The following is a 114548-nucleotide window of genomic DNA, read 5'->3' on the forward strand; positions in this document are numbered from 1 at the left end:
AAGCCCTAAGCACCGCCCCCCATGGCCCCCAAATAAAAACAAAAGAGCATAGGGTCCCCAGCACTGGCAGGAGCGGCCCCAGAGTGAGAAACAGGGAGGGCGCGTGTGCACCTCCGCAAAAGATGCCAATCTCCAGTCAAACCTGGATTCCAACTCTGGACGGACCAGGTGTTTCAAGGTGATAACCCCGGGCCCTCACCCCGCACCCCGGCTCCCTTTCTCATAAGTTTCTCCAAAGTGGCTCGGATCACAGGGGAAGTCTATATCCTGCGGAACCTCGGAATATTAGATGCCTCAAAAACGAGGGGGCCGGAGCGACAGTACAGCGGGGAGGGCGCGCGCCTTGCATCCCATCTGGTCCGAGCCCCGCCAGGCATGATTCCTGGCCAATGCCGGGTGTGCCCCCACACCCCAAGATGTCGAGGGGTCCAGGGCCCCAGCATCACCAGCTCGGGCAAGGTAGGTTCGAGTCCCGGCCTCAGTTTCCCAGTCCGCAACACGTGAGGAGGCGCTTCCCAAAGGGGCACGCGGGCGCAGGGGTCCCCGGCCCAGGTGGGCACCTGGCGGCTGTCGGGGCGGGCGCGCGCGGCCCCCCGCGGCTCCTTCCGGGTTGGCCTTGGCGCAGGGGCGGGGGGCCGCGCCGAGGGGCCGGGCGAGGCCGGGCCGCCCCCGCCCCGCGCCCGCCTCCCGCCCGCCCCCGGGTCGCGGCGCCCGAGCCGGCTCCGCGCGTCCCGAGCGGCTGGCGGCGCAGCATGGGCGGCCCGCGCGCCTGGGCGCTGCTCTGCCTGGGGCTCCTGCTCCCCGGGGGCGGCGCCGCCTGGAGCGTCGGCGGAGCCCCGTTCTCCGGACGCAGGTAAGGGCTGAGCCCCCGGCCAGCCCGGGTCGCAGCGCCCCCCACCCCCCGTGCAAGCCCGGTGGGGGCAGGGACGGGGGCCGCCCCGCTGGGTGACCTCCGGCAGCCTCCCCCGACCCTTGCGCCCAGCACCCGCGCCCCCCAGCCCTCTTCTCTGCTACCCCGCTACCAGCGCCTCGGAGGCGAGGGAGGGACGTAGCGGACAACCCCCGCCCCCCAGAACTCGCTCCCCCCCAACCCCAGGGCTTCTCCGCCCCGCACAAGAGAAAAGCAGGGGACAGCCCCCAGCTGACCCTCTGGGGACTCCCTCCCTTTCCCCTGCCCCTGGCTTTTTTTAGTAGCCCGGCTATTTATTTCCCTCCCCGGAGGAAGACTGGGGTGGGGTTTCGTAGCCCGTGGGTCAGTGTGCCCCCCCACACCCCCGCGGGGACCTGGCCTTTGGGATGGACGCGGCTGTCTTCCTGCCACTCTCTCCGGAGGAAGCCGCGTTGGGCGTAGCGCCCCCGTGCAGCCCCCACACGCAGGGAGGGAGATGAGTGACCCCCATTCCGCAGACGGACTCACGGAGGGCCAGAGAAGGAAGCCCCCCACCCTCCAGGCTCAGGGGCCATCAATGGGACTGGAATCGGAAGGCTGGACAGGGAGCCAGGAAGGCACCTGCCTGCCTTTCACACAGCCCACCGGGTCACATTCCCGGGGTGGCACCAAGTTCGGTCCCCAGAGCACCACCAGCGTCATCCCGAGCACAGAGCCTGGAGTCAGCCCCAGCATTGGGCTGCGGCCCAAAACTCAAGAAAAAAAAGACAAGACTGCAGTGGGTCTCGGGGGTCTGCAGGGCTGTGTTGGAACCTTGTCCTGTCCCTGCCCTGCCCCGGTCCCCTCTCGAGGGTCCAGCGCTGTCCTCCACACACAATGCACGGAGCTGCCGAGGCCTCTCGGGTCTTTTCAGCCCATTCACAGGCGGCCTGGCCTCTGCCCCCGTGGCCTCCTTTCTGGAATTCTTTTCAGGAATTCCCTGTGCCAGTGCTCGGGGGCCAGCCTGTCCCCGCAGAGCGAGCCCAGGCAGGTGACCCCGTCCACGTGTCTGAGCAGCAGAGCCGGGGAGCAGCGGTCTGAGAGCGGGGTGCCTGGTGTGACGCGGGCCCCGCTCTTCTGTGACCTGCCGACCTGGGCCGGCCGGGGCTGGACATCTGACCCCCATCGCTGCCTCTGGTCCCGGCTGCGTTTGCTGTTCCCCGTTTCACAGAGGAGGGAGCCACGACCAGGGGGGCAAGCAGCCCCCCAATATTCTCCTGCATGCGCAGAGCAGGGCTGTCCTCCTTCCCTGGACGGATCGCCCCCCGGCTTCCCCCAGGGGTACAGGATAGTGGCCATGGGCAGGGTCTGGCCCCCCACGGCCTCCACCGCCTCCACACAGAGACCCCCCACGGCCCGAGCAGCACAGAAGCTCTCTGGGTAGCACTGTTGGATCCATTTTTGCTGGGGGGGGTACGCCCAGCAGTGTTCAGGGCCAACTCCTGGCTCTGCCCCCAGGAATCACTCCTGAGGAGCTCATGGGACCATATGGGGTGCTGAGGATGGAACCCGGGTCAGCCGCATGCAAGGCAGGCGCCTTCCCACTGTTCTATCTCGCCAGTCCCTTACTGTACCCATTTTGTGGATAGAAAGACAGAGGCCCAGAGACTCTGAGAGTCACCTCTGAGCCAATGTTCTGCAGGAGGAGAGAGGCTGCCCGCTTTGCAGGAAGAGGGGCTGAGAACGGCATCCAGGCGATGGGGGGCAGTTAGGGGCTCTATGTTTCCCATCACTTCTTCTTTTGCCCGGTCCCCTGAGGTGTATTCTAACGGTGGGAGTCACCTGCCACCCCACCCCCAGGGTGGGGCCTTGTATTGCCCTTTTCGGTCAGGGTCACCCACCTTAAGGGAATCTGCATTCCTGGCTGCTTGGCCTCCCCTGGTGGCCTGTGTCCCAGCATCACTGGAGACTCTTGGGGATGTCACACACCCGGCAGCCCCCCTCCACCCACAGCCGGCCCAGCGCCCCAGGGGCCCCTTGGCAGCCAAGGGCCAGGGGCAGAAAAGAGGCTTTGTGCTAGGGAGGGGGAGGCGCTGGAAGGCATCCAAGGGGCCGCCCCCAGCCCCAGGAATGTGACTCCCCCACCCCCAAAACCGGGTGCCCAGGGCCTAAGCGGGGTGGTCCCTGTGGAAGGCAGCTTCCTGCCCTGGGGGGCCTTACTACTCCTCGTCCTCGTCCTGGGTTCTGGAGCTGAAGTCACTCCCCCCACCCCCCACCCCTGTTTCCAGCAAGGACACTGAGGCGGGGGACGGGGAGGACCACCTGAGCTTCCCCCCAGCCCCTCCCTGGGGCTCACAGCTGGGCCCAGCCCCCAGCAGTCAAGGGCAACCCCAGGATGCTGTCCCCAAGCCGCAGGCCCATGACCCCCCTCGCGCTGAGTTGGGGTCGGGAGCGATGCTGAGTCTTGAGCGACGGGCAGTGCCCAGTCTCCCCCACCTGCAAATGGTCCCCCTTTGCAGAGAGACAGTGAGGGGCAGAGCTTGCCCAAGGTCACCAGGACAGGAACTCTGCCCCTAGGCTGGGGTGTGTGTGTATGGGGGGGGGGTCTGGCTGCAGGCCCCACCCCCCGCCCCGCCCCCAGCCTCCCCGGCTTCTTTCTTTCTGCTCCTTTTCATGCCAGCCCTTGGCCCCCAGCCCTTGGCCGCCTCCTGCAATTAGGCCCTATCACTGTTCCGGATCGCAGCCCAGGGGGCCCTTGGAGACAAAGTCCCCGGGGCCCCTAGTGCGGGGCCGGCCCTCGAGGGGGGAAGCTGGTGCCAGGCTGAGCTGGTCTGGCCTGTTTTCTTTCCTCCCTGCACCCTCTGGGGACCCGGGAGCTGCTGAGTGGGCAAGAGTGGCGGCCCCTCACCCCCCAAGGAGGTGGCGCAGACTCCCGAGGGGCAGGGGCCCACTCTGGGGCGCTGGGGCCCAAGAAAGGAAGCTCTGGGGGCAGGGGGCAGAGCGTGTGCCCAGAGTTCCCCTTGAGAGCCCTCCTTGCCCCACCCCCCCAACCCCCGTGGATGGGGCAGGGGAAGCTCAGGACTGCGGAGGGTGGCTGTGGGGGGCCTCAGGACTGAGCCACAGAGACGGAATTGGAATTGGGGCGCGGGGCTGCTTTCTAGGTCTCCTGGTCCTCAGCAGCCAGAGCTGAGCTGTGCAGAGGCAGCACGTGGGCAGGGTGGGGGCACAGGGAGGTGGGGGGCACAGGGAGCCCAGGGTCACTGGTCACCGCAGGGCCATGGAGAGGGGGAAATGGCCGTATCAGGGCCCTGGGGCTAGCGGCACCCCCAGGCCAGTACTTTTTATTATGAGCCCCCACCTCTCCACCACCCCCCCCCCCCCCGCTTCCTGGGAAGCACCGGGAAGGGTAGGGGGGCTTCAGGGTCAGGTGGTGCTCAGGGATCACTCCTGGGTAGCTCGGGGGACCATATCGGAGGGCAAGAATTGAACCCGGGTTGGCTGCGTGCAAGGCAAACGCCCTCCCAGCAGTCCTGCTGCCCCTTCCCCTGGCTGCTTTGGGACCCTTTGGAGGAACTGGAGCCTCTTCCAGGCCCGTGCGACTGGGCATGGTGACCGATGCTCGCCAGGGGAGGCGGGAGGGGCAGACCTTGAGCCCCCATCTGGCTTGAGGACACCCTCCTCCCCAGCCCTCCGTGTAAAATTTACTGAGCCAGAGAGAATACGCAAGGATTAAGGTGTTTGCTTTGAATTCGACCAACCACGGTTCGATCCCCGGCACCATATATAATTCCCGAGCACCCCCAGGAGTAACCCTTGAACACAGAGCCTGGAGTATGCCCTGAGCACTGCTTGGTGTAGCCCCCAAGCCAAAAAAAAAAAAAAAGAAAAGCAGTCTGGCTTGCAGACGTCCAGCTCTGAGTCGCCTCAGCACAGGATTCAGCAAACTCCAGCTGGTGGGAAACGGACCAGGGACCCACGTGGGGGAGATTTTAATTAAGGAAAAGGGGCGGGGGATGGCTTGTTTTAACATGCCCTGGAAGGAAAAGAGGGGCAACTGGGGCCACTGTGGGCGGGCACAGGCCCACCCGCCCCCAGCTAGTCCAGGACTGGGGGATGGAGGGGCTGTACCTGTGTGGGTGAAGGCCCCAACCTGCGGGAGCAGGTGTGGGACTCAGCGCGGGCACAGCCCCACTGTAGCCCAAGGTCCGAGAGCTCTCCTGGTGCCGTGGTGTGTGCCCTGAGAGTGCGTGCAGGCCCGCGGCCACGGGTGCTGCTGGAGCTGTATGCACGTATGTCTGTGTGCATGTGTGTGCCTGGTCTGCGTGCATGCATGCATGCATGCAAAGGTGTGGCTGTGCGTGTGAGCATGTACACACATTGTGTTGACTGCGTGCATGTGTGTTCTCACAAGCATACGTGTGTGCATGTGAGCATGCGTGTGACTCTGTGTGTATGTGCATTACCCCATGCACGTGTTTGTGTGAGCACAGCCATGGATGCACATTGTGAACATGTGTGGATGTCACCGAGTGCATCGTGAGAGTGTGTGGGGGCCGTGTGTTCTTGTGTGCGTTTGCGTCTGTGTGGCCGTGTGCAGGTGTGCAAGCAGGGGAGGCGACTCCATGCCTGTACCTGCCCGCTGGCATGGAGTCGCCTCCCCTGCTTGGCCCTCTGTGCCCTCCGCCTGGATCGCTCTCCCCTTCCTCCGCTCACAGAGCCCCTGGGCCAGACTGAGGGGCGCCCCACAGTCCAGAGGGAGTCTCTGGGTCCCCCTGATGTTCTACCCCAAGTTTAAGCATCTTCAAGTCCCACCACTTTTCCCAAGAGGCTGTGATCCCCCCAAACAAAACCCTGGTAGGTTAGAAGCCCCAGCCCCTCGGCACCCAGAGGTGGCAGCAAGGGAGGCGGGGGAGGTTGGAAATGCGGCTTTCCGATGGGTAGAGGCTCCGTCTGCTCCTCAGGGAAACGGTTTCCAGGCGGCACGAGGCGCGCTGGGCCTGCAGCTGGCCAGACGGCCTCGGATTCCAGCTGGGGTTTGGCTGCTCGGCCCGAGTGCCCAGGACACATCCTGGGCCTCTGCCTTCCTGCTGGCGAGGGGCACTCCTGAGTGGGGCGGGGGGGGGGGTGCCCTGGGGCTGCACAGGCTGGGAGCCTCCCTGGAGGCAGCATCTACGTGCCCTGAGAGCCTGTTTCTCTGCACCCGAGAGAGTCGGGGCTTATTTACTGGAGTTACAGGGACAGTGGTGCCGGGGGCCGCAGCCGCTCTCCTCTGTGCCCAGCAGGTGGGACTCGGCCTGCAGTGCTTGAGCACCAGCGCCATACCTGGAGAGCTTGGGGAGCCCCAAGGGCTATGCCCGGCCGCTCTGAGGGGTGCTGTACGGCGCTGGGGGTCAAACTCAGGGTCCCAACATGCAAGGCACCTGCCCACCCCTCGGAGCCGAGTCCCCAGCCCCTCTTCCTTTTTTAATTTTATTATTTTACTTCGTTTCGTTTGGGGGCCAGCCCCAGCCATGCTCATGGCTTATTTCTGGCTGTGCTCAGGGATCACTGCTGGCAGGTTTGGGGGAGACCATACGGGATGCTGGGGATCGAACCTGGGTCGACCGCATGTAAGGCAAATGCCCTCCCCACTGTACTGTCGCTCCGGCCCCTGGACCCCTTTCTCATTCAGTGGATGTGGGTGTCTACGTGCTTTACCCAAGCTGGGTGTAGGGGCTGGCACACACCCCGGGCGCTGCCACTGTGTGTGCCCATTCCTCCAGGCTGCAGCAAGCACCTGTCGCCCACTCTGGAAGCAGCTTGTCCAGGGCTCTGCCGAGCTCCTGCCCTGACTCAGCAGGGACCCCCACTGCCCCTGTCTGCCAGCGAGGATCTCCTCCTGCCCGATCCCAGTGAGACTCCGAATAGTCACAGAAGGGACTTCCTCAAGGCCCACAGTGACACGGTGGGTCCTCTAGAGCACTGAGGACCTATCTGCAGACAGTACTGGACTGAGTACCTCCAGAGCACTGAGAGGTGATGTGGAGATTGAATACGGGTGATTTGGAGAACTGAGTACCTCCAGAACAGAGGTACCATGGACTGAGTACTGGACTGAGTACCCCCAGAGCACAGAGGGGTGATGTGGACTGAGTACCCTCAGAGCACCCCTGTGTTCCCCTGCGTGGGGCTGGGGGGCTGGGCAGCACCTGAGAAACTGGTTTTCGGAGCTGGTAGGCACCCCTCAACTGGCACATTCCCGGTGCTCAGTAGCCCTCAGCCCTGCACGGGGTCACAGGCCTGGAATTTTTTTTTTTGCCTGGGAAAGGAGGAACCATTTCATTTTAGCTGGACCCCCCACCTCACCCCTTTGTGGTTACGTGGCCCAGGTCAGCCAGTTCCCAGGAAGGGCCGTCACGGAGAGATGGAGACAGATGAGGAGCTCGGAGGCCTCTGGATGGGGCCGGGACAGGGCCGGGCAGGGCTGGGCCATCTGGTCCTGTGAGCAGAGCAGGTTCTTCCCTCCCCCAGCCTCAGTTTCCCTCTGTTAGATGGCGAGCGGTTGCCCTGTTTGCTGGGGGCAGACGATGTATGTGCTTTCCATACCCTCGGCGCTCCACGTGCTAAAAATGATCGGATTTCCCCCAGCAACACACACAGTCCCCCAGGCCCTGCCAGAGTGACCCCTGGGCCAGAAGTAAACCCTGAGCACCACCGGATATGGCCCCCAAACCAAAATAAATAAATAAAGTGATCGGATTCTTGGCACTTGGAGAAGTCCGCCCCTCGGCCTTGGGACGTCCATCCTTTGGGCCTCCCAGCTGTCACGGAGGGAGGGGCCGAGGGAGGGTGGAAGGAGCATCCGGGAACTCAGCAGGGCTGAAGGGAGAAGCAGCCTCGTGGAGGGGGGAGGGCCCTTCAGGCGGGGGCCCGTGGGAGCAGAGGCCTGGGGGTGAGGTGGGGGATCTGTGGCGGCTCAGGCACAGGAGGGCTGGCCTGGGCAGGCACAGCTGGACTCCCCTTGATTTTTTTTTTCTTTTTGCTTTTTGGGTCACACCCGGCAATGCACAGGGGTTACTCCTGGCTTTGCACTCAGGAATTACCCCTGGTGGTGCTCAGGGGACCATATGGGATGCTGGGAATCGAACCCGGGTCGGCTGCGTGCAAGGCAAACACCCTACCTGCTGTACTATCGCTCCAGCCCAGGACTCCCCTTGATGACATGGTCTCAAGGGACACAGGAGGTGGGGGGTGACACTGCATGGTGATGGCTGGAGAAGAGAAGAGGAGGAGAAGGAGGTCGAGGAGGGACCCATCTTGGCCCCCTGGAGCTCACTCTGAGGTGCTCCCGAGGATTCCTAGCATGCCCCTCCCAGCCTCGGACTTTCCCCCTCAGCCAGCCCCAGCAGCCACTGCGGCCCAGGGGTCTCAGGGACCTCAGGGGTCCACAGCTCCAAGAGGCGGGGCTCCTGGCAAGGATGCGGACTCCTTCCTGCCTGCACTGGGCACCGGGCCTGGCATCCAGGGTCCTGTCTGTGGTCTCTTGCAGAAACTGGTGCTCGTATGTGGTGACCCGAACCATCTCATGCCACGTGCAGAACGGCACCTACCTTCAGCGCGTGCTGCAGAACTGCCCCTGGCCCGTGAGCTGCCCAGGGCACGGGTAAGTGAGACCCGGGGTGGGGAGAAGGTGCTGATGGCATTTCAGGTGGGCCCAGCCCTAGGAATGGGTCGGCATCAGGAACAGGCCAAAGCCCAGGACCAGGAGTAGGCGGAGCAAAGGGAACCTGAGCATTCACTCTCAGCACCTCCCTTGGTGCCTGTGTATCCTGGAGGGCTTCCTGAGGGAGGCATTCCTTCTATCTCCCACGCCTGCTTCTCTCAGTGAGATCCTGCTCCTGGGATGAGACCAGTCGGCCCAGCTTGCAGGTGCTGAGAGGCCTGGAGGGGACGGCGGGCCTGGAGGCTCCAGGTTTCTCGCATGCAGAGTAGGAGAGGCTGCCGAAGCCTGTTCTGAGCCGGGCCCGGGCTGTCTCAGCTACAGGACCGTGGTGCGACCCACCTACAAAGTGATGTACAAGACGGTGACGGCCCGCGAGTGGAGGTGCTGCCCTGGGCACTCGGGAGCCAGCTGCGAGGAAGGTAGGAGCGCAGGGCGGCCCGGGGGTCCCCTCTCGTGCGCCTGCGAAGAGGAGCAGAGACCCAGGGCTGAGTTGGGAGCAGCGCCCAGATGCCCCGGCAGAGACCGGGTCCGGGTGCATGAGGTGCATGCGCGCATGGCGGGGGAGGGGTGCGGGAGCGGGGAGCAAGCCTGTTGTTCTGGGGCGGGGCCACGTGCCCCTGGGGAGATTCCCAGGCACCCCGGAAGTTAAAGCTTTTCTGCCAGCCCCTTCCCTCCAAACTTTGACACTTCCCAGAGAGGTGATAACAGGGTGCATGGAAGGGAAGCTTCGCCGGGAGAGTGGGGGGGTGAGCAGGCTCAGGGTGGTGGTCCCCATCCCTCAGGTGAAGAAACTGAGGCTGGGGGCCGGAGCGATAGCACAGCGGGTAGGGCGTTTGCTGACCCGGGTTCGATCCCCGGCATCCCATATGGTCCCCCAGGCACCGCCAGGAGTAATTCCTGAGTGCAAAGCCAGGAGTAACCCCTGAGCATCGCTGGGTGTGACCCAAAAAGCAAAAAAAAAAAAAAAAAAGAAACTGAGGCTGGCAGGGAGACCAACCCCCAAAGGGCTGAGCTGCAGCTTTGCTTGTGAGAAGCGTAATGCAACCCCCAGCACCTGATGCTCCCCCCGCTCAAGCACCACCAGGAGTGACCCCTCAGCGCAGAGACGGGAGGAGCCCCTGAGTATCGCCAGGCGTAGCCCGAAAGAACAAAAAATAAATTTTAAAATTAAGAAATAAAAGTGACGGCTGGAACGATATAGCACAGCGGGTAGGGAGTTTGCCTGCCACGCGACTGGCCTGGGTTCGATTCCCAGCATCTCATATGGTCCCCCGAGCACTGCCAGGAGTCATTCCTGAGTACAAAGCCAGGAGTAACCCCTGAGCATCGCCGGGTGTGACCCAAAAAGAAAAAATAAAATAAGTAACAGAAACTTAGGCCCCCTAAAAGTGATGAACACACAGCTCCTAGTGGCCTTCGGGATTCGAACCCTGGTCTGCCTGGTGCTCAGAGATGGGCTGTGGCATGGGAGGGTTCAGCGAGGTGCCCCTAGAGGGGAGGATGTCCCAGCACGTCCCCCCCCCTTCTCTGCATGCAGGGGTGCCAGGAGGGCCTGGCAGTAACTGGTAACCTCTCCCTCCGCCAGCCCCTCCACCCCTCCACTTCTGGGTTTAGTCCAGTGACCCGAAGGACTGTGCTCCCAAGACGGGGCCCCAGAGGTTGAGCTAGCCCCACACCCCTGGGGGCCCGGCCCGGGGGCTCTCCAGTGGGAAGCAGTACTCAGGGTCCCGTGGGAGCCCCCAGAGTGCGAGTCCGTCAGCAGCCCGTTCCGATCCCAGAAACCCAAGTGGATCTAGTGGACACCCTGCCCCCAGCGCCCCCCTCCTGGGCTCATGGTGCGGGTGCTGAGTCCCAGCGTGTCAGGGGGTGGCAAGGCAAGCTCACCCCAGAGTGGCCTGGCCGCCACCAGACCAGGTGAGGCAGGGGAGGGGGCGCCAGGGGCAGTACCCCGGCTGCCTGCTGGGAGGGGTGGGGCAGGAGGAGAGCTAGGCAGGGGCTGAGGTGGGGGAGGGGGACTTCCGGGGTGTCGGGCCCCTTTTCCACGCCAAGGCCATTCTGCATTCTGTCCCGGGCCTGGACACCAGCACCGGCGCCCTGAGCCCTGGGGCCCATGTGGAGGGGACCGTCACAGACTGCACGTGGGGGCGGCCCATGCCCTTGAGTCGGGCAGCTGGAAGCCGTGTGTTGCCAGGGTCAGGCGGGCCCTGCTGGGGGGTCGGGGGGGGGGGGGTCGGTCCAGGTTTCAAGGACCGGCCCCCACCCTCCACCACACACCAGCTGTTCGGCCTTGGGCTGGGGAGTCCCCATGATTGTGCAAAGACCCCGGGCTGGGGGCGGGGAGGCGGTGCTTCAGCTTGTGCCCGCAGTGGGAGGGGCAGCGTCCCCCCAGGGCCCCCAGCTGCTGCTTGCTCTCCCAGTGTGCCCCGCTCTGTTCCCACCTGTGAAGTCTGCAGCCTGCAGCCAAGCCCTGGGGGCCCAAGCATGATGGCTGCACAATGACTGCGGGGACAGGAAGGGCCTGTCCCCACCCACCCACAGGGTCAGCAGGAGTCAGGGGATGCCCAGGGCTGGCTGTTCTGGAAAACTGCATTGCTGGGGGAGAGGGGGGCAGGCAGCCGAGGACGTGGCTGGCTGGCCACCCCCAGCCCTGCCCTTCTGCGACAGCCAGGCACAGCTGTTTCCCCTGCCGTCCACGCCTCTGGTCTGTCCAGTGCTGTGACGTGACCCCAGGGCCTTAGGACTGCATCCCCGGGGGCCTGATGACAGGGCCCTGAGCAGCCCGGAGGGAACTCAAGAGAGGGAGGGAATTCCCACCTTTGCGGGTTCGGCCTTGGGTGGGCTGCACCCAGCTGTTTGGCCTGAGACAAGTCACTTCCCCTCTCTGAACCTTGCCAGTGTTTGGGGTTTATTTTAGTGGAAAGGGTCATACCCAGTAGTGCACAGGGGCAGCTCCTGGGTTGGTGCTCAGGGCACCCTGAGGTGCTGGGGATTCAATCCAGACCTCCTGAGCATACGGCGCGAGTGCCCCTACCCCCTCCCCCCGGCCTCCCAGAGATAACATTCCGAAGCAGCGATGCTGGATAAAATACCTCCCTCTCCTTTCGGGTCCCTGTGTCCTGGGTTCTGGGGTGGCTCTCAGAGACTGTGCATCCCATCCTGAGCCCCCTTCTCAGTTCTACAAAGAGCAACAAAGAACCCTCGAGGGGGTTGGAGCCAGGATTGATCCTCAGCATCCCATATGGTCCCCCAGGCACCGCCAAGAGTAACCACATCGCCAGGTGTGGCCCCCCAAACCAAAACAAACAAAAACCAAAGCACCCTTGAGACTCCGGGCTTGGTGCTCACGAGGCAAACAGACTCCCTGGCTCTGAGCCCAGTTTCTCCATCTGCAGAATGGGCTGTTTGCTCTGTGACCATGAGAGAAACATCCCTTAGTACTCCAGGCCTTGGTGGGCGGGGCTGATGTTGGGGTGACTGTGGCTTGCGCCTGGCTGTGGGCTCCCTGGTGTCCCCCCATGCCGGAGGGGCCATGCCAGAAGGAACATGTGGCTGGTCTGTGCCCTGAGCGGCCTGGACGGCTGGGACCACCAGGCACTGTGCTTCCCGCTGACATGGCTTCAGCCCAGCCCTGGGTCCACGGCGGAAACGAGGCCCGAGAGCGTGTGGGCCTCAGCATCGTGGCCAGGCTTACCCCAGGGGCTCCGGACTCCCTGGTATTGCCCTTGTTGCCTGGACCAGAGGCTCCCAGACCTTGTTTTTTTGTTTTGTTTGATTTTTGGGTCATACCGGGTGATGCTCAGGGCTTACTCCTGCCTCTGCACTCAAGGATCACTCCTGGAAGTGCTCTGGGGACCATGTCGGATGCCGGGGATCAAACCGGGGTCGGCTGCATATCAGACAAGTGTCCATCCTACCTGCTGTACTATCACTCCGGCCCCCAGAAGTTCCTAGACTTAACTTTACCTACCACCTTCTCTCTCTCTTTTTTCTTTTTTTTTTTTTTTGCTTTTTGGGTCACACCCAGCGATGCTCCGGGGTTACTCCTGGCTCTGCACTCAGAAATCACTCCTGGCAGTGCTCAGGGGACCATATGGGATGCCGGGGATCGAGCCCAGATTGGCTGTGTGCAAGGCAGACGCCCTCCCCACTGTACTATCGCTCCAACCCCACCTACCATCCCCTTTTCAGAAAAAAAAAAAAATCACTCACAGCCCCCTGGACATCTATTAAACCCCCCCCAGAATTACTCGAGGCTACAGCTGCACCCCTGCATCATTCTGGCTCGCCCGCCCCCCGGAGTGGTACCGCCCACTTTGGGAAACACTGGCCAAGACAGGCGGTGGACGTGGAGGCTGGCGGGGGGTGTGCCTTGCTGGGGGGGGGGAGGGAGGAGCGGGGTCCCCTCTTTCCTCTGCACATGGGTTCAGGAGTGCGCCTGCAGACAGCTGGGGTGCCAGAGGGCTGGCCAGAGCCAGTCTCAGCCCCCCCCAATGGAAGGGGGAAGCATCTGGAAGCCCCTCACCCTCCTCCCCACAGACAGGCCGCCACACCGTCTCACTGTCCTCTGCACACAGGTCCCTTTGCCACCCATCCAGCCAGGGACGATAGTAGCCCCCATACACACAGGAGGGACGGCCCCGCCCAGCCCTGCCCCCCAAAGTGGGAAATGAATGAATGAATGAATGAATGAATGAATGAATGGGAACCTTGCTTTACGGGTAAGGACACCAGGCCAGGCGCAGACAAAAGGTCCTCAGCGGCTTCCTGGAGTGTCCGGCCCCAGCCCTGACCCCAATCCTTGGTGGGCGCCAAAAGCAGCAAATATTTACGTCGGCGAAGTACATTTCCAGGCGGGGGACCTGGCGTGGTCAGGGAGGCTGCAGCGTGTGTCCGCGTTTCACTGGACGCCCTAGACCCGGGGGTGGCTTGTGAGCGAGGACGTCCTTCTCCTAGAGGACATCAGAGGTGGATGTTCAGACCTCCCGGGTAGGAACCCCAGTTTTCATCCTGCTGTGTAGACAGGCAGTCTCTCTAGCGTGGGGCTCAGTTGAAAGGGGGCACAGAGCCACTGAGCATGGGCTCGGCACCGGGCCAGGGGGAGGACAGCTGCTTATAGGGGCGCAGAGCCAGAAACAGCAGATGGCACTGACCTTGCGGAGGTCAAGATAGGGAGGAATGAGAGCTCCAGGAGAAACTTTGTGGGGCTCCCTGGACTATCCAGGAAGGCTTCCTGAAGGAGGTGGCTGGGAAGTAGCCGTGGCGATAAGGATTGGGGGACTGTGTATGGGGAGTGGGGAGGGGAAGGGGGAATCTTCCCAAGTGCTGATTCCCAAACTCAGACTCCCGAGTGGAGCTGGGGTGTGGTCCAGGGGCTTGTGGAAGGGTGGGGCTAGGGCTGAGTGGGTCACACACCAGGTCACAGAGCAAGCAAGCCCCAAGGTCCGGTTCTGTGTGGGGAGGGACCCTTCGGGCCAGACACCAGAGGGGCGTGAAGTCAGGAACTGCCTCTCTGGTTCTCTTCCCTGTGTGTCACGGGGGCCTGTGGTCACCTGTTGTCACCATCTGGCTTGATTCTGAGCGTGCCAGATTTTAACACTTGGTTGTTGAACATTTTTTTGTTTGGTTTTGGGTCACACCCAGCCGTGCTCAGGGCTTCCTCCTGACTGTGCTTAGGGGTCACTCCTGGCAGGTTTTGGGGGACCCTGTGGGGTGCTGGAGATCAAACCCAGGTTGGCCACGTGCAAGAAAGCGCCCTGCCCGCTGTCCTGTCTCTCCAGCCCTCCCATGAGACATTATTCGGGGCCCGAGCACATGCGTCCATTGGGGCTGATGTAAGCAAGATCTGTTCATTATGTGTTGGTGACAGTGATGCCATGAAATATGGTATTTCTGCTCATTTTCAAGAATTTGGGGGCTAGAGCTGGAGCCCTACAGGGATGAGCTCGTGCTGTGCAGGTGGGAGGCCCGGGTTCCTTCCCTAGTACCATGTTACTACCATCGGTAGCCGAGCACTGAGCTGGGGAGCCCCTGAGCACCACCAGGTATCTGCCCCACCCCCCAAAAAATAGAAAATGGGGAGAGAGAATAATTTTTTTGAATCCAGAATTCAGAGCTAACGTATTTGGGCCTATTCAACAGTTTTATTATTTCTTTATTTTTTTTTTTTTTGGCGGGACCACACCCAGCTGTGCTCAGGGCTTACTCCTGACTCTGTGCTCAGGGATCGCTCCTGGCAGGCTCTGAGAACCATGGGGGGTGCCGGGGATGAAACCCAGATCAGCTGTATGTAAGGCAAACACCTTACCCACTGTGCTCTCTCCAGCACTCAAAATTCTTTTCTTTTTTCTTTTTTTCTTTTTGGGCCACACCCAGGGATGCTCAGGGCTTACTCCTGGCTCTGCACTCAGGAATTCCTCCTGGCGGTGCTTGGGGGACCCTATGGGATGCCGGGGATTGAACCCCAGTTCGCACCCTACCCTCTGTACTATCACTCCGGCCAAAACTTTTTTTTTCTTTTCTTTTTTTAACCTCCCGATTGCTTTGAGCCCCAAAGGTCCATGCTGCTAGCCAGGCATGTCGCACTCCCTTCTCTCGTCCCCTGCCCTGGGGCTCCTGGTGGACGAGTCCCCAACTGTCACAGACCAGTGACAGGGACCCCTCACCCTTCACAAGGTCTCCCATCATTTTGCCTTTTATTGACCTTCCGTGCTCTCAGCATTGAGCCAGTGACCCGTGAGCTACTCACCTGGGCTCAGGAGACTGCGGAGGGGCACTTCTGGCCCCGCACCAGCCGCCCCGTTCCCTGCCCCCTGGGGGTGCTGTTCCAGCCAGGAGCTAGGGGATGCCTCCAGGACGTGACATGCGAAGGGTGAAGGGACAGCAGATGGGGCCGGAGCTGTAGTACAGGGGGTCGGGCGCTTGCTTGGCACACAGCCAGTCTGGGCTTGGTCCCAGATTCCCAGAGGGAGCCTGACCAGGACTGAGCCCTGAGCCCTGAGCACAGCAGAGTGTGACCCAAACCACACCCCACCCAATTAGCTTTTATTTTTGCTTTTGGGTCACACCCGGCGGTGTTCAGGAATACTCCTGGCTCTGCACTCAGAGATCACTCCTGGCGGTGCTTGGGGGACCCTGTGGGTGAAGTGCCTCTTCCATTATCCACGTCTGTGTCTGAGCAGGGGCGGGGAACAATTTTTTTTTTTTTGGGTTTTTGGGTCACACCTGGCGATGCACAGTGGTTACTCCTGGCTCTGCACTCAGGAATTACTCCTGGCAGTGCTCAGGCGACCATATGGGATGCTGGGATTTGAACCCGGGTCGGCCGCGTGCAAGGCAAACGCCCTACCTGCTATGCTATCACTCTAGCCCCAGGGCGGGGAACAATTTAGAGCTGCTCAGTGCCTCACTTTCCCCGCCAGCAAAAGTGGATGTGATGCTAGCACCCCGTCTATAGAAGCTAAGGCGTTCAGAGGTCAGGACCACAGCTTGGGGCAGCTCACTTGCTGGCTTCCATGGGTTCGATCCCTGGCACAGTGAAACCAAAAACAAAATAGACTAATGAAACGTTTACATGAGATGCTTCAAATGTGCCAGGTCCGGAGCTGAGCTAGGAAAGCGTTGGGCTCTGAGCCTGGCTCATTGAGACATCGTGCGCGCGCGCACACACACACACACACACACACACACACACACACACACAGAGCCTCATCTCCTGTCCAGTCCAGGGCTCATTGAGACATCACACACACACACACACACACACATACACACACACAGAGCCTCATCTCCTGTCCAGTCCAGGCTCATTGAGACATCACACACACACACACACACACACACACACACACACACACACACACACACACACGGAGCCTCATCAGTCCAGGCTCATTGAGACATCACACACACACACACACACACACACACACACACACATACACACAGAGCCTCATCTCCTGTCCAGTCCAGGCTCATTGAGACATCACACACACACACACACACACGCACACACACACGGAGCCTCATCAGTCCAGGCTCATTGAGACATCACACACACACACACACACACACACACACACGGAGCCTCATCAGTCCAGGCTCATTGAGACATCACACACACACACACACACACACACACACACACACGGAGCCTCATCTCCTGTCCAGTCTGCCCCAGGGCCAGCCCCGGGGAGGATGTGCGGGGAACCAGCTCCAGCGAAGGCCGCATGGCGGGGCCCAGTGGGCTCTGGCAGCCTCTCGGCTGGGGCCTGGCCAGAGGAGCCCGTCTGGTTTGAGTTCCTGGCGCCTCTCGCTCCTGCACCAGCCCACAGCCCGACTCCAGGCTGCCAGCCCCGAGCCTTATTTGGGTCTGGCCTCCCCTCAGATGACACTTCCTGGCCTTAAAAGGCCGACCTGGGGGGGGGTGTACCCCAGGGGGCACTTGCCACTGCTGGCTCCGCGGCCCCTCCAGTTGTGTCCCCCACCCGCAGCTTGGCCCGCTCGTCCCGCCATCTGTGCAGAAACCCAGGCCCCCCGAGTCAGCACAGCCTGCCCTGGCGGGGACGGCGGTGGGACTCCCTCCTGCCACGAGAACCATCGCAGCTGCCCTGTGGTTTCCATTTAAAACCAGCGCTGGGGGCTGGGGTGGGGGGAGCCAGGCGGAGCGGCTCGGGCTCAGTCCCTGGCACCGCACACATGTCACTTGGGCCAGCAGGGAGCTGGGCTGGGACCCACCCCGCCCCTCTTAGCTCCGACCTTCGTTTTGGCTGTGGGGGATCAAACCCAAGGCCTCACACATGCTTCTCCCCCGAACCACACCCCCATGCCCTCACTCTGAGCAGTTTTCCTTTGGATTTTATTCTTGGTTTTGGTTTTTAAGCCCTGAGCCGCCTGCGCGATGCTCAGGGCTTAACTCCTGGCTCTGAGCTCAAGGATCTCCTGGTGGTCTGGCGGGGGGACGGGGCGGGGGGAGGGGGTACATATGAAGTGATGGAACTGAACCCAGGTCAGCCACATTCGAGGCCAGCGCCCTACCTGCTGTTCTCTCTGGGGCCACCCCATCCTCGGGCCAGCTGCCTCCCAGCCCCCTACAGGTTCCTGCTGTGATTCTGCCTCCCCCCAGCCTCCCCCCACTGTCCCTCAGTTGCAGGCTCCGCGGGCTTTGTGGGCCCTGGGTGGCCAGTAAGCAGCACGCGGCGGATGGCACTGCGACCCCCCAGCTTCTCAGGTCGGTCCTGGGGTGATGATTTGGGCCTTTCTGGGCTGTGGGGGTTTGGGGGGGGCTGAAGCCCACGATGGGGGTTGGGATAGTGCCCTGCGCCCTCCCCGTGGGAAGCCTGGCGTGGGCCCAGCACCCCAGGCCCGTACACCCGCCTCCCCGCCAGACTCTTGCAGGGCAGCCCCAGACACCCCGTTTTCCTTGCTGGTGGAAACTGATTTTCTCCAGTAGCGGAGGCCGCGTGCCAGGTGCCTGCCATCATCAGCTCCTTTGAACCTCGGGCCGGGCCCCCCCAGCCCAGGAAGGCCTCATTGTCCCGTTCTAAAGAGGAGGAAGCTGACGGTTGGTCAGAGGAGACGCGGCCTCGGAGCCAGGAAGGGCCAGAGCGGGGGCTCAGCCCGGGCCGGGGCGAGGTTATGTCCCCCTGAGCTCAGGGTCCTCAGTGTGCCCCGGCGGGGGGACCCCTGTCCTGTCCTGGCCATAGCGTTCGGGTCCGTACCCTGCACTGGACCTGACACCCAAAGCCAGAGGGTCCCCAGGCAGACAATGATCAGCCCGCAGTGCTCAAGACGTAACTGGCGTCACTGCAGAGGCCAGTGTTGGGCGGGCAGTGGGTGGGAGAAGACGAGGGCCACCCCCGACAGGAAGGCCATGGGCCCCGGCACCCCTCGTGCCTGGCAGAGGGTTCAGGAGTGGGGACCCTGCTTGGGGCCCTGGGGCCTAAGGGAGACCCCCCGCAATACACGTTGTCAGGCTGCAGCCCAGAGCCCCTGCCCCAGCTGGCTTCCCCGTGGTCGGGCGCCCCCTAGCGCCCCAGTCTAGAGCCCTCCCCGGCCTCCTCCTCACAGGCTGCCTCAACTGCAGTAAAGTGGCCGAGCTGAGCGAGCGGCTGAAGGAGCTGGAGGCCAAGGTGGGTGAACAACTGCCCTCCCCCGGCCCCTCTCCCTGCACCCCTGCCCTCCCCCGGCCCCCTCTCCTGGCACCCCTGCCTCCCCCGCCCCCTCTCCCTACACCCCTGACCTTCCCTGGCCCCCTCTCCCTGCACCCCTGCCCTTCCCCGGCCCCTCTCCCTGCACCCCTGCCCTCCCTCAGCCCCCTCTCCCTGCACCCCTGCCCTCCCTCGGCCCCCTCTCCCTGCACCCCTGCCCTCCCCCGGCTGTGTATCAAGCTCTCACCCCTCCTACTTCCCATCTGGCATTTTTGACCTTGGGCCCCAGCCCTTCCCAGGAAAACCTGCCCCCTCCTTACTCTTCCTCTAGGAGCCCCCATGCTGGTGATGGCCCCCACCAGAGCGCGTGGCTAGGCCCCCACTGGCCTGTCTCCCACACCCTCCGCCCCCTCCTCTGGAGACGCATCCATAGGTCAGAGCATCTAAGTGGCACCGCCCCAGTTCCAGCCCCGGGTCCCCAAGGAGACTCAGCTTGGCTCAGACACGTTTGCCTTGTTTTGACGCCACACCCACTGGTGCTCAGGGGCCGCTCCCAGCTTGGTGCTCGAGGGTCTCTCCCAAGGGCCCTTGAGAAGAAGCCACGTGCTCTGGGGCCTTGGCCCGCTGCGCCCCTCACTCCCGTCCGAATCCCCTGAGAAGCTGCCAGCCGCGTGTCCTGATGCGTGTCCTCCACGGAGGCCCTGTCTGCCACCGGCTGGACTCCAGCCCGGCCCTCAGCCTGACTTCTTCCTCCACAGGTGGCCGTGCTGACTACCCCAGAGCAGCCAGCAACCCCCACCCCACCTGTCCCCGAGGACCCTGCCCCGCTCTGGGGCTCCCCAGCTGCCCAGGGCAGCCCCGGGGATGGCGGCCCCCGAGGTGAGTGCCAGCATCTGGGCAGTAGGTCCCGGGCCCAGCCCCCCAGCTCTCAGTGGGCCTGCAGAGGGTCCCCAGAAGAGAATGTGGGGCTCCCCCTGATCCCGAGAGACAGTGGGTGCCAACTGGGGGGCGGGGCCAGGGCAAGAGGGACCGCAGAGCTGATGGATTTCTTCCCCCAGATCGAGTTGGCATCCGGGGGCTTCCTGGTCCCACTGGCCCCAAGGGCGACATGGGCAGCCGGGGGCCCATGGGCATGCGAGGCCCACCAGGTGAGTGTCCCACTCCCCTTCCACCCAGCCCACGCCTGGGAGAGTCCGGCTCCACCTGCAGCCGGGGGTCCCCCACCAGTGTGCTCCCCAGGAGACCCTGAGTTCCTCGGGGAGGCCGGTCCTGGCCCTGCTGGTGTTCCTGGACAAGACCCCGGGTTCTTAGGGGGATGCTGATGGTTTGGACGCCCCAGGGAAGGAAGCGGGGTTGGGGTTGGGGGCGTCAGGAAGGCTGATCTAGCCGGTGAGGCCAAGCCGAGGGGCAACGGCAGGAAGGACTGACTCAAGCAGAGTCCAGAGTGATAGGACGACAGGGAGGGCGTTTGCCTTGCGCACAGTCAAACCAGGTTCTATCTGCAGCACCCAATACGGACCCCCTGAGCACCGTCAGGAGTGGTCCCTGGGCACAGAACTAGGAGAATCCCTGAGTACTGTCAGATGGGGCTCACCCTCCCCACCCCCAAATAAAGAAAAATTGGGAGAGAACTTTCTAGAAATTGGTGTCTGCTGGTACTGTTTTTGTTGTCGTGTTCAGGGGATTTGGGGCAGGGATGTCAGAGGGCCACACGGGGCCTCCCTGACTCCTCTGCACGTCCCTGATTCCATTGCAGGTCCCCAGGGCCCCCCTGGACGCCCTGGCCAGGCTGGCGCTGTGGGCACCCCCGGAGAGAGGGGACCTCCAGGCCCACCTGGGCCTTCTGGGCCCCCAGGGCCGCCAGCTCCTGTTGGACCCCCCTATTCCCAGATCCAGCACGGTGAGCCCCCTGGGGTCCCCACAGGCAGAGGCGGGGTGTGGGGTGAGGCCGACATCACTGCCCCCAGTCCCCGCTCCTGTCCTTCAGGCCCTATCTCAGCCCGGCCCTGGTGGCGGGCACGTGTCTCCCTCCCGCCAGAGATGAGGGGTGAGGAGAGCAGGGCAGGGAGGGGAGGCTGCAGAGTGAGACGAGGTCGGGGGGCGGCGTGACACCGACCGTCTCCAGAGCCTCATCTCAGCCAGTGGCTTCAGCCCCTTCCCCCCAAGCTTGGAGCTGGCCCAGAGCCAGCCCTGGAAGCTCCTAGAAGATCCAGGCCCTGGGCTGGAGCGATAGCACAGAGGGTAGGGCGTTTGCCCTGCACTCAGCCGGCCCGGGTTCAATCCCCGGCATCCCATAGGGTCCCCCGAGCACCGCCAGGAGTAGCCCCAGAGCATCTCTGGGTATGACCCACCCCCTCCAAAAAAAGGCCAAGAAGACCGAGGCCCTGCGTGGGAGGCTGGCCCACCCTGGCCCCCAGCACCCCTCGGGAGCTGCGTCCTGGTGGGTGTCCTCAGCTCGTGCGCCTCTCCCGTGTGAGGTCAGAGACAGCGCCAGCTCCCGACGCCACAGGGCCACGGAGCACTGAAGTCTGGCTCAGGGCCGAGGGCCGGCCGTGGTCACGCTTCTGCACCATCCAGTCTGGCCCTGGTGGGCCAGGCTCGGCCAGGGAGAGGCTTGTTGGGACTCCCCCGCTAGACGGGGGCAAGGTTAGTGCCCCGGTCCCGTCTTGCCAGAAGCCTTGGCGCAGGCGCCCCGTGGCCCCAGCCTCGCTGTCCACAGCGCCACGGGAGGTCGCCACCCCCCCCCCCCCCCGTGAAGCTGCCCCCTGCCCCACCCAACTCCTTTATGCCTTTTCTCCCTCTCAGGAGACCCACTACTGTCCAACAGCTTCACGGAGACCAGCAGCCACTGGCCCCAAGGACCCTCTGGGCCCCCAGGTCCCCCAGGGCCTGTGGGTAAGTTGAGTCTCAACCTGGGTAAGCCGTGCCAGAGGGCCCAGGCCTGAGGCTGTTGGATGGAAGTTGAAGGTGGGCTTCTTGCCTGGGTCTGAGAACTCTTTCTTTCAGGCCCCCCCGGACCTCCTGGGCCTGTGGGCCTCCCTGGCAGTCCTGGCCACGTGGTGAGTCGGGAGCTCTCACCCACTCCCCCCTGCCCCACCACCCACCGGCCCTGCCGCACACTCACATGCCGAGAATTCTAGCCGAACAGAAATCTGCTTCTGTGGAAGTGTTGTCCACGTAAGGCCCAGAAAGGTGACGATGGTCCCCGTGGGCCCTGACTAGCAGTGACAGCAGCCGGGGACCGGTGGGGACCTTCTGACTCCAGGCCCCAGCCCTCTAGCTGTGTGTGGACTTTGGGTCCGTGGTCCGGAGAGGGGTGGAGGCCAAGCCCAGCACCCCCGAGTCCCTGCCCACACCTTCCCGTCCCAGCCCGAGACTAAGCCTGTCTTGTTGCTTAGGGACCCCCAGGCCCCACTGGACCTAAGGGAATCTCTGGCCACCCAGGAGAGAAGGGCGAGAAAGTGAGTATCGAGGCGCCCCCTGGTGGGAGGTTCTGGGAAGGTCCTGGAGCCCCAGGTCCGACCAGCTTCCTCCCATACAGGGGCTTCCAGGAGAGCCGGGTCCCCAAGGATCCACGGGGCAGCGGGTAAGTGCCGCCACCACCTTGCAGCCCCCCTCCACGACCGCCCAGCCGCCCAGCAGACAGCACAGCCTCAGCACCCTGCGCCAACCCCTGGTCCCAGTTTCTCTCTCTGGGTCTCTCTGGGTCTCCGACCCTGCATTTCATTCTTTCTCTTCAGCTGTGGTGTTGGTTATGGTTACTAGTTTGTTTGTCTATTTTTCCAAGGGGGGGGGATTTTTTCTGTTTTGTTTTGGGCCACACCCAGTGACTTTCAGGGCTGACTCCTACCTCTGCCCTCGTGCGGGCTCGGGGGACCCTATGGGATGCCGGGGATCCAACCTGGGGTGGCCACATGCAAGGCAAGTGCCCTCCCGGCTGTACTGCCCCGCAGGCTCTCTCAGACTACAGCTTGGCCAACGTTTGCTTCATGTCACTAGGGAAGTGGAGAGGGATGCTAACTCCCTGGCAGTGCGTGGAGGTCCAGGGGACACTCCCGGGGACGCTTAGCTCATTGGAGTGACCCGATGGTTCAGTGCGTGGGGGCCAGGAGGTCAACAGGCAGCAGCGTCCGGGGGAGCCTGCAGTGCTCCCTGAGAGCCTTCCACAGACAGGGCGCGCCCCTGCCCCTTCGCACCCTCTCCCTGCCTCTCGGACCAGATGGGGTGCTGGGGATTGAATCCAGTTTGGGGAACCACGTGGGGCGCGGGGGATTGAACCCGCAGCAAGGCGGCCCACTCATATGGCTCTGGCCTGATTACTTGGGGGATGACAATATGCATCTTTGTTTGCTGGCCGCTTCCTTGAGTTAACATTGTAGCACTTCATTTATGTAATAATGGGACTGTGTCAGTTGCCCCTTCTGTCCTTTCTCCGCTGTTGCTGGGACATATTTAATTTCTGTTAGAAGTTTTAGTCCTCTGACTTTTACAGAAGTTACGACAACAAAGGGAGGGGCTGGGAAGATGGCTCAGAGGGCTGGAGCCAGGCCTCGCTTGGCCTCCCAAACACCTCTGGGTGTAGACCTGGGGAGAACCCCCCAAAAGGAAGCAAAAAAGGAAAGTAGTCTTTTACAAAAATTGGTGCTCTGGTCCTTTCTAATACTCTTCAATCTTCCTCTAACTCCAGCTGTTCATCTGTTCCTTTCAGCCTAAAGAATGACTCTTAGGGGGGCTGGAGTGATAGCACAGCGGGTAGGGTGTTTATCTTGCACGTGGCCGACCCGGGTTCGATTCCCAGCATCCCATATACTCCCCTGAGCACAACCAGAGGTAGTTCCTGAGTGCAGAGCCAGGAGTAACCTCTGTATATCACCAGGTGTGACCCAAAAAGCAAAAGCAAAAAAAAAAAAAAGAAGAAGAAGAATGACTCTTAGGGGCTGGAACAATAGTAGTACAGTGAGTAGAGCCTTGCATGCGGCTGACCCAGGTTCAAACTCCTACACCCCATATGCCCTCCCCCACCCCTGAAGTGATTCCTGAGCGCAGAGTCAGGAGTAAGTCCTGAGCACTACTGGGTATAGCTCAAAAACATTTGAAAAAAAAAAAAGGCTTTTAGGGGCTGGAGAGATGGAGAGAGGGAGGGTGCTTGCCTTGCAATGCTAATGGCCCTGGATTGATCCCTGGCACCACCAGGAGTCACTCCTAAGTACAGAGCCAGGTTTTAGCTCCTGAGAACTGCCAAGTGTGGCGGCACAATCTCTTCCCTCCAAAAAACAAACAAATAAACAGTATTTTTTTTTTTTACTTCTTGGGTGACACCGGCCAATACTCAGGAGTTACTCCTGGCAGAGCTCAGGGGACCATATAGGATGCCAGCTTCATGCAAGGAGAGCACTGTATCTACTTTACTATCACTCTGGCCCCTATTTTTTTAATTTATTTTTTACAGTATGGCTTATTTCTGCATCATTTTCTTCCTGGAGGTGTCTATGTTTACACATGTACACATAAACACATAACGGGGGGGGGTGATAAAGACCCATTTAGTCATTTATCCCAAATAAATTATAAAATCTTTACCCCGGGATAATCAATTAATACGTGAGGGAAAACCTTTCCTTCTAAAATTCTTCCACCTAGTAAGTGAAAACACAATGGTAGGGACTGGAGCAATAGCACAGCGGGTAGCGCATTTGCCTTGCACGCTGCCGAACCCAGGTTCAATTCCCAGCATCCCATAAGGTTCCCCGAGCACCACCAGGAGTAATTCCTGAGTGCATGTGCCAGGAGTAACCCCTGTGCAAACACCAGGTGTGACCCAAAAAGCAATAAATAAATAAATCAATAAATAAAATTAAACTCTTTATCAACTATAGAAGAGGAATGACTATTAAAAAACAAAAACAGAAAAACACAATGGTAAATTATGAAACTATCAACATTTGGCAAAGTCCAGTGAATGAAAGGCTGTGTGTGTGTGTGTGTGTGTGTATGTGTGTGTGTGTGTGTGTGTGTGTGTGTAGGGGATTGAGTCACACCTGGTGATACTCAGGGCTTATTCCTGGCTCTGTGCTCAGGAATCACTCTTGGCAGACATGGGGACCTATGGCATGCTTAGAATTGAACTCACATCAGCCACGTGCAAGGCAAGCACATTTCTACCCTACATATCTACCTTCTAACCTACTTTCCACCCCTCACCCCCTTTATCCCCCTGGCCCTTCTGTGCCTTGTAAGTGACGTTAGAGTTCTTCACTGCCGTGGGTAATGGTCCTGGGACAGTTTCCGCTCCTGTAAGTCATGAGTCACTGTCTGTCTCTGCCGTGTTTCCTGTGACCTCGTTTCTTTAGGGGATCTAAGAGTTGTTTCATCTCGTATGAAGTGGCACCTTTTATTTAGTATGAAGTGGCACCTTCTAAGCTTTTTGTATGCTCCCAACAGAAACCAGAAATATGTTATGTTTTTAAGTAAAATTTGTGGGCATGGGGTGGTGATGATTCGGTGACTGTGTCCTCATCTCCCTGGACCCGCCCCCCTATTCCTGCTCTCTTCACCTCTTCCAGGGCACTGAGGCATAGTCTCCAGCGAGTCAGTGAGGGTCTGTTATATTTAAAAATACAATTTTGGGGGGCTGGAGTGATAGCACAGTGGGTAGGGCGTTTGCCTTGCACATGGCCAATGTGGGTTCGGTGCCCAGCATCCCATATTGTCCCCCGAGCACCACCAGGAGTAATTCCTGAGTGCAGAGCCAGGAGTAACCCCTGTGTATCACTGGGTGTGACCCAAAAATAAAAAAATAAGATAATACAATTTTTTTCCACTGTACTTCCATTTGAATTCTTGCATTGACCAGTTGTCAAGTTGATGATTTTTTTATGTTCAATCTGCTGTTAAACCAATCTAATTACATTTTTTTATTTCAAGTATTATTGCTTTATTTCATTTCTTATTTATTTATCTTGGATTTCCATTAGAATCTTACAGCTCCCATATTCTGAGATGCCCTATGTTACTGCCCACTTATCTTCAATCTTTAACATAATTTTCAGAGATTTCTCAATTACTTTTTAAAAAGAGATTTTGGAACATACCTGGAGATGCCCAGGGGTTACTCAGGGCTCTGCACTCAGGAATCACTCCTGGCAGTGCTCGGGGAACCATATCAGATGCCGGAAATCTAACCCTAGTCGACTGCATGCAAGGGAAACGCCCTCCCCACTGGACTATCACTCAGGCCCCAATCAGAGATTTAATCCTCTGGTTCGGGTACCTGGCTTGGCTCGGGATCTGTTGCTGATTTTCCTCTTTTCTGTGTCTTCACAGGTCTAGTAATTAGGAAGTGGCAGTGTGTGGGGGGGGCAGGGGTCCCCAGCAGTGCCCAGCTGCTCAGGGCTGGATGGCTCAGTGCTGGGTTCTGGGGTGCTGGGACCAGCATCGTACCCTGGCAGTGCTCAGCGGCATCCACAGCTGCACCCAGCAGTCATGTGACATGCGGCACTAGGTTCAAACTCACCTTCCGCCATCCAAGTCTGTGTCCTGACTGTGGAGCTCTCTCCCCTGCTGCTTGTCCAGTGATGTCCACTGTACACTGGACGTGCTGATCACTGGCTGAAGAGAATCTGTTATCTTCCTCTGAAGAATGTGGATCTTGGGGCTGGGGCCATAGTGCAGTGGGGAGAGCGGTTGCTTTGCACATAACTGATCCGGGTTTGATCCCCGGCATCCCATAATGGTCCCCTGAGCACTACCAGAGGTAACTCCTGAGGGCAGAGCCTGGAGTAATCTCTGAGCTTTGCCAGATGGACCCAAAAAGCAAGAAACAAAAACAAACAAACAAACAAAAAGAATATGGATCTTTTCTTTTCTCTTTTCTGTTCTTTGGTTGGTTTTGAGGGGGTGGGAGAGTTTGGGCCACACCCGGCTGTACTCAGGGCTTCCTCCTGGTTCTGCACTCAGGAATCACTCCTGGTGGGACCATATGGGATGTCGGGGATTGAACCGGGGATGGCCACGTGCAAGGCAAACGCCCTACCCATCGGACTCTCATTCCAGCACCTCCCCCTCCCCGGAATGTGGATCTTTTTGTTATTCCTAGCACAGCTAAATTTTCAGTGGATTCTTTTGCCCTCTTGGGGCTCATCAGGAAACATTCATTTGAGGGGCTAGAGTGTTAGTACAGCGGGGAAGGCACTTGCCTTGCGTGTGGCTGATACCCAGCATCCCGCGTGGTTCCCTGAATCCTGCCAGGAGTGAGCCCTGAGCACAGCCGGGTGTGTCCCCCCCCCTCAACAAACAACAAAAAGGAACGTTCATTCTGATGTTGTCCTTTGTTCGTGAGCACATTCCTTAGTCCTGTGATGTGGTTCTTCGTCCTGAATGCGTGGCCTTTCCGGAGTTTCCTTAGAAAGACTTAGGTGTCACCCTGCTTCTGGACCTTCTGTCTCCGGGGTGGGGGGATGGGGAGGTGGGGGCAGGGAGAGGCCATCCCAGAAGTGCCCCCCGCCATCTCACTCTGCCCGCCTTCCACTGGCTAGTCCTCCCCAGGGCAGCCCAAGCACTGTCCATGGATTCAGGGGGAGTATTTGTGCAGATTTTTTGTTTGTTTCTTTTTGGGCCACGCCCGGCAGTGCTCAGGGCTTGCTCCTGGCTCTGTACACAGGGATCAGTCCTGGTGCCAGGGATCGAACCTGGGTCGGCTGCACACCAGGCAAACACCCTCCCTGCTGTCCCCCTCTCTCCGGCCCCTTTTATGCAGATCTGACTCCCACCCTCTGCCCCTCTGCTCCCTGGAATAGTTTCCCCCCATTTCGCCCTCTCTGGCAGCCTCAACGCCAACCCTGACGCCTCAGGTCACCGAGACGAAGTCTCTGCTTGGGCTGAGGGGACCGTGGTGCCTGAGAGAAAAACCCCTGAGGAGAGCTGAGAGCTCGTGCAAGGGTGCAGGCGGCCGGGCCTGTGTCTCACCGCACTGGCACCCCCCCACCACCACATGGCGTCTGAGTGTCACAGAGATGGAGCCCGAGCATCAGCGTGGCCTCTGGCTTGGGGGTCCGAGTCCTTGGGACGGCCCCTGGCTTCCTGGGCACGGCGTGGGAGATGTTCCCCCCTCCCGCCCCACTCCATTGGCCTCCAAAATTGTACTTGAATTTGGTTTGTTTTGGGCGTCACCCCCGTGGGGTTCGGGGCTTGGGGCTTCCGCTTGGTTCTACACTCGGGAATCACTCCTGGTGGCGCTGGGGGACTCTGCGGGGTGCCCGGGATCAAACCCAGCCATGTGCATGGCCAGCGCCCTCCCCTCGGTGCTGTTGCCCCTGCCCGCGTATGGATTTTACTGCGTGTGGGGCCTCATTTCAGAGGGGCCTGTCCTGCTCGGCAGCTCTTCGTCCCTTCCAGTTATTTGTTTGTTGTTTGGTTTTGGTGTGGGGCCACACCTGGGGGCGCTCAAGGCTTATTCCTCGGCCCTGTGCTCAGGGCTGGAGTGATAGCACAGCGGTAGGGCGTTTGCCTTACACGCGGCGGACCCGGGTTTGATTCCTCTGTCCCTCTCGGAGAGCCCGGCAAGCTACCGAGAGTATCTCACCCGCACGGCAGAGCCTGGCAAGCTCCCCGTGGCATATTCGATATGCCAAAAACAGTAACAACAAGTCTCACAATGGAGACAGTACTGGTGCCCACTCGAGCAAATTGATGAGCAGCGGGATGACTGTGACTGTGACTGTGACTGACTGTGCTCAGGGATCACTCCTGATGGGCTCTTGGGACCATATGTGATGCCGGGGATCGAACCAGTTGGCTGCATTTTGAAGCAAGTACTGTCCCTCCGGCCTCCAGGTCTGTTCTATGTTTGCATCGTATCCCACAGGACTCCCATAGAAGCTCCTCTCTCTCTCTCTCTCTCTCTCTCTCTCTCTCTCTCTCTCTCTCTCTTTCTCTCTGTCTGTCTGTCTCTCTCTCCTCTCTGTCTCTCTTTCCTCTCTTTCTCTGTGTATTTCCTCTTTCTGTCTCTCTCTCCTTTTTCTCCCTCTCTCCCCTCTCTCTTTTCTCCCTCTCTCTCTCCCCCCCCAGCTATCCTTGCCCCCCACACCCCACTCCTGGCCTTACCTCACCTCTCTCTCTCTCTCCTTGCAGGGAGAACCTGGCCCCAAAGGAGACGCTGGGGAGAAGAGCCACTGGGTAAGCCGCGGCCCTGGGCACGCAGGAGACCCTCTTCTCACCACCAGGCCCGGGAGGCCCCCCACCCCCACTGTGGGCCAGTCTCCCCACGAGGCACCTCCCGCCTCTCAGCTCCTTCCCCTCACCCATCCCCTCCAGCGACCCCCCACTCTGTCTCTGTCTCATCACGCCTGGGTCTGCCTTCCCGCTGTGGCCCCGGGTGGTCCCCACCGCACCTGCCCGTCTCCATAGACCCCCACGAGGCCTTTGGCTTCTGCTCCCCTCTCCACAGGTTGGCAGGGAAGCCTGGTGGCAGTTCCCACAGGACACGTGGATGTGTCACCTGATGGGACGGGGGGGGGGGGGGGCTTCGAGGAGCCAGAAGCCCGAGCACAGAGGCAGGCACCTAGGAGGGGACGAGGGCCCGGACGTGTCCTGGCACGGGAGGCCTGTGGAGCCCCCAGGAGACGAGAGACAGTCCGGGGCAGCAAGCGAGGTCCGGGGACCCGCCTCTACAGTGCCCCCAAACCTGTGATCAGTGACGCCCTTGACACTATCTTGGGGCTCCCAAGGTGACCCTGGGGAATGGGGGGTGGAAACTATGCACAGAAGAACCCCTTCCAATGAGATGTGGGGTGTCCACACACCGTACGCTCAGGGAACCTGTGAGGGATGGTGTCCCAGCCCCCGAGACGGGGGGAAAGGGGGCCAGAAACCACATTTCTGAAGCCCCGTGACTCACGCAGGCTCTGTCACAGCCCCTGCCACAGGAGTGAGAGAATTGGGGGTAAGGTGGGGGACCTAGAAACAGTCCCACTGGGGGCTGGAGCGATAGTACAGCGGGTAGGGCATTTGCCTTGCACGCGGCCAACCTGGGTTCGGTTCCCGGCATCCCATATGATCCCCTGAGCACTACTAGGAGTAATTCCTGAGTGCAGAGTCAGGAGTAACCCCTGTGCATCGCTGGGTGTGACCCAAAAAGAAAAAAAAATAGAAACAGTCCCACCAAGAGACAGGTGAGGAACCACCCCACCCTTCCCCTCTGGGGTCCCCTGCCTGGACACCCTCCCACCTGGCAAGCACTGGTCAGGAAGGGCACGAGAGGCGCCCCTGCACCTGCCCGGCTCTCTGTTATTGTGGGGTCAGTGATGGATACAGCCGTGCGATCCCCTGCATGAGTCCCTCCTGCCCCCCTTCCCCTGCCTCCTGGGCTCCGCTACCTTCTCCAGCCAGCTCCTTCTTCCCCATCTGCAGGGTACGAGGGGGGTGGAGTTCAGTCCGTGAGTCCTCTCTCTGCCTCCCGGGTCCCCTTCACCAGCCCCTCCCAGAGACCTTGGACTGGAACCTTGTGCCCAGCCCAGAGGAGGGAGAGCAAAGAGAAGGCTGAGTTAGTCCGGGATGGGTGCCTGGCCTCTCCTCGACCAGCTGCAGCTCAGAACCACTGGTGAGGGGCCCCCAAGAGGTAGCAGGGCCCCCTTCCTTCTCCCCCTCTCTCTCCCCTCATCCACTTCCGCCCTTGCTTGCCGCCTGCTGGGAAGGGGGCCTCCTGGGCTGGGGTCTGCATGAGGCTTGAGGGTTGGAAGAGCAGCTTTGGTTGGGATAGGTGTGGGGTGAGCGCCAGTGTCGGGCTCGAGGTGGCCTAGGATGTATTTATACTCCACCCCCCAACCTCCATTCAATGAGACTTGCGCCGCCCCTGCTCCGACTGTGGCTCACAGGTGACGCCCAGTGGCCATAGGGGTGCACTGCAGGCACAGCCTGGGCACGCCCGCTGGGCTGGGTTCAGCCCGCCTCAAACCTAGACTAAAGCTCATACCCCATGTTCAGACAGGAAAAACTGAGGCCCTGTTCTGCTCAGCAAATCGTGAAGGATAACTGTAACTAAGTTCCAGGCTTTTCAGCTCCCAGGGCCAGGGGAATCAGCTAACATTCTCTCCAGCATCTCCCGGGTGGGTTCTGGGCCGCCAGGGTCCAGAGTGAGGTCAGGGATCTGCAAATACTTCAGGAGAACAGCGTGAGGCAGACAAGGATGAGATGGAAATCAGAGAGGCTCCCAGGACCACGTGAAGGAATTTGAACTTGATTCCAATTGACATTTCAGGGGGAGGGTGGGTGTGGGGGCCACACCTGGTGGTGTTCAGTGACGACCCCTGGCACTGCCCAGGGGACCCCTACGTGGTGCTGGGGATTGAAGTGGTCTCGGGTGCAAGTACCTCCCTCCCTCTCTCCGACCTTCGTGGAAGTTTTCATAAGCAGGGGAGGCTGTGGTCAGACTTTTTGGGTTGTTTTTGAAAGATCCTTTGGATTGCTTTGAAGGGTGGATGGGAGAGCGAGGAGAGGGGAGAGAGAGACAGAGGGGAGAGGGGGGACAGGAGGCTGGAACGCGGCACAGTGAGGATGGCAGGTGGAGGTAAGAGACACTTGGGAACTGGTTTGGCGGCGGGGGCAGTGGACAGGGACATGAGGAGCAGTGGGCAGTGGCAGACTGCGTGTCATCCACGGGCAGCAGGGGCTTCAGTGTCACGGCTGAACCGTTCCGCAGATGCAGCCATTCTGTCACTGCCAGCAGCCAGCTCAGAGGATCACAGGGGGTGCTGGGGATTGAGCTTGGGTCCGACATGTGCCAGACGCCCTCCCTGCTGTCCTCTCTCTCTCTCTCTCTCCAGCCCCCGTCCCTGACCCTGTATAATTTGTTGTCATCTTAGGATCTAGAGGGTCGGCTTGTTCCGTAGCCAGGAATAACACTCAGCAATGTGGGTGTGATGCTGGGGTTCGAACCCAGGGCCTCACATGTGCAAAGCAGACACTCTTGCACTGAGCCACCTTGCCTTTGTGATGAGACTGCCAAGATCCAGATTTGTCTGAGTTTCCCGGCAAGGAGGTGCAGGTTGAATGCTCTTGGGAGGGAAGATAGTCCCCATCTTGCATCTCAGGAGGTTCCTGATGGTGGGGGGTGGTCACCCCGTTTAGAACCTGCTTCTGTAACCCTTGAAGAGGGATCACTTTGGTACATGGCCTGTGGTGACCCTGTGACTCCAAACCCCAACTCCAGGCTGCAGTGACCAGTTAGTGGACTGAGGGTCCCCTGAGCCTGTGATAACAAAGGGTTGGATGATAATTGTGCTAATCTGCATATTTGACACAATCCCTTCACTTAATCTCTACGAAGGGAGGACGCCAAGAGACTCTCAGATGTGTCGGGACTGGAATAGCTCGATTTGCCACCCTCGTGCTGCCAGAATTGAGATATCTACGTTCCAGAAATAAACTGTTCTGGACGAGGGAAGAGGAAGGAGCGAGGGAGTGTGGCATCTTGGCGAAACCGTGGAACCTATGCAGGGAACGGAAAGGGCAGACGGAAGGGGAGGCAGGAACGGGGTGGACCAGCCCGTCCCTGGCATGCACCCTGGGCTGCTGCTGGCACCTTGGCAGCGGGGAGTCCCAGAGGAAGGAGAACTAAGGGGGGGGGTGTTTCTGGGCCTCTTGCCACTTTCTTGGATCTGGTGCTGGGGATGCTGCTGAGATGAGGGGGGAGGGGAAGGCGGCTCAGTGGCAGAGCACATGTCTTGCTTGCTTGAGGCCCTGGGTTCAATCCTCGGTGTGGGCAGGGGGCGGGGGAACACGGAAGAAGAGAGTGAGGCCCGGCGGCCAGGCTGAGGGGCAGCAGGATGGACCTGGAGCAGCTGGAGCTGGGAGGGGTGAGCCCCAAGTGAGAGTGGCTGGAGCGGGGTTCGGCAGAGGCAGCGTTTTGTTTTAGTCTCTTGCCATGCTGGGATCGAACCCAGGTCTCCAGTGATAAAGGCAGATGTTTCACCACTGAGCCACATCCCTAGCCCATTGTTTTAAAAAAATTTACTTATTTTGGTTTTTGGGCCACACTTGGTGATGCTAAGAGATTACTCCTGGCTCTGCACTCAGGAATTGTTCCTGGCAGTGCTCGGGGGACCCTCTGGGATGCTGAGGATCGAACCCAGGTTGACTGTGTGCAAGGCAAGGGCTTTACCCACTGTACTATCTTGCTGGCCCCTTAAAACGTATTTTAATTAATTTATTTATTGCTTTTTGGGTCACACCCGGCGATACACAGGGGTCACTCCTGGCTCTGCACTCAGGAATTACCCCTGGCGGTGCTCAGGGGACCATATGGAATGCTGGGAATTGAACCCGGGTTGCCATGTGCAAGGCAAACGCCCTACCCACTGTGTTATCGCTCCAGCCCCCCTTAAAAATATTTTTTTACTTTTTGAAAGAAAAAGCTTCATTTAGGAAGTATGAGTGGAGGGGGGTCTGTAAAGTAAGAGAAAGGAAATCACACACCCTCAATTAGGATGTATGCAGTTCCCAAAAGGAATGTGCCTTTTCTTGGGGGCTGCATGGGAGAGTTATGCAGCCGGCACTGCCTGAGGCTGCCCCTGGCTCAGTGCTTGGGGGTCCCTGGAGTGCTCAGGCAACATGCGGTACCATGGATTAAACCCAGGCTTCCTGGGGCTGGAGCAATAGCACAGCGGGTAGAGCGTTTGTCTTGCACGAGGCCAACCCAGGTTCGATTCCCAGCATCCCATATGGTCCCCTGAGCACCGCCTGGGGTAATTCCTGAGTGCAGAGCCAGGAGTAACCCCTGTGCATCGCCGGGTGTGACCCAAAAAGCAAAAACAACAACAACAACAAAAACCCAGGCTTTCTGCTGGCAAAGGATGTGCCTTGTCCCTTACAAGCTCTGTGTGTGTGTGTGTGCGTGTGCATGTGCATGTGCGCGCGCGCGTGTGCATGTGCATGTGCGTGCGCGCGTACATGCTGAGCCACACTCCTAGCCAGCATTTTAAGCACAGCTCCCTAAAGGCAATGCCATTCAAACACGGTCTCATTTGGGCACAGATATATGTTCCTTTTTGTTTGGGGGCCACACCCAACAGTGCTCAGGTCTACTCCTGACTGCACTCCAGGATCACTCCTGGCAGTGCTCAGGGGACCATATGGGATGCCCCAGATTGAACCCGGGCTGGCCATGTGCAAGGCAAACGCCCCAGCCACTGTACAATCGGGGGAACCACGAATATATTCATTTTGATGTCACTGTAAATAGTATCAGGAAGTAGCCAGATGGCACCGATAGAGTTAATGAGGGTAAGGAGAATTAGAGTGGGGTTTAAGGCAAAAGGCGAGTCAGTGTAAAGAATATTAAGAGGGGCCTGAGAGATTCCTGGTTCCATCTTTGGCGCTGCATATGGTTTCCTGAGCACGGCCAGGGGTCACTCCTGAACACAGAGCCAGGTGTGGTCCAAACCCTCAGCCCCTCCCCCCCAAAAAACCACTACTCAGAGGCCTGGGGATGTGGTTTAGCAGTGACCGGGCTGCAGGCAGGAGGCTGAGAACTCTCCCAGCAATGCCCCCCACACTGGAGTGACCCCTTGGAGCCTCCACCAGGCGTCCTGAGAGCGCTCGGGCTGTAAGCCAGTGTCCCGGGAAAGGTGCGGAAAGAAAACCTAAGAAGGAAATGAGGTGCAGGTGGCAGGGGATGTGGCAGGAATGAGGCAGGTGAGCATAAGTGGGTCAGACGACCCCAGAGAATATGAGTGGGGCCTCTAGGGCGGAATCTACGGCAGGTGTCCCCTGCCTGGGGGTGGCGTCATTTGCAGGGGTGTGGGGAGAGAGCAGCCAGCTGGCATCTGGCCAATGAGCAAGGGGCTGCTTCTGCCTGCCTGATCTCCCTCCTGTCCTGGGCCCTGGGCTGCGTTGGCAGGCGGTGTGGGCTGCAGGGGCATGTCTGGGGTGAGGCATGGGCCCCCAGTGGGCTTCGCAGGGCGCCTTTCCCCGGCCCCCTTCACGGCTGCATCTGTCTCTTTCCTCCACAGGGGGAGGGGTTGCACCAACTCCGCGAGGCTTTGAAGATTTTAGCTGAGAGGGTTTTAATCTTGGAAACAATGATTGGGCTCTATGGTGAGTAGAGACAGACAGATGGACAGACAGACCAGCCCCTGCCTGCTAGCTTTCCCCTAGCCCGGCGGGGGCAGAGGCTGGAAATGTCCTCCCACACCCCAGCTGGCCGCCGCCACCCATCCCTCACGGTGGGGGATGGTCCCCCCTCAAACGTCAAGAGGGGCCCTCGGGAGGCCTCCACATCCGGGGTCAGACCTGGGCCTCTGGGCATTGTGGGTAATGTGGCTTCCAGGCCTGCCGGGGCCACCAAAAGGAACAGGTTTTGAGTCTGAATGAAACGGGGCCGAACCCCGGGCCAGCAGGGGGGTAGGTCGTGGTCTAACGTGCAACTGTGCAGGGGGTTGTGGGTAAGAGAGTCAGCCCCCCGACCCACGGGATTATGGGCGAGTCCTGATTCGAGTCAGGCCGTAGCTGTAGAGAAATCAGGAGTAGCAGAGCCAGCCTCCACCCCACAGATACGGGGACGCGTGGGCGACAGAGCCAGGGCCAGGCCCCGGGGGCCCTCTGGCCAGACCGTTCCCAGCAACACTGAGGCTTGCATCTCCCATTAGTCCTCCAAAGCCCTCACAGGGCACGTCCTGCCTGGCTCAGGTGACGCCCCTAAAGTCACAGTTCTCCCTCTGGTCCTCCCACCCTCCTCTGTGGGTCTCTTTGGGGGCCTGAGAGGGACCCTCACCCCAGGCCTTCACCCGCCAATTTTCTGCCCATCTGTCCGCTTGAGTCAAGCCTTGTCCCCACGGAGGAGACTGAGGTCTCGACTGAGTCCCCCAACCCCCCACGCCCCTCCCCCCGCCCCGGGAGGCCGGACCCGCACCGTGTGCTCTTCTCGATCTCCCATCAGGCTCCTAGCTTACAGAGCTGCCTGCAGCAGCAGGCCCAGCTGGAGCTCCTGGCCAGACGGGTCAGCCTGCTGGAAGCCATCATCTGGCCAGGTATGACAGCGTGGGCAGAAGGGCCTGGGAAGGGCCAGGGACCCACGGGCGCCGCCCAATGCAGGCCCCTGTCCCAGGCCAGCGGACACAACTTGCTCCTCAGACCCTCCAGCCGGGCACAGGCGGCACCAGGCAGAGAGGGCTGAGCTCCTGCCCGGCCCAGGCCCTTGCGTAGGGATCAGACAGGCCCGCCCTCCTGGGGCTCAGGGTCGCAGGGTGCTGGGGACACGCCCGAGTCCTGGAGCCCTTAGACCGAGGCAAAGGAGTCCAGCGATGGAGGAAGGGCAGCCGGGAGAGCACGAGGTCGCCCTGGCCAGGCTAAGGGAGGTGGGAGGGCTTCCGGGAAGAGGTGCCCTATCAGTGGTCGTGTCCTCTGGTGGGCCAGACTCACTGGGGAGCGGAGAGGAGCCGCAGGGGCAAAGCCAAGAGGCCAGAGAGAACCTGCGGGAGAGTTCTGCAAGGTTAGCGCAAGAAGGTCTGCACGAGTACAGGTTACACGGAGGGGCAGGGGCAGTACCTTTCCTGTTCCTGGCTCCACTAGGAGGGCTGGGGAGGGGGGGTTGCTGAGGCTGAGGCCAGTCCTCAAAAGAGAAAGGGATCTCTGAGCCCCGTTTTGCTGTGGCGGAGGTCCCAGTCATACCCTGGTATCTTTTACAGAAGGGAAACTGAGGGCCACCCAGAACCAGCCAGGGCTGGAGCCACGCCCCCTCCCTGTTGCCAGGCCCGAGGGCAGGTGTGAGAGTGCGGATCCCTGGGGATCCCTGGGTCTTTTCCCCGGGGAGCTGCCTGTGCGTGCAGGGGGGGCTGAGCCTGCACAGTAGCATGACCTCGGGGACAACGAAGGTTACAAACTTACTTGCTTGCCACTCCCTTTTGCAGAGGAAAAAAAAAAAAAGAAAGAAAGAAACCTACCTTCTTTAAGCTAAGAAAAAGTGCCTTCAGTGGCACCCAGGTTTACCACAGCCCCCACGAACCATCCTGGGCCTCCCTGGGAGGGTGGGAGGTATCACCCACATTGGGCAAGCCTGGACTAAAGGATGTAGGCAAGAAGAATCACTTGTTCCTGTGAGTCTTGCAGAAGCTTTCTGAAGTCCCCGCCCCCCCAACCTACCCTCCCACCCCCCACGGCCCCCAGCAGGGTTCATTTCTCATGCCCTCCCTCCCTCCCATCAGCTGCCAGGACGTCTCCCAGGCCCGCCCTTCTCAGCGGGGAGACCCAGGGCCACCGCTGAGGGACAGTGCTCTTTCATGTGTCCCTTACTGCCCTCAGGAGCTAGAGGGGCCCGTGCAGGCCCCGGAGCCAGCCTTAGGGTGGTACCCCGCCCAGAACCCACCTTGCTGTGCTTTGCCAGGAGGCTAGTGGCCCACAGGCCAGGTGGGGGGTGTCACAGAGAAGGAAATGGAACCTTCCCCATGGGGCCACTGTTCACAACAGCAAACTGTTGCACACACACTGGCCCGTGTAGGGGGCTGACCTTCATCACGCCGTCCTCACAGCAAGCCGGCCAGGTAGGTGAAACCAGGCCCAGCAAGGGGAGACACAGGGTCAGGAGCGACCCCGAGTCCCTGGGGATCAGAGACCTGAGCCACCCTAGGCCTGTTCTTACGTTTCATAAGCCACGCGCAGAGGGACCCAGAGAAACCAAGGTCCCCAACCTGATGGTGTTTGAACAGGACCACGGACCAGCTCTGATCCAGTCAAAAGCACCTCAGCCGAGTGTGTCTGTCCACCCCCTCGCTGTTTCGGCGACAGCCGTCTTCTGTTCCCGCCATCTTGAACGTTCAGGGTTCGAGGATGTGCTCAAGGCTGGGTAACTGGGCCACCTGGAGCCACGACTTGACTCACTGATGCTGGAGCCTGGGCTCTCTGCCGCCGGCATCCCACCCCCCCAAGCCTGCCAGGGACGACTCCTGAGTGCAGAGCCAGGAGTCAGCCCTGAGCACCGCTGGGTGTGGCCCCAAAAACCACAAAAGGAAAGAAATATTCCTTGACTGTCAACATGTGCCTGCTCTAAGGCCCCACATCTCCGCCTGGGATATGCTGCCAGAAGACATATCCAGGTCCTCTGCAGTACCCTCAGTGGGAAGCTGGTGCCCCCTAAAGTCAAGCTCTGTCCTGTGAGCAGGGCTGGGGAGCTCGGTGAAGCCCTTGCCCAGATGCTCAGGGTTCAGGCTGTTCCCCTCCCCCTGGAAATGCAGCACAGCCGACTGACCTGACCCGACCTGCTTGTTTAACTTTGAGAACAGCTGCAGTGATAGTCACAGGCTTCCCAGAGGAGGTGGGGCCCCCCCTGGGTTTTGAAGGATGAATAGGAGTTTTTCAGGGCCCGTGACTCAGTCCCATACAGCCTAACTGGAACTGACTTCAATAATTACTGGAGTTGGAGAGGACTGTCCACTTGGTTCCAGAGAGGAGACAGCTGAGGCCCAGCAGAGATCTGACTTGTCCAAAAACATATGGTCGGTGGTAGAGATCAGCCCTCCTTAACTCATAAGTGACCTAACTAACCCAAGGAGAGAAGAAGAATCTGTCCCCTGACCTTGGCTTACCCAGCTCTGAAATGGGAATGATTCAGCACACACCTCCAGCCCAGAATGTGCACATCGAGAAAGAACCTCACTTCTCATGTTCCGAACATGTTGAGAACTTCACAAATACGATGGTTTGGGCTGGAGCAATAGTACAGTGGGGAGTTTGCCTTGCATGTGCTGACCCGGGTTCCATCTCCGGCATCTCACATGGTCCCCTGAGCACCACCAGGAGTTAATTCCTGAGTGCAGAGCCAGAAGTAATCCCTGAGCATCACTGGGTGTGGCCCAAGAAATAATCAGAAAAAAAAAGTGTGTTCATCTCTCCGGCCTTGAGGGGAAATCCAACAGCCCGTGTGCCCCTTGTGCCGGGGAAGGCAGGAACCACCTGCAGGGCACCCACCCCGTGTCACTGCTCTGCTGGTCAGTCAGGTCACCAGGGCACGGTGCAGGACCCTTGCACTCAGGCACCTCACTAACTTTGCCTTTCTCCTTCCCTCCGGCAGAACCAGAGGGGTCAGGGGCAGGCCCGGCCGGCACGGGTATCCCCAGCCTCCTGCGGGCCAAGCGGGGAGGACATGCTGCCAACTACAGGATCGTGGCCCCCCGGAGTCGCAACGAGAGGGGCTGAGAGCAGTGGTGCCCCCCCACCAGGTGGGCCCAGCTGAGCTGCCCTTCCTGACCTGGGCCTGGCCAGCGGCCTCTGGAAACTGCCCTTCATATTTATTAACGTCCTCAGGGTTCCTCCTGCCAGCTCGGCCTGTGGGGTGGACAGATCTCGGTCCTCGCCCCGGTGCCCATCGGCCTCTGCGTCCTCAGGGCCTGAGTAGCCCCAGGGACAGGTGTGGGGCCCCGCCTGGGTCCCCCTGAGCCGGGGTGAGGCAGTCTGCTGGGTCGAGGTTTGCTCGTCAGCCCCAGGGCCCCGCCGGCCTGCAGCACACATCGGGGTGTCCTCCTGCCTCCCCGCCAGACTCGGGGCGCCTACCCCTCCTCTCCTTTCTTCTGGTGTTGGGTTCCTGACCCTGAGCTCATTGAACCCCCTCAGGGATTTCTGGTTCTGCCCCCTGAGCCCCTGCAGTGCCCTGAGACACGGAGAGGGACGGCCACCTGCTCCCGCCAGCGCCTGTGACCGTCACAGGGAGGGGACTGTGTCCCAGCTAATAAAGGCACCCCAGCCCGACTGCCACCAGCGTGGTCTCTGCTTAGATGGGGCGTCCGCCCGCCAAGGCTGAGGCTGGCTGTTCAGGCTGAGGGCTCGGGTGGGGGGGGCTGTCGGAGCTGAGGTCTCACGGGGGCGGCTGGGCCATGCTGGCTCCGAGTTGACACCCCACGGGTCTGGCGGTATCCGGACCTCCTGCCCGCAGTGAAAGGCTTCTGGGGAGCAAGGAGGTCCCTATCTCCAGGGTTCCCCTCGCTGGGCCTCCATTCACAGGCCTGGGGGTGTGGTCTGCACTTCCCCAACCCGTGGTGGGGACCACCTGAGCAGCAGGGGAGTCTCTGGCTCCTCCAGGCCCCCGACACCCCCTCAGCCTGGGGTCCAGCCCACCTAGCAGGGAAGAGTGTGCCCCGACTCCCCCAGGAGGTGCTCCAGTGCCACCCCGGCCCTCGGCAGGCTTCTGTCCCCGCCAGGCCTGGATGTGGGATAGAGCCAGGTGGGCCGAGAGGGGTTCTACAAACACCCCCGCACACACATCAAAGCTGAGGAAGCCTCCCCCATCACACTCCCAGCCACTGCTTCCTGTCAGGGGCCTGATGGTGACATGACGGGGTGACGGTGGCGGGGAGGCACACAATGCAGAGTGCTCCCTGGCGGGGGAGGGGGGAGGGTTCCCGGGGAGGCACAGGGTGCTGCTCTCCGCTCATCCTCCTGTCCCACCCCAGCCACACACAAGACACCAGACTGGCCGCAGGAGGGCCGACTCAAAAGTGAATGTTTATTCTAAACTGTGGGGTCCCATCCTGTCCCGCAGGGAGGACCCCTCGTGGGGCTAAGGAGGGGACGTAACCGAATGAACAGACACAGAGCCAGAAGGAGGAGGAGAGAGAGAGAGAGAAGTTTATTCACAGCAGTTACAATACTTATACCTCTTGGTGGGAGGGGGGTGGTATGCATGCTTAGACCCCCATAGGAACAGTAGTAGAATGTTGATCAGGCATGGCCTTTGGCTAGTGAGACAAATGGTGAAATGATAAGATCACAGGAATCCCAAGCAGCCTCCGGTTGACTAGACGATAAGAGCCGGACTCTGTAAGATGGCTCCCTACATCTCCCCCTGTTTTGTTTTAAATTAAATGTGGTCAGGGGAGGCATTGTCCGGTATCCCTTGTGACACAAAAACTCCATTTTTGCAGGGAGAGGAGGGAAGGGATGATCAGGTCTATGCAGGGGGCTCCTCACAGGCCCTATCAGTCCCCTGGTCTTGGAGCAACCTCTATGCTATACCGGAATACCTCACAGGGAGCCGGGCCCGGGTATCAGCCCTCCCTTGCAGTGCTTTGCCTGGCAACCTGAACCACAAGAATAAATCCCTGGGAGCCCGGCATCCTCAAGGTAGAGAACTAGGGGGGGATGAGGTTTGAATCTGAACGGAGATATAAGCGTCCTGCAAATCAAGCCAATGGTAGTGAACCTATATAGGCTCGACTTTAATACCAAATAAAGCTGAAGTCTTCATAGCAAGGGAGAAAAGGACTCACAGATAAACAAAGGAATGGGAGTGACTCGGGAGCACTTTGATGGATGTGACTGATAAACCTAAGCTCCTAGTGGCAAGGGGGAAAGGACAAACCAATGATATCCAACATCTCCCGCTTTTCTGTTTACAAAATTACAAAAATTTGAAATAGAAAGAGGAACAATTCCAAACACAATACAGTCTTATAAATTGTAGTAAAATTTCAGTCCGACCCTTGGCCAGAGCAGTGCTTGTAGTAGTAAAGCGTCCAATTGTCCTGCACTGTCCAAGGGTGAGGCAAGTCACCAATGATGAGAGTCATTCAGTCCCATTCTGAAGAAATGAAGTGTCTGGATCAGAATTGAAAAGTTGTTTCTGCAGCAGCAGCAGTAGTGGTCACAGCAATGAGTCCTAGAGGAGCAGCTATAGGAGTCTGATGAATTTCATGAAATACTGGATCAGGCAGGGAGCACTGGAACAGGAGCATCACAACTTCTGTCAGGAGTCCTTCAGCAGAGGGATGCAGCCATTCTCTGGTCAGGTTCACTAGCAGTCATATCTGTGCAACCTAGCTTATGTTTGGAAAAAATACTTTTTAAAGTTATTAGAGGCTTCGACCATTGGGGTTTGGTACATCTCCACGCCTGTGGATAAAGAGACAGAGGAAAAGCTCCAATACAAATGGATATCCTAGAGAGAAATGAGAAGGTGTTCCTGTTAAAAGTCATTCCTTCCTCCTTTGGAAACTGAGGCACCTGTGAATTCCAAGGAAAGGGTAAAAGTAAAGAATTATTAATCCAAAATATGGGGTCCTGGCGTTTTCCATTCTACAACCTGTAAAAGAAGGATACAAGGAATGCTCTTAATGTGGCCTTGTGATATGATAGAGGAGCTAGAGGCCTTTGCTGTAGGCCTTCTGATGCAAACTCCTCCTCTGGTTTCCTTGTGGCTTCCAGCTGAAATCAGCTTGGTGATGGCTTGTGGCTGGAATTTGGAGGGTTATAAAACTGCAGAGTTCTGAAAGTTAAAGCAGGCAGATGAATTCGGCTCCTGATGGAATGCAAAACGGGACCCAAAGTTTCTTGGTGGGGTTGTCTGTTGAAAAAAAAAAAAAAAACATAGCCTTTTCCTGGAGTGAGGAGTCTCCCTGCTATCCAATTTGTCAATTTTAATCCACATAGGAGAATTAGTAGTTTCCTGAGTCTGTGCATTTTCCTGAAAATGCCTTTCAGCTGCTGCATATGGCTCTCCTTAAGGTAAATTTAAAAGGTTTAAAGTGAACAGTGTCAAGGACAAGGAGTCAAACGGGGCATACCTCCTTTTTTTTTTTTTTTTTTTAAAAACTGTGCTCAAGTCATAGATCCAGTCAGACCAGAATGAGATCAGATAAGAGTAATAAAGGAAAAGGAAAAAAAAATTCAGAGCACTTTTGTAAAACAGCTTGTAGCTGCTGAAGCAATTTTTGAACTATAGTGTTTGATGCATTTAGAGACATAGTCATAATACCAGGGAAGAAACCAACAGCATAAACTGAGTTTGAGATGATATTAGCCAGCCCTGGCACATGGGCAATGAAAAAACCAATGTGGCAAGTTACAGCCTTCATTGGAAGCTCTTTTCTGGTATCCAAAATAACCTGCTTCATAACCATGCACACACACAAGCAGTAGTATCCTAGTGACAATGCCTTCTGTCCCTCACCAGACTCAGCATCTGTAGTGGCTGAGTGGGTGAGCACCCAGGAATGAGGCATCTCTGTGCCTCCTGGGTCAATAAGCAATTGCTGAGTGGGAGAATAACCACGTACCCACTGGCCCTGAAGCCGTTTTCCTAGAGGTGGCATCTCATGAACTAGACGTAGAAGTTCACTTCCCCAAAAATAAAACTGTACCAGCCTGAATTTTTGAATAATCTTCTTTGGAAATAGCATATCACCACAGGTTCTGATAAAAAACTTGAGATTCAGTTGTCCAGACTGAGTTCCTGACTGATGGTCTTTGGAATTAAGACTAGAAACTAGACAAGGCTTTCTCCACCTCTGACCTGACTGAGGCCTCTCAGGGTAGCTGAGCCCTTTTATACAAAGTTCTGCTTGGTTTGCCAGTGCAAATTCACCAATAGACACAACTCTTTGATTCCAAATTTCCTTACTTTTATCCTGGCTCAAAACCTGATGCCCATTAGGTACAGAACTCAGCTCTGCATATCCCATACGCGGGATAGCTTCCTGTTCCCTGCACTCAGCTGCTTGTCGCTGAGATTCTAGATGCACTCCATGAGTGGAGTCAGAGATTGGCGACGCCTTTACCTTCACTGTTAGGAAATCCTCCAGACAACCATGAAAACCTGATGTGCTGCTTGCAAGGTTCACTTGAGCAAGCTCCCTTTCTACCTGGGGGCTCAAATCTTGTCCCTTTACACCAGAATTTAATATGTCGGGACTCTGAGTGGGGCAAATGGTAACTGTATCAGGACAGGGAATATCCAACACATTGCTCCCTGCAGTGGCTGGTTGTAGTGAATCTATTGACTGGAGCTCTGAAGCTCCACACTGGGGAGAAGGGCTGCAGCTGGGAACATCCCCTGGTTTTGCGGGGCCTGGGGCTGGCCCCGAATCAAGTTTCCCGGCTTGGCCTTCTGGCGGCACTCTGATGCCCAGTGGAAGCCCTGTTTGCACTCAGGGCAAAGAGTTTTAGGCCTGGGCTGTGATTTTTTATTGGGACAGTTTTTTAAAAAATGTCCAGGCTGCTGACAGCCAAAGCACAGCCTGTCCTGGCTGTTCACTGGTTGAATGGCAAACTGTTTGAAGGCCGCCCCTATAGCAAGCCCTATTTTTTGGGCGGTGGGATCGACATCGGAGCATAGCCGGATGTATTCTGAAAGGGTCTTCCCACGCTTATGGGGGCGAAGTGCGGCCTGGCAGGTGGGGTTAGCATTCTCATAGGCCAGGTGGCGGATCAGCTCATTATCTGTCTCTTCGCTTCCCATAAGTTTTTCAGCTGCCTCTGTGAGGCGCCCAATGAAATCACTATAGGGCTCACTAGCTCCCTGATGAACCTTGGCTAGGGATGTTACGACTGACCCTTTAGAGGGAAGTCTCCTCCAGGCCCGGAGGGCAGCGGTTTGTATCTGAGCAAGTAGCCCTGGGGGAAATTGAGCCTGCACCTCGTTAGAATCAAATGGTTCTTGACCCTGAAATTTAGCAAAGACCCAGGATGAGGAAGAGCCTCCTGCCGAGACATTGCTGCGCGCCATATCTTGGCATTGATCAGAATAATCTGCTTTCCACAAGAGATAGTCTCCTCTACTGAGGACAGCCTTAGCGACTGAGAACCAGTCGTTTGGCGTGAGCCATCCCTCACTAAGGGAGTCCAAAAGGCCAAGCGTAAAGGGAGCAGTAGGGCCGCAAGAAGAAACAGCAGCCTTTAAATCTTTCAGGTCCCCAAATTTTAATCTACTATAGCTTTGGCGGGTTGGTGCCTGAGGAATTACGTCCTTAGGGGGATTTTCCTCTCCAGTGTGTGCCCCTTCTTCAGGCAGATCGGCCTCCTCCGCTTCTCTATCTGAGGAATCATCATCGGGTGGAGCCGTGGCGGAGGTGGGGTAATTGGGGGCCCGAGAATGGGACCTGGTAACTGGAAAAGCAGCCACGGGTTTTAACGCTGAAGTGTGGCGGGGTGAAGGAGAGACCGAGCTTTTCTTACTAGGTCCTTGAGAGGGGGCAGAAGGCTGCTGGGCACTTACTAGTTCTTTATCCAGCTGCCTTATTTGAGTCAAAAGGTGGACATATTCCTGCTTCTGTTGGAGGACTGCGCGTAAGGCAGCAGTGTCCCGGGTGAGCTGGCGGACTGCCTCACTGGTATTATGTGGGGAATTAAAAAAGGCAGTGGCATGGGACAGGTAAGGGGGTGGCTGTTTTTCCAACGAGGGCCAAGGGGCTGAGGGCTGATTCCTCGCTACCTCATCTTCCTGGATAGCCCCGTCCTCTGGGGGTAAGGATTCGGGTTCGGGAGGAGAAGGATCAGGAATATCAAAAATCACAGGATAAAGTTTTGGAGGTGCCTCCGCTCGGGAGGGCTCAGGTAGGGGGGCAGAATGGTCAGAGTATACATTAGTAGAATTTGAGGAGTCAGCCTTCTGCATGGAGGGGACCTCATCCCCACAAACTAAGGGAGCCTTGAAATTCTTATACTTTTTCCTTAGAAAGGTCTTGGATTCAGAAACCAGGTGCTGATTCTCCGGCTGTCTTTTTTGCGGCTTAAGAGTCTCATTTATTAAGTTCCAATAAAAAAAAGCGGAAGTAGGGACTTTCTCAGGACCAAACCGTTTATAATAATCTTCCATACAATCACCTACTCTGGCCCATTTATTTTTACTAATAGTCCCCTCCTGAGGGAACCCGGGGCAAATATCTTTTATAAAGAGAAAAAATTGCACTAGGTCTTTTTTCCTTACTTTTACTCCACGGTCTTTAAGGGAGTCTTTCAGGCTATTGATAAAGAGCTCCTGTTTAGAAGGTTTTTGTCCCATAATTCTAGGGAGTAAAAGGGCGGAATTGGAAAAGGCACCGTTCAAAAATGGAAATAGCAGCTAGGATAAAGATAGCTAGAATAAAGATGCAACAAACGGGGAATTCCCAAGGGTGAACACAGGTGAAGGAAACAGAGGATAAGCAGACAATAAAGCAAGAAGAGAAAAGAAAGGGTCACTGGTAGGCTGTTTCTGCCAACTCGACAGAAATGAAAACACAGGACAAAGGGGTTCAAGCCTTCCGCCAGTAACTGCTTCACTGGTAGGCTGTTTCTGCCAACTCGACAGAAATGAAAACACAGGACAAAGGGATTCGACCTTCCACCAGTGACTGTCTACACTGGGAGGTAGTTTCTGCCAACTCGACAGAAATGAAAACACAGGACAAAGGGATTCGACCTCCCACCAGTGACTGTCTACACTGGGAGGTAGTTTCTGCCAACTCGACCGAAATGAAAACACAAAAGACACAAGAACAAACCACTCAAATGCATGTCTGGCCGGTGAGGAACTTAGCCATAGTGGATCAGCCTGAGAGGTGACTTGCGGCCGGTGTCTAAACTAGCACCACCCTAGACCATATGTTCCTCGTGGAATCCCAGACAGCCCACTCGGACTCCGTAACCTTAAAGGGATCTTAAGGATGCCAAGTCGTGGAGCCACAGACTCAGTACAAGGACGAGGACGTCCAAGACTGCACAATCACTCACACATACACACAAGACAAGGGAATTCAAGCCTTTCCGCCAGTGACCGTCTCGTCCTCAACACGAGACTGTATTCAAGCCCGGTCCCATACCAGGGTGTGCGCCAAGAGAGAGGCGACCCTCAGAGACACTCACTTTTCCGTGAATTCGTCGGCCGACGTGAACTTGACCGGGCGTTCGGTGGTCCCCTCGTGCCCCACGCTGGGCGCCAGATGTGGGGTCCCATCCTGTCCCGCAGGGAGGACCCCTCGTGGGGCTAAGGAGGGGACGTAACCGAATGAACAGACACAGAGCCAGAAGGAGGAGGAGAGAGAGAGAGAGAAGTTTATTCACAGCAGTTACAATACTTATACCTCTTGGTGGGAGGGGGGTGGTATGCATGCTTAGACCCCCATAGGAACAGTAGTAGAATGTTGATCAGGCATGGCCTTTGGCTAGTGAGACAAATGGTGAAATGATAAGATCACAGGAATCCCAAGCAGCCTCCGGTTGACTAGACGATAAGAGCCGGACTCTGTAAGATGGCTCCCTACACTAAACGATACCACCGGTGGGGCCCCTGAGCCCCCCTGCGCCAGGCAGGGAGCACCCCCCTCCCCACCAGGGTACCCGCTCTGGACGTGGGCTCCACTCTGCAGGCTTCTGGTCACCTGTCTGTGCTAGGGGGCCCAGGGCCCTCGGGGCGGGCAGGCCCTCGCTTCGCTTCAGTGACCAGGGCCTCTGTGCCCACCTGCCCCCCGACCAGCAGTGACACGGCGCCCTCTACGCGACCGGTGGCTGCCAGGGCCACCACAGCCTGCTCCGTGGGGAAGCCCATGTGCTCCAGCTGCTGCAGTCTGGGGGAGGAGAGCCGGGAGGTCAGGGCTACCTCCAGCCCCTCCCCAGGGGTGCCCCGTGCCGGCCCCTCCCCGGCTCCTTACCGCAGGGAGGAGACAGATGACTTGGGCAGCCAGAACGGGCTCTCGGGCCCCGGGGGTGGCGCTTCCAGCAGGGAGGCCTGGATCCCTTCCTGAAGCATCTGCTCATCCAGGGTGGCCCAGAGTGGACTCCCCGCCCAGGCCAGGCCCTCCGAAGGGTCCCCCCAGGTGGGCTGCACCGGCCGCAGCCCTGGAGGAAACGGGGCTGAGACTCCACTGTGGGGCCGGAAGCTCGGGGAAGGTGGTTCGGGGGACTGAGGCCTGCAGGGGCAGAAGTAGAGGGGGCCTGACCGCCTGCCACGGTCACACATCCCCTGGCCAGGGCCAGTGTCCCCACGGGGGCATCCTCACCTCACTCTGGTGGGATGGGTGACCGGCAGCTCTGCCAGGGTGCCAGGGGTGGGAAGGAGTCGGAGGGGCCAGCAGCCCGCCAGCGTCTTGCACACGACACCCTCCTGCAGCGCCTGCAGCCGCCACTCGGAGAGCTCCAGCCACTGGAAGGCCCCAGCGGCGTCTGGCTGCCCAGGCAGGGCAGCTGGTCAAGGAAAGGCACGGCCAGCTAGAGGCGAGTGGGTCAGCCAGGCCCTGGGCTCCCACAGGGCATCATTCAGAGAGAAAACGGGGCCTGCGTGAGACTCCAGGCCCAAAGCTACCACCCCCACCTCTGAGTGCCCTCAGCCAGTACGAGGATTGGAGCTAGTGCCCGGTCCTACACAAGCCAGGGGCCAGTAGGGCCCAGTTCTCTCCCCAGGCACTGATCATCTTTGCAGCAAGAGCCACTCCAGACCCCTGGGGCAATCCAGCGCCCAGGATGCCCCAGCTTTCCTCTTGCCTTAGCCATGGCACTTCCTGTACCTTCTGCCCACCCCCCTCTTTTTCCCTTCCCCACCTGAATCGCTTATCCCCGTGTTATCTGCCAGGACACCGAGCTCCGGTGGGAAGGGTCCAAGTGAGGTGCCTCCTTGAGCCCCACGGTCCCCTTTAGATTGATTGGCACCACAGGGGCCGGAGCGGTAGTATAGAGGGCAGGGTGCTTGCCTTGCATGTGGCCGACCAGCAGCCTTATGGTCCCCGGAGCACTGCCAGGAGTGATTCCTGAGTGCAGAGCCCTGAGTATCGCCAGCTGTGGCCCCCAAACTCAAACAACTTGATTGGCATCTTCACCTGATAAGCAGACCGCCCACCCCCACCCTACTCTGTCCCACCGGAGCCTGGCAAAGGTGCCCGGGCCAGAGAATTCACCCAGCCAGCAAAGGATACAGGCCAGGCCGGCGACGAGGCCACAGAGGAGCTGCAGGAAGGGTGGCTCCGAGCTGAGCAGCGGCGTGAGGAGCAGCAGCAGCCAGGGCAGCAGGTACGGGGGCAGAGCCCCGTGCGGCCGTCTAGGGCGGGTGCCCTGCCCAGCTAGCATGGCCAGGTGGACAGGCATGTAGCCGCAGCCCCCGGCTGCGCTGGACACCCCCAGGCCCGCCAGCAGCACGGCCAGCAGCCCAGCGGCCAGGGACAGCAGGGCAGAGGCGTGCAGGAAGCGCAGCGTGCCCAGGTGGTGCTCCTGCCGCCAGCCCAGCGTGGGCACGAGCAGCAGGCTCAGGAGCAGTCCCGGGAGAGCCGTGTGACCCAGGGCGTGGGTCAGCAGCCTGTGAACTGGGAAAGAGAAACGCTGGATGTGCCGGGGCCATGCTGGGAGGCCCACCCTGCAGGCCCCCCCCCACCCAGTCATCCTTCCCTAAACTACCCCCTGCCAGAACTGGGTTCACTAGTGCACGGGTCCCCAGCGGTGCTCCCCTGCTCTGTGAAAACAGGAAGCCTGACCCACCACTCAATCTTCCCCAGAACCAACTCTAAAGCACTCATGGGGCCCCACACCCGGTGGGGGGGGGGGCACTGAGACCACCTCCTCCCGGCAGGCAGTGGGGCCTCAATCAGTCACACAGTCACTTCACCTTTGTGCATCAAAGGGATCCCCAATTTAAACGGGAGTTGCTCTTTTGATTGGCTGACAGATGTTCCGGCTGGGCTGGGCTCATTCAAACCCGAGCCTCTCCCTGCACTTCACCGGACTGAAAGACTTCCGCCTCGCAGGCTCCGCCCCCGCTGCTGGCCCCTCCCCCTTATCCTCTGCCCTCCCTTCTTGGCTGTGCGTGCACCGCCCAGCCAACCTTCCCCAGGGCACCGGGTCCATCCCTGCTGAATACCACTCCTGCCTACTGTTCTCCGACGCCCCCCCCCAGCCAGGCGCCTGCCCACACCCAGGCCCAGGTGGCGGACCCACACCTTGCCAGGGGTTCAGCAGCAGCTCTGGAGCTAGGGCGAGGCTAGGGCCAGCTCCCAGCAGCCAGAGGCTACTCATCAGCAGCATCAGGACTGAGGATGCCAGGGGCAGTGCCGGGGACAGCAGGCCTGCGGGGCCTCTGCTGTGCATAGCTTGGCTGGAGAAGTTGTTCAAGGGAGGTCTTGGGGTTGTGTGCTAGGGGTAAAGGGAAAGAAAACACAAGTTATATTGCAGGGTTTTTTTTTTAAATCTCACTTCCTGTTGAAATGTGCTCGACCAACAGCTCCATTTTATTTTTAAATTTTTTGGCTTTGGGGCCACACCCAGCTCAGACTACTTCCAGCTCCATTCTGGGGGTGGGGAGAGAGTCACTCCCAACCCTGCTTAGAGACTGTGGGGGTGCTTGTGGGGGTGCTCAGAGAGAAACTCGCCCTCCTGTATGCAAAGCAGGTGCTCAGTCTGTTAAAATCTCTCCATCTCATCTCCCTGGCTCCTGGGCAGAAGTAGAACCAGGAGGCAGAGACGTGTCCCTGTGCCGGGCAGCTGGGTCAGAGAGTTCACCGGAGCCTTCCTCCTACCTTTGAATAAGCAGCTGAGGGGCTTGGGCTGGTGGGTACCTGGCAAAGTACTGCTGGCTGAGGTCCCCCAGTGCTGGGGACCACTCTCCCACACCTGAAAGTGCTGGGGGCCACCAAAGCTATGCCCAGCGGTGTTTGGGGGGGTCCATGCAGTGCTGGGGATCCAACTGGGGGTGTGTGAGCTCCAGGCACTCCAGCCTTCAGAACTATCTCCCTGACGGCTGGAGAAATTGAACTGGAGTCCTGGATTCCTCACTAGAGTGGTCCAGGCCCACCCCTGGCCCCCCAGTTCTTCATGGAAAATTCAAGGCCATCTCTATCCCTCTCTTCCTTTGGCCTGTAGACTGGTCAGCTTCCTCCCACCTCCCCTCCACTGGCCCAGCCTGAGAATTCCAGATGATCCTGGAGACAAGGTGAGCCAGGGTGCAGGCAGACTGCAGGGATGAGGGGGGCGAGAGGCTGCAGGAAGGGCAGTAGGGCATCCTGTACCCAAACAGTCACAGTGGATGCAGACAAGGCCTTCCTCTAGTCAGAACACACCCCGTCTGGCCCTAACCCTTTCTACAGGAAGCTTCCAGTACCTAGTCCTCTTCTTCCTACTGTGGATTCCTGGGCAAGTTTCCCAATCTTTGAGTCTCTCCTTCCTCCTGTGTAAAACTGGGCTTAAAAACATCCTTTCAGGCCTGGGAAGGAAGCATACTGGGGGAGCACAAGTCTTGTACACATGTGACCTTGAGTTCCATGCGAGGCACAACAAACAAATGAATGATGAATGAAAGCATCCTTTCTCCATGGGGTAATAAGCAAGAGGAATGGGTTCTAGCAGATTTCACGGCTCCTCAAAAAAAGAGCATCTCTGGGGCTGGAGAGATAATACAGCGTGCCTTGCACGCTGGCTGACTCCGGTTAGATCCCTGGCATCACGTACGATCCCCTAGGCATGGCAGGAGTGATCCCTGAACACTTGAGAATAGCCCCCCCATCAAAAAAAAATTTTTTTTTTTTGGTAATGAAAGAGCATCCAAATGACTGTGGGAGGCAGAGGTGGGTAGCTACCAGCTGCCCCAGGAGGCCTTAATATGGAGCCTAGGTAAAATCTCCATTCCCCTCAGCGCTTGTGTCCAGCCTCACTCCTGGCCCTGCTGGAAACACACCCAGACACCTTGCAAACACGCGTCCCACTGAGCTGATTTCATTGGGCAGGACGCAGGATTCCAGAAAGACGAGAGGCCGCCTCATCTGCTTCCTTGCCGATGTCCTAAAATCCACTTGCCGGTTTCTAGCAGGAAAACTACAAAAAGCTCCTCTGCTGCTCTTTCCTTCCGTCTCTCCAAGAGACTGGCTCCTACTCGCCCTCTAAAACCCAGCGTCAACGCCCCCCTCGCGTCACGGCCCTTTTTCCTAGTTTATGAGTACTGGGTACTTCTGGACCTGAAGTTCAGGTGTTTCAGCACCGGGAGGTGCCCAGAGCTGGGGGAAGGGGCATGGTGCTCCCAGCTCCGGGTGTTCATTCAGAGACACAAGCTTGGCTCCAGGTCCCACTGAGCCCTGCAGGTCGTGGCAGGGGCTGGCAGCCTAATGGGTTGGGTCCAGAAAGGTGGACAGGTGGCAGTCTCTGCGAGGCCAACCTCACAACCATCACATCCCTCACCCTCTAGCTAGGGTGAGAGGCTGGTGCGTGGACAAACTCATCCAGGACTGGCACCCTGGGGCCTCAGTCTCCTCTTCTCTATAACGGGGCCGCGCACTAGCAGGCCCTCCTACCCGGCTGGGGAGCCAGGAGGGCAGGAGGAGGACACAAGGACAGGGTTGGGGAAAGACATCCAAGAGGTGGAGAAAGTGGGGCCCCGAGGCGGCGGGGGGTGGATTCAGCTTTGTGACTTTAGGAACAGGCCCCAAATTCGGGGGGTGGGGTGGGGGGGGCTTGTTTCGCCTTCGGAAAAAACCCGGATATCAGGTGGGGGGAGGGGAAGGTGATGACAAGGCCTTCCTCGACCTCGACCGTTACTGAGGGATCTGGGGGGAACGCGGGAGGGGGGAGGGGGTCCTCCAGTCCAGCCGACCCCGATCTCGGGCCCCGTCGCCGCCGGCCCGAGCCCAGGGGCCCAGGGTACTCACTGCGGAGCGCGCCCCCCGCCCCCGAACGGCCGGGCGGGGCCCCGGGGTGGAAGTGGGGACTCTCGCTTCCTGCCGAGGCCCGAGCGCCCCGCATCCATCGTGCACGCCGCCGGGCGCGTGAGCCGGGCCCAGGGGGCCGCCGCGCCCCCCTCCCCCGCCGATTACTCAGCAGTTGTGCGGGGCCCGCGCCCCTTCCCCGCCCCCCCGCGCCGCGCTCCCGCCCGCCTCCGTTCCCCTCCGAGGCGGACTCTTTGGCGACGGTCCCTAGAGCCGGCGGACGTAACCATTCAGCCGCGCCGAGCCCCGCGCGCACCAGCGCCCCTGCTCGACGCGCGGACCGCGCCCGCCCGCCGCCCCCGGCCGCCCCCCCAGCGTCGTTTCGGCCCCGCGAGTCGCGTGCGGCGCCCCTGAGAGGGGCCGGGGCAGCAGCGGGCCGCGCCGCGCCCACCCCCCCCGCCGCCCGCCCCGATGGTAGCGCCCGAGGTTGCGGGCTGCGCGCCTGCGCAGTGCGGCGCGTAGAAGGCAAGCGAGGGAGACGGACGTTGAGAGAACGAGAGGGAAGGAGAGAAAATGGCGTCCACGGGTGAGTGTGGTGGAACTGCGGTGGCGCCGGCCGCGGCCGAGCGGCCCGCCCGCCCCGGCCCCCGCTGGAGGGCCGCCCGCCCCTCAGGGCCGCGGGGGATGGCCGGGGCGACCGAGTGGCGCGGCCGAGACGCGGGAGAGGGCCCCGCTGCGGGCCGGCCACTTGGCGGGCGGGCGCCCGCCTGCCCCGCGCCCCTCCCCCCCGCCGCGGCAGGCCGGTTCTGGAACCTTCGGGCGCGCGGGGGGCCGCGGCGGCGGGGGCGCGCGGGCCGGGCCGCCGTCCCCATTGTGTGGCGGCCCGCGGGCCCCGCGCTCCGGGCCGCCCGCCACGTGGGCGGGGCCTGCGGCCTCGGGGCCCCGCGTGACGGCGGGGCGGGCGGGGGAGCCTCGGCCGGGCCCGGAGCGCGGCGCCCCGGCGGGGGAAGCTGGGGGAGGGGGCGGGCGGCGGCTGCCCGCGAGAGGGGGCCGGGGTGGGGGGGGGCGCGACCGCCGCCCCGAGGCGCCCGAGGCGGGGGAGGGAAGCGGCCAATTTGGGAAAACAAACACACACACAAACAAACAAAAAAGGACGTTTCTATCGCCCCTGCCGGAGACGTCGCGGGCTTAGGAACCGGCGGGCGCCGCATCGTCGTTAAGGCCGAAGCCAGACCTGGGGCCCGCTGGGCCTCAGTCGGAACGTGACGCTGTGACGCCCCCCTCACACCTTCCCCCCCACAATCGGCCGCTCCCGCCGGCAATATCACCCTTCCTCGCGCCCCCCCCCCCCCTAAAGGCAATTAAAAGCGGCTTCGGCGGCCGTTTTGTTCGCCGCGGCCGCGGAAGGGGGAGCCGTTGTGTAATCGGGGCCGCCGCGAGGCCAGACCCCCCCCTCCTGTGGGAGCCGCGCGTGGCCCCCGCGCCCCCGAGAGACAAAAGGCCGCCGCCCGGGCTTTGAATGGGGCCCCCGCGGTCGCCGGGGTTCGGTTGGTGGACGGGGGTGGGGGGGGTCCCTCACCTGCCGCCCGGGGCCCCGCCTCTCCCCGCGCCCGGCCGGGGGCGCGCACTCCGGGCCGGGGGGCTGCGGCGGGAAGGGGCCCAGGCGGCGCTCGAGGGGCCCGGGGGCGTCGGGGATTCTGGACGCCGCCGCCCGAGCGTTCGGCTTCCCCTGGCGGCCGATGGGCCGGAGAGCAGCCTGGATGCGGGCCCCCGTCCGAGGCCTCTGCCCCGGGGAGAGGGATTCCTCCAGGCCGCCGATGCCCCGCAGGTGTGAGAGGCCCGCTCTGCGGGGCTGCACGGGCCCGGCTTGCGCCTTTCCTCCTCCCGCTTTCTGCTTTTGCTTAAACTCGGCGGGTGGCCACGTTCCAGTGTTAGAATTCGGGCTTGTGTCGGTAGGCACAGGGCCGGGCGGGGCTGGGGGAAGCGCGGGGCTTACCTGGACTTTGGCTGCTGTTCGGCTTCAGAATGGAGGGGTTAGACAAGATTTGGGGGCGGGGAGCCACACCCGGCGTGCTCAGGGGTTACTCGGGACCGTGTGGTGCCCGGGATGGAAACCGGGTCTGCCGCATGCAAGGCTAGCACCTTTCCCGCTGTGCGCTTCTCCCGCCCCCGACGTAAAATATTTTGGATCGCCCAAAGTTGCCTTGAGCTTATGTAGCCTGAGCTTTGAATCTGTTTAGTGACTGCCCGAAATATCTGGGAAGCCAGGTTTATTTTTCCCTCGTTTATGTTCTATAGGTACAATTCGTATTTAGCTTAACACAGAATTACATTGCAAAGTCCCAGGGAAGGACGGTTCAAATTAATAGAGGGACGGGAGAAGGTACCAGCTATTAGGTGCTTGTCTTGCACATGGCTAACCCAGGTTCATCCCAGGTTTCGCTTTTGACCACCCCCCCAAAAAAAAAAAAAACATTGCCGGCATTCTGGAGATCCTCTGGATCACGGCCTACTCTGTCCTCAACCTGTTTTGTATTTTTAGTGAAGTCTGCATCTGCAGTTGGAATTGTTAAAAACAAAAATTTTACCATTGAATAACAACATCTTTTTGAGACGCTAACGTTATAGTTTACATGTAGGTAAGCATAAGTGCTCATAGAACAGTGAAACCTCCCTTAACCAGCCAGTGAGGGGCTAAATCCTCTAGTTTCACACTGATATGAGATCATTCCTTGTTCCATATCAACTGTGCCAAATTTATGTTTTACATAACTGTTCTTGTGTAAAAGACCTTGCGGACATGAACATATCAGCAATGTAGAATAATTTCTCACACGGAAACCTCAATAAAATGTAGGTTAAGGGCTGGAGCCATACAGCAGGTAGGGTGTGTGTCTTGCAGGACTGACCCCGGTTGGGTCCATGGCTCTGGCTCTCCGAGTCTGCCAGAGGTGAATTTTGAGTGCAGTCAGAAGTAAGCCTTGAGTATTGGCGGGTGTAGCAACGACACCCTCCCCAAAATTAGTTAATAATACATACCTTATTCATTTTGAAAGTATTTTGAACAAGTCAATTTACTATGCCTAGATTTTAGGTGGTGGGTTTGATAATATTGGTGGTTTGGGTTCTAAGTTAATGGGATCCAGGGTAAGAACAGTAGTGCAGAGAAGTGGAAAAAATGGAGCAACTTGTGAGGGTTGTGGGAGGGAAACTGGGGACATTGGTAGCAGGAAGTAGATGTATGTTGGTGAAGGGATTGGTGTTGGAACATTGTATGACTGAAACCCCATCAAGAACAACTTTGTAACTGATACAATTAAAATATGGAGCAACTCTAAACAGCTCAACCTAGCAAAAATAATTAGGCATTGCAAAAATGGTGAGTTTTGAGTAAAGTTAGGGTAGAATCCCTCTGAATAGGTGCCTTGTCAGCTGTTGAAATTGGATTAGGAACAACTTTCTGACTGAAAAAGAAAGGGGCATTTCTCAACACCTCTGGGTTTGGGTTTTTCTCTCTCCCACTCTCACTCTGCATTGAAGTGCTCAGGGGACCATATGGGATGAGGATCTAACCAGGGTGAACCAGTGTCATTGGTTCTGTGTTCAAGGCAAACGCACCCTACTACTGCGTTACCACCTCCCAGCCCCAGGGGTTTGGGTTTGGGTTTTGATGTTTTTTTTCCCCCCAGTCCCTTTTGTGGGGGGGGGCACACCCAGCTGTGGTCAGGGTTACTCCTAGCTCTGCCCTCAGTGTTCTTGGCAGTGCTCTGCAGACCCTATCTGTGTGGTTGGGAAATCCAACAGAGGTTGAGGTCCACCCAGCCGTCAGAAGCGTTCAGTGCGAGCACCCTACTCACTGTACTCTATCTAGTCCCCCTCTTATTCCATTTTCATGTAAAAATTTACCTAGAAGGAAGGGGGGGTGCGGAATTTCATTGAGATCTTTTGAGTTTTAAAAATAGATTATATCATCTAAAGCCAAATTATCCCCAATAAAATTAGATGCTTTCTCTGCTGAGTACCAGAATTCTCTTTGCTTATCTCTGTTTAGATTTTGTATTGTTTCATGGATATAACCACAGCCCATATACAATCATCAAATCACTTTTTTTTTTTCCTTTTTTGGGTCATACCTTGTGAAGCTCAGGGGTTACTCCTGGCTCTGCACTAGAAATTACTCCTGATTTTGCTGGGGTAACCAGATGCGATGCTGGGCCTGGGTTGGCCACATGCAAGGCAAATACCCTACCTGCTGTGCTTTTGCTCTGGCCTGCAGATCACTTTTTTTTTTTTTTTTTTTGCAAATCACTTTTATAATACTGGATTGAGATGATTATGATTTATTTTATATTCCATTTCACTCTTTAGTCTTGCTAGGGAAGTGTGATTGGTCTACCTTAATTTTTTTTTTTTTAAAGCTTTTTGGGTCACACCTGGAAATACTCGAGTTACTCCTGGCTCTGCACTCAGGAATTACTCCTGGTGGTTTCAGAAGGAACATATGCAAAGCCTGGGATGGGGGAATCTACCCTTGTGACTGTCTGCATGTCAAATGCCCTTGAGCTGTACTATGGCCCCCTAATTTAAGTGTAGTGTGATACAAAATTTAGTTGTTGAGAAGTAGCTATAATGTAACCAGCCTGATAGAAAATACTATGATGTTGCATGCATTCTTTTTATTTGGATGTAAACCACTTCTGTTATTTTTAGGATGATCATCTATTTGACATTATGGTCCTCAGGTTAAGGGATAGTTGTGGGCGAAGTGTCTCCCAAATCTGCTGGTCTTGGCTGACAGTGTGTTCAGACCTAGAATTTAACTTAGACTATTTTGGTGTTAGGAAGTTTGCTGTTGTCCTCTATTTATTTATTTTTTTTTGGTCACACCTGGCAGTGCTCAGGGGTTACTCCTGGCAGTGCCCGGGGGACTATATGGGATGCTGGGAATCGAATCTGGGTGGGCTGTGTGCAAGGCAAACACCCTATCTGCTGTGCTATTGCTCCAGCCCTGCTGTTGTCCTCTCTTAAGTATTTAAAAACTCCACCTTCCTGCCATCTGAATGCCTCCCCCCTTCTCTTTGTCTCTGTTGACTTCATGTGATTGTCTCTGCTTGTTTTCTCTAGATTACAGTACCTACAGCCAAGCTGCAGCCCAGCAGGGGTAAGTCTTTTACAGCAGTATTTGTTTGTGATGGTGTGACTGATTATTTATTTATTTGTTTTTATGTATTGAGCCAGCACTAGTTGTAGAGGATTTAATGATGGAATCTGAATGCTCTGTTTTCAATTGTTACGTTTAATTTCCTTTACAGCTACAGTGCTTACACCGCCCAGCCCACTCAAGGATATGCACAGACCAGCCAGGTAATCTTTAAGATGATTATATGTAGCTGCATGTCCGTTTATTTCTAATGGCTGTGGAAGTGGGCATTGTGGATCATTTTCAGAAATTAATGTGATGATTGTAAATGTAAATACCCAGGCATTTTTAAACTTTCACAGTTGGAGCACCATAGTAAGCTAAAATGCGTGCTGTCCATACCTTTTTTAGTATTCCCATGTTTTGGACCTGCTCTGTGCTTTGTTCTGTATATTACATGGGTTTTTTAGGAGGGGTTGTTTGTGGTTTTTTTGTTTGTTTGTTTCCTGAGTCACCCCTGGTGATACTCTGGTGTTACTCCTGCCTCTGCACTCAGGAATCTCTCTTGCCAGTGCTCAGGGGACCATGTGGAATGTTGGGGATCAAACCCAGGTTGGCCACATAAAAACCAAGTGCCTTGCTCTCTGTACTATCTTTGCATCCCCATTTTAGTGTCTTTTTATTAAAACCATGTAGCTGTTCTGTTGGGGTGGGGGGTTAACTGTTTACAAGTGGCCGCATGGTAAGTTGCTAGGACTGCAGTTTTGCCTGCTTCACTCTAAGACAACTGAGTTCTTATAATTTTTGAGTCTTCTTAGAAGCTTAAGTCAACAGATTCCAGAAATTAGTTCCTTAGATTACCTCATATTCTGAAATGGTTCATTGCATAAAATGGTTACTGATAACTTCATGGAAACCTGACAGGACAGGCAGGCAGAATGTGATGTCTCTGGAAGAGCCTATATGACTGGTTATATAACCTGGAATATGTCATGCATTTATCTGAACAGACATCTTACTTTTAAGTTATTACTGTATCCAAGATCCAAAAACACTATTCTAATAATCTTAAGGAGATGGATCATATTCTAGATCATTTACTATGTTAGTATATAGTATGTTAATCTTATTATGCTGAAAATCTGGTTTTTGAACTTTTAACAGATTTTAGCCTCGTTTTAATTTTCTTTATTCATTTTTTTCTTTTAATCACCTTCGCTAAACTTTGCTGCACCAAGTGTTGGCAATTACACACCTGTTCCCTCATTGCTGTTCCCTTGAGAGTGTCTTGTTAATTGGTATACTTAACTGAGATTTTGCTTGATTATTTCGGGAACTTTGTTGATAAGTTTTCTAAATAAATATATCTATGAGTGAATTGGAGAAAACAGCATTCATAATTCTGTGATCTCTTTTCTGGCTTAGTTTTGAGGGAGATATTTTTAATCTTTATTAGGAAGCAGTGTTTTTTACTTTGATTTTTCTTATTTGGAAATTTAGAAGTCAGTCCATTTTATTGCTGAATTTAACAAAGTTCGTAAATGGGGTTCTTGCAGGCTTATGGGCAACAGAGTTATGGAACTTACGGACAGCCCACTGACGTCAGCTATACCCAGGCGCAGACCACTGCAACCTATGGGCAGACCGCCTATGCAACTTCTTATGGACAGCCTCCCACTGGTAAGGCTTACCTTGAAGAGACGTGGGGTATCTGCTAGGGTGTTAAGAAGCTTGGGTATATTTTCTGGTCCATACTGCAGCATCTGGGGATCGATTCTTTATTCTTAGGAGGAGCTTCCCCTCTCCCTTTTATTTTCTTGAGGGAATTTATAATAGGATGTGGGTGGGATAGATTGGAAAAGAAAACATCCTTTTAACTATTTTATGCAGTATATTGAATAATCTCATCACAAAATGGAGACTAAAAGATTGTGCTAATGTTAATACTGGGTAAGAATGAGCCTTTTTAAACTTAGTTGTTTAGAAATCAAACTGATTTTCACGTTTGCTTCATCTGATAGTGTACCCTCTACTTTTTGTTTTGTGCTTTCCACAGTAGAAGGGACCAATACAGGTTTGACTATCCTGCTCATTCTTGCATGGGAAATGCTTTCCATCTTGTCTAACCTTGTAATGTTGACCCTTTAGGTGTTTTCATTCATTTAATCCCTCAACTTTTGAACATTACACACAAGGTGCTAATGGAAAACTGCTTCAGGTGTCATTTGCAGATCCATGTTCTTTTCTTTATGTAATTTTGGAAAGGTTTTGCTTTATTTTATTTTACATTATTTGTGTCAAACCTTTAATAACAGTTGTTCACCTTCCCAAAGGTATTTCAGATGACTGACTACTCTCCCCAGCTGATTTCTCACTACTCCCTAAAGATAGGTTGCATGATTAGATTTATTTAGAGGAGCAGACTGCCACCCTGCATGTATTGTTTGTCTGTTGGTCAATTTCCAATTCAGACACATTTTATTATGTCTTAAATGTTAATTATTTACTTCATAGTATGTCTTGGAACAAACTATCCTGAGATTTAAAATAAATTGTATTCCAATACTGGTTTTGAGGTGGAGTATGTGGAAGTTCTTAATGATTAGTGCGGTTTCAAGAACCTCCCCTGCCCATTTAAATTCATCTTTATTATTATAAACATATTTAATACAACAGTCTCAAAGGTGTAAAGAGTTGTACTTGCAACTATAGTCAGTTCTCCAAACTATATGTATTGTTACCAGTTTTCAGTAGATGAAAAAGCAGTCTTTATCTCATTGACGGTGGTCCTAAATTTTATGGGAAGTCCTTCCTAATAAACCTAACATATATCTTGATTATGATGAGAAATGCTTAAATTTTCTATTTGGTGTTATAAACTATAGTCAAAACAAAAGCTTAAAAGCTTAGTTTGTATTTTTAGCACTTTTTTTTTTTTTTTTTTTTTGCTTTTTGGGTCACACCTGGCGATGCACAAGGGTCACTCCTGGCTCTGCACTCAGGAATTACCCCTGGCGGTGCTCAGGGGACCATATGGGATGCTGGGAATCGAACCCGGGTCGGCCGCGTGCAAGGCAAACGCCCTACCCGCTGTGCTATCACTCCAGCCCCCATTTTTAGCACAATTTTTAAAATGTGAGATGAACTTCATTCACACCATCCAGCTATTTTAAAGTCTTCTTAATTTTTGTCACCGCATGTAGCTATGTTTGTTTGGGTTTCCCCGTGGCGGGGAGGGGCCCTTGGGCCACAGCTGGCAGTACACAGGGGCTGCTCAGCTCTGCTCAAGATTTTTTTTTTTTTTTTGCTTTTTGGGCCACACCCGGCAATGCACAGGGGTTATTCCTGGCTCATGCACTCAGGAATTACCCCTGGCAGTGCTCAGGGGACCATATGGGATGCTGGGATTCGAACCCGGGTCGGCCGCGTGCAAGGCAAACGCCCTACCCGCTGTGCTATCACTCCAGCCCCCTCTGCTCAAGATTTGATCCTGGTGGTGGTAATGGGTCAGACCAGGGTCAGTGGCATGCAAGGCAAGTGCCTTAATCCCTGTCCTATCTCTCTAGCTTGAGTTCTTTTTTTTTCCCCCTTTTGGTATTTGGGCAAAGCCCAGCTGTGCTTAGGGATCATTTCTGGCCGTGCTTAGGGGACCATATATAATGCTTAGAGGATGGCTCCACTGCCTAAATTCCTGTACTCTCTCCGGCGCCAAGGTTTTTTGTTTTGTTTTTTGCTTTTTGGGTCACACCTGGCGATGCACAGGGGTTACTCCTGGCTCTGCACTCCTGCCGGTGCTCAAGGGACCATAAGGGATGCTGGGAATCGAACTCAGGTCGGCTTTGTGCAAGGCAAACGCCTACCCGCGGTGCTAATACTCCGGCCCCAAGGCACGAAGTTTTTTTTTTCCTTTTGATGAGAACTGTAATTAGTTCAAATACATAATAACACATATAGTCTATACTATATGCTGTTCATAGTTTCCAAGAATTATAACTGGAGGGTTGTTCCCCAGTGCGAGTCTTAAACAGTGGTCCCAACACATGTAAACCTGTGTTTGTGTTCTGTCATGAGCCATATCCCTGACTCTCACCACTATTTTGTTTTTGGGTGATCCTGGTGACACAGGAAAGGCAAACGTCCTATCAGCCATACTAACTCTCTGGCTCCCTAGATGTTACTTTTTAGAGGACCCTTCATGTCTTCCTTAATCCTCCTAGGAGGATTTACTAGGAATTAATCCTAGCACCACTAGGAGCAATTCCTAGTGCAGAACCAGGAGTAAACCCCTGAGTATCACTGGGTGTGACTGGGAAGGAGGGGAAGCACTAAATATATTTACATTTTTTGTGTTTGGTTTTTTTTTGTTTGTTTTTTGTTTGTTTGTTTTGGCATTTTGGGTCACACCTGGTGATGCTTAGGGTTGACTCCTGGCTCTGCACTCAGGAGTCACTCTTGGAGGTGCTGGGGTACCATATGGGATGCTGGGAATCTGACCCAGGTCAGCCACATTTGGCCGCATGCAAGGCAGACGCCCTACCCGCTGTACTATGGCTCCAGCCCCTCCTTTTCATGCTTTTTACATGTCACTTAAACATGTTACTATATAATTACCATAAGGGATGCATTGAAAGATGCATACTTTTAAAAAGACAATTAAAAAAAATTTTTTTTTTTGGTGGGGGAGTCACACCTGGCAATGCTCAGGGGTTACTCCTGGCTTTGCACTCAGGAATTACTCCTGGTGGTGCTCAGGGGACTATATGGGATGCTGGAAATCAAACCTCTGTCGGCCAAGTGCAAGGCAAACGCCGTACCCACTGTGCTATCATTCCAGCCCCTAATTTTTTTAAATTATTTTAATTAAACCATGAATTTAAAGGAGTTACAGAAATCTCAATTGGAGGGACCAGTGACTGTTGTATGCAGCTGACCCAGGTTCAGTTCCTGCCAGTAGTAATCTTTGAGCACTGCTGGGTATGACCTACCACTACCACTACTCTCCAAACAAGGAAATCCCAATTTACCTTTTATTTTGGAAATAGAAGGCTTAAACTTTAATTTTTACTCTTGAAATTTAGAATAAAATGGTCATTTGTGTAGGCTTGCTTATTGCCACTGTCTCTAGTGCCTATTAGCTGTGATGTCTTTTTTTGTTGGTGGTCTTTGCTTCATTAAACCATTTTGCTTTGTTCATTTTTGCTCATTTTGCTTGGTTGCTTGTTTGGGTCCTGCAGATTAATCAAAAGATTATTAACCCAATGTCTTTTACTGTAATTTGTAGCACTGCAAAGCTCATTGATGCATATTTTTATAATGTTATTGCCCTGATCAGTTGTAGAGTTTTAATTGCTGTTTTCCTTTTTAATTGCTTTTCTTGTAAATCTTATAGATGACCTGTCATCATGTAGGGGAGAACTCTGTGTAGGAGTAATAGGATGGGTGGGATGAGATTCCAGTTACATTTAAAAGAGTGTTTTATATGATTGACCTTAGGACCCTGCAAAGAACTTTTAAACAGTTTAGATAACCAACGTGTCCACACAAACTTTTGTTGTTAGGTTCCCATTTTTTTAAAATGCCCCTTTAAAGATTTTCTCTCGGGGCTGGAGAAATAGCACAGCGGGTAGGGCATTTGCCTTGCACGCGGAGGACCCGGGTTCAATTCCCAGCATCCCATATGGTCCCCTGAGCACTGCCAGGAGCTAATTCCTGAGTGCAGAGCCAGGAGTAACCCTTGTGCATCGCCGGGTGTGACCCAAAAAGAAAAAATAAATAAATCAATAAGTAAAGATTTTCTCTCAACCCAACAGTCTGAGAAGGAAATTATTTGCGTATTATTAGTTTCAGAGTTCTTTTTTTTTTTTTTTTTTTTTTTTTTGGGTCACACCCGGCGATGCACAGGGGTCACTCCTGGCTCATGTACTCAGGAATCACCCCTGGTGGTGCTCAGGGGACCATATGGGTTGCTGGGATTCAAACCCGGGTCGGCCTCGTGCAAGGCAAACGCCCTACCCGCTGTGCTATCGCTCCAGCCCCCAGAGTTCTAAATATTTGTAATGGGGGAGTAATATACTCTATGATACAGAAAGTGACACTTTAAAAAAAATTTTTTTGGGGGGTCACACCCGGCAATGCTCAGGGGTTACTCCTGGCTTTACACTCAGGAATTACCCCTGGCAGTGCTCGGGAAACCATATGGGGTGCTGGGAATCGAACCCGGGTCCGCCATGTGCAAGGCAAACGCCTTACCTGCTGTGCTATCTCTCCAGCCCCAGAAAGTGACACTTTTACATCATGAAGGGAAGGTTTAGTTTGGTTATTAAGGTGTATCTATAGTGGGGACACTATACATACAACTTAATATATTTTAGACGTAAATCCTTAACTGAGCAATCCCAGTAACCCCCTCCAAAAGGGACTAGAGTTAGGAACAATAGATTATGGGTTTTGTTTTATATAACACTCCAAACCCAGTACTTGGGAAAGAGAAATATGGCTTCTGCCTGGTCTGGCAGCGGTAGGAATTAGGAAAATAACTTGTTGCATGTAAGAGTAGGTTTTTATGGGGGCCTGAGCAATAGTATAAGGCCTTTACTTCACACACAACCGACCTGTGTTCAATACCCAGCTTCCCATATGGCCCTCAGAGCCCACCAGTAGTTATTTCTGAGTGCAGAGCCAAGAGTAATTCCTCCTGTACGTCCAAAAAAGTAGGTCTTTGTGGCACTTGATTTAAAAAAAATTGTATGGGAGCTCTAGTGTATACCTTCAATATTGCTAAGTAGGAGAAAAAGAAAACTGCTTGTATTGAGTAAATTGAAGAATGGAGGTGGTCATTCAGTGACTAGCCTAGAATCTCAGACAGCTGGGGGTTTTTGTGCTCTTTTTGTGGTGGTGGGGGTCACACTCAGCAATGCTTGGGTTACTCCTGGCTCTGCACTCAGGAATTGCTCCTGGCAGTGCACAGGTGTATTATCTGGGATGCCAGGGGTCAAACCTGGGGGGCCTTGTGCAAGGCAAATACCTTCCCCATTGTGCTATCACTCTGATCCCTCAGACAGTTTTAATTTAAAATAATTAGCAAAAATGACTTGCTTGATCGGGCACCAGTAATGTCTCTATTGTGAGACTTGTTACTGTTCTTGGCATATCCAGTATGCCATGGGTGGGGGCTTAAGTATCACTTGATGATTAAGAAATAGTTCTGTGACCCAATTATTGATAAAATTTATTTTTATTTCACTTTTTTGGGGTGATAGCACAGCAGGTAGGGCGTTTGCCTTGCACGCGGCCAACCCGGGTTCGATTCCTCCATCCCTCTCGGAGAGCCCGGCAAGCTACCAGGAGTATCCTGTCCGCACAGCAGAGCAAAAATGATAAATTGAATAACCCTTAATGGTATATTAAAGCAAGTAAATTTTGTAGTAATTATGTCTTTATTGTGTCATTTCAAATCTTTGCATTAGTAACAAGTTTGTTTTTAGTTGTTAACTGGGAGCAAAATTGTCAGATTTTGGGGGTGGACCGCTTGGTGCCAGGAATTAACTCCCGTTTGCAAGGCATACACTCCAGCCCCCTGAGTCATCTCCCTGGCCCCCAGATTAGTGTTTCAGAGAGTTCAATCAAGTGTTTCACATCTTCTACTGAAAATTAACTGGTGTGGGTTTTTTTGTTTCTCTGGGGGGTTTTTTGTGTGTGTTTTTCTGTTTTTTGGTTTGGTTTGGGGGCTACACCTGGCTATGCTTAGGGCTTTCTCCTAGCTTTGTGTTCAGGAATTACTCCTGATGGTGCTCCTATGGGATGTTGAGGATTGAACCCTGGTCAGCTGCATAAAAGGCAAGGGCTCTACCTGGTGTTTAATTTTTTTTTTTTAACTTTATTTTCCTTAAATGTGAATTGACCATGATGGCAGTGTAGCTGGTATACCTGGATCATTATTTTGTAGCTATTTTAAGATTCACCCTTTGCCTTTTACTTCCCTTTGTGGGATACTTTAAAAGACTTTTGGAGGGATGCTTAAGCATTAAGAAAATGGTTTAAAAGCACTGCTACAGTATGTAGCCCATCCAGGTTCAGTTTCCAGTGCCACATAAAAGTGATCCCTGAGTGCAGAAACAGGAGTAAAATGCTGAGTACCACCAGATGTGGGGGGACACCCCCCAAAAAAAAATCAGCTAGCAAAGCCATTATAGAATTAGCAAAAGCAGTCTTGTCTTCTACTGAATCTTTGGGGGTGGCAGAAAGAACCTTGTTAAGTAAGCTGCATAACCATCCCCTTTTCTGGTTTTTATTTTGTTTTGTTTTGCTTTTTGTTTTTTGAGAGGAAAGAGTAGCTTTGCTGAAAGTTGGTACTTTCAAGACTTCGAGACTTTATGTATTGGTTGATTGCTACTCTTACTACAGGGGAATTTTTTGTTTTTATTTTGGGGCCATGCCCAGTATTGCTCAGGGATTGCTCCTAGTTCTGTACTCAGGAATTAACAGTTCTCAGGGGCCCCATATGGGATGCTGGATATAGAACCTGGGTTGGTCACGTCCAAAGCAAGCACCCTCCCCGTTGTACTGTCAGCCCCTGAAGGGAAATAATTTTAAAAGGGTTTATTGTAGTGATGGTTGAAAGTAGGTGTTGTACAAATTATTCTGTTAATGAATACATGTAATTAGATCATTGCAGAACTAGACATTTGATGTAGCTCTCCTTTGTTCTAGGTTATACTACTCCGACTGCCCCCCAGGCATACAGTCAGCCTGTCCAGGGGTATGGCACTGGTGCTTATGATACCACCACTGCTACAGTCACTACCACCCAGGCCTCCTATGCAGCTCAGTCTGCGTATGGCACTCAGCCTGCTTATCCAGCGTATGGGCAGCAGCCAGCAACCACCGCGCCTACAAGGTAAGGTCGCACCTGCTCCTGATCCAGCCATTTGTAGGCAGAGCAGCCATGCACTCTCAGAGTACATGACTTAGTTTCCTTTTAGTGACTGTTTTCAAATAACTTCATCTTGGGCTTTGACTGTCTATAATAATATGTGAGAAAACACAAAGATTAGCAGAGAAGTGTTGCTACCTGGGTGTTAAATCGGCTAGTGTTGCTTCTGGATCCCATATGAGATCAAAAGAACATTGATATCGGGGCTGGAGCAATAGCGCAGCGGGTAGGGCGTTTGCCTTGCACGCGACCAACCCAGGTTCGATTCCCAGCATCCCATATGGTCCCCTGTGCATTGCCAGGTGTGACCCAAAAAGCAAAAAAAAAAAAAAGAAAGAAAGAAAGAAAGAAAAGAAAATTGATGTGATTTCCACACAGCAGAACTGACAGAATTGTGCATTTGATACTTTTATCTTTTTTTTTATTGACCCTATGAAAGGTAGCGCTTTCTTTTTTCCTACCTTTTTTTTCTTTGTTTTGAAAGGTGGGGACTAACTGTTGCTTGATGATAAAGAAATAGTTCTGTGACCCAATTATTGGTAAAATTTATTTTTACTTACTTTTGGGGGGCGATAGCATAGCGGGTAAGGCGTTTGCCTTGCACGCCATCAACCCAGGTTCAATTCCTCCATCCCTCTCGGAGAGCCCGGCAAGCTACCGAGAGTATCCCACATGCACGGCAGAGCCTGGCAGGCTACCGGTGGCATATTCAATATGCCAAAAACAATAACAAGTCTCACAGTGGAGACTTACTGGTGCCTGCTCGAGGAAATAGATGAACAACAGGATGACAGTGCTGCTGTGCTACATTTTTAGTGGGGGTCACACCCAACAAAGCTCATGGGTTACTCCTGGCTCTGCACTTAAAAGTTATTCCTGGCGGTTCACTGGTGAACCATATGGGATACTGGGAATTGAACCCAGATTGGCCACGTGCAATGCAAACACCCTACCCACTGTAGTGTCGCTCCAGTCCTATTAAGTGACTTGGTTATATGATAGGCAGCATAAATGTTTAACTGGGTACCCTGCTATGGGTTGAATATTGGGCAGATAAAGTTTCTACTCCATGATTGATTGGGTAAGGAATGTTAATTACTACTTAACAGCAGATTTCAGATCTTTGCTTTAGCCATATGCACTACTTAGTTGGCTTCTGCATACAATCTTGAAGGAACATTAAATTCTGATTTGAAAGAAGACTTTTTAGGTTGTAAACAAGATCAACTTCTGACAGACTTTTTTGTCTGCTATAGAGGTAAGAAATTAGCTCTGTTAACGACTCATGAAATTACTGCTGAAATGTACAGTGAGTAATCAGAGCTACATGGTAGTTTAGAATGTTGGCGTGCACAGTAGTTAGGTTAAATTTACTGATTGTCCATAAGGCCCCATTTAAATTGACCTGGGTATTCCAGAGTTAATAAATGTTGAAAGTCCTACTTGATCCTTTGCAAAGGTATATCCAGACCTCAATGAGGGCTTTATATATTGTCTAATACTTTAAGGGATGTCTTTTCAGTCCTTGATTTTAATTTAAGGACATTGGCTCTCGTGATGTGACAGGTTACTCTTTTTCCCTGGAAAGAGGGAAGGAGCCCTTGACCCATTAGAACTCCATAGAGAAATCTTCACTGTCACATTCTCTCTGGTCTGCCAGAGTCTTAGAGTCACATAACTCTACTATAACACTGTAAGTCTATTGATAAGCACAAAACCACAAGTTTTCCAAGTTTATAAATGCTATTTGCTTGGTTAATGTTACTCTGAAACTTGGATTATTATTCATTTCTTGTTTTCAATAGTCCTTTTTGGGGGAGAAACATTTTGTTCCTTCCCTAACAAAGCACCTCTTCTGGAACCCTAAAATTGGGAACACAAGATATAAGAGCCTTATAGCTGTTAAAATTTATGGATGGAGCATGTGATGTCACTTCTGTGTATAACTAATTCTCTCCCTCCTGACTATTCTCTTTCAGCAATTAGAGTTGCGCCAACACTGAATTTGATGCAGTTCACTTTACAGTTGTATTTATTTCCGAACTTGTCCTAATTCTTCTCCAAGAATTTTATGGTTAAGAAACCAAGTCTTACTTTCTCATTTCTCCTTTTAGACCACAGGATGGTAACAAGCCCGCTGAGACTAGTCAACCTCAGTCTAGCACAGGGGGTTACAACCAACCCAGCCTAGGATATGGACAAAGTAACTACAGTTATCCCCAGGTACCTGGGAGCTACCCCATGCAACCAGTGACGGCACCACCGTCCTATCCACCTACCAGGTCAGTCTCTTTTATTTTTATGATCAATGAGTTACTAGAATCACAAGAGATCTTTTTTCCCCCCTTTTTTCCTGTTTATCAGCTTATTATTAAAAGCATGGTCCTAGGGCTGCAAAGAGGAAGTGAAGAAACTAGGTCAAGGTTTCATCCCAGAAGGACCTATGGTCTCCTGAGTACCAAGCCAGGAAGAGCCCCTGAGCACTGCTGGATATGCCCCCAAACAAATAAACCTCAGTTCTTCTAGGTTCCAATGCACACCTTGGCTGACAGTAACGTTCTCTGGAAGACAAATAAGAACACCCTATATTGTTTTATACATTTATTTTAACTATTTATGTAGCTATTTGCTTTTTAGAGAGAGAGAGAGCGCGCGTTTTTATGCCATGTCCTTTCCTTTGCTCATAGGTTTATTATTCATTTTCTGTCGTGTGTGTGTGTCTGTCTCTCTGTCTGTCTGTCTGTCCCCACACCCAGCAGTGCTCAGGAGACTATGTGCAGTGACAGATGTATCTAGGGCAGCGCATGCAAGACGGGCACCCTACCCACTCTCCCCACCCTATTATCTCTCCAGTGCTAGTTTGTTCAGCACTGATAGAGAATGTAGTTGTTATTTTGGTTTGAGGCCACTCTTGCTTGCCTACTCCCAGTTCATGGGATGGGGGCAGGGGAGAACCCTGCTGTGCCTGTGCTTGACAATACTTAGGGGACCAGGTAGTTCTGGGAATCTTAATTCAGGCATGTTGCATGTGCTCTACCTATTAAACTATGTCTAGCCATTTAACTGCATTTTGAAACCTCATCTGGCTTTTTGTTGTGTTGTTGGCTTGCCTTTTTTTTTTTTAATGGTTCATATAGAGGTTGACATCAGAAGATGAATATAGTTTTCATATAGTACTTAGCATTTTCCCTATTAATATATAGGTATTAAACATGTCTGAAAGTTTAAAATTACATATAGCATAGCTTCTTAAAAAGTATAATGTAAAAAAAAAATTAATTTAATGGAGCCAGGAGGATGGCTCAAAGGGATGAGCATATAATTTACAAGTGGGAACCACAGGTTAAATTCTCGGCAATACATGATCCCCAAGATCCACCATCCCACATAAAAAAAAAGTTACTTTTAAGGTGTAAAGATAAATTTGAGGTTTCTTTGCATGGTCATAAATATTGATCATCTTCAGGGGGAAGGCATTGTATTGGGGGCTGGCTTAGTACTGAACTTCCTCCTTTTTGGGGGAGATTTTTAGGTCACACCAGGCAATGCTTAGGGGTTACTCCTGGTGCTGCTCAGGGGACCATATGGGATGCTGGGATCGAACCCAGATCAGCCACATGCCTGCAAACACCTTATCCACTGTCCTAAAGTTCTAGTCCCCGGACTGCCTGCCTTTTTTTTTTTTTTTTTTAATTATATATTATTGAATCACCGTGAGAACAGTTATAAAGCTTTTGGGTTTACGTCTCAGTCATACAATGATGAAACACCCATCCCCTCACCAGTGCACATTTTCCATCACTGAAAACCCCAGTTTATGCCCCCCATCCCACACCTTCCCCCAACCTGTGTGGCAGATGATTTCCACATTACTCTCTCTACTTCGATTCTTGATTACATTCAGTATTTCAACACCAGACCCACCATTATTGTTTGGGATTTGCCCCCAACACTGAGACCTGCCGAAAAGGCAACAGTAGACAATTTGTTTTCTGTTGCTGCTTATGAATAGCATATGATGTTGGAATTCTGAAATTTTAATAATTAAATCTGGAGGGATTTCTGCCAAAAGCTGCTGGGTTTCAAGATTTGTTTGTGTGTCTCTGTGATCATGGCTGTTAAGCAGCTTAATCCGTAGCCAAAGGAGCCATTCGAGGGCAGGCACTCAGGGTCTTGTTGGGGTTGGGGAGGACCAGGGCTGACTCCACCCCTATCCCGTGAGGCTCGGCATGTCTCCTGACTGCCTTTCTTAAGTGCCTCGTTTCTCTCTGCATCAGCTCTCCCAAAGTGCACATGCATCATTCTTCCCTGTTTCACCTACATTGGTGAAATTTTTTTTTTTATGTAGTTGAAAAAATCCTCATCTTAAAGGGTGCAGATATAAAGGGGAGACTTTCTGAGGTTTGTACTGATGCCTTACAGTAAGTCTTATATCTGTTCCACACCTCGTGATGCTCAGGGATCACTCCTGGCAGGGCTTCGGGGATGGGGGTCATGGGGTGCTGGAGGTAGAACTTGCGTCAGCCACGTGCAAGGCAGGTGCTCTGCCTGCTATACTATCACTCCAGCCCAAATAATCATTGCGTTTAAAACTTTAAACTGGCAAGGAGGTGCTAGGACTCAAACCCAGGGACTCACATTTGTGTTGCATGTACCACTGAGGCACATTCCTAGTCAAAAATGCCTTTAATTTCAAACTGTTGATAAAATAGAAGGTAACTGCTGTTCAGGAGGGACCACTCAGTTGTCTGAGGGCTAAGGATACATTGTGCTTGCAGGAGCTCTTGGTTAAGCCACCAGCTCTGCTGGTTTGGCCCAAAAACAAATTTTAAAAAATAATTACATCTTGGGGCTGGAGAGGTAGTTAAGTGTGTAGGGTGCTTGCCTTACATGCACCCAGCCCAGGTTCAATCATTGAAATTCTATGATGTCCCCTGGGTCCTGCTGGGAGGTGTTTCCTGAGTGCAGAGCCAGGAGTAAGCCCTGAACATCACTGGTGTGACCCCAAAACTGAAATATTTTAAGAATTAAAAAAAAGCACTAATTTTGGGGCTGGAGTGATAGCACAGTGGGTAGCGCGTTTGCCTTGCACACAGCCGACCCGGGTTTGATTCCCAGCATCCCATACGGTCCCCTGAGCACCGCCAGGGATAATTCCTGAGTGCAGAGCCAGGAGTGACCCCTGTGCATCACTGGGTGTGACCCAAAAGCAAAAAAAAAAAACAAACTTATTCTAAGCAGAATGGGTTTCTTAGAATAGGGAACCAAATGGAGTAGAAAAATTAAATACCACAATTTGGGGTGTTTGGGCACCCCTCAGAGTACACTCAAAAAGGGAAAGTTGTATACAGTGGAGTGTGGGCATTTCCAAGATGAAGTATTTCATAAAGAGAAGTTTCACATCCCAGCGTAGAGTGTAGAATATGAGTGGAGTGTGGAATGGCCTCCCCTGCTCAGGGCTTACCTCTGGCACAGGAACTCATACATGATGCTGGAGTTCAAACTGGGGTCAGCTGCATGCAAGGCAAGCGCTTAATCATCCTGTCCTGTCTCTGGTACTCCTTGTGATTCTTGGCCAGCTAGACTAGTGTGGTTACCTAGGCCACTTCACAGGTGTTTGGGCATCTCCAGAGCTGTAGTTGGTGATGCTCTGGGGACTATGCTGGAGATCAGCATTAACCACACGCAAGGCATTCATTGACCTTAATCCCTATCTCCCTGAGCTCAAAAATAGAATGTGCTTTTAGAATTTTTATGTCTTTTTAAACTCTAAATGTCTTTTATGTTTGGAGAACGTGAAATAATAAACCTCTTCCTAAAAAGTTTTTTTTTTTCTCTTTTTTTCAGCTATTCCTCTACACAGCCGACTAGTTACGATCAGAGCAGTTATTCTCAGCAGAACACCTATGGTCAGCCGAGCAGCTATGGACAGCAGAGTAGCTATGGTCAACAAAGTAGCTATGGGCAACAGCCGCCCACTAGTTACCCCCCCCAAACTGGATCCTACAGCCAGGCTCCAAGTCAATATAGCCAACAGAGCAGCAGCTACGGGCAGCAGAGTGAGTTGCTAAAGAGAAAACCAACTAAAGAGGGATTGTTTTAGAAAGTTTGAACATGGGGAAGTATTTTGTACCGTTGTTTACTTTTGGACTCCAAGATGCTTATTTATCTGTCAGAGCATCCTGGCTCTGACAATTTGGATGCCCAAATGAAGACTTTAATGATTTTCTCAAGTGTAAGTTTAGTGTGCCTTGCCCCCCCAAAAAAAAAATTTTTTTTTTCTCCCCTCCCCCCACCTGCCAGAGAAAATGTTTTTAGATTGCCAGCCCTTCTCTCTGGGAAGGTTCTGTGGCAGTGAGTGAAGCAGCCAGCTTCCTTAAGTCCGGCCCAGCTCATCTCATTTAGAATGAGCAGGTAGCTTTGAGGGCTACTGGAAATTTGATGGTCAAGTGAATGCTTATGTTTTTTGGTTTACATTCATAGAAACCTACCACCACCAAATTTAAATCTTTATATTTCAATGTAAAGAGACCAAAATTGCCTTCATGATTTAGTTTCTCTGTGGATCATATTTCAATGTTGAATCTTAATCTGTGGGCATGTCTTGATAATGACAGTGGAAGGGCCAGCACTACCTGGTAGAGCCCAACACTTAACAACATGCTGAAATCTAAAATGTTAATCTCTCCCTGTTTTTTTGTTGTGAGTAAAGCTTAAAGAAATAACTTATGAAGGCATCTTTGGATACAAAATTCTGTAAGCTGCTTGCCAGAGGGTTTTGTTGTTGGGGAGAGATTTACTCTAGTGTAACTGTATATAAAGTTATTTTAGCTTGGGTGAAACAGCAGTTTTTATTTAAATTAAAGATAAGAAAGAATACTGTATATTGGTTAATGGCTTGGCAGTTGAGAATTCTGTGATCCAGGAGAAATTACAACAGGCCTTGTATAAATGTTGGTCCATGGCTTACAGATGTGACTCTTTCCTCAGGTTCATTCCGACAGGACCACCCCAGTAGCATGGGTGTTTATGGGCAGGAGTCTGGAGGATTTTCCGGACCAGGAGAGAACCGGAGCATGAGTGGCCCTGATAACCGGGGCAGGGGAAGAGGGGGATTTGATCGTGGAGGCATGAGCAGAGGTGGGCGGGGAGGAGGACGCGGTGGAATGGGGTAAGAGCAAACCTTTTCTCCTTTTACCTAATTTTGTTTCATCCATAGGATTTTTCAATGGAAAGAAGGGACTGAAAGACATAAGAAATTTATCCTACATTTCCATGGACAATCTGTTGAGCCCAAGCCATCTTTTAAAACATGGAAATGACATCTTTGTGGCATTATATAATTAAGTGGCAGTTTGCTTTTTTCCTGCCAATCTACCTTGCTGGGTTGGGGAAAACATGGAATGGTTTTGAATCTAGAGCTTTCAGTTCCCTTCATGGTTTCTAGAGGTTAAAAGCCTCTACGGGTAATATACTTGGGATGGAACACACACAACCCTTCTAACAACCCTAGGTGTTTAACTAATTGCCTCTGAATGATTGTCTTGACTACCTGGTATATAATACTGCAGAAAAGGATTGCAGCTGTTTTCCACGATGTTTGTCCCCAATTTCTGTTTGTACTTAGAACTGTTGAATATAATGATGATCTTGGTCCCATAACCCATGAATTATGAACTGAGGTGCACTTATTACAAAGAAAAATACCATCGTTTTTTTTTTTCAGAGTAATGTCTGTTGTAGGATCACGCCCCATTGGAGATAATTGAGAAGTCTAAATCGGTTTGACCATTTTGACTAATGGCACAATCTGGTTTAGAAAATTTTGTTTAGATCAATAACATAACCCTGCTACCTGTGCCTGCCCTTCCCCTCCCTTGTCCCGTCCCCTCTTCCCTTTCTGGTATCTATACTTTGATGAAGGTGAGGTATAATGTTGATGGTTAACATAATCCAGAAGGATTAGTTCTGTGTGTGTTCTGTCCCTATATAAACTAGTAAAAAAAAGTTATGCAGAATGTTACATTGAGTAGAAGTTGGATTTTGTGCGAATTGTTAGGGAAAATTGGACAATTTTTTTGTTAAAGAATAAAGTTTGAAATTAAATCATTTAAAATTGATCTTTAACTTGCGTGTTAGCAAGTCAGTAAACTATAGAAAGGTGCTTATTAAAAATATAATTTGAATATTCTGCATAACTTAGTTTTTGGTGAAATCTTTATTGGAAAATAATTTTATAACATGCAAAAAATATGACTGATTTGGCATAAAGTAAAATTAGTTTTCTGATTTGGAGAATTTCGTTCCATCATAAAGGTTTCACTTCTTTATGGATGTTTTTATATAGATGTAGACACTTGAAATTACTATCATCACGTCTCCAATCACCTAGAATTTTCTTAGTATCTTTCAACTGAAAAACAATATGAAGTTTATTCATTTTAATACTCCAGAAGTAATCATTCTAATTTTGCTAGTAGAGAGGCTCCCTCATTCTGGATGAGAACTCTCCTGAAGCCATAGAACGCATCATGGCTTTCCCCAGAGGTTTCTCAACAGACTGTCAAGCAGACTGTTGGACCCTTTGGGAACAGGGCAAGGGGACTACCCCTCCCCTCTTTTTTATTGTGTGGTGATGGTTTTCAGTGTCTTCTACAGGTAAGGCACTCAATGTTGTTAACATGCCCTTTTTCATTGCCTCAGTATTTTGATATTTTCATTGGCTGTTAAACGTGGAAACTTTTTAACATGCTTTGTCGCATTTATATGCTACAGGTTACAAAGTGAGAGCCTTGTATACACTTCAATACTTAAAAAGTACCCGTACTCAGTACTCAGCCGGCAGCATAATGAAAAGTGGGACTAGACACGGTGTCCATATGGAGAGGAAAAATATACATAGAATATTTTTAACAAAATGTATTCATTGTATAAATGGAATCCTTCTGTAACTTTGGTAACTGCATACTTGTTGTTTGGTAATGAACCAGAGGAGGTATAATACTCTAGAATTGTATAACATTAAAGTGTAAACTGTGTTTAAAGAGAAAGAACATTTTATGGTGTGTACTTTTAAAAAGGAAACAAAGCTGCATGCAACAGCTTGAAATTGTATATCCAGGTATTAAAGGTGCAATACTGGTTAGAAATACTTGGCCTCCCACTGAGGAGTGCTTTTAATTTTAAAGAAGAAAAAAATCCAATCTGTATTCTCTCCCCCTTTAAAATATGTAAGGCAGTAATTTTATACTGCCATCATTCTCAATTGATGTGTCTATAAAGTTGCACCCCCAGACTGTTGAGCCTTGGTACTTGTTGTAAATTCTCTTTCCACAGCAATTGTTAAATCCATTAGTCTCCTGAAATGTATGGCTTTATGCTGAAGATTGGCTGGATGTGTCTTCTGATGTGTGTGGTTGTCTCCTGCTTTACTATACTGTGACTTGTTAGGAAACCCAGGCCTCACTTTGCTCTCCTGCGGGAGAGATTGAGGGTGCACCTTTATGAACATGGAAAGTTTCCTTCTAACAATTAACTTCTCTCCACACCAAGCTCTCCCTGCTTCAGCTGATGGGGTGGATGTTTGTGATCCTTTCTCCCCCCCCCCCCTTTAATTTGCCAAGTATTGCACTATTAATACCAGTCCCCGAAATGAAAGGAACCAACCACACTGGTGTGTACAATCAGACAAGCAAGGTTGTATATAAAGGAAGTTTGAGCAAGCTGCCCTGAAGAAAGGCATAGTGACAAGATGAGAGAGATGCATTGTTTGGAGATGTGTTTAGCCAGTGCCCTTCTTCCCCACGAGCCCCCCCCAAGGCTCAGAGCGGTACTGGCTTTTAAAGGGAAAGGCCTTCATTTCTTCGTTTATCCCCCCAGCAGCGCTGGAGAGCGAGGTGGCTTCAATAAGCCTGGTGGTAAGTTTTTGAGTATTACCATGGATAGTGTTTAAAAAAAAAATACAGTCAGTTTTTAGAAAACTATAATTTTTTATTAGTTTCATAAGTGGTTTAAAAATGATCTATACAAAAGAGACTAATGGGTACTGCCGGCATTGTCTTAGGGGTAATAAGGTTAACCTATGGTTACAAAACAAAGGGTAACTTGAAGTATTGAGCAACTGCTTCTGTAATATGGGGGAGAATACATTTTTTAAATGTGGTTTATTTGGAGGAAATTTTTTTACTTAAATTTAACACTAATTTGGCACATAAGCATTGAGTGTATTTGGTTAATGGTTTTAAAAGCAAACCAGCAAAGAAAAAGCAAATCCTAGCAAACCTTTCACAAATGTTAAAGGAGCGCTGCTCCATTTTAGCAGTGCGGGTCATTTTGAATTTAATGAAGCCCCATCAAATGGTGGTATAGTAGATAGCTATGTGTGTTTGTAAGGTTTGTAGCTTGCAAGACGTGCACTAATAATATTTTATATGATCTTTCCTGGTTGGCAGGACCCATGGATGAAGGACCAGATCTTGATCTAGGTAATTTTTCCTTCAATGTTTGTCATGTACTATACACATAGAAGTGTGTACTACAGTTTAACAGCCTCAGGGATCCGTCCGATGTTCTTACTTTCAGAGTCAGTTTGGAGCTTTATCACAACTGTCTGCTTACAATATTTAAAAGAAAATCAAGGGGCTGGAGAGGTAGTACAGTGACTGGGGCATTTGCTTTAGCCAAGCAGGATTCAGTCCCCAGCATCCCTTATGTACCCCTGAGCATTGCTGGGTTTGACCTGAAAAATCTAAAAATTAGGGGGCTGGAGCGATAGCACAGCGGGTAGGGCGTTTGCCTTGCACGCGGCCGACCCGGGTTCTAATCCCAGCATCCCATATGGTCCCCTGAGCACCGCCAGGGGTAATTCCTGAGTGAAGAGCCAGGAGTAACCCCTGTGCATTGCCGGGTGTGACCCAAAAACCAAAGAAAAAAAAAGAAAAATCTAAAAATTAAAAACATCAAAAGGTCCTATAACATTTTTGGTAGTGTCTTTTAATAGTAAATAGTAGGGACCAGTGGGTTAATAAACTATACTACATAACTCCTTTTCAATTTTCTCATGAAGGCCCACCTATAGATCCAGATGAAGATTCTGACAACAGTGCGATTTATGTGCAAGGATTAAATGACAATGTGACTTTAGATGATCTGGCAGACTTCTTTAAGCAGTGTGGAGTTGTTAAAGTAAGTAAAACCATAGGATTTGGCAGAACTTCAAAGCACATACTGCATTTTTACTAGATTAATGTTAAGAGTAGTTGTATTTAGAGAAGTTTGGGAAGTTGCCCAGCTTCATGAACATACCTTTGTTTGGGGGCTGCCATCTTCCCCCTCGATGAAAAAGAAACACTGAACAATTTAAGCATATTTGATAATGCATGGTGGGTTTCTTTTTTTTTTTTTAAGTAATTTATCAGCTTTCTTGTGTGAAAATTTTAAAATAATGAACATTGATGCATCTATTTCTCACAGCTTAAGGAGTAGAACTTTATGAAGACCTAATTTTAAATACTTGGCATATTTCATATTCATTTTATTGCTTCTCCCCCCTTCCAGATTGTATTTTATCATTGACTTCTCATCATAGGTGTGCCCCTGATACTTTGTTTTACATAATTGTGTTTTCAAACTTCTTTAATTAAGTATAATTTATTATACTGTATAATTTATTATACTGTTAATAATGGTTCCCTGTGTACATTATTCCAGCACCACCCCCGTCAGCAGTGTACCCAGCGCCCTTCACTTTTAAAATACACCCCCGAGAACTCAGTTGTGTGGATTAGTTCTCCCGTTCAGTTACGGAGGCGTGCTGTGTGTTTTATGTCCCACATTGAGTGATCATTCTGTAGCTGTCTTCTCTCCTTGTGACTGATTTGCTCTTACTCCATCCATGCTGCAGCAAATGACATGATTCTGCTCTTACAGCTGCACAGTATTCTATTGTGTGTATATATACCACAGCTTATTGATCCATTCATCTGTAACTGAGCATTTGGGTTATTGAAATATCTTGGCTATTTCAAATTTACATAATTTTTCAGCGTAGTCATTAAGCGATTTTAGAACAAAACTGATAGGAATCCTTGGATTTATATATTACAAATGCTATGGGGTAAAGTAAAAAAGGAAGAACGAAAAGACTTGGATGAACTGAGGAATATAGCACAGCAAAGGTGCTGGGGTAAGAACTGTAGCAAATTAAAGGAAAGTGGGTTTTTATATTGTTTATAGGGCCACACCCAGCAATGCTCATTTGCTTACTCCTGATGACTGTCCTCAGATGAGGAAGTTGAGGTCTGAGCTACTGGAACGGTGGTGGGTCTTTCAGGGTGTTAGAGAACACCCATTTGCAGCTGGATGCGTCCTCTAGATGCACAAGCGCAGAATTTGGGGGTACCTGTTACAGTTGCATACATTTTATCTTATGAAACACCTGTTTATGTGTTACACTCATTTTTCATTGGGTAGTTACTTGTTTTACGTGTGAATTTTTTTTTTTTAGTCAGATTGCTAATCCTTCTGGTTGCAATTATAGTAGTTCGTGGCTCTTTTATTCATTTTCTTTTGATAACTAGAATGTTTTTTTGGGGTGGGGGTGACACCTGACAGTGCACAGGGGTTACTCCTGGCTTAGGAACTCAGGAATTACTCCTGGCGGTGCTCAGGGGACCATATGGGATGCTGGGATTTGAACCCAGGTCGGCCGCGTGCAAGGCAAACACCCTACCCGCTGTGCTATCTCTCCAGCCCGAAGGACTCAGCAATCTTTTCGTTGTGGGATCAATTTGTAGTGCCTTGTATTTTGTCAACTTTTTTTTTTTTTTAAATCAATGTCTACTTTAAAATTCTACCTAGTTGCTGGTGGGTAGGGTACCATGTGTAAAAGCAAACACCTTGCATACTATCTCTCTAGCCTCATAGATATATATATTTTTTATTTACTCTTTTATTGAATCACCATATGGAAAATTACAAAGCTTTCAGGTTTAAGTCCCAGTTATACAGTGCTCGAATACCCATCCCTTCACCAGTGCACATATTCCACCACCAAGAATCACAGTATACTCCCCCGTCCCTCCACCCCTTCCATGTAACTGTGAATTTAACTTTTCTTTCACTTTACTTTGATTACATTCAATATTTCAACAAAAAAAAACACTCAGTCTTATTATTTGGAGTTATAAGATGTATTTTAAATTGCAATTTAAAATACAATGTTTACCAAATTTCTAAAACATTTTCCCAGATACCAACTAGTCTTCATTTCTCCCATGAACTTACATATATCTTCATTTATTTAAATCTTTGTCCTTTAAAGTCTTGTTAACCTTCATTGGTTTAATTTTTAGCTTTCTTAAAAAGATTTATTTATTGATTTATTGATTCATAGTCCACTCTTGGCAGTGTTTTAGGACCATGCGTGCCAGGGGTCATATATGGGCCTCCTGCGTGCGGATCATATGGTCTAGCATCCAAGCTCTTTGAACTAGCACCCCAGCCCTAAAGTGACTTTTTTTTCCCTTCTTAAAAAATATTTTTGTTTGTTGGTGAGTCACACCCAGCGATGCTCAGGGGTTACTCCTGGATCAGCACTCTGCACAAGAATCATTCCTGGCAGTGCTCAGGGGACTATATGGGATACCAGGGATTGAACCCAGGTTGTCTGCGTTCAAGGCAAAGTGCCCTACATGCTATACTCTCTCCCGTCCTTAAATTGTTAGAGCTACTTAGACAGAGGAATGGATTTCAACCTCTGCAGTTACAACTTTTTTTCCCCTTTGCAATATTGGGAATTGAACCCAGGTTTCACAGATGCAAGTGCTCTACCTCTAAGCTACATCCTTTGCCCAAACTTTTTTGTTTTAGGACCACACCCAGTGGTGCTCAAGGCACAATGTGGATCAAATGCAGATTGGCCGCACTCAAGCATCTCTCTGGCTCCCTTGACCGTTTTTTTTTTCTTTAATTTTTTTATATTTTTTGCTTTTTTGGGGGGGTCACACCCAGCGATGCACAGGGGTTACTCCTGGCTCTGCACTCAGGAATTACCCCTGGCCGTGCTCAGGGGACCATATGGGATGCTGGGAATCTAACCTGGGTCGGCCGTGTGCAAGGCAAATGCCCTACCTGCTCTGCTATCGCTCCAGCCCCCCGGAGGCTCTAGTTTTGATACAACTCCCAGCACCACATGTTTCCCCAAGAAAAAAAGTTTGTGTGAAATAGAAGATTTAAAAACCAGACTCGGGCAACCATTTGGCTTCCAGGGAATAATCAAACTCAGGCCAGCCACATGAAAGACAGGCACCCTATGTGGTGTGCTATCTCGACCCAGTTTTGTTTTTTATGATAAAACATCTAAGGAGAGGAAATTATCTAAGTATTTTTAGTAGGAGTCTATGAAATAATAAGTTTGTTTCATTTAGAGGTAAACTGACATTCCGCTGAATGAGTTTATATAGAAAATGTTCTGCATTTGGAGCTGGAGAGATGGTGCAGGAGGTAAGGCTCTTAGCTTGCCTGCAGCCACCCCTGTTCAGCCCCCAGGACCATGTACATTCCTGCCAAATACCACCAGGAGTTTCTCCTAAACACTGCCAGATGTGATCTAACCATTCCCACACCTCCCCCCAAAATGTGGTTAAGGGACTTCTGGATTGTTTTGTTTAAATCTGGGGTTCCAGACCACTGGCAATTCTCAACTAGCTAGACCAGGAGTTCAGTGCAAGCCCAAGGATGTGATGCTGCTTGGGCCCTGAAAGTGCCAGGGATACCTAGGCCACCCTGGCAGTGCTCCAGCAACTGTGTGGTGCTAGGGTTCCAGCCTGGTTTGGACACAGGCTCCCTTACTGTTGTACTATCTTCCCCTCCTCCCCTCCGTTAATTGCACATTCCCCAACCCAAAAAAAAAAAAAAAGCTAGATTACAGTCAACCTAACTGTACTGTTTTTTTTTGTCTAGATGAACAAAAGAACTGGACAACCCATGATTCATATCTACTTGGACAAGGAAACCGGAAAGCCCAAAGGTGATGCCACAGTATCCTATGAAGACCCGCCAACTGCAAAGGCTGCCGTGGAGTGGTTTGATGGTAAGACACTAGGTCAATAGAGTGCTTACTGGCCTTGCAGCTCCGTTTGTTCTGAGGCATGGGGAGTGTCCTAGGGAAACATTCAGTGTGTCAGCCTTCCATAAAGATGGGTGCTGTGGATTGCAGAAATGGCTTAATGGCTGAGTTCGTACTTTGCAGGAGTACCAGGTTTGATCCCTGGCACCAAATGCTCCCTCCAACACTCCCAGAAAGTAAGCACTGCTGGGCGTGGGCCAAAAACCAAAAATGGTGGTTGGGAATGGGGCTGGCAGAAAGATAATGCAGAAGTCAGGGGAAGGGGGGACCAAGTTCATATTAGCTCCTGTTTACGGGCATCTCACACATTTTCCTTTCCCTCACTATTCTGCGGGGATGGCTGGTTTGTCCCCAGCACCTAAAGGCCTGTATCCTCAGGCCCTAGATTGAATCACCCAGGTTCCCTGAGCACTACGTTGAGGGCCCTCAACTGTTTCAAGGGAGGGACTGGAGCAGTAGGTACTTGCCAATGCAGGTACTTGCCAGCGCACATGGCCAATACAGGTTCTGTCCCCAACACCCCAGATGGAGTGATCCTTGAGTACAATGATACCTAGGTCTGGCCAGAAAAATTTTCTTTTTCAGAGTGGCGTCAGGGAGATAAACTTAAGGGGCCTTGAAGCTAAGTGTCAGAGGACAAATGCAGGCTCTCCTCTTCACCGCTGCTTACTCATCTTGTCCCTGCTCTGACCCCACACTGGGCAAGGGTGTCAGTACGAACCATGCTTCTTAGAGAGGTTTTTAAGTGTCTTGTAAAAACGTTTTAACAAGCCTTGCCCGGAAAGATCTTAGAGAACATAGTGGGAAGACACACTGGAGGCATGAATGGAGAGGATGGCATTGGAGAAAGAAAGAAAAAGGAGTTAAGCTAGCTTTGCTTAGTTCCCGGGGTGGTGTCAGAACTTGTAATTGATGTTGTATTATCTTGTTCCAGGGAAAGATTTTCAAGGAAGCAAACTTAAAGTTTCTCTTGCTCGGAAGAAGCCTCCAATGAACAGCATGCGAGGTGGAATGCCACCCCGTGAGGGCCGCGGAATGCCACCACCGCTTCGTGGAGGTATTCAGTGCACAATTTCTGCTTTCTACTACGGTGTTGCTATAGAAGTGTTTAGGGGACAGAGAGGTGGTGCAGCGAGTAGGGTACTTACCTTGCTTGTGGCCTACCAGGGTTCAGTCCCTGGAACAGTTCCGTGTGTGGGGTGGTGGGGACACCCAAATAGTAGTATAAAAGGAGCAGAAAGATGAGTGCTGGAGCACATGGTTTATGCTCCTGTTCAATCCCGTCCCTACAGTCATTTGAGCATTGCCAGGTGTGGCCCGAAAACAAAAGCTAAGTAGTAGATGGGGGGAAAAAAATCTAAAGGCCAGGGATATACAGCTTGGCATTTGTCAAATTCAGTCCCCCCAATACCAAAATTGCCTAAATGGTGTGGAGAGAGTCATGAGATAACTCACAGTTGATGCATAAGATTTGCATGCAGAACCCCAAGTTTGAATCCCAACATCACATGATCCCCCTGAAATAGCAGAAACTCAGCAGCGTGGAGACACAGTGCTATGCTTTGTGGGCTTTCACCTGGGAACATCTGAAGTAATGGGCATGGAAACGCAGCTCAGCTCGGGGCAGTAGAGTGAAGGAGCCAGGGCAGATGGCGTTCTGAGTTCTGGCAGCACTTTACTTCTATGAATGCCTTTTCTATAGAAAATAGAAGATGACTGTTAGAAGATGTGCCATATAGAGACGACTTTATTTATTCCTGTAGGTCCAGGGGGCCCAGGAGGCCCAGGGGGACCTATGGGTCGCATGGGAGGCCGAGGAGGAGACCGAGGAGGCTTTCCCCCAAGAGGGCCTCGGGGTTCCCGAGGGAATCCATCAGGAGGAGGAAATGTCCAACATCGAGCTGGAGACTGGCAGTGCCCCAATCCGTATGTACTTCTCTTGGCAAATTGATCCCTCCATCTCCCCTCACCCTCTCATTCTGGACAAGATCAGTAACAACCCAGTGGGTGGGTGGGGTGGAGGCCTAAACTGGGGGATCCCGTGGTGCGTTGCTGCTGAGGTGGCATTTCTATGGACAAATCTAGTAATGGTTGTGTTTCCTGGGACCAAGTGCGGTGAAGCTGGCTAGAGGATAACTTGTCTGCTCAGATGTCAAGTCTCCTCTTGGTTGGTTCGTCTTCCTTGGTTCACTTGGTGGTTTAATTTTATGCAGGGGATGTGGGAACCAGAACTTTGCCTGGAGAACAGAATGCAACCAGTGTAAAGCCCCAAAGCCTGAAGGTTTTCTCCCGCCACCCTTCCCACCTCCGGGTAAGTGCAGATTTTGTGAGTTTAACTTTTGTTTTTGTTCCTGAACCACACCCAGTTATGCTCAGTAGTTACTCCTATTTCTGGGTTGCTCTTGGTTCTGTGTTCAGGAATCCTAACAGACTCGGGAGATCATATGAGTTGAATCTGGGTTGACTGCATGCAAGGCAAGCACCATACCCACTGTACTATCTATCTCTCTAGCCTAAAAAAAGAGGACAACTCTTTTAACTAACCTAGCGGTGCTCAGGGTTTAAATCTGACTCTGCTCTAGGATCACTCCCGGAGAGTTTAGGGGGAACCATATGGGATGATGGAACCCAGGTCTGCTCTGTGCAAGGCAAATGCCCTGTCCACTACACTTACTGCTCTGGCCCCAGAACTGGATTTCTGTAAGCTATTGTGCCACCAGTTTTATCAGTGCCCTGATAATTAGACTGAGTTACATACCTGCATTTCTGCTCTGGGAAAAGCAGCCGATCCTGAGCATCCGAGCATATACCTAGTCTATGTTCTGTCACTTACTGTGTCCTTTTACTTTTCCTTAGGTGGTGACCGGGGCAGAGGTGGCCCTGGTGGTATGCGGGGAGGAAGAGGTGGCCTCATGGACCGTGGGGGTCCTGGAGGAATGTTCAGAGGTGGTCGTGGAGGAGACAGAGGTGGCTTCCGTGGTGGCCGGGGCATGGATCGAGGTGGCTTTGGTGGAGGCAGACGAGGTGGCCCTGGGGGACCCCCTGGGCCTTTGATGGAACAGATGGGAGGAAGAAGAGGCGGCCGTGGAGGCCCTGGAAAAATGGATAAGTATGTGATGGGGACAAACAGCTGTGTGTTACTGGGACGGACGTTAGAGATGGTGCAAAGGGGTTCTGGTTGGGGACGAGCTGGAAGCTCATCCTTGAGCTGGGGCTAGTCTGCAAGAGGGGTCTCCTTGCCTTTCCCCAGGGTAACCCATTGGCCCCTTTTGCTTACAGAGGCGAGCACCGTCAGGAACGCAGAGACCGGCCCTACTAGACGCAGAGACCCCGAAGAGCTGCATTGACTACCAGATTTATTTTTTAAACCAGAAAATGTTTTAAATTTATAATTCCATATTTATAATGTTGGCCACAACATTATGATTATTCCTTGTCTGTACTTTAGTATTTTTCACCATTTGTGAAGAAACATTAAAACAAGTTAAATGGTAGTGTGCTGAGTTTTTTTTTTTTTTTCCTTCTTTTAAAAGATGGTTGTTTAACTAAAGACTAAACAATGGGAACCCTTTGTGAGCATGCTCAGTATCATTGTGGAGAACCAAGAGGGCCTCTAACTGTAACAATGTTCATGGTTTGTGATGTTTTCTTTTCTTTTCTTTTTTTTTTTTTAAATAAAATTACAAATGTTTATAAACAGTCATCCTTCTCGGCCTCTGTTCCAAAGTCACTGCATGTTGCGTGGTGAGTGCGTTGACCTATCCACCAGGATGTGGTCCTGTGCGGGTCAAAGGCTTGTTCAGTTTTCTCTTACAATCAGAAAGAGAAAGCTTTAAGGAAAAGAGAATGTCACTTTGACTTTGATCTCTGTACATGGGGGCAGGTAGCTCTGATCGAAACTGCTATGCTTGTTCCTTGATTTTGTTGTGATTTGGTATCGTTTAGGGACCTTGCAAGTAGTGAGATTCAAACCTTTTTAGTTTTAAAATACGGTTATAGGGGCCAGGGCGATAGTACAGTAGGCCTATGCCTTGCTTACAGCTGACCTGGGTTTGATCCAGGGTGTCCCACATGGTTCCCCGAGAATCACCAGGATTAATTCTGAGTATCGCTGGCAATAAAATGTGGTTAGAAAAATGACTTCTTTGGCAGTGGATACACAATTATTTCCTTCCAGTAGCTGTCTTCCCAGGCCCAAACTCCTGTAGACTTGAGGGGTCTGGGATAAACCCTATATAACAGTCCTGAGTGTTTCCAATGACCAGGATCTGGTTGGGGAAGTACCTAATGTGGCCAACTCCAGCCTGTTCATTCTTTGTTTGGGGCCACATATGGCTGTGCTCAGGACTTACTCCTGGTTCTGTGCTCAGGAATCACTCCTGGCAGTGGCACCGTATAGGGTGCTGGAATTGAACCCAGGTTGGCTGTGTGCAAGGCAAGTCCCCTACCAGCTCTACTATATAGAGATCCAACCTCTATTTTTGTGCTGGTAAGAGTTGTGGGGCCCGCAGTATCCCCGTCCCGAGTTTCACAAATTTCTTTGGTGAATATGCACTGCACTCACCTTTGAAAACTAACCCTCAGCTTCTCATCCTACCCTAGAACCTTTTATTTACTGACTTGGGCACCATACCCAGCAGGGCTTGGGTAATTATGTAGTGCCTGGGCCTCCTGCATGTCAAGCATGCACTTCAGTGCTTCTAGCCATCTCTGGCTGTAAAACCTACTTGGATTTTGGTTTTAGGGATTCTTTTTTTCTCTTTGGATCACACTCAGCAATGATCAGGGGTTACTCCTGGCTCTGCACACAAGAATTAGCCTGGTTGGCGCTCTGGGGACCATATGGGATACTGGGGATCAAACCCGGGTCGGGCACATGCAAGGCAAACACCCTATCCACTGTGCTATCACTCCAACCCCTGTAAAAGCTATTTGAAACCAGTCTCACTGACAAACTTCAAGGGACCAACAGAATGTTCAGTTTCCAAGGTCCCTTGCTTTCTGCTTCCTGAGCAGCCCTTCAGGCCAGACTCCAGGCCTCACTACTTAGCCACCCTCCCACCATACTGGGGCCAGTGCCAGCATAGAAACATCACCTGGTGTGGCCCCCCAAAACAAGAGAGACCTATTTGGGGCCAAAGCGATAGTACACAGGTAAGGCAGTTGCACTCAGCTGACCAGAGTATGAGCCCCGGCATCCCATTTGGTCCTCGGAACCTTGCCAGGAGTGATCTTTAAGCACAGAGCCAAGAGTAAGCCCTGAGCACTGCCAGGTGTGGCCCCAAAATAAACAGTTGGGGGCTGGAGCGATAGCACAGCGGGTAGGGCGTTTGCCTTGCACGCGGCCGACCCGGGTTCGATTCCCAGCATCCCATAGGGTCCCCTGAGCATCACCAGGAGTCATTCCTGATTGCAGAGCCAGGAGTGACCCCTGTGCATGTGACCCAAAAAGCAAAAAAAAAAAAACCAAGCTCCCTAGTCCTGGGCGAGAGGCGGCAACAAGTTGGGCCGGGGACCAAGGTGTCTGCCTTGCACCCCGCCAACCCTGGTCCAAATCACTGGTGTCACGTACGATCCTGAGCACTGCGGGGGGCTACAGTGTGGGGACTGAGATGGCTCAGAGCTGAGCACGTGCTTTGCATGCAGGAGGCCCGGCTCCAATCTCTGGCACTGGCACAGCCCCTGCACATGGAGGCAGGAGTACTTAAACCACACGGGGTGTGACCCCGAAGCAAACTTTTGCAGGGGTCACACCCAGCTGTGTCCAGGGTTCACTCCTGGCAGCTCGGGGAACCATATATTGTGCCTGGGACTGAACCCAGGTCAGCTGTGTGCCCTACCCGTTGGACTATGGCTCTGGCCCCTCCCCAAATCAATTCAGAAACAAAGGGTAGGGGCCAGAGAGATAGCACAGCAGGTGGGGTGCCTGCCTTGCCCCAGTGGCCCCCCAACCTTTGCCCGGATGGGGCCAGGACAGACAAGACTGTCGAAACTTGTTTTGTTTTGCTTTGGGGCCACACCTGGCAGTTCCCAGGACATACTCCTAGCTGTACTCAGGGATCATTCCTGCCAGGGCTCAGGGAACCGTCTGGGGTGCCCAAGGATCAAACCCAGGTTGGCTGTGTGCAAGACAAATTACTTACCTGCTATATCCGCTGTCCGCATATGGTCCCCCAATCCCCGCCAGGAGTGACCCCTGAGCAGGGGTCAGAAGTAAGCCTTGAACACTACCAGGGGTGACCCAACACCTGCCCCCCTTCCCCTCACCACTCCCAGGCCATGCCAGGCTTGGAGTAAGGGTGAGGAGGATGAAAGGCCAACACACACACACATACACACCAGGCTTGGATTAAGGGTGAGGAGGATAAAAGGCCAACACACACACACACACACACACAAACCAGGCTTGGAGTAAGGGTGAGGAGGATGAAAGGCCAACACACACGCACACACACACAAACCAGGCTTGGAGTAAGGGTGAGGAAGATGAAAGGCCAACACACAACACACACACACACACACACACCCCAGGCTTGGAGTAAGGGTGAGGAAGATGAAAGGCCAACACACAACACACACACACACACACACACACACACCCAGGCTTGGAGTAAGGGTGAGGAGGATGAAAGGCCAACACACACACATGCACACCCCCCCCCCACCAAATAAAGCTTTGAAAAGACACACACACACACACACTCACACACACACACACACCCCAGGCTTGGAGTAAGGATGAGGAGGATGACAGGCCAACACACACACACACACACACGCACACCCCCCCCACCACCAAACAAAGCTTTGAAAAGTCTTGTCTAATTTGGGGCGAGCAGCCAGACAAGAGGTGGGAACGGGAAGGGTTGGGCCACACCCAGGGCTGCTGAAAGGCTGTTCCAGGCTCTGCTCGAGAGACCCCCTGGCAGTGCTCAGCGGGCCACACGCGGTGCCCAGGATCAAACGACGGCCGCAGAAAAGGCGAGGTCCCTCGTCCCCCCACCATCCCTCCTGCCGCCTGCTTAGTCCCACGCCCTGACCCACACCTTTCACGTGCTCCTCGTCACTCACACTAGAAAGTTTCCACACTGTCTCCTCGGCGGGCCAGGCCACATCTTACAGACCTGGGCAAAGGTCGTGAGGCCAATGGTGAAACTAAGATGTGCCCCACACGGGGACAAAGGCCACCTGGGAGAAGGCTCTGGGGCTAGGGAACTGTGACAGGGCAGTGACGGGCAGGGAAGCCCCTGGTCACCAGGACGCCAGGGCCAACAGCTGGCCCATGGGCCACCCCATCCTGCCGCCTTCGAACAGGACGATGGCCGCAGAGCACGGGGTGCGCATGGCAGGTGGGGACCCGGGCCTGGCCTTCTGCTTTTCTCTCCCAGCATAGGCGGCCCTAAGAGGCCTCCGCACACCTGGCAGGGCCTGCAGCTCACCTGGCCTGGACAGCTGCGAGCTGGCCCGGTCAGCACCTGAGCCATGCCTGAGAACCTGGAGTGAAACCCCAGCACCCTCCTCCAGGCACCAAGGCCCCGCCGGAGCCCACCTGGGGCCTCTGCACGCAGACAGCGTGTGGGCGCATTGGGGAGGGCACGGGGCAGCCGAGCACCCCCACCCCTGCAGTTTCTGAGGCTGCCCAGGACGCTGCGATGATAACGGTCATAGTCACAGCTAGAGGACTTGAGATAGGGGAACAAAGCCTGCAGCCAGAGCACTGTGAGCAGGGCACTTGCCTTGCACACGGCCCACCTGCGTTTTATCCCCGGCATCCCGTATCATCCCCTGAGCCCCGGTACCGTACTGAGCCGCTCTGTCATTTTCCACAATCTGGGCTGAGATTCCAGGTGCCCACCAGGCAACCCAGGCTGAAAGCACAAAGGTCACTTACAAGTGGGGGGTTCTGGTCCGGGAACTCCCCAAGCAGTGCTCAGGAGGTCCAGGAGCCCCAGCAATTCCTGCCCAAGCAGGCTGGCAGTTAGTTCAGTGTCAGGGCCCCGAGAACGCGATGCTTCCCCTCTGGTGCTGGGGAACCCGGGGTCACAGCCAGCGGTGCTGGGGCCTTCAGGCTGTGCCCGGAGATGCCTGTGGTGCCCTCATGAGCCCTCCCTGCTGCACTATCTCCCATGCCCCAGCGCGCATGGTTTTTATCAGCAGCTTTCACCCCCGTCCAGTGGAGGCGGAGGGTGGGGGTGAAAGTCCCTGAAAACAGACTTCACAGATACCAAAGGAAGATAACAACGTTCTTGGGAACAACGCAATATACCGATTAGGAGCTGGGGTGGGGGAAACCCCTGGCGTTGCTCAGGGCTGACTCCTGGCTCTGAACTCAGGGAGTCAATATTTCTTGCGGCGCTGACAGGGCTGGGTGCGGTGCTGGGATCTGAACTAGGGTGGCCGGGTGCAAGGCAAGTGCCTTACCCACTGCTCAATTTCTCAGGTCCGTGGACCTCTTTGGAATGTTTTTTTTGTGTGTGTGTGGTAACCCCACACTGCGGCGTCTGCTTGGGGATTTCTTTCGACAATGCTGGGGTGAGGGCTGGAGTGATAGCACACTCCAGGTAGGGCGTTTGCCTTGCACGCGGCCGACCCGGGTTCGAATCCCAGCATCCCATATGGTCCCCTGAGCATGGCCAGGGGTGATTCCTGAGTGCAGAGCCAGGAGTAGCCCCTGTGCATCGCCAGGTGTGACCCAAAAAGCAAAAAAAAAAAAAAAAATGCTGGGGTGGGGGGCGGCCATGCGGTGCTGGGGGTCACGGCGGTGCCTGCTGCATGCAGACCATGCACTCAGCCCTTTGCACTCAGTCTCTCTCTGGCCCCACAGGTTATCTTGAGAATGAAATCGTTTACTATAATGGAGCCGCAGCCAACCTGGGTTTGATTCCCTGTACCCCACAGGGTCCCCCAACCCTGCCAGGAGTAACCCCTGAGCACCAACGGGTGTGAGCTCTCACACAAGAAAAAAAAAAATTAAGGGGCTGGAGCGATAGCACAACAGGTAGGGCGTTTGCCTTGCATGTAGCCAACCCGGGTTCGATTCCCAGCATCCCATATGGTCCCCTGAGCACCGCCAGGAGTAATTCCTGAGTGCAGAGCCAGGAGTAACCTTTGTGTATTGCTGGGTGTGACCCAAAAAGAAAAAAAATTAAGCATTTATTATACTCAAGTGTCCTCTCCCCACACCTGCGCAATCTGTCCCCTTCCAGAAGTTCTCACCTCCCCAGCTGTGAGCAGTCCTGAGCCTGGGAGAGGCTCACGACTCGACTTACCCACCAGTCACACCCCCCTCGGACACAGACAGAATCCACATTCTTACCACCTGCTTTGCTCAGGAACTCCCTACCGCAGCCCTCTAAACCTGCCCGGGCTAAAGTCACGCTGCCTGTGCCCTGCCCGAATTCCTTCTGTGGCCTCCAAGGTCCTCAGGGGACACAAAGCTCTACCCAGCCGGCCCTCATTCCTGCCCCCTCGTCCCGCACCCTCTCCCCCTGCCGTCGCCTTATCTTTCTGGAACAACCCAGGTATATGTCTGCTGCGAGGTTCTGTCCCCAATACTTTCCTTCACAGATGTGCCTCGGCCAGGTCTTGGCTGGGATCCGGGCGCCAGTGATTTCCAGCCACAGCACAACCAGGACTATGAGCACCACAAGGAAGGGGTGTGACCCCTGGCGAGCACATCACCAAGTGTGGGAGCACCGCAGCCAGGCATGGAGAGAACCCTGGGCCATTGCCACACCTCCCAAGGAGAGCCAGAGAGACGGTCAGCGGGTGAGGTGCCGGCCTTGTCTGCTGTTGGGCCCGCTTTGAACCCCTGGCACCACATATCGTCAGTCGCCTAAGTACCATCAGGGCTCACTGCTGAGCACAGAGTCAGGAGTAACCTCTGAGCACTGAGATGTGGTCCAAACCCCCAGCCCCAAAAACCAGAAACTAAGGGGATAGAAAATAATAAAACAGGGGCTGAAGCAGGGCTGGAGCGATAGCACAGCGGGTAGGGCGTTTGCCTTTCACGCGGCCAACCCGGGTTCAATTCCCAGCATCCCATATGGTCTCCTGAGTACCGCCAGGAGTAATTCCTGAGTGCAGAGCCAGGAGTAACCCCTGTGCATCGCCAGGTGTGACCCAAAAAGCAAAAAAAAAAAAAAAAAATAGAGGCTGAAGCGATAGTACAGTAGGGAGGTTGTCTGACTTGCACATGCCCAACCGGGTTTGATCTCCAGCATCCCATATGGTCCCCAAGCACTAGCACTAGGAGTGATTCCTCAGTGCAGGCCAGGAGTAACTCCCAGGCATCGCCAGTGTGGCCCCAAAACAATACCACGTACAGAAAATAACAAAAATTGGGGCCGGAGCGATAGCACAGAGAGTAGGACATTTGCCTTGCACGAGACCGACCCGGGTTCGATTCCCAGCATCCCATATGGTCCCCCGAGCACCGCTAGGGGTAATTCCTGAGTGCAGAGTCGGGAGTAACCCCTGTGACCCAAAAAGAAAAAAAAAGTAAATAACAAAAATTGAGCCAGAGAGATAGCACAAAGGTTAAGGTGCTTGCCCTGGAGCCTGCTGACCTATGCCCCATCCCAGTATGGTATATGATCCTGGAGAACGGCCAGGAATGATGCCTGAGCACAGAGCCAGGAGTAAGCCCTGAGCATCATTGCATGTGGCCCAAATACCAAATCATTATCATCATCATCGGCCAGAAAAATAGCTCACTGGGCTGCAGCACATGCTTTGCACGCAGGAGGCCCATATTTGAGCACAGCTAGAAGCAACTCCCACCAGGTGGGGGCAGCTCCTGACTGGGGCTGCAAAATGAAAAAAAAAAAAACTAATAAAATATGAAAGTGAATAAATAGGCCTTGCAAGATCGTCCCGGTTCAGTCTCTGGCACGACAAACGCCGCCCCCCAGCACCTCCAGGACTGGTTCCTGAGCGCACAAACAGGGTAAGCCCTAAGCAACCCTGGGAGGGGCCCCCAAAACAAACCAAGCCAGAAAGGGTGAAATGAAAGATAATAAAGAGAAAGAAGGGGAGAGCGTCATTCTCTAACTACATTTCTAGGCGCTGGAGATAATCATGCAGGTAAAGGTACTTGCCTGGCATGCAGCTGACTCTCCTTTGATCCTTGGCACTGCGTCGTCCCTGGAGCACTGCCGAGAACGACGCCAGAGCACAGAGCCAGGAGCAGACCCTGAGCACCTCCAGGTATGTCCCAAAACCCGTCTCCCAAATTGCAGCCCTATTCCCTCTCCTGCCCTTCCTCCACACTCTGTTCCTCTCTCCCGACTTCACCTCGGCCCAGGGGGGCTTCTCTGCCACTCGGAGTCCTGAGTGCAGCTTGTTTTGTTTCCTGCTTCTCACTCTTGGTTTCTTTTTTGTTTGTTTTTTGGGTCACACCCGGTTGATGCTCAGGGGTCACTCCTGGCTCTGCACTCAGGAATTACCCCTGGCGGTGCTCAGGGGACCATATGGGATGCTGGGAATCGAACCCGGGTCGGCCACGTGCAAGGCAAACGCCCTACCCGCTGTGCTATCGCTCCAGCCCCCACTCTTGGTTTCTTAGCATACAGTAGGTGCCAAATTAGTGGAAGCCATTATGGAAGCTTACTCCCATAAGGGGGGTGGGGTGGGAAGGGGCTGGAGCAGGACGCACCTTCCACTTTCAGGGCCACTACAGGTGAGAAACTCCCCCCTTCCTCCCTCCCCAACACACACACTACTGAAGTCATCACCAAACTGGAAAATGAAGCCTGCTAGCACCAGGTCACCAAGAGGTCGGGTAGCCAGTAGGCACTCAACAAATATTCCTGATCCCAGACCCTCACCATTCCCACCAGTCACACTCAAAGCCCAGTTTTTGTTTGTTTTCAGCCGCACCCTGCAGTGTTTAGGCTGACTCCCGTTCTGAGCCCAGGCATCGCTCCAGGCGGGCTCAGGGGACCATCTGGGGAAAGTGGGTATCGAACACTGACTGGCGGCGGGCGAGGCAGTGCCCGACTCGCTGTCCCACGGCCTCGGCCTCACGCCTAGTATTCTCTCTGCTCTCTTGCCTGTCCCCCATTTGGCCTCGGTAAGGTTCCTCCTAAAGGTGACTCACCAGCTCCCTCAGGCTACGGGCACAGAGAGGTTCTGGCACGGGGATGAGCTCCGTGGACGCCCCGGTGGCTTCCGCTGCCCGCTCTCCTACCTGGTCACCCAGCCAAGCCCAGACAGCTGAGGGACCTCCTCCAACCTGGCCCGGCCTCTCCGGGGAAGTTTAGGAGGGAAAAAAAACGGGGCTGGAGAGATAGGACTGAGGGTTGGGCGCTTGCCCTGCACGTGGCTACAAGGGTTCAATCCCCGGCATCCCATAAATGCTCAGTCCCCAAGCAGGTCTTCACACCTCCAGGTGTGGCCGCAAAACATAATCAAAAGAGCCAGAGAGGGAGTTAACCCTTCCCCACTGAGCCCTCCCACCCCACTCTCCGCGGCCACTAAGCCTTCTGTGCCACCTGAAGTGGCTCGGGACTGACCAGGGCCCGAGTGATCTGCCTACCCCTTTGGGGCCTCAGCGTTCTCCCCGGTGAAATGGGTCTCCTAATCTCGGGTGTAAACAATGAGTGGAGCCATGAAGGGCCACCGGCGGAGCGGCCATCAGAGTAAGCCACCCCCTCCTCGTCCTCCTCCTCCCCCTCCTCCCCCTCCTCTCCCTTCTCCCCCTCCTCCCCGTTCTCGTCCTCCTCGCCCTTCTCCTCCTCCTCTCCCCGGGTCTGCACTGCGGGAGGAAGGTCGCTGCACCAGGCGCGCGGCCTCCTGCAAGCATCTGGCCGCGGAGATGCGCTCCTGCCGGAGGTGACTCGGCAGCCCCCGGCCCGTATCGCTTCCTGAGCTCATCCCGGGCACAGCCCACGGGCCCGCCCGCCCCCGGGCAGCGCGCGATTAAAAGGGCCCGACCCCGGCTCCGCAAAAACAAAATATCAGAAGGGCCCAAAGCCCTCCCCAGCGGCTCCCGGGAGGGGACCCGGAGCGGGAGGACGGGCTGGGTGGGGAAGGCGGCGTCCCGGCGGCTCGTGGTCCCGCCTCTGCCCAGGAACCCGGTTCCGGACCCGCCCCGCCGAGTCCGGGCACTCGCGCTCCGCCCCCGCGCCCGCCCGGGGCCCGGGAGCCGCGCGGCCCCTTTAAGAGCGCACGGCCCCGCCCGCCCCTTCGGGCGGGATCCGAATTCCAGGGAGGCGGAGACGCGGCGCCGAGGCCGCGGCTGCGGGTCCGGGATCTGCGGGGCGCGGGCGGCGCCTCCCTGCGGCGCCCCGGCCCGGCTCCGGCTCCCGCCGCGGCGATGCTGCCCGAGGCCGCGGGATGAGCCAGGTGAGCGCGGGGACCCGGGGCGCGCAGGCGGGCGCGGGCCCGCGGCCTCCCCTCCTCGGGGCTGTGTGACCTTGGGCAGCCCGTACCCTCTCTGGGCCGGGCCCGGCGGCGCGCACGCAGCCCCCCGGCGCCGGCCCGGGGCGTTGGGGAAGCGCGTCGGGGAGGCGGGGCCTGGCCCTCGCCAACCCCGGACCCCGCCGTGCCTCGCTTTCCCCATCTGTAAAGTGGAGCGGATTTGGCCCCGGCGCCCCGCCGTCTGCGCCGTTAACTCCGGGTGCTTTTCCAATGATCTGCTCTCCGGGAAGCGGCCGGTGCGGGGAGGCCCCGGGACCTTCCGGGAGATGGGGTCGCCCCGGCCCCGTGTGATGCAGCTCATCTCCCCAAGGGGTCGGGGCCGGGGCGCTGAGTCCCCGTGCTCCCCCAGATAAAAAGCCCAACAGCAAACTCTTGCAACACGGAAGGCATTTCTGAAAACCATCCCACTGCGCCCTGTAGGAAAAAGAAATCTTGTTTGTTTGGGGGCCACACTGCAGTGCTCAGTAGTGCTCCCCAGCAGTGCTCCGGGAACCATACAGGGTGCGGGACATCGAAGCCGGGTGGACCCCATGCAAGGCAGGCGCCCTACCTGCAGGCCTATCTCTTCAGCCTGAAAGAAAATCTTTTGTTTTCCCCAGGGGGGGCCGGGGGGGGGCACACCTGACTCTTAGTGACCACACCTGGTGGTGTTCAAGGGACCAGATGTAGTACTGGCCACAGCCACATACTAGGCCAGCACCTTAACCTTTGTACTGTATCTTTCCTGCCCGAAGAGAATCTTGGACCCATTTCACAGATGAGGAAACAGCCACAGCTGGTGCTTGAAGTGTGGCCATCTGGCCTGAAGTGACAGGCAGGGGCCGGCGGTGTGCCCTTGCTGGGTCCTGACCTGTGTCCCCCACCCACAGTGACTCCACTGGCCCTGGCATGGCGGACCCAGTGGCGGGCATCGCGGGCTCGGCGGCCAAGAGCGTGCGACCCTTCCGCTCCAGCGAGGCCTACGTGGAGGCCATGAAGGAGGACCTGGCCGAGTGGCTCAACGCCTTGTACAGCCTGGGGCTGCCCAGCGGCGGCGAGGGCTTCCTGACGGGGCTGGCCACGGGCACCACCCTGTGCCAGCATGCCAACGCCGTCACTGAAGCTGCCCGCGCGCTGGCCGCGGCCCGCCCGGCCCGGGGGGTGGCCTTCCAGGCCCACGGTGTGGTGCCCGGCTCCTTCATGGCCCGCGACAACGTGGCGACCTTCATCGGCTGGTGCCGCGGGGAGCTGGGGGTGCCCGAGGTGCTCATGTTCGAGACCGAGGACCTGGTCCTGCGCAAGAATGAGAAGAGCGTGGTGCTGTGCCTGCTGGAGGTGGCGCGGCGCGGGGCCCGCCTGGGCCTGCTGGCCCCCCGCCTCGTGCAGTTCGAGCAGGAGATCGAGCGAGAGCTGCGGGCCACGCCGCCCGCCCCCCAGGCCCCCACTGCCGCCGCCGGGGAGGACCTGGCCGAAACTGCCGTAGCCCCGGGGGCTCCCGCCCGCGGGCCCCGAATGACGCCCAGTGACCTGCGTAACCTCGATGAGCTGGTGAGTCCTGCCAGTGCCCCCCTACGGGGGAGCCCTCCGCGGCTGCCCTGACCTTGCCGGGCCACCTCCCCACGCTACCCCCGGAAAAGGGACACAGCCTGAGCGGCAAGGGCCGGAAAGGCCGCCCGGGAAAGTCACACAGCCCCCCGGGCACCCGGCATGGGAGAAGGGCCCCGTGGCACCATCTGCCCGTTTCCCAAAGTGCTGACCAGGCCCCAGGTAAACACTGGGCCTTCAGTTGTGTGTGTGTCTGTGTCTGTGTGTGTGTGTGTCTGTGTGTGTGTGTGTGTGTGTGTGTGTGTTGGCTCAGAGCCTGCAGGGACCTCCTGCTGCTGCTGCCGCTTCTGCTCCCAAGACCTGTGTGTCCCCGATACTCCCACAGCCAGGCCCAGAGTTTCCGTCTTATCTTAAGATGGGGACTAGGATGTCCCGATCCCAGAGCGGGGAGCCTGATGGCTGTGGGCAGAGGCCGCCCCTGACCCCCCTACCACCCCCTCATGCACCCCGGCTCAGGGTCACTCCCTCCCTGCTCTGCCTGCTCATTTCAGCGTCTGGCTCCAGGCGGGCGGGGCTGCCCACATCCAGCCTGGCAGCTCCCAGCCTGAAGGCCTGTGGCGGCCCCTGGGAGCCAGCAAGGCAGCGGCCCGAGTGTGCCCGAGCACCCCTACGCCGTGTCTGAGGCACTGCCGCCTGCTGCCTTAGCATTCCCACCTCTAAAGTGGGCGAAGGGGGACCACAGCCCCCCCCCAGATCTGCTCAGCAGCCCTGACAGCCAAAGGGGAAGGAGCGCGGGGGAGAGGTCAAGTGTGGAGGCCGGCCCGAGTTTGGGCAACACTGCCCAGCCCCCCGCTCCCTGGAAGGACTTCCTTCCTCCCGACCCTAGAGCTGCTGACATCAGGTCCCCGAAGCGGGGGACAGGGCCAGGGGATGCCACTCAGTGGTGGAGCACGTGCCTCGCCTGCATGAGACCCGGATGGGTCCCGGGCCCTGCCAAAGGAATGAATCAGGGGGGTGGGGAGAGTCTGACCCTTCACCTCCCCTTCTCCACGGTGCACTCAGGTCAGGGAGATCTTGGGCCGCTGCACCTGCCCGGACCAGTTTCCCATGATCAAGGTCTCGGAGGGGAAGTACCGCGTGGGAGACTCCAGTTTGCTCATCTTCGTGCGGGTAAGCGGGCGGGCGGCCCCGAGGGCAGACGGCGGCCCCAGGCCCCGGGCGGGCTGTGACCTGCTCCCTCGGGGCTCCCACAGGTACTTCGGAGCCACGTGATGGTCCGAGTCGGTGGTGGCTGGGACACGCTGGAACACTACCTGGACAAGCACGACCCCTGCCGCTGCTCCTCCTCAGGTCAGGGCCGTGTGGGGGAGCAGGGAGCTTGTCTGCCCCCCCCACCTCACGGCCCACCCGCCTTCTCTCCCCACAGCCCACCGCCCTTCCAGAGCCAGCACCTTCTCCCCGCAGAGGGTGTCACCCGCCCACAGCCCCCGGGCTGCCAGCCCCGTCCCTGGGAGTGAACGGCGGGGCTCCCGGCCAGAGGTGGCACCCGCCAGCGCCCGCAGCTCCAAGGAGGGGCCCGAGACCCCACTCAGGTGAGAGGCAGGAGGACTTGGGACTGAGGGGGACAGAGGTGGGGGTGTTGGTCTTGGCCCAGATGACAAAGGAGCCTGCGCTCTGCTCCAGGAGTGACTCACACTCTGGGAAAAGTTCCCGTGGGTGGGGGCGGGCCTGACTTCCCATCTCCATGGCAACGCAGGAACAACACAGCTGGGGCGGGCCCTGGGGCTGGGTGCTGGCCAGTCCAACCCTGCTTCCTCCTGCCTGGCCACCAGGCCTGCATGCCCGGCCCAGGAAACCAGAGGCCTGGGGAAGGGAGTTTAGGGCCCTGGAGGCTTGGCTGCTTCCTCTGTCTGGGGCTGAGGGGTGCCTGGAGCCGGAAGCTGCTGTCCAGTGTCTCACTTCTCCCTGGAAGTCCCCAGGAAGGACAGCCCCCCCCCCCACGTGCACACCACAGGTGTCTCCCCACCCTGCCTGACCTCTGCCCTCCCCTCCCCCGCACCCCGGTGCCTCATCTCCCTCTTGTTCCCCTGCCCCAGGCCTCGGGACCAGCTGCCGCCCCCCCATCCCCGTTCCCGCCGCTACTCTGGGGACAGCGACTCCTCGGCCTCCTCCGCCCAGAGTGGGTCCCTCGGCACCCGCAGTGACGACCTGGTCATGGGCCCCCCGAGGGAGCGGCCTGGCCGGCGGCTGACCACAAGCACCCCTGCCTCCCCAAGACGGCCCCCCGCCCCTCGCAGCCAGTCTCGAGACCGGCTGGAGCAGGGCCGCCCCCGGGGGGTGCCGGGCGGCAGGGGGGCCCGGCCGCCAGCCCCCAGCCCTGCCCGGCGGGCGCGGAGCCAGAGCCGGGACGAGCAGGCTGTGCTGCTGGTGCGGAGAGACCGAGACGGGCAGCACTCCTATGTGCTGGGGAGCAGGGGGGGCTCTGGGAGGAGCAGCCCCCAGACCCCCCGTGCCCGAAGCCCCGCAGCCCCCCGGCCTCCCAGGTCTGGCCCCAGCCCGGAGCTGGGCCCTACCCCGGCCAGCGTCTTCCGCACGCCGCTGCAGCTCGACCCCCAGGAGGAGCAGCAGCTGTTCCAGCGCCTGGAAGAGGAGTTCCTGGCTAACGCCCGGGCCCTGGAGGCCGAAGCTGGCAGGACCCCCACTGGACCAGCCCCTGAACCCGCGCGGGCCCCAGAACACCCAGCTCCCGACTCAGCTTACTGCTCCTCCAGCTCCTCCTCCTCCTCCCTCAGCGTCCTGGTTGGCAAGTGTGGCCAACCTGGGGACTCTGGTCGCATGGCCAATGGACTCCCTGGGGCTCGCGGCCCAGCCCTGTCCAGTTCTTCTGACGAAGGCAGCCCCAGCCCAGGTGTGGCGGGCCGGCCAGATGCACCTGGGAGCCTCCCGGCCTGCCCGGAAACCCCGAGGACCTGGGCACGAGGCCGGATGGACACACAGCCAGACCGGAAACCCTCACGCATTCCCACACCTCGGGGTCCCCGGCGTCCATCTGGACCCTTGGAACCAGGGGCCTGGCACGCCCTGCACTCAGTTACCCCAAGGGCCGAGCCAGATTCCTGGATGTGATGGACCTGCCACCAGACACCCCCCCCCATTTCATCAACCTTTTCGTTTGTGGCCTTAACCCCTCTGCATCAGGGAACCGACCTCCCCCGCTGCCTCTTGGGGACCAGACCTCATGGGACCACTTGCACAATGGGACCTCTGTCGTACATTCCGGTTGCGGGATCAGAGTTGCTATTTAACTAATATTATTGAATGCCTTAGAGGAGGCAGGGCCAGTTCACTGGGGACTCCTGAGGTCCTTTGGCCCTGCAGAGCCTGACAGTAAAGTTTTGTTCCAATCACTTGTGTCTGCTTTTTGGGGACTCAACCTTGGCTTGGGACTGTCACAGTTTTTGGGGACCACCCTCATTGAATCTGCCAGGGCAATGTCCGGAAGCTCAACCTCCAGGATTCACACAGGGCGCCCCAATTCTAGAAATGCCCAGCGCACTGGAAACAGTTTCCACTTTATTGCCTCCTGAAAGGTGTGACTTAAAGTTTCTCCAATGAAGCACTAAGAGTAGTCTGAGCATCCAATCAAATTCACAGCTAAATCCCTTTCATCCAGTAAGATCTTGACCCACAGAGGCTCAAGGTGACCCAATGAGGTTCAAAGACAGGCCCATCGCCCAGGGGTGGGAACTTTTCTCCTCCAATCAGCAAGGTCACGCTCCCATCCAATCCAAGACAAGTTGGACAATCTTGTCCAATCCGGTTCCTGGGTTGTATCCGTCCTCTGCCCCGCCCCCACGTGAGAAGCTCGGTCCAACTCGGTCACATGAGGCTGCAGCGCGCGGGATGCAGCGCCCCCTGCAGACGCAGGGCCGGGTGTGCAGGGCGCGCGCGCACCAGCGCACAGCGCAGCAGCTCGCGGAAGAGACGAAGCACGTGCCAATTGTACTTGGCTGAGCACTCGAGGTAGCCGCAGCGCCAGCCTCTGCGCACCAGGGTGGCCAGTGCACGCCGAGGTCCGAAGCGCAGCCTCTGCCGGTCCCGCTTGTTTCCCACCACCAGGATGGGCGCTTCAGGCGCGCCTGCTGGCCTGGAGGGATCCAGATGGAAATGAGGGCCACTGTGCCTCGGACCCCAACGCCAGAAAACCCCTGCCCCGGCAGGTATACAGTCTCAGAAGCATCCCCTTTGGTGGCCAGAGACCCCCAGCAAACACACCCTTGTTTTTGTTCGTTTTTTTTTTTTTTGCCACATCCGGCTATGCTGGGAGTTACTTCTGGCTCTGCACCCGGGATTACTCAGGGGACCGTATGGGATGCCAGGGATCGAACCTGGTTTCGCCGCCTGCAAGGCAAACAACCTCCCCTGCTGTACTAACACTCCGGCAAACACACTCTTCTGACCCAAAGTCCACTATCTGGCTAGAGACTTTCCCTTGGACAAAGGCCTGACTCGAAAGGCCCGGGAGCCAAATCACCGCAAACACCCACCTCGGACAAAGGCCGGCAAACGCTTCCTTCTTGCCCACCTTCCCCAGCCTCCCCCCCGCCGCGCGCACACACACACACACACACACACACCACGCAGTGGCCCCACCTGGTCTCCGCGATGCGCTGCCTCAGGGCCTTCACGTAGTCAAAACTGTCCAGGCTGCAGACGCTTCCTTCTTGCCCACCTTCCCCAGCCTCCCCCCCGCCGCGCGCACACACACACACACACACACACACACACACACACACACACACACACACACACACACACACACACACACACACCACGCAGTGGCCCCACCTGGTCTCCGCGATGCGCTGCCTCAGGGCCTTCACGTAGTCAAAACTGTCCAGGCTGCAGATGTCGTAGACGAGAACGAAGGCGTCCGTGTCCTGCAGGTTCCAGTCCTTCGAGTCTGTCTGTTCCTGCGGGCAGGAGGCCAGGGTTTGCTGGACCTTCTTCCCCCCACTCTGGCGCCCCGATATTCTGCAGGGGCTCTGCCGCTCCGGTCACGGCCTTAGTTCTTCGGCAGTGACCACCGCATTTCTCGGACCTCTCCCCCCAAAACTTGTATATCCTCTCGGCCACCGGGTGAAAGCTCCCCAAAGTGTGCCTTAGGCGGGTCGGCCACCCTGTCGCTCTCGGTCTCCTCGCGGTGCACCCCATCTTCCTCCTGCTTTCAGCTTACCCACTCGAGCCAGGCCCCGCCCCGGCCTCCACGCCCTAGCTGTTTACCTCGGCCTCCGAATTCCAAAGCCCACGCTCCTCGGCCCCTGGAGTGCTTGCGGCTGGACACATTTAGGCCTCCCACCACCTACGCACACGCTCGGCTTGCCCCCGGATGCGTTTGCCACTTCCTTTCAGCAGAACTTCATGCTTCCAGGTTCCAAGCCAGGCGCCACTCCCTCCAGGAAGCCCTGCTAAATCTTGCCTGCTCTCGCTCCTTTAAGACTCTCAGCCCCCTCTAGCTCCATGGGTTAAAAGTCTCTCCTGGATCTGCATAACGGAGGCTTTGCACCATATCACGAGAATGACACACTTCCTCCATGGAAGCTCCCCCCAGCCTCTCCCACGGCGGTCCTGCTCAAAACGCACGCATGCTGCTCCCCCCGCCACCCCCATCTCCAAAGGAACGAGCCTGTTCCGCCACTCCCGCAGCCAGACCCCACCGGCAGGCAGCCACAGAGGCACAGGAGTGAAGAAGCCACTTTGCAACATCATCCAGTCTCCGCCTGGTTCGGGGATTGAGGAGGGCTGGAAACACACACACACACCCCGAAATACACATTCCGCCTTCAGCAGGTGAACACAGGCGGGGACACACACATCTGCAGGGCGCACAGCCCGGCCACACGCTACACGCACACACATCCTTACACACGGCCACATGCCATCTGCCCGCCCCTGGGGCTGCTACCTCCGGCCCTGCCGGGCTCGGACCCGGGCCAGCGCCATCGCCGTCGCGGATGCTCAGGTCGTAGACGGCGCCGTCGAGCAGCACCGCCGGCCGATAGAGGCACGGTCCATCCGTGGGTCGGTGGCGCTCCGGGTAGTCGCCGAACAGGAACTGGCGGATGATGGCCGTCTTGCCCACGCCCGGGGCGCCCAGCACGGCCACCCGCAGGCTGCCCCCCATGGCCCTCGCGCGCCGCCGCGCCCCGCGCCGGGAAGCCTCATGGGCCGGCGCCGCGCGGTGCGCCCCGCGCGCCCTGCCCGGTGCGCCCCGGCCTCGCCGCGCTCCTCGTCCGCCCCCGGAGGCGCGGGGTCCGGGGAGGCCAGGCCCGAAGACAAAGCCGGTGGCGGGAAGGCAGCGCGACAGCCGAGCAGGCCGACGGCGGACGGAGCCCGGGCGGGTGCCGGAGCGCTGGGGAGAAGCGCCCCGGCGCGCCGCGCGCACACCCCGCCTCCGCCCTGCAGCGCCCGAGCCCGAGCCGCGACCTCCGCGCGCCGCGGGTCCTGCAGCCGATCGCGGCGCGGGGGGCGAGGCTGCTCCCGGCGTCTCCGTGCCTCCGTCCTCCGCTCGCTCGGGCGCCCGGAGTCGCCGCCCCAGCCGGCGGCGCGAGCAAGTGAGCCGAGTCGGCTGGAGGCGGCGATGAGGTAACCGCCCGCCCGCCCCTCCCACCCCCCCACGACCGGCCCGGGACGCCCCTCCCGAGCTGGGTCGCGGGAAGGTGACTGGGGGCGCGGGGAGCCGGCGGAGGCGCCCAGCCCCCCTCCGCGGCCCACGGCCCCCTCCCGCGATGCACAATACAGGTCCCTTCCCGCCTACGGCCGCTCCTGCGCGCAGTGCTCCCGCAGCCCGCGCCACGCTCACCCGGCGCCGGAGTCGAGCCGCCGGGTCGGCTCGGGGCGCCGCGGTGCGACCTTGGGCGAGTCGCGGCGGCGGCTGGCGCCCGGCTCCGCGGCCCTCACGGCTGCCGCCACCCACCGCGCCTGGCCACCCTACTACGTGCCTTTGTGCCTTTACTAAGCTCTCGCCCACTTCATGCGTGATTGCAGCGCCCGAGCCTCCATCGCCCGGGACCTGCAGCCGCAACCGGCTCTCCCGGTGAAAGGAGAGAAACGGGAAGCAGAAGGGGAGCCCCCAGGGGGGAGATGAGCCTCCTTTGAGGCGCTCTCCACCCCCCCTATCCCACCTGCCCCCGCGGGGGGAGGACCCTCAAATGGCTGTCATCCAGTCATGTGGGCGCCAACCCAGCAGACACCGGGTGACAGCAGCTCAGCCCCACATTCCTGCCCCAGGGGCGTGGAAAGGCCAGGAAAAGGCCAGGAAAAGGAGACTGTTCAGTCTCCACCTGTAGCTTTCCTCAAAGCCAGGAGCCTCCGCCCCGCACCCCCTCTGCCTGGGGCTGGCACAGCTTGGAAATGTGGGGGCGTGCTCCCGCCCCTGCTGTCGCCTCACAGAGTGCGGGGTCCCGCCTCTGACCAGATGCTGAGGTGCTGGAGAGCTCAGACATCCATCTCACAGCCCTCACAGTACCTTGTCTGTTCACCTAGCATTCCCATACACTGCTTTTCCGAGGAGCGGGGAGGGTTGGGGGGTTGGGCTTTGGGAGCCAGACCCCGTGGTGCTTGGGGGGTGGGGGGGTCATTCCTGGTGGTTCAGTGGACATGTTGCTGGGCATCAGACTGGGTCAGCCTCAAGCAAGGAAGACCCTTAACTGCTGACTCTCCAGCCTCCTGTTTTTTATTTGTTTGGTTTATGGGCTACATCTGGCAATATTCAGAGTTTACTCCTGGCTCTGTGCTCGGGAATCTCTATAGGCAGGTCTTGGCAGATCAGATGCAGTGCCAGGACTGAACTGGGGCTGGCTGTGTGTAAAGCCTTAACCCACTGTGTTAAGAGGGGACTGGTGGGGCTGGAGCGAGTAGGGTGTTTGCCTTGCACGTGGCCAACCCGGGTTCAATTTCCAGCATCCCACATGGCCCCCCAAGCACCGCCAGGAGTTATTCCCGAGTGCAGAGCCAAAAAAAAAATGGGGAGGGGGCACTGGTATGCTAGTACAAGGGCTTCCTTGCACAGAGTAACTCTGGCTTGATCCCAGCACCACGTATGGTCCTTCCAAACACTGCCGGGGTGCTCCCTGAGCACAGAGTCAGGAGTGAACCCTGAGCACTGCTAGGTATGGCCCAATAAACAAAAAGTAAAGAGGGCCAGAGAGGCCGCCCAGAGGGCTGGAGTGAATACTTCCCATGCGGAAGGCTCGGTTCAATCCCTGGCCCCAAATGGTCTCCCAAGCACTGTCAGGAGCGACCCTGAGCACTGAGCCGAGAGTGGCCCCTGAGCATTGCCAGCCATGACCCAGCCCTCTCCCCCCCCCGCCAAAAAATAAAAACAAAGGAAAAGTGTGGCTGGGAAATGGTTTAAAGGGCTGGAGCACATGTTCCCCGGGTTCGAGCATGGCTACCATGTGCTCCTTAGAGCACCACCAGGAGCAGCCCCTGAGCACTGACTAGGAGTAGCCGCAAGAGACAAAAAGAAATAGGAACAAGGCAAAAGAGCTGCCTTAGAAGAGAAGGTCCTAAGGGGGGCCGGGACTGCAGGACAGACAGCAGTCCCACCCACTGGGGGGGGTCGTGCAGAGAAGGTCACGTTCCAGGGGGCAGGCCCAGGGCACTGGATATCCAGTCTGCTCCCACTCCGGCCACTGGGAGTGCACGGCCAGGCCTGTCTCCCTCCACCGGGTTCCAGAGCTTCAAGCCCAGTAAGTGAGGCCACTGGCCTTGTGTTCCTGACCTCGCCTGGCTTTACCTGTCACTTTGGCATTGCTCTGCAGTGCCAGGGAGCAAACCCACGGTCTTGGGCTCCTGGGCCTGTGCTCTGCGTCCTACCTCTCTTTTTTTTTTCTTTTTGGGTCACACCTGGCGATGCACAGGGGTTACTCCTGGCTCCGCACTCAGGAATTACCCCTGGCCATGCTCAGGGGACCATTTGGGATGCTGGGATTTGAACCCGGGTTGGCCGCGTGCAAGGCAAACGCCCTACCCGCTGTGCTATCTCTCCAGCCCTTATTTATTTATTTTTTTTTAGATGGAGGTGCTCAAGGATCACTCCTAAGCTCCATATGGGTTGCTGGGGATCGAGCCCAAGTCAGCCACATGCAAGAAAAGTGCTCTCCTCGCTGTTCTCTCTCTAGACCCTGCCTGCCACTCACTTTTTATCTTTCCGGACCCCTGGGTTTGTAAGCTGCCCCAGTTCCTCTCGGGAACAACTCAGAGATATGTGCACTGAGCTTCGCTTCCCTTTTGGTCCTGAGTGAGATGTAAGGGTGACATCAGGGAGGGGATGGTCTTCTATAGGACTCTCGGGACCCACTCCCCTGCTTGAGACACCCCCTGTTCTTGTTCCTGCCCACCTTTGTGTTTTTGTTTGTTTGTTTGTTTTCTTTTTGGGTTGCACAGGGGTTACTCCTGGCTGTACACTCAGGAACCACCCCTGGCAGTGCTCAGGGGACCATATGGGATGCTCGGATTCACACCTGGGTCGGCCGCGTGCAAGGCAAACACCCTATCCGCTGTGCTATTGCTCCAGCCCCACTCCTGCCCACCTTTGGAAGCTGGTTCTGAGTGTCTTTGCTCCTTCCCTCCATCTCTTCCTTCCTTCCTTCCTTCCTTCCTTCCTTCCTTCCTTCCTTCCTTCCTTCCTTCCTTCCTTCCTTCCTTCCTTCCTTCTTTCCCTCCCTCCTTCCCTCCTTCCTTCCCTCCTTCCTTCCCTCCCTCTCTCCTTCCTTCCTTCCCTCCTTCCTTCCTTCCTTCCCTCCCTATAACCTGGTTTATCTTTTTGTAGAGCTGATCCTGGTCCCCTGTGATTCTCAGTGTGTGGTCTGGGATTGATGGAGGACACGGGGGACGGAGGATATCTAAGAGCTGCCACAAAGTCCCGCAAACACCTCCTTGTGGTACTTGTACCCTGAGCTCAGCGGGACGCAGGGTTGGACATGGTTGTCTAGCAGGAGAGTGGGAATTCAGGACTTTGGGTCCTGGAACTTAACTTTCTGAGAGACACATCATCTGGGTGCCTTTAGGGGGCCAGAAGGACTTACTGGGGTGGTCACTCGAAGCCTTTTGGGGAGAAACTTTCTTGGGGGGGGCATACTTGGCAGTGCTCAGGGCTTACTCCTGTCTCTGCACTCAGGAATCACTCCTGGTGGGGTTTGGGGACCAAATGGGATGCTAGTAATCGAGCCCAGGTCGGTTTTGTGCCCTACTATGGCTCCGGTCCCTTGGGGGAGGAACTTAATTTTTTTATTTTTATATTTTTTTGCCTTTTGGGTCACACCTGGCGATGCACACAGATGCCTGCAAGGCAAATGCCCTACCCACTGTGCTATCACTCCAGCCCCCTGGAACTTTATTCTTTTCATTCTCTCTATATCTATCTATCTATCTATCTATCTATCTATCTATCTATCTATCTATCTATCTATAGGTATATATCTATATATCTATAGGTATATATCTATCTATAGGTATATCTATCTATCTATAGGTATATATATATATATACATATATATATATATGTATGTAGTTTGGGAATCACATCCAGCAGTGCTTGGGAGCAGCTCCCAGCTTTGTGCTCAGGGGTTGCCCCTGGAGGTGCTCAGGAAACCATGTGTTCCCAGGAATCAAACCAGCGCCTGCAAGGGCTGGAGAAAAAGCACAGCGGGTAGCTGTACTGACCCAGGTTCGATCCCTGGCACTGCCTTGGGTCCCCAAGCACCACCAGGAATGATCCCTGAGCACAGCGCCAGAAGTAAGTTCTGAGCACAGGCCGAATGTAAACAAAACCAAGCCAACAAAACCGAAATAAGACAAAACTGGGCTTCCTTCATGACCCATGTTTGTTTGTTTTGTTTTTGGATCTGACTTTGTGCTCAGGAGTGAGCCCTGGTGGTGTCTGAGGAACCATACGTAGTACTGAGGATTTTAACTGAGGTCGGCTGCATGCAAGACAAGAAGCACCTTTGTTATCTTTCTGGCTCCAAGACGTACTATTTTTGGTGGGTATAGGTTTGGGCTGGAGTGATAGCACAGCGGGTATGGCATTTGCCTTGCACACGGCCAACCTGGGTTCGATTCCTCTGCCCCTCTTGGAGAGCCCGGCAAGCTACCGAGAGGATCCCGCCTGCACAGCAGAGCCTGGCAAGCTCCCCATGGTATATTTGATATGCCAAAAATAGTAACCATAAGTCTCACAATGGAGATGTTACTGGTGCCCGCTCGAGCAAATCGATGAACAGCGGGATAACAGTGCTACAACAGTGCAGTGCTACAGGTTTGGGCCACACCCAGCAGTGCTCAGGGGTGATCTGTGGCTCAGTGCCCAGTCCTGGCGGGGTTCAGGGGGCCCTGGGCAGTGCCAGGATCGAGCCCTCTATTAGCCCTTGTATAATCTCTCTGGCTCTAGAACTTGAAGTTTCTTTCACTTGTCGCCTCCCCGCTCCTCCCAAGGAGAGGCAGCCAGTCATGGTCTGCTGCTCTGTGCTCCTAGGGTGCCCACCATGTACCCCACATCTCCTCAGCTCCTCCCTCCTGGGCCTCGTAGGGGAGACAGGTAGACGGGAATGGCAGCACTGGGCTGGTGAGGAGGAGGTTGGTGACCCCAGGGAGGCACTGGCCTGGCTGAAGTTGGGGCTTCAGGAAATGTGTGAGGGACACAACGTAGGCTGAGTCCTGCAGACGCTGGGCTGGACAGGTGAGGAGAGGGCTGGCGGGGCCAGTGCGGGGCCAGATCTATAGACAGCAGGTGGGGTGCTCAGCTTGCATGGGGCTGACCCGGGTTCGATCCCTGGGACCCATATGACCCCCAGAGCCCCACCAGGAATGATCCCTGAGTGCAGAGCCAGGAGTAAGCTCTGAGCAGCACCAGGTGTGCCCCCCCCAAAAAAAAAACCCACCAAAATAAAGGATATGGGAAAGGCAAAGATCCAGGGCCTGCCCCAAAGGGCTCCCACCAGGCAAGTCTGAAAGAACTGAAGCCGTGTAATGGCATGGGGTGGAGCTCAGAGCCTGCTCTCAGAGAAAGTGCTTATTTTGCAAATGTGTGGGGCCTGGGTTCCATTTCTTTTCCTTTTTTTTTTTGGCTTTTTGGGTCACACCCGGCGATGCTCCTCCTGGCTCTGCACTTAGGAATCACTCCTGGCAGTGCTCAGGGGACCATATGGAATGCTGGGTTGGCCGTGTGCAAGGCAAACTCCCTACCTGCTATGCTATCGCTCCAGCCCCTGGGCTCCATTTCTGACACACCCCGCCCCCACACTCAGACACACACACCACACACACACACACACACACACACACACACACACACACACACACACACACAAAGGTAAAATATCCAGGAGTCCAGAGTGACACAATCGACTGAATAAATTAATGCAGAAGAAATGCTTCGTTACAGAAGAGTTGTGAATGTTTTATGAGGCATTCCCTGCCCCCACACTTTCTCCCTGACTGTAGACTGCTCTTACGGACTTGCTCCCCCAAAGATTAGAGCATGAGAAGTGGGTGACAGCAGCCCATGGCGGCCAGGTGATGGGGGCTCCTGTGACAGAAGGGATGTAAGGACAAGGGTCTTCCTAAACTCACAACCCCTTCCTCCTCCACAGACCATGAGGAAAACAGCAGAGGCCCAGCCCTAGAGCTGGGGGTGAAACACGTGACCAGTTCTCCTGGAAACCGCCAAGGTGCTGACAAAGTCAGAGAAACAGTCACACACCAGCAGCGGAGACCAAAGCACGACAGGAACGTGGGATCTGGGAGCAGAGAAGGACGTGAGTGGGCAAACAAGTGAAATCCGAACCAAGCCTGGAGTTTCACAGTGAGTTATTACATAACTCGTTATTTTATGTGGCTTATTGAAAGATCTCCTTGTAAGGATAGACTTACATCATCAATGTATCATGTATATGGAATAGAGCGCTTTGGTAAAGGCATCCCAAAAAAGATAAATAGGAGTGAATTTATGTAAGAATAGATGTGCATGCAAGAACTGTGTTTTGTTTTGTTTTAGGGGGGCTCACCCAGGATGCTAGTGCAATGCTTGGGGACCACTCCCAGCCATGTTCAAGAGATCGTGCATGTAAGAGCAAGCCCAGGCCTCCTGTGTTCAAAGCAGGGTTCAGCCCTTTGAGCTCTCCCCAGCTGCCGATAAGTTATTTTATTTTATTTTTATTTTATTTATTTACTTATTTATTTATTTTGCTTTTTGGGTCACACCCAGCGATGCTCAGGGGTTACTCCTGGCTTTGCACTCAGGAATTACTCCTGGCGGTGCTTGGGGGACCATATGGGATGCCGGGGATCGAACCCGGGTCGGCCGCGTGCAAGGCAAACGCCCTACCCGCTGTGCTATCGCTCCAGCCCCCCGATAAGTTATTTTAAACATTCTATATGATCCATATGATCTGGGGCTAAAGTGATAGTGCAGCAGGTAGGGTGTCTGCCTTGCACACAGCTGGCCTGGTGCATCCCGTACGGTCCCTTAAGCTCTGCCAGGCGTGATTTCTGAGCACAGAGACAGGAATAACCCCTGAGCACTCCTGGGTGTGACGCGCCCCACCCCCAATTCTTTTTCTGATGTGATTCAAATAAAAATGGAACACTAGCCTGGGGAAGAGAGCTCACAAGGCTGGAACACCAACCAGCACAGGATCCTAGGTTCACATCCTGTACTTCACGGTCTCTCCCAAGTGAACATAAAACCATTAAACAAAAAAAGAAAAAAAGAAAAAGAAAAGAGAAAAACTAGTTCTAAAGTTCAAGGGGGAAAGGAGGATAAGAAAGAAATAATGAGGGGCCGGAGCAATAGCATAGCAGGTAGGGCATTTGCCTTGCATGCGGCCGACCCAGGTTCGATCCCCGGCATCCCATATGGTCCCCCAAATACCGCCAGGAGTAATTCCTGAGTGCAGAGCCAGGTGTAACCCCTGAGCATCCCTGGGTGTGACCCAAAAAGCAAAAAAAAAAAAAAAAGAAATAACGAAAATGACAAGGGGGTGGGCTGGAGCAATAGCACAGCAGGTAGGGCGTTTCCCTTGCACACGGCCCACCCAGGTTCAATTCCTGGGCATCCCATATGGTCCCCCAAGCACTGCTAGGAATAATTCCTGAGTACATGAGCCAGGAGTAATCCCTGTGCATTGCTGCGTGACCCAAAAAGAAAAAAAAGAAAATGACAAGGTGGGCCAGAGTGATGGTACAGTGGGGAGGGCCTTGCATGTGGCTGGCCCCGGTTCAATTCCTGGGCATCCTATATGGTCACCTGAGCACCACCAGGAATAATCTCTGAGTGCAGAGGCAAGAGTAACCCCTGAACATTACCGTTGTGACACACACAAAAAGAAAAAATGAGGGGGCAGTGCTTCGTTTTGTTTCAGGGCCACATCAAGCAGTTCTGGGAGCTACTCCTGGCAGTGCTTGGGGGAACGTGCAGTGCCAGGGATCGAACCCAGGGTTCCTGTGTGCGAAGCATGTGCTCCAGCCTGAGATCTGCCTCTTGGCCCCCACCCCACCCTGTGTGGTACTTCTTAAAAGGCACCGTGACCAGCACAGGACAGCTCCTCTGGTATAGAACAGAACGCAGAAAAGTACTCCCATATACGTGGAAACTTGGTATATGATAAAATGACATTTGAAATATGTGGGGGGAAATGAATTATTCAGTTAACGGTGTGAAGACAACTGGGTAACCATCTGGGGAAAGAAGGAGTTGGATCCCAACTTTATGGCAAGAATAAAGCCCAGATGGAACACAACAGAAACGCAGAAACTGAGACCAGTACTAGAGAGAAGAAAAAAGAACCACATAAAAAAAAAACCAAAAAAAAAAAACCTCAAGGGCACTGGGAAGATAGCACAGCAGGTCTGGTGCTTGCCTTGCCTTGCCGGTGGCTGACCTGAATTCAATCCTGGGTCCCCCTGTATGGTCTTCTGAGCCCCACAGAGTGATTCCTGAGCCCGTACAGAGCCAGGAGCACAGCTGCATGTGGTCTCAAAACCAAACCAGAAAACCCAAAACCCTCACGTGGAGATTAAAATGATCATTTTTGTTAGTTTGGGGCTAACCCAGTGGTTTTTAGGGCCTACTCCGGGCTTGTACTCAATGATCATATGTGGTGCTGGTCTGATTCAATCCAAGTTAGCCGCATACCTGCTGGACTATTTCTCTCTCTCTCTTTTTTCCTTTTTGGGTCACACCTGGTGATGCACAGGGGACCATATGGGATGTTGGGAATTGAACCTGAGGCGGCTGAAAGTAAGGCAAATACCCTACCCATTGTGCTATCTCTCCAACACCCCTGGACTATTTCTTTAGCCTTCCCAGAAACTTTTAGTTTTTTGGGGGGGGTCACACCCGGTGATGCACAGGGGTCACTCCTGGCTCTGCACTTAGGAATCACCCCTGTTGGTGCTCAGGGGACCATATAGGATGCTGGGAATCAAACCCGGGTCGGCCGCGTGCAAGGTAAACGCCCTACCCACTGTACTATCGCTCCAGCCTCTACTTTTAAGTTTATTTTTGGTTTTTGGTCACACTAGGCAGTGCTTGGGGCTTATTCCTGGGTCTGTTCTGAGGGATCATACCTGACAGAGCTCAGGCCTTACCCACTGTACTCTCTCCACCCCACCTCTTTCCACTCCCCTCCCCACACCCCAAGCATTTTTTTTTTTTTTTACTTTTTGGGTTATACCCAATGATGCTCAGGGGTTACTCCTGGCTCTGTACTCAGGAATTACTCCTGGGAGTGCTCGGGGACCATATGGGATACTGAGGATTGAACCACAGTTGGCCTTGTAGAGGCAAATGCCCTCACTATTGCACTATTGCTCAAGTCCCACTCCAAGCATTTTTGAAACACCAAAGATAACCAATTTACTTCCTTTTCCCTTTGTTTGGGGGCCACACCCAGCAATGCTCAGAGGTCATCAGGGCTACCCTCAGCAGTGTTCAGGGATTGAATGAGGTGCATGCCACTTGGACCACCCCCAGTCCCAAATTACCCTTCTCACCTGTCGTTTTGGCACGCATCTGGACTAGGCATTCATTTGGGTGCAAAAGGGAATATTCTCTGGGATGTGACATGTGTCAGTGACACTGAGCTGTGAAGGATCTGGTTCTGGGGGAACCTCTGTCCTCCGTTCAAAGGCAAACCACAGGGTAAAGGCCTGAGGATGCTCCAGGCACAGATGGGAACGAAATCTACAAGCTTTTCCCAAGCATAGGATCTATTATTCCATCTTAGTGTTTATGTACTCTCGGGGAAAATATATTAGATTTCACTGAGTTTCTTTTATTTACCTGGGTTCTGTGGGACTTCGCTCATGCGTGAAGTTTATTTATTAGGACTGGAGTGAAAGCACAGTGGGTAGGGCGTTTGCCTTGAAACCCGAGGACCCAGGTTCGATTTCTCCATCCCACTCAGATTGCCCGCAAGCTACCGAGAGTGTCCCGCCCGCATGGCAGAGCCTGGCAAGCTACCCGTGGAATATTCGATATGCCAAAAACAGTAACAACAAGTCTCACAATGGAGACATTACTGGTGCCCACTTGAGAAAACCGGTGAACAAAGGGATTGCAGTGCTACATTCTTTAATTTTTTTGGTCACAGCAGCGATGCTCAGGGGTTACTCCTGGCTCTGCACTCAGTAATTACTCCTGGCAGTGCTTGGGGAACCATATGGGATGCCGGGGATCGAACCTGGGTTGGCCACGTGCAAGGCAAATTAATACCCTATGCGCTGTACTATCAGTCTGGCCCCTCTCCTTTCACGTGGGCTCCTCTCCTCCCCTCCCCTCCCCCCTCCCCTCCCTCCCCTCCCCTCACCTCTCCTCCCCTCTCCTCTCCTCTCCTCTCCTCTCCTCTCCTCTCCTCTCCTCTCCTCTCCTCTCCTCTCCTCTCATGTGTCCCCACTGAGCTGCACTCCGGCTCCTTCTTCTGCCCTTGGATCTTGAACACAAGAACTAAAGCCTGGGGCTAGAGAGGTGGTTCCAAGGTGCTTTGCATGTGAAAGGCCTGAGTTTGGTCCCTCCTACTGCACGCTCCTGGTCATTGCCAGGAATGACCCCAAGCACAGAGCTGAGAGCAGACCCTGAATAATGCCAGGAGTGATCCCTCTAAAAAATAAATCAAAAACTAAACTTTTAGGAGCTAGAGACACAGTACAGTAGGTAAGGCACTCGCATTGCATATGGCTGACCTTGGTTTGGTCCTCAGCATCACATATGGGTTCCCCAAGCACCGCCAGTGTTTACTTCTGAGCAGTCAAGAATACCCTGGGGGGCTAGATAGTACAGCGGGTAGGGGCTGTATCTTGCACAGGGGCAACCAGTGTTCTATCCACAGCATCCCATACAGTCCTCTGAGCATGGTCGGGAGTGATTCCTGAATACAGAGCCAGCAGAACCCCTGAGCACAGCCGGTGTAGTCCATCCTCAAAAAGAATACCCTTGGGGCTAGAGCGATACCATAGCGAGTAGGGTGTCTTTCACGTGGCCGACCAGGGTTCGATTCCCAGCATCCCGTATGGTCCCCTGAGCATTGCCAGGAGTAATTCTTGTGCATTGCTGGGTGTGACCCAAAGAGAAAAAAAAATGCTCAGGGGTTACTCCTGGGAGTAACCTTTGTCGTCTCAGAGAGATAATACATTGGGTAGAGCTCTCTTGCCCTGCACATGGCTGACCCACGTTCAGTCCCTGGCACCTCATCTGGTTCCCTGAGACTGCCAGGAGTGATCCCTGAGCACAAAGCCAGGAGTAAGTCCTGAGCACCGCTGAGTGTGACCCAAAAACAAATACCCTTTGAGCACGACGGTGTGTGGCACAACCACCTTCACCACTCCCATCCCACCCGAGGCCCTGCAAAAAAAAAAAGAGTTCTTAGGACCTGGAAAGATGACTTGCATGTAAGAGGCTTGGGCTTGGCACATGCTTTGCATGTAGGGAGGTCCAGGTTTGATCCCAAGTATCACCTGCACGCCCCCCCCCCCACCCTGCCCACCCCTGCCCCCCAGCCCAGCACAGATTGTAGTAGTTAGGCTCCCAGCTTTTCTCAAACAAGAATTAAACTTTCCGGGGCTGGAGCAATAGTACAGCGGGTAGGGCATTTGCCTTACACACGACCGACCCGGGTTCGATTCCCAGCATCCCATATGGTCCCCCGAGCACCGCCAGGAGTGATTCCTGAGTGCAGAGCCAGGAGTAACCTCTGAGCATAGCCGGGTGTGACCCAAAAAGCCAAAAAAGAAAAAAAAAATAAACTTTCCTTTTTATTTATTTTCTTGGCGGACCACAGCC

General features: G+C 54.7%; 5 protein-coding genes across 14 annotated transcripts; 3 read left to right on the forward strand and 2 right to left on the reverse strand.

Annotated features, from left to right (window-relative positions):
* Positions 1-707: 707 nt before the first annotated feature.
* Positions 708-39446, forward strand: EMID1 (EMI domain containing 1). 3 transcript variants are annotated; one of them, XM_055146999.1, is made up of 15 exons: positions 708-853; positions 8397-8510; positions 8886-8989; positions 17713-17796; positions 18636-18697; positions 19474-19594; positions 19774-19863; positions 20472-20615; positions 21521-21610; positions 21722-21774; positions 22114-22176; positions 22257-22301; positions 28844-28888; positions 34720-34804; positions 38772-39446. In XM_055146999.1, the coding sequence occupies exons 1-15, from the start codon at positions 753-755 to the stop codon at positions 38894-38896; spliced, it is 1326 nt and encodes a 441-aa protein (XP_055002974.1). In that variant the 5' UTR covers positions 708-752; the 3' UTR covers positions 38897-39446. The 3 variants fall into 3 exon arrangements, with proteins under 3 accessions (XP_055002974.1, XP_055002973.1, XP_055002972.1); XM_055146998.1 differs by lacking the exon at positions 34720-34804 and adding an exon at positions 35646-35736; XM_055146997.1 differs by lacking the exons at positions 22257-22301; positions 28844-28888; positions 34720-34804; positions 38772-39446 and adding an exon at positions 36069-38750 and having other exon boundaries at positions 22114-22175.
* Positions 39447-40188: 742 nt separating this feature from the next.
* RHBDD3 (rhomboid domain containing 3) lies at positions 40189-51823 on the reverse strand. Its single transcript, XM_004615620.2, has 7 exons — positions 51099-51823; positions 49369-49561; positions 48355-48738; positions 47446-47608; positions 47098-47355; positions 46712-47013; positions 40189-40204 (listed from the first exon to the last, which is right to left on the reverse strand). The coding sequence occupies exons 1-6, from the start codon at positions 51138-51140 to the stop codon at positions 46824-46826; spliced, it is 1230 nt and encodes a 409-aa protein (XP_004615677.2). The 5' UTR covers positions 51141-51823; the 3' UTR covers positions 40189-40204; positions 46712-46823.
* A 794-nt stretch (positions 51824-52617) lies between these two features.
* Positions 52618-84959, forward strand: EWSR1 (EWS RNA binding protein 1). 7 transcript variants are annotated; one of them, XM_055147575.1, is made up of 18 exons: positions 52618-52645; positions 57184-57220; positions 57372-57423; positions 58756-58879; positions 59256-59273; positions 65909-66095; positions 68246-68413; positions 71979-72190; positions 73122-73302; positions 76011-76048; positions 76583-76615; positions 77197-77315; positions 81093-81222; positions 82193-82315; positions 83022-83184; positions 83472-83569; positions 84115-84367; positions 84538-84959. In XM_055147575.1, exons 1-18 carry the CDS (start codon positions 52633-52635, stop codon positions 84575-84577), a joined length of 1989 nt encoding a protein of 662 aa, XP_055003550.1. In that variant the 5' UTR covers positions 52618-52632; the 3' UTR covers positions 84578-84959. The 7 variants fall into 7 exon arrangements, with proteins under 7 accessions (XP_055003550.1, XP_055003551.1, XP_055003546.1 ...); XM_055147571.1 differs by lacking the exon at positions 52618-52645 and having other exon boundaries at positions 57105-57220; XM_004615621.2 differs by lacking the exon at positions 52618-52645 and having other exon boundaries at positions 57105-57220; positions 76014-76048.
* A 9482-nt stretch (positions 84960-94441) lies between these two features.
* Positions 94442-99611, forward strand: GAS2L1 (growth arrest specific 2 like 1). Its single transcript, XM_004615521.2, has 6 exons — positions 94442-94605; positions 95550-96207; positions 97267-97374; positions 97458-97554; positions 97631-97796; positions 98301-99611. Exons 2-6 carry the CDS (start codon positions 95569-95571, stop codon positions 99328-99330), a joined length of 2040 nt encoding a protein of 679 aa, XP_004615578.2. The 5' UTR covers positions 94442-94605; positions 95550-95568; the 3' UTR covers positions 99331-99611.
* Positions 99612-99764: 153 nt separating this feature from the next.
* Positions 99765-102868, reverse strand: RASL10A (RAS like family 10 member A). 2 transcript variants are annotated; one of them, XM_055147171.1, is made up of 3 exons: positions 102167-102868; positions 101053-101177; positions 99765-100351 (listed from the first exon to the last, which is right to left on the reverse strand). In XM_055147171.1, the coding sequence occupies exons 1-3, from the start codon at positions 102386-102388 to the stop codon at positions 100084-100086; spliced, it is 615 nt and encodes a 204-aa protein (XP_055003146.1). In that variant the 5' UTR covers positions 102389-102868; the 3' UTR covers positions 99765-100083. The 2 variants fall into 2 exon arrangements, with proteins under 2 accessions (XP_055003146.1, XP_004615579.1); XM_004615522.2 differs by having other exon boundaries at positions 102170-102860.
* Positions 102869-114548: the final 11680 nt, after the last annotated feature.

This window comes from Sorex araneus, chromosome 9 (assembly GCF_027595985.1).
Source record: "Sorex araneus isolate mSorAra2 chromosome 9, mSorAra2.pri, whole genome shotgun sequence".
NCBI lineage: Eukaryota > Metazoa > Chordata > Mammalia > Eulipotyphla > Soricidae > Sorex > Sorex araneus.

What these genes read in the sequence shown, in the direction of transcription:
- EMID1 (XM_055146998.1), top strand. Translation starts at nt 753, where the DNA reads ATGGGCGGCCCGCGCGCCTGGGCGCTGCTCTGCCTGGGGCTCCTGCTC. An exon ending in GCCCCGTTCTCCGGACGCAG is followed by an intron (nt 854 to 8,396) that starts GTAAGGGCTGAG and finishes GGTCTCTTGCAG; the next exon opens with AAACTGGTGCTCGTATGTGG. An exon ending in CGGGGATGGCGGCCCCCGAG is followed by an intron (nt 19,595 to 19,773) that starts GTGAGTGCCAGC and finishes TTCTTCCCCCAG; the next exon opens with ATCGAGTTGGCATCCGGGGG.
- RHBDD3 (XM_004615620.2), bottom strand. Translation starts at nt 51,140, where the DNA reads ATGAAATCAGCTCAGTGGGACGCGTGTTTGCAAGGTGTCTGG. An exon ending in CGTGTTTGCAAGGTGTCTGG is followed by an intron (nt 49,562 to 51,098) that starts GTGTGTTTCCAG and finishes CTTTACCCCTAG; the next exon opens with CACACAACCCCAAGACCTCC. An exon ending in ACCCATCCCACCAGAGTGAG is followed by an intron (nt 47,356 to 47,445) that starts GTGAGGATGCCC and finishes CTGCCCCTGCAG; the next exon opens with GCCTCAGTCCCCCGAACCAC.
- EWSR1 (XM_055147571.1), top strand. Translation starts at nt 57,120, where the DNA reads ATGCCTCCCCCCTTCTCTTTGTCTCTGTTGACTTCATGTGATTGTCTC. An exon ending in CAAGCTGCAGCCCAGCAGGG is followed by an intron (nt 57,221 to 57,371) that starts GTAAGTCTTTTA and finishes TTTCCTTTACAG; the next exon opens with CTACAGTGCTTACACCGCCC. An exon ending in AGCAGTGTGGAGTTGTTAAA is followed by an intron (nt 77,316 to 81,092) that starts GTAAGTAAAACC and finishes TTTTTTGTCTAG; the next exon opens with ATGAACAAAAGAACTGGACA.
- GAS2L1 (XM_004615521.2), top strand. Translation starts at nt 95,569, where the DNA reads ATGGCGGACCCAGTGGCGGGCATCGCGGGCTCGGCGGCCAAGAGCGTG. An exon ending in TGCGTAACCTCGATGAGCTG is followed by an intron (nt 96,208 to 97,266) that starts GTGAGTCCTGCC and finishes CGGTGCACTCAG; the next exon opens with GTCAGGGAGATCTTGGGCCG. An exon ending in GGGCCCGAGACCCCACTCAG is followed by an intron (nt 97,797 to 98,300) that starts GTGAGAGGCAGG and finishes CCCCTGCCCCAG; the next exon opens with GCCTCGGGACCAGCTGCCGC.
- RASL10A (XM_055147171.1), bottom strand. Translation starts at nt 102,388, where the DNA reads ATGGGGGGCAGCCTGCGGGTGGCCGTGCTGGGCGCCCCGGGCGTGGGC. An exon ending in GCCCGGCAGGGCCGGAGGTA is followed by an intron (nt 101,178 to 102,166) that starts GCAGCCCCAGGG and finishes TCCTGCCCGCAG; the next exon opens with GAACAGACAGACTCGAAGGA. An exon ending in CAGCGCATCGCGGAGACCAG is followed by an intron (nt 100,352 to 101,052) that starts GTGGGGCCACTG and finishes GGATCCCTCCAG; the next exon opens with GCCAGCAGGCGCGCCTGAAG.